Source organism: Choloepus didactylus, chromosome 2 (genome assembly GCF_015220235.1).
Source record: "Choloepus didactylus isolate mChoDid1 chromosome 2, mChoDid1.pri, whole genome shotgun sequence".
NCBI classification, from domain to species: Eukaryota; Metazoa; Chordata; class Mammalia; order Pilosa; family Megalonychidae; genus Choloepus; species Choloepus didactylus.
In genome coordinates this window covers 230,202,783-230,342,500 of record NC_051308.1, presented here as the reverse complement: position 1 = coordinate 230,342,500, position 139,718 = coordinate 230,202,783, and the positions used below count along the sequence as shown (strand labels likewise).

At 42.4% G+C, this 139,718-nt stretch overlaps 1 long non-coding RNA gene across 2 annotated transcripts; it reads right to left on the bottom strand.

Annotated features, from left to right (window-relative positions):
• Window positions 1–18,245: 18,245 nt before the first annotated feature.
• On the bottom strand, window positions 18,246–95,927 carry LOC119527846. Of its 2 annotated transcripts, none has more exons than XR_005215486.1 (3): window positions 95,847–95,927; window positions 77,698–77,805; window positions 18,246–18,764 (listed from the first exon to the last, which is right to left on the bottom strand). It is a non-coding gene; the product is annotated as an uncharacterized LOC119527846 (long non-coding RNA). The 2 variants fall into 2 exon arrangements; XR_005215487.1 differs by lacking the exon at window positions 95,847–95,927 and adding an exon at window positions 95,691–95,790.
• Window positions 95,928–139,718: the final 43,791 nt, after the last annotated feature.

Here is a 139,718-nt window from a genome sequence, read left to right as displayed (position 1 = left end):
TTTCTTGGCCATTTGTATTTCCTCTTCAGAGAACTGTCTTTTCATATCTTTTGCCCATTTTATAATTGGGCCGACTGTACTATTGTCATTGAGTTGTAGGATTTCTTTATATATGCAAGATATCAGTCTTTTGTCAGATACATGGTTTCCAAAAATTTTTTCCCATTGAGTTGGCTGCCTCTTTACCTTTTTGAGAAATTCCTTTGAGGTGCAGAAACTTCTAAGCTTGAGGAGTTCCCATTTATCTATTTTCTCTTTTGTTGCTTGTGCTTTGGGTGTAAAGTCTAGGAAGTGGCCGCCTAATACAAGGTCTTGAAGATGTTTTCCTATATTATCTTCTAGGAGTTTTATGGTACTTTCTTTTATATTGAGATCTTTGGTCCATTTTGAGTTAATTTTTGTGGAGGGGGTGAGGTAGGGGTCCTCTTTCATTCTTTTGGATATGGATATCCAACTCTCCCAGCCCCATTTGTTGAAAAGACCATTATGACTCAGTTCAGTGACTTTGGGGGCCTTATCAAAGATCAGTCGTCCATAGGTCTGAGGGTCTATCTCCGAATTCTCAATTCGATTCCATTGATCTATATGTCTATCTTTGTGCCAGTACCATGCTGTTTTGGCAACTGTGGCTTTATAATAAGCTTCAAAGTCAGGGAGTGTAAGTCCTCCCACTTTGTTTTTCTTTTTTAGAGTATCTTTAGCAATTCGAGGCATCTTCCCTTTCCAAATAAATTTGATAACTAGCTTTTCCAAGTCTGCAAAGTAGGTTGTTGGAATTTTGATTGGGATTGCATTGAATCTGTAGATGAGTTTGGGTAGAATTGACATCTTAATGACATTTAGTCTTCCTATCCATGAACATGGAATATTTTTCCATCTTTTAAGGTCCCCTTCTATTTCTTTTAGTAGAGTTATGTAGTTTTCTTTGTATAGGTCTTTTACATCTTTGGTTAAGTTTATTCCTAGGTACTTGATTTTTTTAGTTGCTATTGAAAATGGTATCTTTTCCTTGAGTGTCTCTTCAGTTTGTTCATTTCTAGCATATAGAAACATTACTGACTTATATGCATTAACCTTGTATCCCACTACTTTGCTAAATTTGTTTATTAGCTCTAGTAGCTGTATCGTCGATTTCTCAGGGTTTTCTAGATATAAGATCATATCATCTGCAAACAATGACAGTTTTACTTCTTCTTTTCCAATTTGGATGCCTTTTATTTCTTTGTCTTGCCGGATTGCCCTGGCTAGCACTTCCAGCACAATGTTGAATAACAGTGGTGATGGCGGGCATCCTTGTCTTGTTCCTGATCTTAGAGGGAAGGCTTTCAGTCTCTCTCCATTGAGTACTATGCTGGCTGTGGGTTTTTCTTATATGCTCTTTATAATGTTGAGGAAGTTTCCTTCAATTCCTACCTTTTGAGGTGTTTTTATCAAAAAGGGATGTTGGATTTTGTCAAATGCTTTTTCAGCATCTATTGAGATGATCAATTGATTTTTCCCTTTTGACTTGTTAATGTGTTGTAATACATTGATTGATTTTCTTATGTTGAACCATCCTTGCATGCCTGGAATAAACCCCACTTGGTCACGGTGTATGATTTTTTTAATGTGTCTTTGGATTCGATTTGCAAGTATTTTGTTGAGGATTTTTGCATCTATATTCATTAGGGAGATTGGCCGGTAGTTTTCCTTTTTTGTAACATCTTTGCCTGGTTTTGGTATTAGATTGATGTTGGCTTCATAAAATGAGTTAGGTAGTGTTCCATTTTCTTCAATGTTTTGAAAGAGTTTGAGTAAGATTGGTGTCAGTTCTTTCTGGAAAGTTTGGTAGAATTCCCCTGTGAAGCCATCTGGCCCTGGGCATTTATTTGCGGGAAGATTTTTGATGACTGATTGGATCTCTTTGCTTGTGATGGGTTGGTTGAGGTCTTCTATTTCTTCTCTGGTCAGTCTAGGTTGTTCATATGTTTCCAGGAAATTGTCCATTTCCTCTACATTATCCAGTTTGTTGCCATACAGTTGTTCATAGTATCCTCTTATAATTTTTTTAATTTCTTCAGGATCTGCAGTTATGTCCCCTTTTTCATTCATTATTTTGTTTATATGGGTCTTCTCTCTTTTTGATTTTGTCAGTCTAGCTAGGGGCTTGTCAATCTTGTTGATCTTCTCAAAGAACCAACTTTTGGTGATATTTATCCTCTCTATTGTTTTTTTGTTCTCTATGTCATTTATTTCTGCTTTAATCCTTGTTATTTCTTTTCTTGTACTTGGTTTAGGATTGGTTTGCTGTTCATTTTCTAGCTTCTTCAGTTGATCCATTAGTTCTTTGATTTTGGCTCTTTCTTCCTTTTTAATATATGCGTTTAGTGCTATAAATTTCCCCCTTAGCACTGCTTTTGCTGCATCCCATAGGTTTTGGTATGTTGTGTTCTCATTTTCGTTCGTCTCTATATATTTAGCAATTTCTCTTGCTATTTCTTCTTTAACCCACTGATTGTTTAGGAGTGTGTTGTTTAACCTCCAGGTATTTGTGAATTTTCTAAGTCTCTGATGGTTATTGACTTCTAATTGTATTCCATTGTGGTCAGAGAATGTGCTTTGAATAATTTCAATCTTTTTAAATTTATTGAGGCTTGTTTTATGTCCCAGCATATGATCTATTCTGGAGAAAGTTCCATGAGCACTAGAAAAGTATGTGTATCCTGGTGATTTGGGATGTAATGTCCTGTATATGTCTGTTAAATCTAATTCATTTATCAGATTGTTTAGGTTTTCAATTTCCTTATTGGTCTTCTGTCTGGTTGATCTATCTATAGGAGAGAGTGATGTGTTGAAGTCTCCCACAATTATTGTGGAAACATCAATTGCTTCCTTTAGTTTTGCCAGTGTTTCTCTCATGTATTTTGTGGCACCTTGATTGGGTGCATAGACATTTACGACTGTTATTTCTTCTTGCTGAATTGCCCCTTTTATTAGTACGTAGTGGCCTTCTTTGTCTCTCAAAACATCCCTGCATTTGAAGTCTATTTTATCTGAGATTAATATTGCTACACCTGCTTTCTTTTGGCTGTAGCTTGCATGAAATATTTTTTTCCATCCTTTCACTTTCAGTTTCTTTGTGTCCCTGTGTCTAAGATGAGTCTCTTGTATGCAACATATTGATGGTTCAGTTTTTTTGATCCATTCTGCGAATCTATATCTTTTAATTGGGGAGTTTAATCCATTTACATTCAATGATATAACCGTGAAGGCATTTCTTGAATCAGCCATCTTATCCTTTGGTTTATATTTGTCATATTTTTCCCCTCTGTCTATTAATATCCTTTATTGTACCCATACCAAGTCTCTTTAGTACTGAACCTTTCTCCAAGTCTCTCTGTCCTTTCTTTGTTTCTCTGTCTGTAGGGCTCCCTTGAGTATCTCCAGTAGGGCAGGTCTCTTGTTAGCAAATTCTCTCAGCATTTGTTTGTCTGTGAAAAATTTAAGCTCTCCCTCAAATTTGAAGGAGAGCTTTGCTGGATAAAGTATTCTTGGCTGGAAATTTTTCTCACTCAATTTTAAATATATCGTGCCACTGCCTTCTTGCCTCCATGGTGGCTGCTGAGTAGTCACTACTTAGTCTTATGCTGTTTCCTTTGTATGTGGTGAATTGCTTTTCTCTTGCTGCTTTCAGAACTTGCTCCTTCTCTTCTGTGTTTGATAGTGTGATCAGTATATGTCTCGGAGTGGGTTTATTTGGATTTATTCTATTTGGAGTTCGCTGAGCATTTATGATTTGTGTATTTATGTTGTTTAGAAGATTTGGGAAGTTTTCCCTAACAATTTCTTTGAATACTCTTCCTAGACCTCTACCCTTTTCTTCCCCTTCTGGGACACCAATGAGTCTTATATTTGGACGTTTCATATTATCTGTCATATCCCTGAGGTCCATTTTGATTTTTTCAATTTTTTTCCCCATTCTTTCTTTTATGCTTTCATTTTTCATTCTGTCATCTTTGAGGTCACTGATTCGTTGTTCAACTTCCTCGAGTCTTGTACTATGAGTGTCCAGAATCTTTTTAATTTGGTCAACAGTTTCTTTAATTTCGATAAGATCATCCATTTTTTTATTTAGTCTTCCAATGTCTTCTTTATGCTCTTCTAGGGTCTTCTTGATTTCCTTTATCTCCCGTACTATGGTCTCATTGTTCATCTTTAGTTCTTTGAGTAGCTACTCTAGGTGCTGTGTCTCTTCTGATCTTTTGATTTGGGTGCTTGGGCTTGGGTTATCCATATCGTCTGTTTTTTTCATATGCTTTATAATTTTCTGTTGTTTTTGGCCTCGTGGCATTTGCTGAACTTGATAGGGTTCTTTTAGGATTTGTAGACCAATTGAAGTCCTTATCTCTAATTTATCAGATCTACAGCTTCATGGAGTACACTTTCTCTAACTAACCAGCAGGTGGCGTCCACGAGCCACCTGTTCTCCACAAGCCAGTTCTCCCCTGCTTAGCCTTTTTGGTGAGTGGGGGAGTGAGTCTTGTGGGGTCCAATTGGTGTACCAAGCTTGCGTGTGTAGTTGGTGTTGCCTGCCCTGTATATGGGGCGTGTTTCTGGGCAGTCAGGGAGGGGGGGTGGCTCTAACAATCAAATCTCCCTGGTGATCCTAGAGTTTTAAAGCTGCTGCAATAGTCTAATCCTTCAGTTCAGTCCTGCCACAGTTTGTCTCTGCCACTGACCCACAAGTCCTTGGTATTGGCGTATGGCTCCTGAGACTTGCAAGTGGGCCCCTCTTCCAGGCCGTGCACCCCGGGTCCTCTGTTGAGGGATGACTGTGCTATGTCACAGGTGAGTGCCGTCCCCTCAGGGCAGTTCTGGGCTGCTGGGCTGTGTAGGGAAGCTCCCAGTCTGCTGAAATGATGGCTGAATGGGGCTTTGTTAATTCACACTGCTCTACCTTCCCAACTCTGGGACAATCAGCTGAGGTTGCAGGGAAGGCTAATGTCCACGCCCAGTTTTGTGGTGTGTGCCTGTTATTTGAAGCACTTCCATCACACTGGGTTGTCTGGGGCAGTTCTGGGCTATGGGGCTGGCGATGGGCAGGAGTGTTTCCTGTCCACCAGGATGATGGCTGTGAGCGGACACCCCCCTTTTCTTGGGAAGTTGTGGTGTTTAGTGAATTTTCTCAGCCACTGGATTATTGTGTTTTGTCTCAGAGCTCTCCTAGTTCTGCTCTTGACTTGACCTGCCCAAATAGCAAGTCTTTGAAGCTTTCTGTATTGGGCTTCTTAGAGTAATTGTTTTAGAAAAAGAAAAAAGGATTAAAAAAAAAAAAACAAAAAAACGGGCCCTCCTCAGAGATCTAATGGGATATTGAAATGCTAAGAGACAAAGCAACCAGGGCCATTAAGGAAAGGTCCACAGGGCAGAGAGATCAGCTTTTCTTCAGGATTTGCATATGCGCCTCAGGGCCCTTCCCCTTTCTATGTTCACCAGAACTCCAAAAATCCTCCGCTTTTATTTTGGAGTTTTTCGTGTTGTTTTTTTTCTATGCCTGTCTCCTCTCTGCTGAGCTGGCTGCTTTCAGATTCTCTGGTGTCTGGTCTCAGTCTATCTATGGTTGGAGTTTGAATCAGTAGAATGAGTTTCCGATAAGGGCTGCCACTGCAGTTCTCCCTTCTCCTTCCCGGAGCTGACAGCCCCTCCTCCCCCGGGACTGAGCCTGGCAGGGAGGGGCGCGGGTCCCCTGGCCGCAAAAACTTACAGATTTCGCTGATCTCAGCAGTTCCACGTTTTCATGAGTGTTGTATGAAGTATGCCCAAAGTCAGATTGCTCTGTGGTGTCCAGTCCACGCAGTTCCTGGCTTTCTACCTACTTTCCTGGAGGAGTAACTAAAACATACAGCTCACCAGTCTGCCATCTTGCCCCGCCAATCCATTTACATTTAAAGTCACTACTGATATGTAGGACTTTCTTTTGCCATTTTGTAACTCTTATAACTTTTTTGTCCCTCAATTCTTCTGTTAATGCCTACTTTCATATTTATTTGATTTTTTTGCATTGTAGCTGTGCCAGTTTGAATGTATTATGTCCCCCAGAAAAAGCCATATTCTTTGATGCAATCTTGTGGGGCAGACATGTTAGTGGGGATTAAGTTGGAACATTTTGATTAGGTTGTTTGCATGGAAATATGCCCCACCCAACTGTAGGTGACAACTCTGATGAGATATTTCCATGGTGGCGTGGCCCCACCCATTCACGGTGGGCCTTGATCAGTGGAGCCATATAAATGGGCTGAAAAACAGAAGGAACTCAGTGCACCTGAGAGTGAACTTTTGAAGAGGAGCTACAGCCAAGAGGGACACTTTGAAGAAAGCACAGGAGCTGCAGATGAGAGACAGTTTGAAGATGGCCATTGAAGGCAGACTCTTGTTCCAGAGAAGCTAAGAGAGGACAAAGGCCCCAAGAGCAACTAAGAGTGACATTCTTGAGGAACTGCAGCCTAGAGAGGAACGTCCTGGGAGAAAGCCATTTTGAAACCAGAACTTTGGAACAGACGCCAGCCATGTGCCTTCCCAGCTAACACAGGTTTTCCAGACACCGTTGGCCACCCTCCAGTGAAGGTACCCGATTGCTGATGTGTTACCTTGGACACTTCATGGCCTTAAGACTGTAACTGTGTAACCCAATAAACCCCCTTTTATAAAAGCCAATCCATCTCTGGTGTTTTGCATTCCAGCAGCATTAGCAAACTAGAACGGTACCATACTGTGTCCTTTCTCATTTCTAATTGGATATATTTTTCATATATTTTCCTTGTGGTTACCATGAGGTTAAATTTAACATCTTAAATATATAACAATCATATTTGATTTGATATCAACTTGTCTTCAAAGGCATATGTATAAACTGTTTGTATACCCCTCTATCTCCCTGCCTTTTTTTGTACTTGTTACAAATTATATCTTATACACTTTATGTCCAAAACCATAGATTTATTATTGCTTTTTATGCATTTGCATTTTAGCTCCTGTAGGAAGTTAGAAGTGGACTTACATACCAAAAAATACAATAGTACTGGCATTTATATTTACCCAAATGGTTACCTTTACTATAGATCTTTATTTCTTTATGCCTCTTTGAACTAGTCTGATGTCCTTTCCTTACAGTCTGTAGAACTATTTTTAGCATTGTTTGTAGGGCAGTTCTAGTGGTGATGAACTCCCTCAGCTTTTGTGTATCTGGGAATGTCTTAATCTATCCCTCATTTTTGAAAAAAGGTTGTGGTGGTTTGAAGCTGTATGTACCCCAGAAGAGATCATGATCTTATAAAGCTAATCCATTCCTATGGGTGTAGACTTATTGTGGGTGAGACATTTTGATTAGGATATTTTAGTGCCCCAGGTGGGTCTTAATTCTCTTTCTGAAGCCCTAAATAACAGATGATATTCAACAAAAGGTACAGAGAAGATGAGAGGGAAGGAAATACAGAAGCAGAGAGAAACCGCAGAAACAGAAGAAGCCACTGAAACCAGAAACTGAAAGCAACAAAATCTGGGAGAAAAGGGAGCAATGAGCAGATGTCGCCGTGTGCCTCAGGGATCACTGGTAGCTGGTCTTCAGGGAGAAAGCATCACCGACTGATGCCTAGATTTGGACTTTTCCATGGCCTCAGAACTGTAAACTTGTAAGTTAATAAATCCTCATTGTAAAAGCCAACCAATTTCTGGTATATTGCATTTCATCAGCTTTAGCAAACGAAAACAAAAGTCTTGCCAGAAATAAAATTATTTGTTGGAAGTTGTTTTCTTTCAGCATTTTAAATACTGGGTCTCACTGCCTTCTTGCTTCCATGGTCTCTGGCGAGAAATCAGACTTAATCTAATTGGGACTCTCTTATACATAAGATGCTGCTTTTCTCTTTCAGCTTTCAGAACTCTCTCCTTGTCTTTCTCATTGGACATTTTTATCAGTATGTGACAGGGTATATTTTTCTTCAGGTTTCTCCTGTTGGGTATTCTCTGGACTTCTTGGATATGCTTATTCATGTCTTTCACTAAGTTTGAGAAGTTTTCTGTCATTATTTCTTTGCACATTCCTTCTGCCCCTTTCTCTGTCTCTTTTCCTTCTGGGACTCCCATAATGTGTACATTGGAAGGCTTGATTGTGTTCCAGAGATCTCTTAAGCTATTTTCACTTTCTCTAATTCACTTTTCTTTCTGCTAGTCAGTCTGACTCATTTCAGTTGTCTTGTCTTCAAGTTCACTGATTCTTTATTCTGCTGGGAATTTTTCATTTCAGTCATTGTGGTCTTCAGCTCCACTAGTTTTATTTGGTTCCTTTTAAAAATTTCTATCTCATTATTGAGAGTCTCATATTGTTCATTCATTGTTTTCCTGACATCCCTTAGTTCTTTCCATGTGTTTTCCTTCATCTTCTTGGGAATATTGCGGATGATTTTTTTAGAGTCTTTGTTCAGTATGTCCACAGTCCGGTCTTCTTCACTGATGTTTTCTGGATTTTTATCCTCTTCCTTTGGATGGGCCATCTTTTCTTGATTCTTTGTTCATCTTATAATGTTTTGTTCAACACTGTACATGTTAATATTTGAAAATGATACCTCTGGGATTTATTCCCTGAGATGTCTGTTTATTGAGTTTCTAACCAGCTGGTGATATGACGGAGATTTTCTTGAGAGTAAGTCCTCATATCAGGAAGTTCCATCCAAGGCAAATGCAAAGTGCAGGATCCCCCCTGTGTTTTCTAAGCCTGTCTTTTGTCCTGGGCTTGTGCTTGCTAGCAGCATTAGGAGTTTGAATGCCCCCTCTACTGCCCAGGAGACAGACTTTCTCACTCTCCCAAGTGTTCCATTGCCAGACTTAAAGCTGGTAAGCCTTTGACCCAGGCCATCTGACTCAACTGTTTTTTACATTGCCTTAGTTCTCTCAAGTTGCTTTTGCTTGGAGGGTAAATTCTGGGAGGGGAGACACACAAGGAGAGGTGTTCCCTAGTCATTCTTTCCCAGCCAGAACAAGGCCTGGGACCCACAAAAGGAGTGCCAGCCAGCTCCACACTGCCCTGGAAAGAGGATACCAGGAGCTTCTTCCATAGCTCCCCAAACTTGTGCCTTCTTGACCTGCCCATCAAATTTTGGCCCTTAAACTGTTCTCTGCAGCTCAGAGGAAGTATACTGTCTTTGTCTCCTCTGTTGCCTCTGTTCAGGGCCCAGCCCATTCTCTCCACCTCACCCCCCACTCTCCTACCTCAATCTTGGGGTTAGTGGATTTCTATGTCCCTTTCTGGCACCCAGCAAGCTACACCAGGGACTGAACCCCACTGCTGCTTTCTGTAAGAGTGGGGGCTGGATGATAGTAACCACCATGCAGAGAGAGCAATTTACTGATATTTACTATAATTTACCAGCCTCTTCTTCCTGCTCTTTCCTGGATGCTGTACAGTGTTCTGCTGGACTCCAGAGTTTCAAAATCATTGAGTTAGATTGCTCCTGCCTGTTTAATAGTTGTTCAGGTAGAGGATCATATTTCTGGAGCTTCTTATTCCCCCATCTTCCCACAATCCTCATCACTCTTCCCCTTTTTAATGTTCAGCAGGCCCTCATTTATTCAAATCATCTGTAACAAATTCATTCAATAAAAAGATATTAAGCATTGTATGCAAATATTAGGCCTATTAGTGATCAAAGCAGCAAAGCAAGCCAAAACTACCTGCCCTTATGGAGGTTACATTCTAATTCTAATGGGGGAATGGGGGAAAGAAAATAAACAATAAATATAATCAGTAATAGAGTGCAGTGGAAGGGGATAAAGGCTATGGAAAAAAAGAAAAGTTCAGCAGGGCAAGGAGGATCTGGAGATTGGTGGGCAGAGTGGGATACAGGATGAAATTTTAAATGTGTGGTCCAGGCAGACCTCATTGACAAAGTAATATCTGACTAAGGATTTGAGGAGATGAGGGAGATAGCTGTGTGGATATGTAGTGGGCATTGTTCCTGGAAGAGGAAACAAGAGGTCCATGGGTAAGAGTGTGCTTGATATGTTAGAGGAAAGGGAAGGCAGCCAGTGTGGCTAGAGTAAGGAGGGGTAGAGCTGTCAGGAGATGAAGGGAGGGGAAGCAGATTATGTTAGGCCTTTTAGGCATTGTAACTAGGTACAATGGGAGCAAAGCAGGGTGCCAAGCAGAGGAGTGGCACCTGGTGTATATGTTCAAAGGAACACTCTGCATTGAGAATAAACTACAGTGCGTGAGGGTAGAAGATGAAAGACCAATTAGAATCTATTACCAGAATCTAAGCAAGAGATGAGGACCAGGGTGGCAGACACAGATATCATGAGAAGTGATCAGGTTCTGGGTATATAATCCATTTACTTAAATATATATATATGTGTGTGTGTGTGTGTGTGTGTGTCTGTGTGTGTGTGTGTATATATATATATATATATATATACAATGTAAAAAATATTATTGGAGGCAGGGAAAGATGGTGGCATAGGGAGTGTGAAATTTAATTAGTCCTCCAAAGCAACTAGTAGATAGTCTGGAACAACTGTTGGGGGACATCTGTGACTGGGCACACACCATACACCAGTCTGAAATGGGTGGAATGGCTGAGATTGCAGCATTGACCTGTAAGTAAAGATCCCCAAACTGCAGAGCAGGCAACCTTCCCCCACTGGCATGGCAGGCTGAGTTGGAACAGTCCCCTGTGAGAAAAAGAAGCAGTCTACTAGGGTCAGGGGAAAGTAACTCAACCAAACTCCTATTGTGGTTTTAATTAACAAATTTGGACTACTGAATACAAGCTACAAGCATGGATAAATCTGGAGCAAGCAGGAAAGGAACACTGAGGTCTCTCCCAGCAGAGAGGAAGTGGGACTGATGGAAAAATAAATAAATAAAAACAAAGGCTTTTGGAGACAGCTGAGTTCAGAATACCAGAAAATGACTGTGTTCCAAGAAAAGGGGCATATAGAACTGGGTACCAACTCCAGTCAACCGGCAAAACTGGGGGGCTGGGGCCTGGCTCTGAAAAGGGGATTTCTTTCTTTTTCTCTTTCATTCTAGTAGCTCAATAAAGAAAGCTTCAGGCTTTTCAATTGTCAGCACTGACCGAAGCACGGGTGGAGTTAAGAAAGTAAGAGAGACATAGGAAGGAGATAATTCCCTAAAGGGTGAATCTACCCTAAGAAAAGGGGGAAGTGGCAGCTCAAGTGGCTGCCCTCCCTCAGAGAATTCAGACCCCAGGGCCTCAGAGGTGGGGGAAACAGAAAAACTTAAGCTTGGCTTCTAACACCCTTGTTCCCTGGCCAGGACAGGGCCCACTGAGATTTAAAGGCACACATATTTACACAAGTAGGCTGTTGTGAGCTGACAAGTGCCACCTGCTGGGCAGGATAGGAAAAGCACAGAGTCTAAAGACCTCACAGAGAAGTCTCACAACCTACTGGGTCCCATTCTCAGGGAAACTTGATACTGATTGCACCCTCCTCCTGAGACCTGGGCCTCTCTGGTCTGGGAAAATCTGATTGGTGTAATCAAGGAAACCAAATGCCTAGACAACAAAAAATTATGAGTCACACTAGGAAAACAAAGATATGGCCCAGTCAAAGAAATAAACTTACACTTCAAATGAGATACAGGAGTTGAAACAACTAATTAAAGATGTTCAAACAAATCTAAATCAAATCAATGAGATGAAGGAAAATGTGGGAACAGAGATGAAAGATATAAAGAAGACATTGGTCAAACATAAAAAATTCATAAGCTTGAGAAAACAAATGGCAGAACTTATGGGAATGAAAGTCACAATAGAAGAGAAGAAAAACACAATGGAGACATACAACAGCAGATTTGAAGATGCAGAAGAAAGGATTCATGAATTAGAGGAAAGGACACCTGAAATCCTACACACAAAAGAATAGATAGGGAAAAGAATGGAAAAATATGAGCAGCATCTCAGGCAATTGAATGACAACATGAAGCACACAAATATATGTGTGATGGGTGTTCCAGAAAGAAAAGAGAAGGGAAAGGGGGCAGTAAGAATAATGGAGGAAATAATAACTGAAAATTTCCCATCTTTTATGAAAGACATAAAATTATAGATCCAAGAAGCGCGGCATACCCCAAACAGAATAGACCCAAATAGACCTACTCCAAGACACTTAATAATCAGATTATCAAATGTCAAAGACAAAGAGAGAATTCTGAAAGCAGCAAGAGAAAGTGATCTATCACTATTCTGGTTTGCTAATGCTGCATTTTTGCAAAATACCAGAAATGGATTGGCTTTTATAAAGGGGGTTTGTTTGGTTACAAATTTACAGTCTTAAGGCCATAAAGTGTCCAAGGTAAGGCATCAACCATAGGGTATCTTCACTGGAGAAAGGCCATTGACATCAGGAAAACTGCAGTTAGCTAGGAAAGGAATATGGCTGGTGTCTACTTGCTCCCAGGTTGTGTTTCAAAATGGCATTCTCCAAAATGTTGCTCTTGGGTGTTTTGTCCTCTCTTAGCTGCAGTTCCTCTTCAAAATGTCACTCTCAGTTGCTCTGCTCTCCTTCTGTCTGTGAACTCCTTTATACAACTCCAGTGACCCAATTAACACCTACTCTGAATGGGCAGGGTAACCCCTCCATGGAAAGTATCCAATCAAATGTTTCACTCACAGTTGATTGAGTCACACCTCCATGGAAACACTCAATCAAAGGATTCCAATCTAATCAACACTAAAATGTCTTCCCCCACAAGACTGCATCAAAAATAATGGCATTTTGGAGGAAATAATACATCCAAACTGGCACAATCACGTACAAAGGAAGCTTGATAAGACAATGTGTGGATTTCTCAGTAGAAGCCATGGAGGTGAGAAGGCAATGATATGACATATTTAAGATACTGAAAGAGAAAAACTGCCAACCAAGAATTCCGTATCTGGCAAAACTGTTCTTTGAAAATGAGGAGGAGTTTAAAATATTTTCAAACAGACACTGAGAGAGTTTGTGAACAAGATACCTGCCCTAGAAGAAATACTAAAGGAAGCACTACAGGCAGATAGGAAAAGACAAGTGAGAGAGGTTTGGAGAAGCGTGTAGAAATGAAGACTATCAGTAAGGGTAAAAAGAGAGAGAGAAAAAATTAAAATAAAATAAGATATGACATATAAAATCCAAAAGACAAAATGGTAGACAGTAGATATTACATTGAGTGAAATTAGCCAGAAACAAAAGGACAAATACTGGATGGTCTCACTAATATGAACTAACATTAATAAGTGAATCTTGAAATTTAAAGTTGAAAACACAGGTTATCAAGAGATAGAAAGAGAGTAGAGATCAGGCATCTGATGCTGAAGAAGTATAGAATGTTCAACAGGATTGACGTATAGATCCAGAAATTGATACACAATACTATGTGATGGTAGCACAATATTGTAAATACTCTGAACAAAGATAAGTGCGAGTACAAGTGAAAGAGGAAGGCTAAGGGCATGTATGATAACACAAAGAAAGACAGAATATTGTGGGAGCCCCTGGCCCCCAAGTGTCTTGAAAACTACACACAGCAGTTTGCTTGACCTAGGACAACTGAGGTTTGGCCTATTCTCTTTGTAATATCAGATGCTAACTGTAATCTATACCCAAAACTACCTCCTCCCCGAGACTCCCTGAGATACTGTTATCTCTATAATCCTCCCCTCCTGCTGTTGATTACAATCAACCCCTCCCTACGTTGCACTACCCGGCTCCCTGCCTTATGCTCTCATACCCATGGGAATGTCAAGCCCTTATAACTAGCTTGTTCAGCACCCCAAAGGCCGGACTATTTCTGTGTTGTGCTCTGAACTGGCCACCATTCAGAGCAGCTCCTGAACCCATCCAGAGAAACTCCTGATTTCAGGGCAATGTGGCTTGACTTCCCCACCCTGTAGGTAAGCCCTATAATAAATGCTCATGTCTCAGAACGTGTCTGGTGCTTTCTTCAGTCCTTTGGCTATAAAAGCCTTCTTGGGCCATGACAAATATAAATACTGGGACTGTATAACTTAGTGAAACATAGAGTGGTCAATGATGGTGATTAAGTGTACTAATAAGAATGTTTTAACATGAGGGAGAACAAATGAATGTCAACATTACAAGGTGTTGAAAACTGGAGGGTATAGGGGAAAAGTACAATCAATGCAAACTAGAGTCTATAGTTAACGGTTACATTGTAATATGCTCCCATTAATTGAAACAAAGGCAATATACCAAAGGTAAATGTCTATAAAAGGGGGATATAAGGGAGTCATATGGGATTCTTGTTGTTTTTGTTATATGACCTTTTCATTTTATTTTATTTTTTTCTTCCTCATTTTTTTCTCCCCTTCCTCTTTCATTGCAGAAGAAATGGAAATGTCCTCATATAAATTGTGATGGTAAAGGTATAACTATGTGATTATACCAGGAATCATTGACTATTTACCTAGGATGGACTGTATGGTGTGTGAATAAAACTGTTTGAAAAATACACAGAGGGATACAAGTGCTGGAGAAAATATGGAGAGAGGGATGTACCTATTCACTGTTGGTGGGGAAGGAGAATGGTGCAGCCCATCTGGAGAGCAGTGTGTTGTTTCCATAGGAAGCTACATATGGGGTTGCCTTGTGGTCCTGCAACCCTGTTATTGGTTGTGTACTTGGAGGAGCTGAGAGCGGGGACACGAGTCAACATTTGCTCACTGGTGTTTATGGCAGCCATATTCACGATTTGCAATGTATGGAGGAGGCCTAAGGGTACATTGACTGATAAACAGAATGATAAACTATGGTGTGTATATACGATGGGATATTGAGTGGTGGCAAGAAAGAATGAAGTTGTGAGCTATGCAACTAAGTGAATGGGACTTGAGGACAGGAGGCTGAGTGAAATAAGCCAGAAATGAAAAGACAAACATTAAACGCCTCACTAATATGTGCAAACTCTTGAGAATTGAATCTGGGAGCATGGGTTATCAGGGGAAGTCTTATTGTAAAGGTTCCTAGATTGTAAGCTCTTACAGAAGTCACATCTATTCATGAGTTGTAACAGTTATTTCTAAATTCTGAGATGATGAGCTGTTTGAGTGTGACCTGGAGCTCCAGGTGTCTTTGTGGCGCCTGGGAGAGTCTGGCAGCTGTGAGTGTTGGCATTGCCCCATGCAGCAACTGGTAAAGAGTCTGAAAAGGAGATCAGACTTCGATTGGAGATATGAGTGAAATGGACTTGGTTGAGACTGGGGTAGATCAGACTAAAGGGTAGAGGATGATATTAACTGTGTTTTAAAATTTCAGCTTCTGTGTGGGAACAAAGGAAGAGATATTTACTTGGTGCAAAATCTATATTTTCTGTAGCACATCTATAATCTAACTTGTGTGGTCAGTTTACTCAAACACCGTAATTACATAGAACCTTGAATAGGGAGTGATAGCTGGTTGGTTTGTACATGTTTGCACGAAGCCGCAATATATCCCAGAGTAATTTGGGCAGATAATAAAAAGTATTTGCAAAGTCCCCTTAAGAGACTGGGGAAAATGTAGAAATATTAAACCTTCCCAGCTCAGGAATTTCTGATATTCTTGCAAGCATTGGGCACTACAATTTAGTAGACCAAGCTCTCGATCTTGGGGCTTGCCCTTACGAAGCTTGTTACTGCAAAAGAGGGCTAAGCCTACTTAAAATTGTGTCTAAGAGTCACCCCCAGAGAACCTCTTTTTTTGCTCCGATGTGGCCTCTCTCTCTAAGCCAAATCTGCAGGTAAACTCATTGCCTTCCCCCCTACATAGGACATGACTCCCAGGGGTGTAAATCTCCCTGGCAATGTGGAATGTGACTCCTGGGGATGAGCTTGGACCAGGCTTTGGTAGGATTGAGAAAGACTTCTATACCAAAAGGGGGAAGAGAAATGAAATAAAATAAAGTTCAGTGGCTGAGGGATTTCAAATGGAGTTGAGAGGTCATTCTGGAGGTAGCTCTTATGCATTATATAGATATCTCTTTTTAGTTTTTAGTTTATGAGAATAGCTAGAAGGAAACATCTGAAACTGTTGAACTGCAATCCAGTAGCCTTGATTCTTGAAGAATATATAACTATATAGCTTATATGGTGTGATCAGGTGATTGTGAAAACCTTGTGGCTCACACTCCCTTTACCCAGTGTATGGACAAATGAGTAGAAAAATGGGGACAAAAAGTAAATGAATAACAGGGGGGGAGGAGGTATATGGGATGTTTTGGGTGTTGTTTTTTACTTTTATTTTTATTTTTATTTTTATTTTTTGGAGTACTGAAAATGTTCAAAAATTGATTGTGGTGATGAATGCACAACTATATGATGATACTGTGAACAACTGTACACTTCGGATGATTATATGGTATGTGACTATATTTCAATAAAATTGCATTAAAATTAAAAATATTATTAAAGGAAATGCTAACTCATAATAGAAGTCATTATAATAAATTATTTTTCCAACAGAGGAGACCCACTGTTACAGAGTCCATTACATTCCGTCCCTTTTTTGGTTTGTTGAAGCTGCCAAAATGCAATATACCAGAAATAGACTGGCTTTTAACAATGGGGATTTGTTAGCTTCCAAGTTAAAATTCTAAGGCCATGAAAATGCCCCAAAATAAAAATTAAAATAAGAATAAAAATAAAAGTAAAAAAGAACACCCAAAGCATCCCATATACCTCCTCTCCCCCTATTATTCATTTACTTTTTGTCCCCATTTTTCTACTCATTTGTCCATACACTGGGTAAAGGGAGTGTGAGCCACAAGGTTTTCACAATCACATGATCACACCTGTGATGGAGGCATCACAGGAGGATACCTTCTCTGAAGAAAGACTGCTGGCATCTGGGAGACCTCTGCCACATGGGAAGGAACATGGCCAGTGTCTGCTTGTCCTTCTCTCCTGGGTTTCATTGCTTTCAGCTTCTGGCTTCAGTGGCTCTTCCAGCTTCTGTGGGTGTGTCCTTGTCTCTTAACTTCTTTAGGCCTTTTCTCTCTGAGCTCTCTGGGCTTTTTCTGTCTTTTATCTTCATAAAGGACTCTAGTAAAAGGATTAAGACTCACCCTGAATGGGGAGGTTTCATCTCAATTGAAATAACTTAACCAAAAGATCCCACCCACAATAGGTCTACACCCACAGGAATGGATTAAAAGAACATGGCCTTTTCTGGGGTACATAACAGCTTCAAACTGGGGAAAACAGTCCCCCAAAACAAAACACAGGCTTTTTTTAAAAAATGGAAACCTCGGAAAATGTAGAGACAAATGAAGAGGAAAATAAAAATAATCCATAATCCTTTCAATGAGAGATAACCATTGTTAATGTTTTGGTATATCATTTCATTCTCAAAGATTAAATTCCTTTTGTACATTACTTTCTTGCCAATAGGCAAACATACATATTTTTAACATTTGTAATCCTGGTGAACACAGCTTTATAGTCTTTCCAAATTTCTACCATCTTTATAATATTTTAAGACTGAGCAATATTTCAAAATGTTGATGTACTGTCATTTATTAAACCATTTCCCTTTATGGGACATTTTCATGTTCCAGTTTTTCGCCATCAAAGTCAATGCTGAAATCTTCATTTATGTAGATCTGTACATCTTTTGAATTATTTCTTCAGGATAAATTTCCAGGAATAGGATTGGTAGATCAAATTATGTGAAAATCTGTTTTTGAAAATCTTTGCTTTTCAAGGGGTTATACAGCAAGTACATAACACTTTCCTCACAGCATCTTCAGTTTTTAGGTTATAGCTTTTGTAATTTTTCTTAATTTTGTTGGATGAAAATAGAAACTAAACTTTTTTTTACTTTGCATGCCTTCAATTACTATTAAATATTAACATTTTCTGTGTCTTTCAACATATTTTTAATACTAAAATTAAAAACTCAAGGTACAGGTACTTTGTTGTCATTATCTGGTATATTCTATTCTGATTGAAGTAGAGATTGGGGGGCAGAGAGATACATTTCTTGGTTCTTAATATTCATATTTACATGAAGCTTTACATTTTTCAAAATACATATGGTCTTGAGCTATAAGCATTTGGGATTTTTATGAATTGAATCCAACTTAAATACATATATTTCTACTCAACCAACAAACTTAAACATGTAGATGCCCCAGACATGGGACATAAAGATGAATCCAACTCATCTCTACTTTCGAGGAATTTCTAACCTAGTGAGAAGATGCAAGTAAATTAAAAAAAATTATAATGTGTGATAAGTACGATACTAGTCTTCTGCCTCATTTGACAAGAGTCTGAAACCAACTACACAATTGTGGCAGAAAATATTGCTATTAATCTACAACAAATAGGTTCTAGAAGGATTTATGAATGCTCAGCTTCACAGTAGCCTGGGTAAAGCTGTTCACATTCAGTCTGAGGACCAGGGCTGCCAAGCCAGTTTTCTAATGCCTTTTGATTTGGGTTAAAACAAAGGGGTGGGGGTGGAGGAGGTGTGATAGGCAGATTGAAGTAAAGGCCAGGGAATCAGTCTCCATAGAGAGCATTTGCCCCCACTGCCATTTATACTGCCAAGGGGCCACTGAGGAGACAGTCCTGGGACTTACTGACAGTACTCTTGGACTTGGTCTTGGCTGTCCAGGTTGTGCTTCACTGCTCAAGCCTCCAGCCTGGGCTAGCCGAGGCATCTCGTACCACCTGTCTGGATTCCACAGCCCCGTCTTCCAGGAAGTCTGAGGTACAAGACACAGATACCTGTTCAAGAGAGAACAAATCAACATACACACTCACAGTCAACACAGGAGGCTGTCCCTTCATTTTCAGACGGATGAGTCAGGGAAGACCAGTGTGCAAATGTTGGGGGAGAGGCCATGCTGCAAACATTGGGGAAAATACATACCATCACCAACAAATCCCTGACAACATGTTTTCTACAGGAGATAGGTAACCCTCGGCTTAGTATAGCCAGAAGTGCCTCCCAAATGTCTTTTAAACTCCACAGACTATGTCCAATGGGCAGCAATTGAATAATGGATTTTAAAAGGAGGGCTCAGTGTCTATCCCAGAACTTCCAAATTAAAGTCTGTAGGGTTGGATCCTGGGAACCACCCCTTTAGTAACTCCCCAGGGGCTACTAAGGATCAGCCAAGCTAAGAACTCCTAGGCTGGGCTAGGTCATTTCAAGGTCGCTTCTAATACCAGTGGCCCATGATTCTGTCAGTCTCTCCAGACCATCCCACTGACTGGCCTCCAAACCTGCCCTGGGCCATTCTGCTCCCAAATCTTTCCTTGGGCTCCCTCCTCACCAACCCCAGCTCTACATGCCAGGAGGCCACCTTTTGGTTTCAGCTTCAACTCCAGCCTTCCCGATGTCACTGCTGGAAGTGACCTCTCCCTTCTCTGGGTTTCCCCGGTTCATTATCTCCTCTGAGTTTTCATAGAAGAAACACTCCTATATGGAGTGGAAAGAACATAGGATTTGGAATCAGAAATTATGAGTGGATTGTAATTTCCCCAAGCTTCAATCTTCCTACTCACAAATGAAAATAACTGCTTCACAAGGGGTTGTTGTGAAGAATCAGATGAGGTAACATGCTTCAGGAATGTTTTGACAACTGTAAAACAAGCACAAATGCTAATTTTCATGTTAGTATCTACCCAATTTATAAGTCATTTCTCCCTTCATTTGTTCCACAGACATTTATCAAGCACCTGCTTTGTGCCAGGCCCTGGGGATATAAAAATAAGGATATGCTCACTGTCCTCAAGGAGCTCTCAGTCCAGTGGTGGTGGAGTGGGCACAGATAAGATTCAGAGAAATCTAGACTTCTGCAAGATTAGCACAACTGTCTTTTTCAGCAATGAATCTCCAGTGCCTAAAACAGAGCCTGACACATGGCAGGCATTCAATAAAGGCTTATGGAACAAGTAAATGAATGAATAAAAGTAAAGGGTATGACAGAATACAGATTGAGGATGGGGGAAGGCTTCTAGAAACTAACATGAAAGGAGAGGCTCACAGGGCTGGGTAGGAGAGGATCAGCTAGGGGAAGGAGCATTCTCTGGAGCCAGTGTGCAGCTGGCCTCCTTGATACTCCAGTCCGTGCTCCCCTGGTGCCTAGCCATGGGCCCTGCACTCAGCAGGTGCCAACAGAGAACAAGTGAAGGCCTCCCCCAAAAGGACACTGTTAAAGATCCTGCTTTAAAGAAACAAAACAAACTGAGGTCATTTGGGTTACCCAAGCCCTTCAGCCAGTTCACAGTGACATGTCTCACAATGATGCCATCGCCAAAGAGCTTGGCATGATTTTCAGAGCTCCTTGCAGCACTCTGCATAGAGCTGGCAAGCACAGATTAGTTCAGTCCATCTGCTTTGGTCCTCAGCCACATATTTCAGAGCAGGTCTCTCATTACCTTAATCAAGATAATGTATTCCTAGTAGCAAGGGCCTTTGCAGACCAGGTTGGGTGCTTGGTTCCTAAATATTTTACATTCTTACAAGGACAGAAGCCCAGTCTATGGGTGAGGCAACCATTGTCATAAGTAACCAAATACCCTTATGGCCCTTGCTCAGGTTCCTTTCTGGGACCGCTTGTCTGATTGAAAATACCATGACCTGGGCTTGGAGACTAAGTCTGTGGGAGAGCTATAGCCTTGAGGACATTTGTCAGGACATTTCGGGGTCCTTCTACAAGCTCTGTCCTTGGATATATCCAACAAGGGAAATGGAGCCCTGTGACCAGGATGGTTTACGTGTTCCCTGTCTGAAGAAGGAGACTGGACAATCTCTTAGGACCCTTTTAATTTGACTCCACAGCCCATCAGGGGCTGGGTCTTTCTTGCTTGTAACTGAGGACTTTGCTAAAAGCAAGCACTAGCTTGGAGTATGAGCAGACTCATTCCTGCAAAACATTCTAATTTTTTGTGCCACGGGGCTCTCTGACATGGCCAGCTACCCAGGCTGCATGAGACTGCAGTTTTGCACCAACCACACTTGGGACCAGGTGAGTAAGTGTGCTGCATAAGAACTCTGGCCCTTGGAGCACCTCCTCACTTATTAAATGCTTAGTGTGTTCCTCTGCTGGGGCTTGATAGGACAAGGTAGTTGTACAAGTGGGTGTGTGTGCAGATTACTGCACAAGCCAGATGACATTTTGTCTACCTGACGGAGATCCCAGAATTAGCAATATTTCGTTCAAAACTCATACAGGGTGATCTGCTTGCTGCACCAACCTGTTCAGCTCCCCCCTCCCCTACTCCAACTACTGTTCAATCTCTACTACATTTAAATTTGTCTTTATTTTTCTTGATTTTTTATTACTACTTGAAATTGTCTTATTTATGGATTTCTTTGTTCATCAGCTATTTCCCTCCCCCACTCCCAACCCCAATATAAGGTCCATGAGAGCAGGGACCTGTCTGTAGCTCTGACACCCAGTGTCTGGGTGGTAATATTTATTGAATAAATAAAGGAATTTCTCATGGACCCACAAGCATATCCCTAGTGAGTAGTTTCTGGCCTCTTGAAAATGGCAACTGTTCTGGTTTGCTAATACTGCCAGAATGCAAAACACCAGAAATGGATTGGCTTTTATAAAAGGGGGTTTATTTGGTTACAAAGCTACAGTCTGAAGGCCATAAAGTGTCCACAATAAGGCATCAACAATCGAGTACCTTCATTGGAGGATGGCCAGAGACATCCGGAAAACCTCTGTTAGCTGGGAAGCCACGTGGCTGGCATCTGCTCTGGAGTTCTAGTTTCAAAATGGCTCTTTCCCAGGATGTTCCTCTCTAGGCTGCAGCAGCAAGCTCCTTCTTATGTCAGGCTCTAATAAACTAATCAAGGCCCACGATGAATGGGCAGGGCTGCACCTCCATGGAAATTATCTAATCAGAGTTATCACCTACAGCTGGGTGAGTCACATCTCCATGCAAACAACCTAATCCAAAGGTTCCAACTTAATCAACAGTAATACATCTGCCCTCACAAGATTGCATCAAAGAACGTGGCATTTTGGGGGACATAATACATCCAAACTGGCACGGCAACCTAAAGGTATATTACCTAAGTGGAAGTAGAGTCCCCAGCTTCCTGGAAGCATCTTCTCATTGCTCATCCTGCTGACTTAACTTCAAAGACTAGAAGGTAACATGAGCCACATGAAGTTATTTAAGATGCCAGGACAAAATGAGCTCTTGGTGGAGTGTGGTGGGTGATGATGCCTCTCCTCCCCGCCTCCCCTTCCTCTCCTGTTCCTCCAGCTAGACTATCTGGCTCAATCCCAAGCATTCCACCTACCAGCCAGGACACCTTGGGCAAGTTATTTAACCTCTCGGTGCCTCAGTTTCCCAGTATTTGGTTAGTGTGCTTGCCTCCCAGGGTTAGGAGCATTAAAAGGGTTAATACCCATGAAGCACTTAGTAAGCATTCTCAAGGATCACTGCCCTTCTTAACAACTTGGAAAGGTAGGTGTTTACTCCCATTTTTAAAATGGTGAGGTTAAGGAAAATGGATGGAGGTAGACTCACAAGGTGCTTCATATGCAGTCTTGGAGTGACAGGCTTGCCCCTGAGCAATGTGCCTTGTCTGGCGAGCCACCAAGGGCTCTCTGCCCACTGCCAGCATAGGCTTCTGTCCACATATCCACGTCTGCTTTGCCAGTCCCCAAAGTGCTCCTCCTTGGGTCCTTCCCTTCAGGCTCTTTGATTAATCCACAGCACCACCTGGTGTACATTCTAGAAGAGCTGTGCAGCCATTCACCCAGCCAATCGACATGTGTAATTAAACAGAGTTAAAATGTGGGGCACTTACAGATCAGGTGGGATTTATCCCAGGTATGCAAGGGTGGTTCGATATGAGAAAATCATTGATGTAATACATCACATTAACAGAATGAAGGAGCAAAACCATGTGATCATCTCAATTGACACAGAAAAGGCATTTGACAAAACCCAGTACCATTTCTTGATAAAAGGACTTAGAAAAGTAGGAATAGAAGAAACCTTCCTCAACATGATAAAGGACATATATGAAAAACCTACAGATAGCATCATACTTAATGGTGAAAGACTGAAAGTTTCTCCCCTAAGATCAGGAACAAAACAAAGATGGCCACTGACATCACTATTATTGGACATTGTACTGAAAGTTCTAGCCAGAGCAATTAGGCAAGAAAAAGAAATAAAAGGCATGCAATTGGAAAGGAAGAAGTAAAACTTTTCCTATTTGCAGATAAGCTGATCCTATACACAAGATAATCCTGAAAAATCCACAACAGAGCTCCAAGAGTTAATAAATGAATTCAGCAAAGTAGTGGGGCACAGGATCAAGACCCACAAATCAGCAGTGTTCCTATACACTAGTGATAAACAATCAGAGGAAGAACTCAAGGAAAAAAATACATTTACAATAGCAAATAAAAGAATCAAATATCTAGGAATAACTCTAACCAAGGAAGAAAGGACATGTACATAGAAAACTACAAAGCATTGCTAGAAGAAACTAAAGAAGACCTAAATAAATGGAAGAACATTCTTTTATTCATGGATTGGAAAAATAAATATTGCCAAGATATCAATTCCACCCAAAGAAATTTGCAGAGTCGATGTAATCCCAATCAAAATTCTAACAACAATCTTTGCAGAAATGGAAAAGCCAATTGTCAAATCTATACGGAAGGGTAAGGGGCCCCAAATAGCCAAAGCCATTTTGAAAAAGAAAAATGGAGTTGGAGGACTCACACTTCTCGATCCTAAAACTTTTTACAAAGTCACAGTAATCATGTGGTACTGGCCCAAGGACAGACATAGACTAATGGAATAGAATTGAAATCTCAGGAATCATCCCTCACATTTATGGCCAACTGATTTTTTAAAATTCATTTTTATTGAGGTATATTCACATACCTTGCAGTCATACAAAACAAAGCATACATTCAATTGTTTACAGTACCATTATATAGTTGTGCATTCATCACCAAAATTAATTTTTGACATTTTCATTACCACACACACAAATACGATAAGAATAAAAACCAAAGTGAAAAAGAATAACCAAAGTAAAAAAGAACACTAGGCACCTTCCTTTCCACCCCCCACCCCGTTTTTCTACTCCTCCATCCGTAAACTGGACAAAGGGGAGTGTGGTCCATATGGCTTTCCCAATCACACTGTCACCCCTCATAAACTACATTTTTATACAATCATCTACAAGATTCATGGGTTCTGGGTTGTAGTTTGATAGTTTCAGGTATTTAGTGCTAGCTATTCCAATTCATTAGAACCTAAAAAGGGTTGTCTATATTGTGCATGAGAGTGCCCACCAGAGTGACCTCTTGGCTCCTTTTGGAATCTCTCTGCCACTGAAGCTTATTTCATTTCCTTTCACATCCCCCTTTTTGGTCAAGAAGATGTTCTCCATCCCATGATGCCGGGTCTAGATTCCTCCCCAGGAGTCATATTCCACGTTGCCAGGGAGATTCACTCCCCTGGGTGTCAGATCCCACATAGGGAGGAGGGCAGTGATTTCACCTGCCAAGTTGACTTAGCTAGAGAGAGAGGGCCACATCTGAGCAACAATGAGGCATTCAGGAGGAGGCTCTTAGGCACAATTATAGGGAGGCCTAGCCTCTCCTTTGCAGCAAAAGTCTTGCCAAGGGCAAGTCCCGTGGTAGAGGGCTCAGCCCATCAAACCAGCAGTCCCCTATGTCTGTGAGCACATCAGCAACCATCGAGGTGGGGAAGCCCAACACCCCTGCATTCTCCACCAGCTCCTCAAGGGGTATCTGCATATTTTTTTCATTTTTTTAATTAACTCTTTTTTAAAAAAATTAACTATATAAAAAATTTTAAAAAAGATATAAAATAAAAAAACATTTCAAACAAACCATAACAAGGGAGTAAGAAAAAGACAACTAACCTAAAATAACTACTTTACTTCCAACATGTTCCTACTCTACCCCAAGGAAATAACCTAATATAGCAACATTTCTGTGAACTTGTTCCTACCATACCCATCAGAAATTAGCAAACCATAGTCATTCCTGGGCACTCTCAGAACATTAAATTTACCCACAATAGCTTATCTGTTCTTATTCAGTTATCTTTCCCCCTTCATTAATTGCTCTCTATCGCTAGTTCCCCTACATTCTACATTATAAACCATTTATTTTAGGAGTGTGTTGCTTAACACATTAACATTCTACATTATAAACCATTTATTTTAGGAGTGTGTTGTTTAACCTCCAGGTTAAACATGGAGGTGTTTTTGTGAATTTTCTAAGTCTCTGATGGTTATTGACTTCTATTTGTATTCCACTGTCGTCAGAGAATGTGCTTTGAATAATTTCAATTTTTTTTTTTAATTTATTGAGCCTTGTTTTTGTCCCAGCATATAGTCTGTTCTAGAGAAAGTTCTGTGATCACTAGAGAAGAATATGTATCCTGGTGATTTGGGATGTAATGTTCTATATATGTCTGTTAAATCAAATTCATTTATCAGATTGTTTAGGTTTTCAATTTCCTTGTTGGTCTTCTGTCTGGTTGATCTATCTATAGGAGAGAGTGATGTGTTGAAGTCTCCCACAATTATTGTGGAAACATCCATTGCTTCCTTTAGTTTTGCCAGTGTTTCTCTCATGTATTTTGTGGCACCATGATTGGGTGCATAAACATTTGTGATTGTTATTTCTTCTTGTTGAATTGCCCCTTTTATTAGTATGTAGTGGCCTTCTTTGTCTCTCATAACATCCTTGCATTTAAAGTCTGTTTTATCTGAGATTAACATCGCTACTCCTGCTTTCTTTTGGTTGTAGCTTGCATGAAATATTTTTTCCATCCTTTCACTTTCAATTTATTTGTGTCCCTGTGTCTAAGAGGAGTCTCTTGTATGCAACATATTGATGGTTCATATTTTCTGATCCATTCTGCCAACCTATATCTTTTAACTGGGGAGTTTAATCCATTTACATTCAAAGTTAGTACTATGAAGGCATTTCTTGAATCACCCATCTTATCCTTTGGTTTATGTTTGTCAGATACATTTCTTCCCTCTCTCTCTTATTGTCCTTTAATGAATCAATATTGAATCTCTTTAGTACTGAACCTTTTTCTATTTCTCTCTCTCCTTTCTTTGTTTCTCTGTCAGTAAGGCTCCCTTTAGTATCTGAAGTAGGGCAGATCTTTTATTAGCAAAATCTCTCAGCATTTGATTGTGAAAAATTTAAGCTCTCCCTCAAATTTGAAGGAGAGCTTTGCAAGATAAAGTATTCTTGGCTGGAAATTTTTCTCTCTCAGAATTTTAAATAGGTCATGCCACTGCCTTCTTGCCTCCATGGTGGCCGATGAGTAGTCACTATTTAGTCTTATGTTGTTTCCTTTGCACATGGTGAATTGCTTTTCTCTTGCTGGTTTCAAAACTTGCTTCTTCTCTTCAGTATTTGACAGTCTGATCAGAATATGTCTTGGGAGTGGGTTTATCTGGATTTATTCTATTTGGAGTTCGCTGGGCATTTATGTTTTGTGTATTTATATTGTGTAGAAGGTTTGGGATTTTTTCCCCAACAACTTCTTTGAATACTCTTTCTAGACCTTTACCCTTCTCTTCCCCTTCTGGGACACCAATGAGCCTTATATTTGGACGTTTTGTTTTATCTTTCATATCCCTGAGGTCCATTTTTATTTTTTCAATTTTTTCCCCCATTCTTTCTTTTGTTCTTTCATTTTCCATTCTGTGTTCCTCGAGGTCACTGATTCATTGTTCAGCTTCCTCTAGTCTTGTACTACAAGTATCCAGAATCTTTTTTATTTGGTCAACGGTTTCCTTTATTTCCATAAGATCATCTATTTTTTTTATTTACTCTTGAAATTTCTTCTTTATGCTCTTCTAGGGTCTTCTTCATGTCCTTTATATCCTGTGCCATGCTCTCATTGCTTGTCTTTAGTTCTTTGATTAATTGCTCCAAGTACTGTGTCTTCTCTGATCTTTTGATTTGGGTGTTTGGGTTTGGGTTATCCATATCATCTGTTTTTTTCATATGTTTTTAAATTTTCTGTTGTTTTTGGTCTTTGGCATTTGCTTTACTTGATAGGGTTCTTTTAGGATATGTAGGATTATTCAAAGACTAATCTCTGATTTGTCAGATCTACAGCTTGGTGGCGTACACTTTCTCTAACCCGCAGATGGTGTCCTGAGTCACCTATTCCCCTCAAGTCAGTTCTCCCCAACTTTGTCTTTGTGGTGTGTGGGGGTCTGATTCTTGTGGGGTCCAATTGGTGCACCAAGTTTGGGTGTGTTGTTTGTGCTGTCCACCATGAATGTGGGGCATGTGTCTGAGCAGTTAGGGAGGGAGGGCAGCTTTAATAATGAAACTTCCCTGGTGTTCCTGGAGATTTAAGGCTGTTGCAAGAGTCTAAATGTTCATTTCATTCTCACCGCAGATTGTCTCTGCTGCTGACCCACAAGTCCTTGGCACTGGTGTATGGTCCCAGGGATTTCTGAGTGGGTCCCTCTTCCAAGCCGTGCCCTTCTAGGGTCTCTGCTGAGGGAAGGTTGTGCTACGTCACAAGTGCACATCATCCCTCATGGGAAGTTCTGGGCCACTGGGCCATGTAGGTGTATGCCCAGCCTGCTGTAAGGATGGCTGTATGTGGCGTGTTAATTTCCCTCTTTTTGCACAGCTCCGTCTGCTCCTGGACAATTAGCTGTGGTGCACAAAAGACTATTGTCCACACCCGATATTGTGGTGTGTGTGCATATTGCTGGAAACAGTTCCCATCAAACTGGGTTTTTTGGTGCGGCTCTGGGCTGTGGCGCCGACACCAGGAAGGGGCATTCCCAGCCCGCCGGGAAGATGGCTGAAAGGGGCGTGGTTATTTTCCCCTTTTGGCTCACCTCTATCTTTCTTGCTTTGAGACAATTAGCAGAGGGTGCATGAAAGGCTATCGTCCACACCAGATATTGAGGCACAGTCCATTCCTGCCACGCTTCACTGTGCAGTTCTTGCTGCTGTATCTGCAGCCATGTTTGGATTTTTTAAAAAAGAACTAGTCTGCCTCCAAATGCCAACCCATGGTTTCCCCACACCACAGTGTGGCTGCTGGATATTCAGGAGGCTTACTCACTCATTTCAGAAAGCGGACTCCTGGTTTCACCAAGTGCATGGTTGCTGTGGATTTAGCAGACCTTGTCCAGCTGGTGCATTGCTGGAACTGGTGTTCTGGGTCACTTGCTGGCTTTTATCTAGTATTTTTCATGGAGGTGTTTTTTTGCCCTGTCTCTCCTAGCTGCCATCTTAGGTTGTCCCCCAACCTATTTTTGACAAGGAGGCAAAGACCACTCATTTGGGAAAGAATAGTCTCCTCAACAAATGGTGCTGGGAAAACTGGATTTCCATTTGCAAAAGATTGAAGGTGGACCCCTACCTCACACCATATACAAAAATCTACTCAAGTTGGGTCAAAGACCTAAATAGAAAAGGTGGAAATACAGAACTCCTGGAAGAAAACGTAGGGAAGCATCTTCAAAACCTTGTGTTAGGCAATGGTTTCTTACACTATATGCCCAAATCACACACAACAACAAAAAAATAGATAAATGGGACCTCATCAAAATTAAAAACTTTTGTGCCTCAAAGGATTTTTTCATGAAAGTAAAATAACAGCCTACACAATAGGAGAAAATGTTTGGAAACTACATATCTGATAAGCATTTAATATCCAGAATATTTAAAGAAATCCTTCAACTCAACAACAAAAAGACAGCAACCAAATCTAAAAATGAGCAAAAGACTTGAATGGACATTTCTCCAAAGAAGATAAATGAATGGCCAAAAAGCACATGAAAAGAGGTTCAATGTCATTAGCCTTTAGGGAAATGCAAATCAAAACCATGATGAGATACCATTTCACAGCCACTTGAATGGCTACTATTAAAAAATGGGAAATTACAAGTGTTGGAGAGCATGTGGAAAAATAGGAACACAGTCATTGCTGGTTGGAATATAAAATGGTGCAACCACTGTGGAAGACAGTTTGGTAGATCCTCAGAAAGTTAAACATAGAATTACTACATAACCCAGCCTTCCCACTTCTAGGTATATACCCCAAAGTATTGAAAACAGAGATTAGAACTGATATTTGTGCACCGATGATCATAGCAGCAACATTCACAATTGTCAAAATATGAAAGCCACCCACATGTCCATCAGCCAATGAATAGATAAACAAAATGTAGTATATACACACCATGGAATATTATTTAGCTGTAAAAAGGAATGAAGTTCTGATACATGCAACAACATGGATGAACTCTGAAGACAACATGTTGAGTGAAAGAAGCCAGACACAAAAAGACAAATATTGTATGATCTCATGTGATATGAAATAATTAGAAAAAGCAAACACATACAGTTTAGAATATAAGTTACTAGGGGACACGGTGGGGACAGGAAATTGGAAGTTAAGGCTTAAAATATACAGGGTTTGTATTTGGGATGATGGAAAAGTTTTGGTAATGGATTGTGGAAATGGTAGCACAACACTGTGAATGTAATTAAAGGCACTGAATTATATACTTGAATGTGGTTAAAAGGGGAAATTTTAGGCTTCATATATTTTATACATTGTTATTTATATATATATAATATATTCTTTACTAGAATAAAAACTTTAAAAATAAAATCCAAGGAACTACACAACACAATCAGTGAACCCTAAGTGAAACCATGAACTATAGTTAATAGTAAAATTATAAAAATATGCTTCCATCAATTGCAAGAAATGTACCACACCAATTCAAGGTGATAATAATAGGGTGATATATGGGAACTCTGTATTTTATGTGTGATTTTTTCTGTAAACTGACAACTTCTCTTTTAAAAAAAAATCTATTGAACTCCTTGCTGTGAAGTGCCTGTAGGTCAAGCCTATTCCCATGCAACAGAAATAAGTGAAAAGGAAGGGGCTCTGTTTTGCACTTGGCCTCCCTATACTATTCTCTGGCCTGGCCTGTCTCTCTGTTCCAAAGCTGCACTGTGTTGTAATGAGAGTGAAGGTGCCCAGAGAACTTCCATAAATGTGGTTACCTGTGTCAACAGTTTTTTTCTGTGGGAACTGGGATGCATTTCTAGCTGAAATGGGAAGGGACAAGGAGAGTGCATCTAACTTGTTCTTGGTGTCCATAGGAACTTCATAGATGGAATCTCATTGGATCTTTTTTTTAATGCATTTTTATTGTGAACTTCAACATATATACATAACAGTGATAACTTTCAAAGTATGATTTAACAAATAGTCAGAGAGCAAATTTCAAAGAATGTCATGGGTCACAGTTCCACAACTTAAGCTATTTCCATTATTGTAAAATACACATACAGAAAGTGTTAACTTTTTGATGTAAAGCCCAACAAGCAGTTATATAGGTGATTTCAAAAACTGCTATGGGTTACATTTCCACAGTTTTAGTTCTTTTCTTACTATGATATATCGGGTATATACAGAAAAGTGAAGACTTTCAAAGCACAATTCAATGAGTAGCTATAGAGCAAATTTCAAAGACTATTATAGCTTACAGTTCCACCATGTCATTCACCTCCTTCCGGCTATTCCAATGCCCTGGCATGTAAAAATATATATATATATATTTGTATAAAGTTTCAGTATTCATAGACCTTTGTTAAATCTTATTTGTTGCTACCCCTTCCTCTCACTTAATCTCTTTCTCCATCTTCAGGGGTGTCTAGGCAGCGATCTCCCTAACTTGTTCATATTGAAAGGGGGTGTTAACAGTATGGGGAAAGGGGCTGCATCTTATTGTTGATCTTAAAGAGGCTGTTGCCTCTGGGTTTTAGGACTTGTCTGGCATAGGAACTCTCTGGTGGATCTAAGTTTCTGAGAGGTAACAGTGAGTAATATTGCTGGTAGGATTGTATAATGGTACAGCCACTCTGGAAGACAGTTTGGCAGTTTCTCAGAAAATTAGATATTGAATTACTCTATGATCTAGCAATTCCACTTCTGGCTATATACCCAGAAGATTTGAAAGCAGTGACATGAATAGACATTTATATACTGATGTTCACAGCAGTGTTGTACACAATTGCTGAGAGATGGAAACAATACAAGCATCCTTCAACAGACAAGTAGATAAACAAAATGTGGTATATTCATATGATGGAAGCAACAAGGTCTTGAAACATGGCAACATGGATGAACCTTGAAGATACAATTCTGAGTGAAATAACTCAGACACAAAAGGAGAGATATTGAATGTTACCACTTCTATGAACTATCTGAACAATGTAAAATCAGTGTCTTATACCATAAAAATATTGGGGACCTAGTGATAGACAGTAGCTAGTGAGGGGGAATGATAATCTAATATGTTCAGATATGTTAATGACGGTGAATTCAAAGATATGGTAATGGATAAGGGTGACGATTGTTAAACTTAAACCTTTCAAAGTGCTCCTATGCCAGCTAAGTCCCAAAACCCAGAGGCAATAGCCTCTTCAAGAACATCAACCAGATATGTCCTCTCTGCTCATAAAGTTGACACCCCTTTTCAACATGAATAGGTTAGGGTGATCACTGCCTAGACATCCCTGAAGATCGGGAATGTGATTAAACTAGGGGAAGGGGTAGCAACAGACAAGATGGAATTTGACAAAGAATTATGAATACTGAATCTTTATATAATTTGCTTTTTCTTAGTTGCTAGGGTATTAGAATAGATAGAAGGATAGAATTGAAATGGTGGAACTGTAACCTAGAACATCCTTTGAAGTTTGTTCTATAGCTACTTGTTAAACTGTAATTTGAAAGCCGTACCTTTTTGTATATTTGTTATATTTGACAATAAGGAAATAACTGAAACTATGGTACTATAACACAATAACTTTGGAAATTTCCTATATATCTACTTGTTAAATCATACTTTGAAAGATATTACCTTTTTGTGTATCTGTTATATTTCATAATAAGGGAATAACTGAAACTGTGTAACTGTAACCTATAATATTCTTTGAAATTTGCTAACTACTTGTTAAATTGCACTTGGAAAGTTATCACTTTTATGTATGTATGTTATATTCTACAATTTAAAAAAATATGAGGAAAAAATAAAAAAAACTTAGTGAGTGAATCTTTTATAGAATCTCACATAGGGACCTAGGTATTTGGGGACTACTTTTGGTAAGGGCATGGCATACTGTGGCCATTTGGGATGTCTAGCTGGAGCTTGCATAAGAGGAACCTCCAGGATAGCCTCTTGACTCTATTTGGGATCTCTCAGCCACTGTAACCTCAGCTTGTTACCTTTTTATTTCCCCCTCTTGGTCAAGTATGCATTTTCAATCCCCTGCTGCCAAGGCTAGGTTCATTCCTGGGAGTCATGTCCCACATTGCCAGAGAGATTCATTCCCCTTGGAGTCATGTCCCTCATGGGGGGGGGGAGTTGTTAATGAATCTATTTGCCAAGTTGGGCTTAGACAGAGAAAGGCAACATCTGAGCAACAAAAGAGGTCCCATGGAGATGCGTCTTAAGCATAATTATAGGAAGGCTCATCCTCCAATTTACAGATCTAAGTTTCACAAGAGCAAGACTCCAGTTGAGGGCCTGATTTATTAAGTAGTGGGTTCCTAATTTCACTTTATATTTTATCCCAAAATAAACAGTCAGTTTCTTACATTATCTTCACTTAGTTGTACAATCATCATCACTCTCAACTTTAAACAATTATCATAACTTAAAACAACCCAGAACTCTTATCAACTGCAGATTTGTGGTTCTACTCTGTGTGTTACATGCCTTTAAACAACCATTTAAAACATGTACACTGTGCCAGTTTGAATATATTGTGTCCCCCAAACACCATTATCTTTGATGTAATCTTGTGTAGGCAGATGTTATCAGTGTTAATTAGATTGTAATTCTTTGAGTGCTTCTGTGGAGATGTGCCCCACCCAACTGTGGGTGATGACTCTAATTGGATAATTTCCATGGAGTGTTGGCCCACCCATTGGGTGGGCCTTGATCAGTGGAGCCATATAAATGGGCTGGCAAGCAGAAGGAACTTAGTGCAGCTGCAGCTGTGAGTGATGCTTTGAAGAGGAGCTACAGCCAAGAGGGACACTTTGAAGAATGCACTGGAACTGAGAGAGGAGCTTCAGCTGACAGAGATGTTTTGGAGACGGCCTTTTAAAGCAGACTTTTGCTCCAGAGAAGCTAAGAGAGGACAAATGCCCCAAGAGCAACTAAGAATAACATTTTGAAGAGGAGCTGAAGCCTAGAGAGGAAAGTCCTGGGAGAAAGCCATTTTGGAACCAGAAATCTGGAGCAGACACCAGCTACATGCCTTCCCAGCTACCAGAGGTTTTCTGGATGCCATTGGCCATCCTCCCGTGGAGGTACCTGATTGTTGATGTGTTACATTGAACACTTTATGGCCTTAAGACTGTAACTGTGTAACCAAATAAACCCCCTTTATAAAAGCAAATCCATCTCTGGTGTTTTGCATTCCAGCAGCATTAGCAAACTAGAACAGATTTTTGTACCAGGAGTGTGCTTTTGCTGCTGAGTTTGCAAATACCAAACATGTTGGAGCAGCTTTTTAAATGGATAAGGGGAACATTCTGGAAGAATTGTGAGGAGCTTGATAGAAAAGGCCTAAACTACTTTGAAGAGACTGTTTGTGGAAATATGGACTCTAAAGATACTTCTGACAAGGCCTTGAACAGAAATGATGAATGTGTTGTTGCAAACTGGAAGAAAGGTGATCCTTGTTTTAAAGTGGCACAGAATTTGGCAAAATTGAGTCCTGGTGTCAGATGGAAAGAAGAATTTGAAAGTGATAACCTGGAATACTTAGCTGAAGAGATCTCCAGACTACTTGTGGAAGATGTACCCTGGCTTCTCCTTGCAGCTTATAGTACAATGCGAGCAGAGAGAGATAAACTTAGAACTGAACTCTTGGATTCAAAGAAATCAGAAGCTGATGGCTTGGAAAATTATGGGCTTCCAGGGGGTGGAATCCCAGAAGCTACAGCCCAACATGAGGATGTAACCAAACATGGAACCCAGCTGCCATTTCAGTACAAGCCAAGATTGGAAAAGGAGTTAAGCAGAAAGGATTTGTGGAAAGTCCTATTGTCTGATGGCTTTGACCCCTGTGTGCTTCATGCGAAGCCAACAGAATTTTTGCGAGATCTTTATAGACAGAGATGCTGCTGTTCTGGACTGGAGGAGACAGACAAGGAACAAACTGAAGGAAAAATTTCTTCAAAGACAGAGCCATGGAGGTTGAGGTCTGGAGTCAAGAGGTCTTGGGCTGGGAGAGCGGAGCAGCCCACATGCATGAAAAGGGTGAGTTTGCCCCGGAGGTCGAGGGTGGGCCTTCCGCCTCAATGCTCAGGAAATGTTCTGCTACCCCAAGCCCCAAAGAGGGTGGAGCACATTCCCAGGGAATTGGGGAGAGCCTGGCTGCCACCACACTGTTATGAAGGGGTTGAGTGTGTGCCCCAGAGATGGAAGGGAATCTGGGAGCTGCCCCAATGTTTGAGGAGGGTGGGGCCAAGAAGGTGGTCTCCCCAATGTGTGGATATGTTGGAGCACTCACCCAAGTGTTTGGAGAGGAAAGGGCTGCCACAAAGGCCCTTAGGAAGGGTTAGACTCTGACTCTCTCAAACCCCAAGGATGCAATGTCATCCTGTTAATGACTCTCAGACTTTGAAATCTAATGGAGTTTGTCCTGCAGGTTTTAGGAACTGTTTTTGTCCTGTTAATCCTGTTTTCCTTACTCTTTCTCCTTATGGCAATGGGAATGTTTATTCTATGACTGTCCCTCCTTTATATATTGGAAGCACATAACTTGTTCTAAGTTCACAGATCTATGGCTAAAGAAGAATTATGCCTTAGGACTGACCATGCCTATAATTGATTTTGATGGGATCTTATTGTTACTGAAATGATTTAAGTTTCTGTGATTTTGTTGTGGGATGAATGTATTTTTTACATGGATAGATAATGTCTTTTGGGGTCCAGGGGGTGGAATGTGCCAGTTTGAATATATTGTGTCCCCCAAACGCCATTATCTTTGATGTAAACTTGTGTGGGCAGACATTATCAGTGTTGATTAGATTGTAATTCTTTGAGTGTTTCTGTGGAGATGTGCCCCACCCAACTGTGGGTGATGACTCTAATTGGATAATTTCCATGGAGTGTTGGCCCACCCATTGGGTGGGCCTTGATCAGTGGAGCCATATAAATGGGCTGGCAAACAGAAGGAACTTAGTGCAGCTGCAGCTGTGAGTGATGTTTTGAAGAGGAGCTATAGCCAAAAGGGACACTTTGAAGAATGCACTGGAACTGAGAGGGGAGCTTCAGCTGACAGAGATGTTTTGGAGACGGTCTTTGAAAGCAGACTTTTGCTCCGGAGAAGCTAAGAGAGGACAAATGCCCCAAGAGCAACTAAGAGTGACATTTTGAAGAGGAGCTGAAGCCTAGAGAGGAAAGTCCTGGGAGAAAGCCATTTTGGAACCAGAAATCTGGAGCAGACACCAGCTACATGCCTTCCCAGCTAACAAAGGTTTTCCGGATGCCATTGGCCATCCTCCCGTGAAGGTACCTGATTGTTGATGCATTACCTTGGACACTTTATGGCCTTAAGACTGTAACTGTGTAACCAAATAAACCCCCTTTATAAAAGCCAATCCATCTCTGGTGTTTTGCATTCTGGCAGCATTAGCAAACTAGAACACACACCTTCAATGAATCACTGATAGATATAACCCCATTAATGAAACATAGTCACACCTGACCATTCCCATACCATTAAGTTCACCCTCATTATCATATCTGTACATATTAGATTATCATTCCCCCTTCACTAGCTTCTGTCTGTCACTAGGTCCCCTATATTATACATAATAATACACTTATTTTACATTTTTCATGGAGTTCACATTAGTGGTAACATACAATATTTCTCCTTTTGTGTCTGGCTTACTTCACTCAGCATTAGATCTTCAAGGTTCATCCATGTTGTCATATGTTTCATTACCTCATTCCTTCTTACTGCTGTATAGTATTCCATTGTATGTATATGCCACATTTTGTTTACCCACTTATCTATTGAAGGACATTTGGATTGTTTCCATCTCTTGGCAACTGTGAACAATGATGCTGTGAACATCAGTGTACAAATGTCTGTTCGTGTCACTGCTTTCAAATCTTCTGGGTATATACTGAGAAGTGAAATTGCTGGATCATAGGGTAACTCAACATCTAGTTTTCTGAGGAACAACCACACTGTCTTCCACAGCAGCTGTTCCATTATACAGTCCCACCAGCAATGAATAAGAGTTCCAATTTCTCTACATCCTCTCCAGCATTTGTAATTTCCTGTTTGTTTAATGACAGCCATTCTAACTGGTGTGGTCTTGATTTACATTTCCCTAATAGCTAGTGAAGATGAACATTTTTTCATGTGTTTTTTAGCCATTTGTAGTTCCTCTTCAAAGAAATGTCTCTTCATGTCTTTTGCCCATTTTATAATCAGGCTGTTTGTACTATTGTCATTGAGTTGTAGGATTTCCTTATATATGCAATGTGTCAGTCTCTTATCAGAAACACAGTTTCCAAATATTTTCTCCCATTGCATTGGCTGCCTCTTCACCTTTTTGACAAATTCTTTTGGGATACAGAAGCTTTTGATTTTGAGGAGTTCCCATATATCTATTTTTTCTTTCATTGCTTGTGCTTTGGGTATAAGGTCTAAGAAGTGAACTCCTAATACAAGGTCTTGAAGGTGTTTCCCTACATTATCTTCTAGGAGTTTTATGGTAGTGTCTCTTATATTGAAGTCTTTGATCCACTTTGAGTTAATTTTTGTATAGGGTGTGAGGTAGGGGTCCTTTTGCATTCTTTTGGATATGGATATCCAGTTCTCCCAGCCCCATTTGTTGAAGAGACTGTTATGTCCCAGTTCAGTGGATTTGAGGGCCGTATCAAAAATCAGTCAACTGTAGATCTGGGAGTCTATTTCTAAATTCTCAATTCCATTCCATTGATCATTATGTCTATCTTTGTGCTAATACCATGCTGTTTTGACTACTGTGGCTTTACAGTAGGCTTCAAAGTCAGGAAGTATAAGTCTTCTCACTTTGTTTTTCTTTTTTAGAATGTTTTTAGCAATTTGAGCCTCCTTTCCCTTTCAAATAAATTTGATAACTAGCTTTTCCAAGTCTGCAGAGTAGGTTCTTGGAATTTTGATTGGAATTGCATTGAATGTGTAGATCAGATTGGGTTGGATTGACATCTTAACAATGTTTAGCCTTCCTATCCATGAACATGGATATTTTTCCATCTCTTTAGGTCCCTTTTAATTTCTTTTAGTAAAGTTATGTAATTTTCTGAGTAGAGGTCTTTTACATTGTTGGTTAAGTTTATTCCTAAGTACATGACTTTTTTAGTTGCTATTGTGAATGGAATCTTTATCTTGAGTGTCTCTTCAGTTAGTTAATTTCTAGTGTATAGGAACATTACTGACTTATATGCATTATTCTTGTATCCCTCCACTTGGCTGAATTTGTTTATTAGCTCAAGTAGCTGTGTCATTGATTTCTCAGGATTTTCCAAATATATGATCATATCATCCACAAATAATGACAATTTTACTTCTTCCTTTCCAATTTGGATGCTGTTCTGGTTTGCTAATGCTGCCATTATGCAAAATACCAGAAATGGATTGGCTTTTATAAAGCAGGTTTATTTGATTACAAAGTTACAGTCTGAAGGCCCTGAAAATGTCCAAATTAAGGCACCAACATGAGTATACCTTCAGTAAAGGAAGGCCAATGGCATCTGGAAAACCTCTGTTAGCTGGGAAGGGACGTGGCTGGCATCTGCTGATACTGAGTTGTGTTCCAGCTCCTCTCTCAGCCCCTGTGAGTTCTTCAAATGTTGCTCTTGGGGCCTTTTGTCCTCTCTTAGCTTCTCTGGAGCAAAGTCTGCTTTCAATGGCTGTCTCCAAAATGTCTCTCTAAGCTGCAGCATTGAGATCCTTTTGTTTATGAGTGCTTTTTTTTATAGGACTCCAGTGATTAAATCAAGACCCATACTAAATGGACAGGGCCACACCTTCATGGAAATAATCTAATCAAAGGTATTACCCACAGTTGGGTGGATCACATCTCCATAGAAACAACCTAATCCAAAGATTCCAACCTAATCAACACTAATACCTCTGCCCCCACAAAATTGCATTCAAGAACACAGTGTTTTGGGGGACATGAAACATCCAAACTGGCACAGGTGCCTTTTATTTCTTTGTCTTGCTGGATTGCTCTGGCTAGAACTTCTAGCACAATGTTAGTAACAGTGGTGACAGCAGGCATTCTTGTCTCATCCCTGATCTTAAGTCTCTCACCACTAAGTACTATGCTGGCTGTGGGTTTTTTATATACACCCTTTATCATATTGAGGAAGTTTCCCTCAACTTCTACTTTTTGAAGTGTTTTTTGTCAAAAATGGATGCTGAGTTTTGTCAAATGCTTTTTCAGCATCTATTGAGATGATCATTTGATGTTTCCCTTTTGATTTGTTAATGCATTTATTATATTGATTGATTTTCTTATGTTGAACCAGCCTTGCATGCATGGAGTGAACCCCATTTGGTCATGGTGTATGATTTTTTTATATGTGTCTTTGGATTTGATTTGCAAGTATTCTGTTGAGAATTTTTGCATCTATATTCTTTAGGAAGATTGGCCTGTGGTTTTCTTTTTTTGTAGCATCTTTATCTGGTTTTGTTATTAGGGTGATGTTGGCTTCATAAAACAAATTAGGTAGTGTTTCATTTTCTTCAATTTTTTGAAAGAGTATGAGCAGGAATGGTGTCAGTTCTTTTTGGAAAGTTTGGTAGAATTCCCCTGTGAAGCCATCTGGCCCTGGGTTTTTATTTGTAGGAAGCTTTTTGATGACTGATTGTATCTCTTTACTTGTGATTGGTTTGTTGAGGTCTTCTGTTTCTTCTCTGGTCAGTCTAGGTTGTTCATGTGCCCCCAGGAAATTATCCATTTCCTCTAAATTGTCTAGTTTGTTGGCATACAGTTGTTCATAGTATCCTCTTAAGATTTTTTAAAATTTTTTTGGGATCCATAATAATGCCCCCCCCCATTTTTAATTTTATTTATTTGGGTCTTCTCTCTTTTTGACTTTGCCAGTCTAGCTAAGGATTTGTCAGTCTTGTTGTTCTTCTGAAAGAACCAACTTTTGGTTTTATTTATTCTCTCTAATGTTTTTTTTTCCTTCTCTGTATCATTTATTTCTGCTTTAATCCTTGTTATTTCTTTTCTTCTACTAGCTTTAGGATTAGTTTGCTGATTGGTGTCAGTTCTTTCTGGAAAGTTTGGTAGAATTCCCCTGTGAAGCCATCTGGCCCTGGGCATTTATTTGTGGGAAGATTTTTGATGACTGATTGGATCTCTTTGCTTGTGATGGGTTGGTTGAGGTCTTCTATTTCTTCTCTGGTCAGTCTAGGTTGTTCATATGTTTCCAGGAAATTGTCCATTTCCTCTACATTATCCAGTTTGTTGCCATACAGTTGTTCGTAGTATCCTCTTATAATTTTTTTAATTTCTTCAGGATCTGCAGTTATGTCACCTTTTTCATTCATTATTTTGTTTATATGGGTCTTCTCTCTTTTTGATTTTGTCAGTCTAGCTAGGGGCTTGTCAATCTTGTTGATCTTCTCAAAGAACCTACTTTTGGTGATATTTATCCTCTCTATTGTTTTTTTGTTCTCTATGTCATTTATTTCTGCTTTAATCCTTGTTATTTCTTTTCTTCTACTTGGTTTAGGATTGGTTTGCTGTTCATTTTCTAGCTTCTTCAGTTGATCCATTAGTTCTTTGATTTTGGCTCTTTCTTCCTTTTTAATATATGCGTTTAGTGCTATAAATTTCCCCCTCAGCACTGCTTTTGCTGCATCCCATAGGTTTTGGTATGTTGTGTTCTCATTTTCGTTCGTCTCTATATATTTAGCAATTTCTCTTGCTATTTCTTCTTTAACCCACTGATTGTTTAGGAGTGTGTTGTTTAACCTCCAGGTATTTGTGAATTTTCTAAGTCTCTGATGGTTATTGACTTCTAATTGTCTTCCATTGTGGTCAGAGAATGTGCTTTGAATAATTTCAATCTTTTTAAATTTATTGAGGCTTGTTTTATGTCCCAGCATATGATCTATTCTGGAGAAAGTTCCATGAGCACTAGAAAAGTATGTGTATCCTGGTGATTTGGGATGTAATGTCCTGTATATGTCTGTTAAATCTAATTCATTTATCAGATTGTTTAGGTTTTCAATTTCCTTATTGGTCTTCTGTCTGGTTGATCTATCTATAGGAGAGAGTGATGTGTTGAAGTCTCCCACAATTATTGTGGAAACATCAATTGCTTCCTTTAGTTTTGCCAGTGTTTCTCTCATGTATTTTGTGGCACCTTGATTGGGTGCATAGACATTTACGATTGTTATTTCTTCTTGCTGAATTGCCCCTTTTATTAGTATGTAGTGGCCTTCTTTGTCTCTCAAAACATCCCTGCATTTGAAGTCTATTTTATCTGAGATTAATATTGCTACACCTGCTTTCTTTTGGCTGTAGCTTGCATGAAATATTTTTTTCCATCCTTTCACTTTCAGTTTCTTTGTGTCCCTGTGTCTAAGATGAGTCTCTTGTATGCAACATATTGATGGTTCATTTTTTTTGATCCATTCTGCGAATCTATATCTTTTAATTGGGGAGTTTAATCCATTTACATTCAACGTTATAACCGTGAAGGCATTTCTTGAATCAGCCATCTCATCTTTTGGTTTATGTTTGTCATATTTTTCCCCTCTGTCTATTAATATCCTTTATTGTACCCATAACGAATCTCTTTAGTACTGAACCTTTCTCCAAGTCTCTCTGTCCTTTCTTTGTTTCTCTGTCTGTAGGGCTCCCTTTAGTATCTCCAGTAGGGCAGGTCTCTTGTTAGCAAATTCTCTCAGCATTTGTTTGTCTGTGAAAAATTTATGCTCTCCCTCAAATTTGAAGGAGAGCTTTGCTGGATAAAGTATTCTTGGCTGGAAATTTTTCTCACTCAGAATTTTAAATATATCGTGCCACTGCCTTCTCGCCTCCATGGTGGCTGCTGAGTAGTCACTACTTAGTCTTATGCTGTTTCCTTTGTATGTGGTGACTTGCTTTTCTCCTGCTGCTTTCAGAACTTGCTCCTTCTCTTCTGTGTTTGACAGTGTGATCAGTATATGTCTCGGAGTGGGTTTATTTGGATTTATTCTATTTGGGGTTCGCTGAGCATTTATGATTTGTGTATTTATGTTGTTTAGAAGATTTGGGAAGTTTTCCCCAACAATTTCTTTGAATACTCTTCCTAGACCTTTACCCTTTTCTTCCCCTTCTGGGACACCAATGAGTCTTATATTTGGACGTTTCATATTATCTATCATATCCCTGAGGTCCATTTCGATTTTTTCAATTTTTTTTCCCCATTCTTTCTTTTATGCTTTCATTTTCCATTCTGTCATCTTCGAGGTCACTGATTCGTTGTTCAACTTCCTCGAGTCTTGTACTATGAGTGTCCAGAATCTTTTTAATTTGGTCAACAGTTTCTTTAATTTCCATAAGATCATCCATTTTTTTATTTAGTCTTGCAATGTCTTCTTTATGCTCTTCTAGGGTCTTCTTGATTTCCTTAGTCTCCCGTACTATGGTCTCATTGTTCATCTTTAGTTCTTTGAGTAGCTGCTCTAGGTGCTGTGTCTCTTCTGGTCTTTTGATTTGGGTGCTTGGGCTTGGGTTATCCATATCGTCTGGTTTTTTCATATGCTTTATAATTTTCTGTTGTTTTTGGCCTCGTGGCATTTGCTGAACTTAATAGGGTTCTTTTAGGATTTGTAGACCAATTGAAGTCCTTATCTCTAATTTATCAGGTCTACACCTTCGTGGAGTACACTTTCTCTAACTAACCAGCAGGTGGCGTCCACGAGCCACCTGTTCTCCACAAGCCAGTTCTCCCCTGCTTAGCCTTTTTGGTGAGTGGGGGAGTGAGTCTTGTGGGATCCAATTGGTGTACCAAGCTTGCGTGTGTAGTTGGTGTTGCCTGTCCTGTATATGGGGCATGTTTCTGGGCAGTCAGGGAGGGGGGGGGTGGCTCTAACAATCAAATCTCCCTGGTGATCCTAGAGTTTTAAGGCTGCTGCAATAGTCTAATCCTTCAGTTCAGTCCTGCCACAGTTTGTCTCTGCCACTGACCCACAAGTCCTTGGTATTGGCGTATGGCTCCTGAGACTTGCAAGTGGGCCCCTCTTCCAGGCCGTGCACCCCCTGGTCCTCTGTTGAGGAATGACTGTGCTATGTCACAGGTGAGTGCCGTCCCCCCAGGGCAGTTCTGGGCTGCTGGGCTGTGTAGGGATGCTCCCAGTCTGCTGAAATGATGGCTGAATGGGGCTTTGTTAATTCACACTGCTCCACCTTCCCAATTCTGGGACAATCAGCTGAGGTTGCAGGGAAGGCTAATGTCCACGCCCAGTTTTGTGGTATGTGCCTGTTATTTGAAGCACTTCCGTCATACTGGGTTGTCTGGGGCAGCTCTGGGCTATGGGGCTGGCGATGGGCAGGAGTGTTTCCTGTCCACCAGGATGATGGCTGTGAGCAGACACCCCCCTTTTCTTGGGAAGTTGTGGTGTTCAGTGAATTTTCTCAGCCACTGGATTATTGCCTTTTGTCTCAGAGCTCTCTTAGTTCTGCTCTTGACTTGACGTGCCCAAATAGCAAGTCTTTGAAGCTTTCTGTATTGGGCTTCTTAGAGTAATTGTTTTAGAAAAAGAAAAAAGGATTAAAAAAAAAAAAAAAAAAAGGGCCCTCCTCAGAGATCTAATGGGTTATTGAAATGCTAAGAGACAAAGCAACCAGGGCCATTAAGGAAAGGTCCACAGGGCAGAGAGATCAGCTTTTCTTCGGGATTTGCATATGCGCTTCAGGGCCTGAGCTCTGCCCTTCCCCTTTCTATGGTCACCAGAACTCCAAAAATCCTCAGCTTTTATTTTGGAGTTTTTCATGTTGTTTTTTTTCTATGCCTGTCTCCTCTCTGCTGGGCTGGCTGCTTTCAGATTCTCTGGTGTCTGGTCTCAGTCTATCTATGGTTGGAGTTTGGATCAGTAGAATGAGTTTCCGATAAGGGCTGCCACTGCAGTTCTCCCTTCTCCTTCCCGGAGTTGACAGCCCCTCCTCCCACGGGACTGAGCCTGGCAGGGAGGGGCGCGGGTCCCCTGGCTGCAAAAACTTACAGATTTCGCTGATCTCAGCAGTTCCACGTTTTCATGAGTGTTGTATGAAGTATGCCCAAAGTCAGATTGCTCTGTGGTGTCCAGTCCACGCAGTTCCTGGCTTTCTACCTACTTTCCTGGAGGAGTAACTAAAACATACAGCTCACCAGTCCGCCATCTTGCACTGCCTCCCCCAATCTATTTTTGAACATTTTCCTTACACCAGAAAGAAACAGAAGAATAAAAAATAAAAGTAAAAGAGAACATCCAAATCATCCCCCCATCCCATCCTATTTTTCATTTAGTTTTTTGCCCCATTTTTCTACTCATCCATCCATACACTGGATAAAGGGAGTGTGGTCCACAAGGTTTTCATTATCACACTGTCACCCCTTGTAATCTACATTGTTACACAATCATCTTCAAGAGTCAAGGCTATTGGGTTGGAGTTTGATAGTTTCAGGTATTTACTTCTAGCTATTCCAGTACATTAAAACCTAAAAAATGTTATCTATATAATGTGTAAGAATGTCCACCAGAGTGACCTCTTGACTCCATTTGAAATCTCTCAGTCACTGAAGCTTTATTTCATTTCATTTCACATCCCCCTTTTGGTCAAGAAGATGTTCTCAATCCCACAATGCCGGGTCCAGATTCATCCCCGGGAGTCATATCCTGCATTTTCAGGGAGACTTACACCCCTGGGAGTCAGGTCCCCCATAGTGGGGAAGACAGTAAAGTCACCTGCCAAGGTGGCTTAGTTAAAGAGAGAGGGCCACATCTGAGCAACAAAGAGGTACTCAGAGGGAGACTCTTAGGCAAAATTATAAGCAGATTTATCCTCTCCTTTGCAGTAACAAGCTTTATAGGGGCAAGGCCTAAGACAAAGGGCTCAGCATATCAAGCCGTCAGTCCCCAAAGTTTGTGTGAGAACATCAGCAACAATCCTTGTGAGCTAGTCCAACACCTCTGCATCCTCCCCCAGCTCTTCTGGGGCCCCCCGAATATATATATTCTCCACCCAAATTACTTTGGGATGTGTTGCTATTTCACTCTAAACTATACAGACCTACCACAGCTCATTTCCTATTCAAAGTTCCATGTAATTGTGGTGTTTGAACAAACTGACTATAGAAGTTATATTGTTTAGAAAATATAGATCCTATACTAAACAAACACCTCTTCCCTTGTTCTCACATGGAAGCTGAAGTTTTAACAAACAGTTTCAACCTTTACCCTTTGGCCCAATTTGCACTAGTCTTAACCAGATCTGCTTCATTCATGTCTCTAATTGAAGTCTGGGCTCTTTTTCAGACTTCATATCTGCTGAGCTCTAGCTCTAAGTTTCAGGTGTCACACAGATACCCAATGTTCCAGAGACCAATCAGGTTATACACAAAAGGGATCAACATCTCAGAGTCTGGAGATAGCCATTACAATTCAGGAATAGATTTGACTGCTGTAATAGCTTACAATCTAGGGACCATTACAATAATTGTTTCTCTGTTAGGCTGTGCTCTAAGATTCAGTTCTGAGTTTACACATTGTAGTTAGTCCATATTGGTGAGGCACTATAGTGTTTGCCTTTGTTTCTGGCGTACTTCACTCAAAATGCTGTCTACAGGATCCATTCACCTCGTTGCATGTCTCACAGCCTCACTCCTTCTTGTAGTTGCTCAATATTCCATTGTATGCATACATCACAGTTCACCATTCTGTTCCTCAGTCAGTGTACCCTTAGGTCACCTCCAGCCACTGCAAATCGTGAATACTGCCTCCATAAACACCAATGTGCAAATGTCCATTCATGTCTCTGCTCTCAGATCTTCCAAGTACATATCCCATAAGGAGGTTGCAGGACCTTATGGCCCCCACATACTTAGCTTCTTGTGGAGCCACCACAGTGACCTCCTGAAAGGCTACACCATTGTGCCTCCTCATCAACAGTAAATAGGTACATCCCTCTCTCCATGTTTTCTCCAGCACTTTTACCCCTATTTATATTTTTTCCTACAATTTTATAGAGATATATTCACATAACATACAATTATCCACACCGTACAATCAGTTGTTCACAGTATCACCATATAGTTGTACATTTATCACCACAGTCAGCACTTGAACATATTGATTATGAAAAATTTCTTTTCTGGTAAATAATAAAAAAGATAATAAAAAGAAAAATAAAATGTCATACAATACAATAGTAAGGACAGAACACCACCATTACCAAGAATCCCATATCCCTCTCTTATATCCCCCTCTCATACACATTTAACTTTGGTATATTGCCTTTGTTACATTTAATGGAAGCATATTACAATGTTACTGTTGACCATAGACCCCAGTTTGCTTTGATTATGTTTTTTACCAAATACCGTCCCTTTTTCAACTCTCTGCATGGTTGACATTCATTTGTTCTTCCACATGTGAGAACATTTTTATATTTGTACATTTAGTAATAGTCATTGGCCACTCCAGTTTTTGCCAAGTTATACAGTCCCAGTCTTCATCATCTATCTTTACCTCTGGTGTCATACATTCCCCCCATCCCACCTCTTTCAGCTTTACTCACAGACAATATTGTGCTACCATCACAGAGTATTATGCTATCTATTTCTGGATCTATGTAATCAATCCTGCTGAACATTCTGTAGTCCTTCAGCATCAAATGCCTGATCTCTACCCTCTTTCTATCTCCTGGTAGCCAGTGTTATCAGCTTTTAACTCTCAAAGTTTGCTCATTAATGTTAGTTCATATTAGTGAGACCATACAGTATTTGTCCTTTTGTTTCTGGCAAACTTCACTCATCATAATGTCCTCAAGGTTCATCCATGTTATTATATGTTCCATATCTTTGTTCTATCGTACAGCTGCATAATATTCCATCATGTGTATATACCACAGTTTGTTTATCCACTCTTCCATTGACGGACATTTGGGCTGCTTCCGTCTCTTGGCAATTGTGAATAATGCTGCAATAAACATCAGTTTACAAATGTCCATTTGTGTCTTAACTTTCAGTTCCTTTGAGTATATACCTAGCAATGGAATAGCCGGGTCATATGGCAAATTTATAGTTAGCTTCCTGAGGAACCTCCACACTGTCTTCCAGAGTGGTTGCACCATTCTACATTCCCACCAACAATGAATAAGTGTGCCTCTTTCTCCACATCCTCTACAGCACTTGTAATTTTCGGTTTTTTGGATAATGGCCATTCTGGTAGGTGTGAGATGACATCTCATTGTGGTTTTGATTTGCATTTCCCTAATAGCCAGTGAAGTTGTGCATTTTTTCATATGTTTTTGAGCCATTTGTATTTCCTCTTCAGTAAAGTGTCTGTCCATGTCTTTTGCCCATTTTTTAATTGGGTTGTTTGTTTTTCTGTTGTGGAGTTGTAGGATTGCTTTATATACTTGGGATATTAAATCCTTACCTGATATGTGGTTTCCAAATATTGTCTCCCATTGTGTAGGCTGCCTTTTAGCTCCCATTTGTTTATTTGTTCTTTGGATGCTTATGCTTTGGGTGTTAGGTCTAGGAAACCACCTCCTATCACAAGATCTTTAAGATATTGCCCTACATTTTCTTCTAAGAGTCTTGTGGTCTTAGCACTTATGTTTAGATCTTTGATGCAATTGGAGTTAATTTTTTTATAAAGTGTGAGATAGGAGTCCTCTTTCATTCTTTTGGAAATGGATATCCAGTTCTCCAAATACCATTTATTGAAGAGGCTGCTCTGTCCCAGTTGCTTTGGCTTGACAACCTTATCAAAAATCAATTGTCTGTAGATGTGACAGTCTATTTCTGAACACTCAATTCAATTCCACTGGTCATTATCTCTGTCCTTATGTCAGTACCACACTGTTTTGAGCACTGTAGCTTTGTAATATGCGTCAAAGTCAGGTCGTGTGAGATGTCCCACTTCATTCCTCTTTCTCAAGATATTTTTGGCTATTCGGGGCACCTTGCCCTTCCAAATAAAATTGATTATTGGTTTTTCTATTTCTGCAAGTAAGTTGTTGGGATTTTAATTGGTATTGCATGAATCTATAAATCAGTTTAGGTACAGTTGACATCTTAATTATATTTAGTCTTTGAATCCATGAATACAGTATGTTCTTCCATTTTTTTTAGGTCCTGTTCAATTTCTTTTAGCAGTTTCTTGTAGCTTTCTTTGTATAGGCTTTTTGTGGCCTTCATTAAGTTTATTCCTAAATACTTGATTCTTTTTGGTTGCTATTGTAAACGGAATTTTTTTTATTTCTTCTTGTTGTTGCACATTACTTGTGTATAAGAACACTACAGATTTTTGCATGTTGATCTTGTAGCCTGCCACTTTGCTATATTCATTGATTAGCTCTAATAGCTTTGCTGTAGATTTTTCTGAATTTTCTACATATAGAATCATGGCATCTGCAAACAATGAAAGTTTTACTTCTTCCTCTCCAATCTGGATGCTTTTCATTTCTTTTTCTTGCCCAATTGCTCTAGCTGGAACTTCCTGCACAATGTTGAATAACAGTGGTGACAGTGGGCATCCCTATAGTGTCCTGATCTTAGAGAGAAAGCTTTCAGTCTTTCCCTGTTGAGTATGATGTTAGCTTTGGGTTTTTCATATATTGCCTTTATCATATTGAGAAAGTTCCCTTCTATTCTTATCCTTTGAAGTGTTTTGATCAAGAAAGGATTGAATTTTTCAAATGCCTTTTCTGAATCGATCAAGATGATCATGTGGTTCTTTTGCTTTGATTTATTGATTTGGTGATTTACATTAATTGATTTCCTTGTGTTGAATCAGCCTTGCATACCTGAAATAAACCTCACTTGGTCATGGTGTATAATTCTTTTAATGTGCCGCTGGATTCGATTTGCAAGTATTTTATTGAGAATTTTTGCATCTATATTCATTAGAGATTGGTCTATAATTTTCTTCTTTTGTAGTATCTTTGTCTGATTTTGGTATTAGGGTGATGTTGGCTTCATACAATGAGTTGGGTAGCTTTCCCTTCTCTTCAATTTTTTTGAAGAGTTTGAGCAGGATTGGTATTAATTCTTTCTTGAACGCTTGGTAGAATTTACATGTGAAGCCATCTGGTCCTGGGCTTTTCTTTTTTGGGAGCTTTTTGACTACTGACTCAATCTCTTTGCTTGTGATTGGTTTGTTGAGGTTGTCTATTTCTTCTTGGGTCAATATTGGTTGTTTATGCTTTTCTAGGAAGTTGTCCATTTTGTATAAGTTGTCCAGTTTATTAGTATATGGTTGCTCATAGTATCTTCTCATTATATCTTTTATTTCTGCAGGGTCAGTAGCTATGTTTCCTTTCCCATTTCTGATTGCATTTGTTTTGCATATGCTTTTTTTTTTCTTTTGTTGTTAGCCTAGCTAGGGGTCTATCAATTTTGTTGATTTTCTCAAAAAAACAGCTTCGGGTTTTGTTGATTCTCTCTACTCTTTTCCTGTTCTCAGTTTCATTTATTTCTGCTCTGAACTTTGTTATTTCTTTCCTTCTGTTTGCTTTGGGGTTTATTTTCTGTTCTTTCTCTAGTTCCCCTGGGTGAAAAGTTAATTCCTCAATTTTTGCTCTCTCTTCTCTTTTAATGTACGCATTTAGGGCAATACATTTCCCTTTCAGCACTGCCTTTGCTGCATCCCTTGTTTTGATATGTTGTGTTTTCATTATATTTTGCCTTAAGGTATTTACTAATTTCTCTCATAATTTCTTCCTTTACCCAATGGTTTTCTAAGAGTGTGTTGTTTAGTCTCCATATACTTGTGAATTTTACAATCTCCTGCCTGTTATTTATTTCCAACCTCATTCCATTATGATCTGAGATAATGTTTTTTATAATATCAATATTTTTAAATTTGTTGAGGCTTGCTTTGTGACCCAGCATGTGGTCTATCCTAGAAAATGTTCCATGAGCACTTGAGAAAAATGCATATCCTGCTGTTGTGGGGTGTAGTGTTCTATAAATGTCTGTCAAGTCTAGTTCATTTATCATACAGTTCAGCATCTCTGTTTCCTTGTTGATCCTCTGTCTACGGGTTCTATCCATTGATGCAAGCAGTGTATTGAAGTCTCTAACTATTATTGTGGAATTATCTACTTCTCCTTTCAGTGTTCTCAGTGTTTGCCTCATGAATTTTGGGGCACTCTGGCTTGGTGCATAAATATTTATGATTGTTATGTTTTCTTGATGAATTGACCCTTTTATTAATATATAGTGTCCTTCTTTGTCTCTTTTAGTTGTTTTACTTTTGAAGTCTACTTTGGTATTACTATAGCTACTGCCACTTTTTCCAACCTTTCACTTTCAGCCTATTTTTGTCTTTGTGTCTAAGGTGAGTTTCTTGTAGACAGCATATAGATAAGTCCTGTTTTTTAATCCATTCTGCCAGTCTGTGTCTTTTTATTTGGGAGTTTAATTCTTTAACATTTAATGTTATTACTTTAAGGGCAGTGCTTTCTTCTATCATTTTGTCTTTTGGGTTTTATATGTCATGTCTTATTTTTTCCTCTCTCTCTTTTACCCTTCCTGATAATCTTCATTTCTACACTGTTCTCCAAATCTCTTTCTCCTGTCTTTTCCTATCAGCCTGTAGCACTCCCTTTAGTATTTCCTGTAGCACTGGTCTCAAATTCACAAACTCTCTCAGTGTCTGTTTGTCTGAAAATATTTTAATCTCGCCCTCATTTTTGAAGGACAGTTTTTCTGGATATAGAATTCTTGGTTGGCAGTTCTTCTCTTTCAGTACCTTAAACATATCATACCGCTGTCATCTTGCTCCATGGTTTCTGCAGAGAAATCTGTACATAGTCTTATTGAGCTTCCCTTTTATGTGATGAATTGCTTTTCTCTTGCTGCTTTCAGAATTCTCTCTTTGTCTTTGACATTGGACAATCTGATCAGTAAGTGTCTTGGAATAGGTCTATTGGGGTCTATTCTGTTTGGGATGTGCTGTACTTCTTAAATCTCTAATTTTCCGTCTTTCATAAGAGTTGGGAAATTTTCAGTGATTATTTCTTCTATTATTCTTTCTGCCCCTTTTCCCCTCTGTTCTCCCTCTGGGACAACCATAACGCGTATATTTGTGCATTTCATGTTGTCACTCAGCTCCCTAAGACCCTGTTCATATTTTTCACCATCTGTGCTTTCATGTGTGTGAATTCAGATGTCTGGTCTTCCAATTCACTGATCCTTTCTTCTGCCTGTTCAAATCTAGTGTTGTATCCCTCCATTGTCTTTTTCATCTCCTCCATTATATCCTTCATTCCCATAAGTTCTGCCATTTGCTTTTTCAAGTTTATGAATTCTTCCTTATGGTCATCCAGTGTCTTCCTTATATCCTTCATCTCTTTTGCTATGTCTTCCCTCAGTTCATTGACTTGATTTTTTAATTGGTTTAGATTTGTTTGAACATCTCCAATTAGTTCTTCCTTCAGTTCATTGAATTGATTCAGCAATAATTGCTTCAACTCCTGTATCTTGGTTGAAGTATTAGTTTGTTCCTTTGGCTGGTCCATATTTTCATGTTTCCTAGTATGGTTCATTATCTTAAGCTGTCTAGGCATCTGAATTTCTTGATTACTTTATTCTGGAGCTTGTTTTAACTCTTTTACCTAGGGTTTTCTTGTTGGTTGGCTTTCTTCTCTAACCCTTGATGTTCAGTTCAGCTTATTCTAGACCTTTAACTTAGATTCTGTTTAGCTGATCAGTTTTTCACCTCTTGTTTTTTTGTTTCTTGCCCTGCCTGTATGTAGCCTTCTTGTGGGACGGTCTCTTCAGATATGGTCAACCCCAGTCAGGTTTTCTGAGTCCAGAGAGGCCCAGGTCTCAGAAGGAGAGTATAGAGTTTCCTCGAAAATGAATTCTTCCTGTGAGGCTTTTAGACTCTGTACTTCTCCTATGCTGTCCAGCAGGTGGCACTTTCCAGCCTGCAGTTCCCCCACCAGTGTAAGGAGGTGTGTGCCCTTAGTTCTCCTGGGACCCTGACTCTTTTGAGGCCATGGCTGACTGAAGCTGCTTTCTGAATTCCAGTTCCTGCGATCTGCATTCCCACAAGGAGGGCTACAACTGGAGCTGGGCCAAACTCTCCTTTTCTTGGGAAGTTATGCTGTTTAGTGAATTTTCTCCACCACTAGACTTATTGCTTTGTCTCTCAGAGCTATCTTAGCTCGGCTCTTGTCTGAGCCCAAATTGCAAGTCTTTGAGGCTTTCTGTAATGGCCTTCTTAGAATAATTGTTTTAGAAAAAGAGAAAAAGATTTAAAAAAAAAAAAAAAAGAAGAAGAAGAAGAAAGAAAGAAAAGAAGGGCCCAATATGGACTATTTACAGTCCTTGCAGATCTAATGGGCTATTGAGATGCTAAAAGACATGAAGTTGAGGGTGATTAAGGAACAATCAAGAAAGCAGAGATGCCAGCTTTTCAGACAAGGGCCCTCACCCCCTGAATTTGCATATGTGCCTGATTCTGTTTGAGCCTGGCTGTCCCTCATATTATGTTTACCCAAACTCCAAAAAGTCTCTGTTTTTATTATTTATTTATTTATTTATGTATTTATTTATTTATTGCTGTTTTTGCTAGCTGTCCTAGTTTGCTAATGCTGGAGAACGCAAAACACCAGAGATGGATAGGCTTTTATAAAACGGGGGTTTATTTCACTAAACAATTACAGTCTTAAGGCCACAAAGCATCCAAGGTAACACCTCAGCAATTGGGTACCTTCACCGGAGGATGGCCAGCGGTGTCCGGAAAACCTCTGTTAGCTAGGAAGGCAGCTGGCATCTGCTCCAAAGCTCCGGCCTCAAAACGGCTTTCTCCCAGGACGTTCCTTTCTAGCAAGCTTGCTTCTCTTCAAAACATCACTCCCAGCTGCACTCTCTTTCTTTCCCCCAAGTCAGCTCATTTATATAGCTCCACCGATCAAGGCCCACCCGGAATGGGTGGGGCCACGCCTCCATGGGAACATCTCATCAAAATTATTTCCCACAGCTGGGTGGGGCACACTCCAAGCAAATCTAACCAACACCAAAACTTTTGCCCCACACAAGACCACAAAGATAATGGCATTTGGGGGACACAATACACTCAAACCGGCACATTCCACCCCCTGGAACCCAAAATGGCATTATCTTTCCAAATACAAAATACATTCATTTATCACAAAAACTTAAATCATTTCAGTAACAAAAGTTAAGTACAAAATCCCATCAAAATAAGTTTAGGCTTGGTCAGTTCTAAGGCATAATTCCCCTCTAGCTGTGGATCTGTGAACCTAGAACAAGTTATGTGCTTCCAATATACAAAGGAGAGACATTCATAGGATAAACATTTCCATTGCCATAAGGAGAAACAGTAAGGAAAACAGGGTTAACAGGAGCAAAACAGTTCCTAAAACCCACAGGACAAAGTCCATTAGATTTCAAAGTCCGAGAGTCACTAACAAAACAACGTTGCATCCTTGGGGCTTGAGAGAGCGGGAGCCTAACCCTTCCCAAGGGCCTTTTCTGCAGCCCGTTCCTCTCCAAACACTTAGGTGAGTGCTCCAACATTTCCACACATTGGGGAGACCACCTTCTCGGCCCCACCCTCCTCAAACATCGGGGCAGCTCCCGGATTCCCTTCCATCTCCGGGTCATACGCTCAACCCCTTCAGAACAGTGTGGTGGCAGCCAGGCTCTCCCCAATTCCCTGGAAATGTGCTCCACCCTCTTTGGGACCTGAGGTGGCAAAACTCTTCCAGAGCATCGAGGCGGAAAGCCCGCCCTCGACCTCCAGGGCAAACTCACCCTTTCCATGCATGTGGGCTGCTCCGCTCTCCCAGCCCGAGACCTCCTGACTCCAGACCTCAACCTCCATGGCTCTGTCTTTGAAGAGATTTTTCCTTTAATTTTTTCCTTGTCTGTCTCCTCCAGTCCAGACCGGCAATGGCTCCGTCTATAAAGATCTTGCAAAAATTCTGTTGGCTTTGCATGAAGCATGCAGGGGTCAAAGCCATCAGACAATAGGAGTTTCCACAAATCCTTTCTGCTTAACTCCTTATCCAATCTTGGCTTGTCCTCAGGTTGGGCTGTAGCTTCTGGGATTCTACCCATTGGAAGCCCGTAATTTTCCAAGCCATCAACTTCTGGTTTCTTTGAACCCAAGAGTTCAGTTCTAAGTTTATCTCTCTCTGCTCGCATTTTACTATAAGCTGCAAGGAGAAGCCAGGATACGTCCTCCACACGTAGTCTGGAGATCTCCTCAGCTAAGTATTCCAAGTTGTTGCTTCCAGATTCGTCCTTCCATCTGACACCAGGACTCAATTTTGCCAAATTCTCTGCCACTTTAAAACAAGGATCGCCTTTCTTCCAGTTTACAACACATTCATCATTTCTGTTCAAGTCCTCATCAGAAGTATCTTTAGAGTCCATATTTCCACAAACAGTCTCTTTAAAGCAGTTTTGGCCTTTTCTATCAAGCTCCTCACAACTCTTCCAGAAATTCCCCCTTATCCATTTAAAAAGCCGTTCCAACATGTTTGGTATTTGCAAACTCAGCAGCAAAAGCACCCCACTCCTGGTACCAAAATCTGTCCTAGTTTGCTAATGCTGGAGAACGCAAAACACCAGAGATGGATAGGCTTTTATAAAACGGGGGTTTATTTCACTAAACAATTACAGTCTTAAGGCCACAAAGCATCCAAGGTAACACCTCAGCAATTGGGTACCTTCACCGGAGGACGGCCAGCGGTGTCCGGAAAACCTCTGTTAGCTAGGAAGGCAGCTGGCATCTGCTCCAAAGCTCCGGCCTCAAAACGGCTTTCTCCCAGGACGTTCCTTTCTAGCAAGCTTGCTTCTCTTCAAAACATCACTCCCAGCTGCACTCTCTTTCTTTCCCCCAAGTCAGCTCATTTATATAGCTCCACCGATCAAGGCCCACCCGGAATGGGTGGGGCCACGCCTCCATGGGAACATCTCATCAAAATTATTTCCCACAGCTGGGTGGGGCACACTCCAAGCAAATCTAACCAACACCAAAACTTTTGCCCCACACAAGACCACAAAGATAATGGCATTTGGGGGACACAATACACTCAAACCGGCACATTCCACCCCCTGGAACCCAAAATGGCATTATCTTTCCAAATACAAAATACATTCATTTATCACAAAAACTTAAATCATTTCAGTAACAAAAGTTAAGTACAAAATCCCATCAAAATAAGTTTAGGCTTGGTCAGTTCTAAGGCATAATTCCCCTCTAGCTGTGGATCTGTGAACCTAGAACAAGTTATGTGCTTCCAATATACAAAGGAGAGACATTCATAGGATAAACATTTCCATTGCCATAAGGAGAAACAGTAAGGAAAACAGGGTTAACAGGAGCAAAACAGTTCCTAAAACCCACAGGACAAAGTCCATTAGATTTCAAAGTCCGAGAGTCACTAACAAAACAACGTTGCATCCTTGGGGCTTGAGAGAGCGGGAGCCTAACCCTTCCCAAGGGCCTTTTCTGCAGCCCGTTCCTCTCCAAACACTTAGGTGAGTGCTCCAACATTTCCACACATTGGGGAGACCACCTTCTCGGCCCCACCCTCCTCAAACATCGGGGCAGCTCCCGGATTCCCTTCCATCTCCGGGTCACACGCTCAACCCCTTCAGAACAGTGTGGTGGCAGCCAGGCTCTCCCCAATTCCCTGGAAATGTGCTCCACCCTCTTTGGGACCTGAGGTGGCAAAACTCTTCCAGAGCATCGAGGCGGAAAGCCCGCCCTCGACCTCCAGGGCAAACTCACCCTTTCCATGCATGTGGGCTGCTCCGCTCTCCCAGCCCGAGACCTCCTGACTCCAGACCTCAACCTCCATGGCTCTGTCTTTGAAGAGATTTTTCCTTTAATTTTTTCCTTGTCTGTCTCCTCCAGTCCAGACCGGCAATGGCTCCGTCTATAAAGATCTTGCAAAAATTCTGTTGGCTTTGCATGAAGCATGCAGGGGTCAAAGCCATCAGACAATAGGAGTTTCCACAAATCCTTTCTGCTTAACTCCTTATCCAATCTTGGCTTGTCCTCAGGTTGGGCTGTAGCTTCTGGGATTCTACCCATTGGAAGCCCGTAATTTTCCAAGCCATCAACTTCTGGTTTCTTTGAACCCAAGAGTTCAGTTCTAAGTTTATCTCTCTCTGCTCGCATTTTACTATAAGCTGCAAGGAGAAGCCAGGATACGTCCTCCACACGTAGTCTGGAGATCTCCTCAGCTAAGTATTCCAAGTTGTTGCTTCCAGATTCGTCCTTCCATCTGACACCAGGACTCAATTTTGCCAAATTCTCTGCCACTTTAAAACAAGGATCGCCTTTCTTCCAGTTTACAACACATTCATCATTTCTGTTCAAGTCCTCATCAGAAGTATCTTTAGAGTCCATATTTCCACAAACAGTCTCTTTAAAGCAGTTTTGGCCTTTTCTATCAAGCTCCTCACAACTCTTCCAGAAATTCCCCCTTATCCATTTAAAAAGCCGTTCCAACATGTTTGGTATTTGCAAACTCAGCAGCAAAAGCACCCCACTCCTGGTACCAAAATCTGTCCTAGTTTGCTAATGCTGGAGAACGCAAAACACCAGAGATGGATAGGCTTTTATAAAACGGGGGTTTATTTCACTAAACAATTACAGTCTTAAGGCCACAAAGCATCCAAGGTAACACCTCAGCAATTGGGTACCTTCACCGGAGGACGGCCAGCGGTGTCCGGAAAACCTCTGTTAGCTAGGAAGGCAGCTGGCATCTGCTCCAAAGCTCCGGCCTCAAAACGGCTTTCTCCCAGGACGTTCCTTTCTAGCAAGCTTGCTTCTCTTCAAAACATCACTCCCAGCTGCACTCTCTTTCTTTCCCCCAAGTCAGCTCATTTATATAGCTCCACCGATCAAGGCCCACCCGGAATGGGTGGGGCCACGCCTCCATGGGAACATCTCATCAAAATTATTTCCCACAGCTGGGTGGGGCACACTCCAAGCAAATCTAACCAACACCAAAACTTTTGCCCCACACAAGACCACAAAGATAATGGCATTTGGGGGACACAATACACTCAAACCGGCACATTCCACCCCCTGGAACCCAAAATGGCATTATCTTTCCAAATACAAAATACATTCATTTATCACAAAAACTTAAATCATTTCAGTAACAAAAGTTAAGTACAAAATCCCATCAAAATAAGTTTAGGCTTGGTCAGTTCTAAGGCATAATTCCCCTCTAGCTGTGGATCTGTGAACCTAGAACAAGTTATGTGCTTCCAATATACAAAGGAGAGACATTCATAGGATAAACATTTCCATTGCCATAAGGAGAAACAGTAAGGAAAACAGGGTTAACAGGAGCAAAACAGTTCCTAAAACCCACAGGACAAAGTCCATTAGATTTCAAAGTCCGAGAGTCACTAACAAAACAACGTTGCATCCTTGGGGCTTGAGAGAGCGGGAGCCTAACCCTTCCCAAGGGCCTTTTCTGCAGCCCGTTCCTCTCCAAACACTTAGGTGAGTGCTCCAACATTTCCACACATTGGGGAGACCACCTTCTCGGCCCCACCCTCCTCAAACATCGGGGCAGCTCCCGGATTCCCTTCCATCTCCGGGTCACACGCTCAACCCCTTCAGAACAGTGTGGTGGCAGCCAGGCTCTCCCCAATTCCCTGGAAATGTGCTCCACCCTCTTTGGGACCTGAGGTGGCAAAACTCTTCCAGAGCATCGAGGCGGAAAGCCCGCCCTCGACCTCCAGGGCAAACTCACCCTTTCCATGCATGTGGGCTGCTCCGCTCTCCCAGCCCGAGACCTCCTGACTCCAGACCTCAACCTCCATGGCTCTGTCTTTGAAGAGATTTTTCCTTTAATTTTTTCCTTGTCTGTCTCCTCCAGTCCAGACCGGCAATGGCTCCGTCTATAAAGATCTTGCAAAAATTCTGTTGGCTTTGCATGAAGCATGCAGGGGTCAAAGCCATCAGACAATAGGAGTTTCCACAAATCCTTTCTGCTTAACTCCTTATCCAATCTTGGCTTGTCCTCAGGTTGGGCTGTAGCTTCTGGGATTCTACCCATTGGAAGCCCGTAATTTTCCAAGCCATCAACTTCTGGTTTCTTTGAACCCAAGAGTTCAGTTCTAAGTTTATCTCTCTCTGCTCGCATTTTACTATAAGCTGCAAGGAGAAGCCAGGATACGTCCTCCACACGTAGTCTGGAGATCTCCTCAGCTAAGTATTCCAAGTTGTTGCTTCCAGATTCGTCCTTCCATCTGACACCAGGACTCAATTTTGCCAAATTCTCTGCCACTTTAAAACAAGGATCGCCTTTCTTCCAGTTTACAACACATTCATCATTTCTGTTCAAGTCCTCATCAGAAGTATCTTTAGAGTCCATATTTCCACAAACAGTCTCTTTAAAGCAGTTTTGGCCTTTTCTATCAAGCTCCTCACAACTCTTCCAGAAATTCCCCCTTATCCATTTAAAAAGCCGTTCCAACATGTTTGGTATTTGCAAACTCAGCAGCAAAAGCACCCCACTCCTGGTACCAAAATCTGTCCTAGTTTGCTAATGCTGGAGAACGCAAAACACCAGAGATGGATAGGCTTTTATAAAACGGGGGTTTATTTCACTAAACAATTACAGTCTTAAGGCCACAAAGCATCCAAGGTAACACCTCAGCAATTGGGTACCTTCACCGGAGGACGGCCAGCGGTGTCCGGAAAACCTCTGTTAGCTAGGAAGGCAGCTGGCATCTGCTCCAAAGCTCCGGCCTCAAAACGGCTTTCTCCCAGGACGTTCCTTTCTAGCAAGCTTGCTTCTCTTCAAAACATCACTCCCAGCTGCACTCTCTTTCTTTCCCCCAAGTCAGCTCATTTATATAGCTCCACCGATCAAGGCCCACCCGGAATGGGTGGGGCCACGCCTCCATGGGAACATCTCATCAAAATTATTTCCCACAGCTGGGTGGGGCACACTCCAAGCAAATCTAACCAACACCAAAACTTTTGCCCCACACAAGACCACAAAGATAATGGCATTTGGGGGACACAATACACTCAAACCAGCACACTAGCCTTATCTCCTCTCCACTGGGCTGACTGCTCACCGGTGTCTAGTCTCAGTCTATCTATGGTTGGAGTTTTTGATCAGCAGTCTAAGTTTTTAATTGGTGCTGCAACAGCTGTTCTCCCTCCTGGTTTGCAACACCAATGGCCCCTCCTCCCATGGGACTGTGCCTGGCAGGGCAGGGTGTGGGCCCCCTGGCCACTGATCTCAGCTGTTCTACACATTCGTGAGTGTTGTATGAAGTGTGTCCAGCCTCAAATTGCTCTGCGGTGTCCACTCCATGCAGTTCCTGGCTTTCTACCAACTGCCCTGAGGAGTAACTAAAACCCACACCTCACCACTCCACCATCTTGCCCCACCTCGCTTCCTTCAGTTTTGCCAATGTTTGTCTCATGTACTGTGGCACACTCTGACTGGGTGCATAAACATTTATGATTGTTATTTCTTCTTAGTGAATTGCCCCCTTTTTTTAAAATATAGTGTCCTTTTTTGTGTCTTATGACTTCCTTGCATTTAAAGTCGATTTTATCTGAAATTAGTATTGCTACCCTTGATTTCTTTTGGCTGTAGCTTGAATAGGATAATTTTTCCATCTTGCACTTTCAATCTCTTTGTGTCACTGGGTCTAAGATGAGTCTCTAGTAAACAGCATATTGACGGTTCATATTTTTTAATCCATTCTGCCAATCTATATCTTTGAGTTGGGGAGTTTAATCCATTCACATTCAATGTTATTACTCTGAAGGCAGTTCTTGAATCAGTCATCTTATCCTTTGGTTTTTAGTTGTCAGATCTATTCCCTCCCCCCCCCTCCTTTATTTCCTTTAAGTTACAGAACTCTTCAGTTCTGTGCCCTTCTCCAGGCCTCTCTCTCCTATCTATTTTTCTCAGCCAGTAGAGCTCCCTTTAGTATTTTTTGTAGGGCAGATCTCTTATTAACAAATTCCCTCAGCATTTGTTTGTCTGTGAAAATTTTAAGCTCTCCCTCAATTTTGAAGGAGAGCTTTACTGGATAAAGTATTCTTGGCAAGCAAATTTTTTCTTTCAGAATTTTATGTCATATCACTGCCTTCTCACTTCCATGGTGCCTGCTGAGTAGTCAGTACTTAGTCTTATTTTGTTTCCCTTGTCTGTGGTGAATCACTTCTCTCTTGCTGCTTTCAGAAGAAAGCTCTTCTTTTCACATTTGACAATCTGATCAGAATAAGTCTTGGAGTGGGTTTATTTGGATTTATTCTATTTGGGGTTCATTGAGCATCTCTGATTTGCATATTTAGGTCCTTTAGAAGGGTTGGGAAGTTTTCTCCAACAATGTCTTCAAATACTCTTTCTAGCCCTTTACTCTTTTTTCACCTTCTGGAATACCCAGTGATTCTTATATTTGTGTGCTTCATGTTGTCCATCCCTGAGCTCCATTTCAAATTTTTTTATTTTTTTCACCATTCATTCTTTTGTGCTTTTGCATTCCATTGCCCTGTCCTCAAGTTCACTAACTCTTTCCTCTGACTTTTCAAATCTGCTGTTATGTGTCTCAAGAATATTTTAAATTTGATCAACATTATCTTTTATTTCCATAAGATCTGCTATTTTTTAAATTCACTTTGCAAATTCTTCTTTATTCTCTTCTAGGGTCTTCTTGATGTGCTTTATATCCTTAGCCATGACATTGATATTTGTGTATATTTCTTTGATTAATTGCTCCAAGTTCTGTGTCTCCTCTGGATTTTTAATTGGATGTTTTGGTTGTCCATATCTTCTGGTTTCTTCATATGTTTTATAATTTTCTGTTGTTCTTGGCCTCTTGGCATTTGCTTATCTTGATAGGGTTTTTTTAGGATATGCAGGATTATTTGAACATTTATCTATAATTTTGCAGAGCTACAGCTTGGTGGAGTGCACTTTCCCTGTCCTAAATGCAGATGGTGATCCTCAGCCACCTCTTATCCTCAATCCAGTTCTCCCCCACTTCATCTGTGCACTGAATGGGGGTCTAAGCCATGTGGAAATCCAATAGTGCAACAATTTTCTGTGTGCACTGAGAACTGCAGCCCTGTGGGTGTGTGTGTGGGGGGCGGGGTTTGCTCTGCACAGTTTGGCCAGGAGTCCGCTCCAGGACACACTGGTTCTGGCCATTCCCAGGGCCATGGGTAGAGTACTGGGGGGCTGCAGAGATGCATATCTCATCTTCCTGCTCAAATGCCCCACAGTCCCTGTCTGCTGGGCACCCGCAAGTCCCTGGGATTGGGGGAGCAGTTCTGGCACTTCTGTGTGTGCCCTTGTCTCTAAGCTGTGCACATCATGGGCTTCAGTGGACGAAGAATGGATGCTGTCACAAGTCCGCTGAATCCTGAACTCCCTCAAGGGAGCTCTCAGCTGCAGGGCTGTGAAGGGTTATCTCCCCAGCCAACTGCCAAGATGGTTGCATGGAGTGTGGAAAGCTGTCCCTCTCCTCACTTGTCCATCTGCTCCAACTGCCAGTCCCCAGCATGGGGGCTCTTGGCTGCAGGTCTGAGAAGGGCTACCACTCCAGCCAAGTGCTGAGGAGGGTGCACAGGACGTGCAAGTCTTCTCCCCTCTGCACTCGTCAGCTAGCTCCAACCACCCATTCCCTGGCGGTGTTCAAGGCTGAATACCACTTGTCTTAAATGCAGTCTCTCGGCTTCTCCAGCCACACACTCAATATGTGGTGTAGAAGTCCCTGCTCAGCCGGCAGAATCCTAGAACTGCTGTTCTGAGTGCTTTCTGTCCTTTGTCTACTGTTTTTCATGGAGAATTTTGCTGTGTCTCTCCTAATCTGCCAACCTCCCAGAAGTCCTCATTTGATCTTTAGGATACTCCTCTAAGACAATCATTATTACTTCCATTCCATAGACAAGGTAACAGAGGTTCAGAGAGGAAGAGCGACTTTGCCAAGGACACACAGCCACTAAGTAGTGGGCTGGGATGCACCCCCAGTGTCTCCAATCCCACAACCATGAGTGGTTGCAGCAGGGAAGATGTGGCAGAAGGGTGAGTTGGGACATTTTAGAATCTGGGAAGGAAGGGGCGGGCAGTGAGCTCCAGTATCCAATGTGTGTAGGTTAACCAAAACCTATGGGTGATTCTGAAATACCTGCACCACCACCCCCCTCACCCCCAGTTGAAAGCTACTGCTAAAGCATTCAGAGAATATTTCCATTCTAAGTCTACATGCTTTTCCATTTAGTTATTACAAAAAATAACGGGACAATTTTAGGATACTTACCATCTTCTCATCAATTGCACAATTTTCATGTCTAAGACAACTTCTGGAAGAAATTAAGGAGGCTGAAACAGAGCATAGGCCAATCTCAAAGGATATTTTCCAGGACCAAACTATACAGTTCAGCAATACCCAAGACCCCTGCAGGAGTGATGGCTGTGGAGGGTAAAGGCCACACTTTACACCAGGCAGGGGATCCCTGCTCCCAAATGAGTGTGTGAAGATGGAGATGGCAAAGGACAAAGTCAGGCACACCCTGTGGTTCCTCTTGGAGGGGAGTACAAATGGGTGTGAAGTGGCAACATATGATGGGGAAGAGAATTTCCATAGCCCCTACTGCCCTGGTTTTCTTTCTCAGGCCACAGACAGAAAGGAAATTCCTTCACCCAGCTCAAGCCCTGTGTCTTACCCATCAATTCAGGCCTTTAGGAAACTCCTGAAATGGCATTACATGCCCAGCTTCATTCAATCAACATTCAAAGCCCATTATATTTCAGGCTGTGGGTTGGGCCTTGGGAATTCAGGGCTCCCTGGAGGAGCTCACAACTTGCTAAGGGATATGTACGGGCACCATAACAGGTATAGGCAAGGAGCCCTCTGCTTGAAGAAGTCAGGAAGGGTCACACCCTTCTGCTGAGTCTTGAATGAGGACATAGGACTTTGCCAAGTAGAGAAGGGAGGGCAGGGCCTTCCAGGCAGTGGGAAGAGCCTGTGCAGAGGCCTGGAGTCAGGAAAGAGCCTGTTGTGTGGGTGAATGATGCATTTGGAGGGGCTGTAAAAAGCATGTCCCTCTTAGGGGAGTGACGGGTTAGATGACTGTATGGGGCCCGGAAGGCCATGCTGAAGTACATGGACTTGAACTTGCAGGCAAAAGGGGAGCTGACAGAGATTTTAAAATAGGGAAGTATCATGTCCAAAATCAGATACTTGTTTTAGAAAGATCTCTCTGGCAGCTGCATGAAGGGTGAATGAGGGTGAGATGGAGGACAGAGGCAGGAAGACCAGTTTGTAGGCCTGAGGGAAGGTCACTGCAGCATAAAGTCGAGCCTCACCCCAATATATATGTAGGCAATATATAAGGTTATTTATAAAGAATGGCCTGGAGCTTGTGTGTTTACCCCACAGAGGCTGGGTCAGCACTGCTGTCTTAGCACTGCCCAGTCTGCCGGTACACATGGGGGTTTAAATAGGGGCCCCCCAATGTGCAGCCCAGGCTTCTTCCAACTTTTTCCCTCTAGCCAGATGGCCTGTGAAGGGAAAGCCCCAAAGTAGATGGAACCTTCTGCAATGGCCATGGGCAACAATTCTGCCTGACCTCTGCCTCCATTTCCCCCTTCACAGAAAGAGCACATCTTGACCTCCAAGAATATGAACAATACAGGACAGCTAATTCCCCAATCTTTGCCATGTGCCCAACACTGGATTACAAGCTTTTCGTGGATTCTCTCTCTGAACCTCTCAACTACCCTAGTGGTAGGTTCTTGAAGGATAAGCAAAAATGATAATAACAGTGAGATCCTTGTAGAGAAGGAAGAAACGTTAAGAAATCATCTGAACCCTGAAATCACAAACTACCTCCTCTTTGGTAACAGGGTATGTATGCAGAGAAATCTCTGTTTCCCCATCTCTCTCATCCCTCACAGCCCACCAGAAATCAGGATTTTATGTAGGCCTCTGATAAGGTGTTTTTTGTCTGTCAGAAATGTCTATTGAATTTTTTACCACACTTAAAATTAAAAAAAAAAGTACATCGTTAATTGATTGGGTGGCCTTTCTTTAGGGGCTTTCATGTCTACCCAGCCTGGGAAATGGCTCAAACATTTAATGAGGTGGTCTGTGGCTTTTACAGTGTGCTCATTAGTTACACTTCTCAATTCCCAGTTTTAAAAAGACATTAAACTCCTACAGGCACACAATGAATTCCTTGACCCCTAACATTTACCCTTCCATAACAAGGCCCTGGAGAACGCCTTAGAAGCTAACTGCACTGTGCTAAGCCTTTACTGCAGGGAACAATATTGCGGGTGGATGGGGGGGCAACATGAGCTACAGTCTATTCAACTGGTTGGAGATAAGTCGAAGCAAGATTCTACCGTCATTCACTTAGAAAGGCAGCTCAGTGGGCAAAATTAACGAAGACCAGAAGGATTCCAGACAAATGCTTTTGACTCTTAAGAAATGGTACATGACTAGCTGTTCACACGTGTTTCTCATGGGTGGAGTTTGGGTTGCTAAGTTGAGGGTGACAGGCTTTGTCTTCTATGAAAAGGCCATTAGAAAGCCCCAACCATCATTAGGGCTGTATGTCAAAGAGCTGCCCCCACACAGTGTCCAAGAAGAAGATCATGGGGTTCAGTGAATTCTGAATCCAGAGGCTGAAGTGTGTCAGCAAGGAGAAGCAGCCTCAGGGCAAAGATGCACCAGAATGGGGACCAGAGAGCACATTCTCTGAAGCCCTTGGCAACTGGCACTCCCTTGGCTATCCTTTGGCTCTCTCTTTAACTTTAAGAGATGCAGCTTCCTCTTTGGTCTTGCTGGTACAGAGCCAGAATTCTAGAAAAATGCATGTCAGGATTCTGTGGCTCTGGCCTCTGTGTTGTCCAGTGGGCCAAATGTCTCTACCAAGCAATGTGTCAGGACCAACCTCCCATGAGTTACTATTAAATCCAAAGTATTCCCTAGAATAAGGTTAACTACTAGATACCAGAACTATGTTTTCATGAGGAGGGCTGCCCTGTCTTATCTAGGGCTTTCACTCTCAGAAGATAACCCAAATCTACTGTAGTATGGTGGCAAAACTCCTGGCCTCGATATGGGGAGACCTTGTTCCAGTCATGTCTGAGCTTGGCAAACACAAACCCTTAGCTTTTCTGAGCCTCAATTTCCTTATCTACAAAGTAGAGATTTTAACACCTTCCCTGCCCTCCTTTCAAAATGGTTCTGAGAAACCAAAGAGAATAAATGTGGAAGCACTTTTAAATGGTAAAGTTCTGAGGAACCAAATAGAGAATAAATGTGAAAGTACTTTGTAAACTGTAAATCCCTTGCCCATGTCAACTGTTAGGAGGCTTGTCACCTTGGCTTTTAGTGACCTGAAACACTAGCCACAAGCATCAAAGGGCTTGGATGATTCTATTTCATAACCAACCGGGATGTCAACCCCCAAGTCTCTTGTTTCTACTTGACCAATTTCCTGTCAGAAATAGTCCTTAAAACCTGGATATTGATCTTAATTTCAGGTTTCCCCAGACATTCATCTAAAACCGGTATAATCTTTTTAAGTATCATAGGTACTGAAAGGTACACTCTCAAAAACCAACCGTCACCCAAAAACAACCTACCACGCTTGTGCCGAAGAATGTCATGTCCCCAAAATGTGGAAGTGCAAATGGGCATACTATCCAGCGCCTAATCCTACGCCATAAAACAGGAACTAGCCCCTTTCTCGTGATCATCAACCTGAAGGTCAAAGTTAGAAGGCCCCCGAGGCACTTTCTTCGGATAGGAAGTGGAAGGCAAGACCAGCTGTCTCAGATACCAAGGGCAGGCACAGGGCAACCAGGTGGTCATCAGCCCAAATATAGAAAGAAAACCTTTACCCAGATTCTGTTTCCAGAAGAGAGTCACATTTTACACTTGTAAAACTATTTCCTGGCTGAGAGCTGACCTACATCGCTGTCCCTGCCCACACTGGTAATTGTCTACCACAGGGGCTCTGTTCTTTGGCCACAGTCCTTTCTCTGGTTGTCGGCCTGTTAATTGGTTTCCAGTGGTTCTGTGGCACCAACTGTACTGAGTCCCTCCCTGTGGTCTGTCTATTGGCTTTCTTGAGCATGCTCAGCATAACAGATGCCCCCCAAAGCACCACAGTGACCCCAAAGAGTCATTCCACCTACAAAAACCATCTCTGAAGAAAGGGTCATTTAATTATTCTTGGTTATTGAAAAATGTTTGTGATCACATGGCGTGGAAAGGGAGGACACAGGGTGAATAAGAAGGGAAGGCAGGCAGGCTAACATGATGAAGAAGTGTTCTTTTTTTTTTCTTAAGACCAAAGGATGTTCAAAGCAGAAAAGAATTTCAAGGGCAGAGAAGGGAGCTGGCGTGAATGTCTCACTTAAAGAGATGCAGGAACACTCCATTTTCTTGCCTGAGAAACCAAAGATTCTGTAGTATAAGGAGGGCCACAAATCAAAGCACCCTTAAATAGTCGTAGGTGAGTCTTCATTCTCCAGATTGGGGACTGGATCAGAGAGGTGGAAGTGATTTAGCTGGTTAATGGAAGCATCTAGACTAGATCCTCAGGCTTCACGACTCCCAAGCCAATGGTCTTCCCACTCATTGGCCAAATGCAACTTACACCTCTCCCTCTAGAGTGTAAGTTCCATGTGGGCAGAGACTTTTGTCTGTTTCATTAACAGCTACAACCCAAGTGCCTTGAAAAGTACCTGACACACAGAAAGAACTCAATAAATACCTTTTGAGTAAATGAAGGTCTACTTGGCCATCCTCTGCCCTTAAGGCATAGTGGATTTAGGTACAATCAGGTTGTTTTAGGGCTCAATATAGGGCTTAATTTACATGCTAATCACAGTGCACGGTTGAGAACCTGGGGAAGAGTGCTGTAATAGCATCTGGGGTGCTACTGGTCACAGTGTGGATTATGTCAACATTGGGTGGGGTGGGTGGTGGAGAAGAGTGTGTATGAAATTGTCAATTGTTCAAAGTTCTTTTTAGTGAAAGGTAGTCAGTAAGGAAAGGAGAAGAGCCACTCAGGTGGAAGAACTAGGGGGCTAAGAGCCTCAAGATCAAGGCCAGGAGAGGACAGAAAGGGACCCCAGCATGTGTGGCTAGGGAGGGGCAACTCAGCCCAGGGACACTGAGTAATGAGCTGAGGGTTCTGCCAAAACCAAGAGAAAAACAGCTTGTCAGAGATTTTCTTCTGATAAATGATTACAGAGGTTTCTGGACATATCGACTTTTATGACACACTCTTGGATACCACTGGGATTCATTTGGTGTCAGTCTCTGGTTAGAAATGTACCCCAATTAGAACTGTTCCTGTGGGAAAAAGTGACCTGCATCATGAAGATACTCTTTACAAATCTTTTGCAAGCATGTGTCGGGCTGAAAAGCAGGACCGTCCGTGCTTCGGCATCTCAACAGTTTCAAAACCCAGTTGAACCCAGTTAACCAAGCACTTTGGAGGAGAATGGGTTTTGGAGAGCAGGACAGTGACCAGGGAGGCAACAGAAGCAGGTGAAAGCAGGACTTGGCTGGGGGCCAGGCTTTCAGTTTTGGGGGCTGCCAGCCAGAAGGCCTTCAGTGCTCGGCTTTGGTAGGTCATTTTGTCATCCAGGGAACTTTGAGACTGTTTTGCCTGTGCTAAATCAGGCCATGCGATGCTGCACCATAACTCAGCCAGTGCCCTGGGCACTGAAGGCTCTGTCAAATCTTGGCCAGTTCCAGTCCACAGAAGTCCCTGAGTCTAATTCCCTGGGTTAAAAAATCAAATGGCATTAAAAGTTCCCCTTCATCTAGTCAGCTTTTAAAAACTAAACAAGGAGTAAGTTTAAGGGCTGAGTGCATACCCTTCATACTTGTATTTACAGCTTCAGATTCCAAGTAATCTTCTGTTCGAGGCAAGATGGGCTCATCCTTTCTTTCCAAAATGCCAGTTCAGGAGTCAAGGGAAGGCCCGGACTCTAAAGGCAGAGAACACAGCTGAGAAATCCTTTTGCTGTTTGGGGATATCCATGAGAAACTAGACTAAGATTCGTCCCAAAGCATAGCCATATGTTTCAAGTCAACGTTTAGGATTTTATGTAGAGGGAATGCGGCTAGGCATTGGCTTTAACCTTTCCCTCCATCCCTCAAAGTGACACTGAATAATGCAGCATGCATTTCCCCCTCCACAAATGTGGGTTACACTCTACTCAATGTGTATGCCTTTTAGCTGCGGATTGGCTAAGCCCAAGTACTGTGTAATTCCTCATAGGAGTCCAGTTTAATCAAGGTCAAGGCAGTCTCCAGGGTTCAGAAACAGAAGGTGGCTGCTCCCCTCCCCTGTATGCAATCTGAGTAGCCTGAGTGCCTGGGACAGAAAACTAAATTCCAAGAGTTTGCAAGAGGCAGAAGAAGGAGGTAGGACTGAGATCAGAGACTCAAATTTTACTTGGCTCTAAAAAAAGCAGCAGCGAGAGGGGATGGGAAAGGCTGGGGCTGGCCACCCACAAGCTCTCTTTCCCTTTTCTTCCTAAGCCCAGTTCCTTGGGGCAAAATAACCCTTCTGGGGCCCCTTCTGCTCCTTAATTCAGTAATCTTTTCTTGTGCTGATGTTCATGGCAGACTGGGGAGTGAGGAATGGGGTAGACAAGTGAAATTTGCTCCAGCCCTGCACCCATCACCAAGAGAGTCCAGCCCTGGCATTCTGTAGAACCACAAATGACTGATGCCTTCCCTTCTTGTGTCAGCCCCAGCGTAAGTCTGAAATGCCATTCAACCGAAATCAGGAGCTCTTCCACTTTCTGCGCTCTTTAACATAGCATAGTGCAAAGAAAGCTGAATGAAGGCTCAAATGATAAGATTCTCTAGTTACATAGATAAAGTAATATGTTACCTAGTTATATAGATAATATAACATATATATTTAACTATAGTTATATAGTCTCTGGTTATATGACATTCAGGCAAATCATTTCCCTTTGCTGAGTCTCAAACTCCTTTGTTATAAAATGAGGAAGTCTGACCTTAAATTCCATTTCAGTTCTAACTCAGTGGTTCTCCACTAATTTTCAAAAAACAAAATGAAATAAAATAGGGGGCTTTTGCCCACTAGATGGCACTGTGCCTCCAACTACAACCCAGGGCGCTCTCCTCACCCATGGGTATTTGTTCATGGGTTCCATTTGGCTGGGCGCAGTGAAGACACCGGCAGCTGCTGCACTCCCAGGACCAGGCCAAGATGGTGCAGCCAGGCTCTTCAGGTTGAATCAGGGCAGAACAGTACATGGTCAGGAACTCAAACTTCAAAAATCAAATGGTTAAGGTGAGACAGGCCAGGCAGTTTCAGCGAGGCAGGTCCTGGCCTCTGAACTCACAGCATCACCCCTGAGGCTACTGTGTACTCTGTTCTCACCAGAAAAGGACACCCGAGGATTCTAGTACAGGCTCTGGGCTGGGCCTTCACCTGCCGTTCAAAAGCTGAAGTAGCTTTCTAGGATGTCGGCCTCCTGGAATCAAAGGCTCTGATGCATCAAAAAGGACCTTAGGCCAAGTGGCAGCTGCACAATCCCTGGGACTATCCCTTCCCCATCTCTGTTGAAGTCAAAGATAAGACTGACGTCTCTTTCCTTTCAGCTATAGTATCAATTTTTTTAAAAAGAGAAGTTCAAATAGTTCAAATCAAAAAATGTTCCAGAATAACCGTATTTTAAAATGTAGCCAGTAACCCTTTGTAGAACATGTGAAACAATACAACATTGAGTAAAATTGCTGATGTGGGGAAAAAATGCTATATAAAATGCATCTAAAGCTGTTAACTTTTTTCTGTGTATAAAGGGCAAATATTAAAGTATGAGGAATAGGTGGAAAAAGAGAGTTTGTGGTATTTGCATGATTACGGTGAATTTTTCTTTCTTAAATTTAGAGTGGTCTTAATTTTGCTGTGATGTTTGAAAAATGTCAAGAGCAAATCCCTCATGACCAGGTCTACTGACTTCTAAAAAGCTTCCTGATTTCCCTAAAAACATGCTTCTGTCTTAAAAACCTCTTTCTAGTTCTCTTCCCAAAGGTCAGAATTTCCATCAAATGTGACTCCTTATCTGAAACTTAACTATTGTTGTTTTCCCACTGATTTTTTAAAATAATGGAATGTTTTGGTTATAGCATAATAATCATTTGTTCTTCCCTCTTTAAACTGAACACAGTATAACAGTGACAAAATGTTTCATAAAAAAATTAATTCAGGATCCCACCACTATAAAACAACGACCTTCACCATGCATATCTGTGTTGGGATCCTGGCCACATATGTAGGTATTTTTATATTATTGTAATCATTGAACACATGCTATTTTGCAGAATACTTCTTTTTAAGGTCTGCCAGCATTTATCCAATATCTGCCTGACATAGTTTCCAGTGCAAAAAGTGTGAATACTTAATCCAAAGATCCTTCAGCATGATGTTCAGCTAAAAGCTAAAACCATGCTGGGGAATGACATTACCTAAGACGACCTACTTCTTTCTTAGGAACAGCATATACCTGTGGGTTCTGATTAGTATAAAAGGACTAGGAAGCATCGACATGTATGATTCAGCGATCATCAGCCAGATCCTTGGAGTTAATTGCCCCTTCCTCTATTTGGCACTTTTTTAAGTTTTCTCTCTCATAGTTCTTTGTTTACATGTCTGTGTGCGATGGAGCTGGGGTGGTGTCTTCTTAACTCTTCTATCCTGGCCCACTGCCGAGCATGTACCTTACACACAAGGGTTAATGAGCAAAAGATTCCTAGGAGTGCATCTTCCTTTGCTAGGCATGATGGGCTGCAGCCTATGGCAGAAATGGGCTTCTTGAAAAAAACGTAAGAATTAAAAAGGAGCTATTCTCCCACCTCTTGATGTTAGGGAAGAATGAGAAATATTTCTCAAGTCCAAGAGTCTGCCTTCCTTCTCCTACTTGGCAAGGAAGAATGACACCAACCACCACAGTCACACAGGTTTTTGCACCCCATGCATGGCCCCAGCCCTTCCACAAACCAGTGGTGTCCTTCACTGGTTTGTGCCAATCTAAAGAATCCAGAACAGCTCCCTTTCTCAGGGTAGTGCTGCCTGCCCACTCACCAACAAAGCAGGCTGCCTCCAGCTTCTGAGCCTTCCTGAGAAGGAGCAGGAGCAATTTCAATTAACTCATGGCAGGAAAGAGAAAGGGGAGTCATTTTGAAACCAAATATATTTCTGGTTACACAAAGAGATTCAGAAGTCCCTTTTGGCACAGTAGTATTTCTGCTTTAACTACCTACAGAACAAGTCAAGATCAGTGCTAATGTTTAATTAAAACAAATACAAAATAAACTATTGTGGTGTCCTCAAATTTTGCTCAGAGCAGCCTTGCAGATACAAGTAATGAGACATGGCAGGCCAGTAATTAAAATGTAGACTTTGCTTTCATGCCATTACAGGGTAAGAATGGGCATGGCTTGCTAAAACACTTCCATATGATGGTAATTACTTGATACTTTTCTGCAAGGTTATATTAAAGCATTCCATGTAATCCAGATGCCAGGACAAAAGCGATACCTTTTAATAGAGCTCTATCACATACTCATCTATTTAGACTCTGCCTTGACTCAGAAAGGGTTTGGAGCAGCCAACAACAATAACAATAATAGAAATAGCTGCCATTTTCAAGGAACAGTTACATGGCCAACATTTGTGAGCAAATAAGAAACTACATGTCAGACATGGCATACCAGGTGTTTTATTTATATTGCCTGTAATTTTACCAAAATCCATCCAGGAGAGATATTATTAGGGAGGCAGTAGGCACAAAGGTTAAGAGCTCAGGCCCTGGAATCAGACTATTTGGCTTCAAATCCCAGATCTATCACTTATTAACTGTGAAACTTTGACAAATTACCTAATCTCTCTGTGGCTCAGTTTAACATCTATTTATTGGAGATATTAGTAACTACTTCATAAGGCTGAAGATTAAATGGGATCCACCATGTAAAGCATTCAGAACAGTGCCTGGCATATAGAAAGGGCTCAATTAATGTTAGTAAGGTGGCAGAGACATTTAGCGCTCACCTGGTAGCCCATGTGCTCTCCTAAACTTCTAATCCCCTTGCAATTCGGCAAAACCATGTGACCTGGTTGCGTCAATGAAATATAAGTGGAAGTGACATGTGTCACTTCTGAACACAGCATTTAAGAGCCAGTGCATGACCATCCCAGAGTCACCAGCTGGAGGAGGGCCCAGGTAACCCACATCAGAAATTTGCGATAGCAAAAAATTCATTTTTGCTCTTCTAAGAGAGATTTCCAGATTGATTTGCTACTGCAGCACAGCACACCCTATCCTAACTGATATAGCTACTATTATATTATTATTCTTACCCTCTTTTTCCCCTTGAAGAAACTGAGAGCCAAAGAAGAACCTTCATTCAAACCCAGGTATTTAACTCTCAAAGCAGCAGCATTACATGAACATTTGCCTTTTCATGAATCCCTGCAAACTCTTGGGTGCTATGGGAAAAAAAGAGTTAATCCTCAGTCAGTTAAGCACTGACAAAAATATCAGAGAAGGCAACTGTTGGGGAATACGTGCATTTGCCTCCTCTGAATTTTAAATGTGACCACCTTTAAAAACCGCATCAGAACACTGAGAGTGATAGAAGATGAGCATTCTTTTATCACTTTAAGGGAGTATACCCTCCCTCCTGAATCTGAACATCCTCACAGAGGGGCTGGTATGCTAGAGACATCAAGTGGCATGGAAATCCAGGAAACCGGGGGCCACAGAGGAGGAGCCGGGACAGCCTGACTGGTACCAGTGGGGCGAGAAGTAGAATAGAAACACTGATGAGGCCGGGAACTCGGTGCCCATGAGGACGAGGCCCACCATCTCTGGCAGCCAAGAGCCTTCCCACCTACCCATCTCCAGTCTAATCTGTAGTAATTCAGGGTCCCTTCTTTTTTTTAAGGTCCTGCATCAGGAAACATGTTATCTATCAAGTAAAAAAGCGCCTCTGGAATCTCCTCCCTTCTAAGCAGCAGGGCTTAGGGATTCATTTTTCAAACACTAGGCGGACTCACAGTTTGACCTTGGGTGGCACTTAGTGCCCCAAGACCAGTTTCCTCTTTGTGAGGTCCTGGACTGCACAGTTTCCAAGGACCCTGCCAATCCTAAACTTCTCTGCTCCTATGGATGGTGAATGGTGGCACAGTGTCCAGCGTGAGGACCCTAATTTCACAGCTTAAAAACACCAGCAGAAGAAAATGCAGGGTTCTTTCTGTTCCTGTCTTTTTTTTTTTTTTTTTCTTTTTCATCCACAAAATCATTGCAGTTCCTGCTGCCACCACAGAGAGATGTTATGAAAATGAGCTCAGGTGCTATAAGACACCTTAAAATCCTCCCATGAAATGTTATATAACTGCTGAACATTAATATCCAACAGCTACCACTTGCTACCAACTTCTAATTTAAAAGTTTTACCACTATCAGCAACCTGAACCTACAAGATTTTCCCTTTATTTTTGTTAAGTAACACTTTTATCCAAATGGAAGTCATTCATGCATACTGTAAAATTTGGAAAATAGGGGAAAATATAAAGAATAACATAAAAATCATTTACTGTCCCGCTCCCAAGTGAAAACTTTGGTGCAATTATCAGCTGGTACATTTCCTTTCAATTTTTTCATCTGTATATCTTTTTTACGTAAGTCAAGACCAGGCTCAACATACAATTTTATGTCCTATTTTACCATTACGTCATAAACATTTTCCCATGTCTTCCATTAAGAACTTCTCATAAATGCAATTTTTAATGGCTACATGAAACTCCATCTTATGGTGTACTCTAATTTCCTTGGCCATGTACTTATTGCTGGACATTTCAGGTGTTTCCAAAGTTTTCTTACTATGAATGATCTGGGATGAATTTAAGCTTTTTCAGTGTTCCTAATTATTTCCTTAGGATACGGTGCTCTCCTGTGCAATTAGTTTTTACTAAAACAGTGCCCAGTAAATGCTCAACACTACAAAAACAGGTCAACAGAATCCAACCATCGTATTTGACGTTACAAATGGCCTGACCCAAGTGGCAGAGCTCCTTCCTTTGGGAGAGTTTCCTTCAATAGAAAAGCAACAGCTTCTGGCAAAAAGATACAAAGAAAGAGTCACCCTAAAGGTTGCTCTTAGACTCAGGTGAAGATACTGTATATGCCACCTTTTTACCAGAGAGCTATTTAAACAAGATCAGACATTAGTTTAAAAAGTATAATATTTCTATTCAAGGGAAAGAATCTGGCCACCTACACCCTCCTTGTAATTCAACGGGCTCTCTAAAAAATCACATTTTGCCTACAGACACTGGCTCACAGTCAGGGAGCTTTGGAAGTATAACCTTTCTGTGTCCTCCATCGGAAAGCAGAGCTCTGGAAAGCTCAGCTCTCCCCTAAACAGTTGCTAAGGATACCATGAGTAGCTTCAGAATCAAGACTCAGTTAGTCCAAGTATCCCCAATGGTTGAACACTCTTTTTATTTTGACAGATTAATTCATATTTTCCAAACACAAAACAGACAAAATGCATGCAGTGATCCAGGTTTCATTATTCGTATTCACTCAGCTGCAACAAACTAGGTATCACTCAAGAATCTATCTTTAAAAGAGACCATCCTATCAATAAACATCACAATAATGATATTAACAACAACAATAATTAGTGTAACAAATCATTCATTGCACCAGACACACATTTCTGTAAAAAGAAGGGGGAGACAGATCAATCTTAACCGTTTTGGATATGCAACCAGGATTAAAGCAAGCAGAACTGTAATGATCTCACCTAAAAGTAATTGACTTATTAACAACAAGCATTTATGAGCTGGCTACTATGGGCTGAGCGTTCTGCTGGGACCTTATGGGCATTTTTACCAATCCTCATAACTTCCCTGCAAGGGAGGCACTGTTAGCCCCATTTTACAGGAAAGGAAACTGAGGCTCACGGGGGTGAAGGGAAAGTCACCCACTGGTAGGTGGAAGAGCTGGGATTTGAAAACAGGATCAAGTCCTGAGCCCATGCCCTTGCCACGACCTTCTCCATTTCCGTAACCAAATCGATAGGCCGACGAGAATCCTTGGCCAAAATCTGGGAGGGGTAGTTTAAGGAGGGGGGATGCATAAAGGGAAACAAATAACTGACCCTGGTAAATAATGAATGGGAGGGATAAGTGAACAGCCAGATTCTCAGACTCTTCAGCTGGTTCCTTTCTAAACGGAGGGTCACAGGACTGCCACCGTGAAAGAGAAGTATTTGTGCCTTTTATACTCAAGAATGGCACTTTAGAATCCCTCTTCAACCCCTCTTCAAATAAAAAGCCATTATTCTTTCTCCAAGGAAGAGAGGCTAATTGTGCTTTTTCCCTCAAGGAATTTCCTAACCCTTTACCACACAGAGAAAACCCCAGAGCCTTGATATATCTGATATCTGAACCATTCTCGGGCCAAATCCGGTAAGAGGAGAGTGAAAATAAGCAAACAAAGCTTTTCCACTAGAAAATGTGAGAAGGAGCTAGAACCATGACAAGTGGTGAGAACCACTAGGAAAATGGAAAATGACTTGGAAAAAAGTCACTTTCCGCCTGCCTTGTACCCGGTGGGTAATGTTGAGATAGCACCATTTAAAACAGCTAGAGCCACCTACAGCTTGCAAACCAGGGAGCTTGTTCTCCAACATTTACATGCTTAGTCAGTGTCATTAACTCTTCTTTGGGGCCCTTGAGTGCTGAAGAAAGGTTGCTAAGAAAACTGGATTGGAAACCAGGAGTCCGGATTCTGGAACCTGTTCTGCCAGGACTATAGACCATCTGAGGTCCCTTCCCAATTTAATCCAATGTAATTTAATTCAATTCAGCAAACATTTATTGAACACCCACACCATGCCAGGCCTTACCCTGGCTTTAAAATGAAAAGACTTGGTCCCTGTGCTCTTGAAATTCAATGTCTAGTAGGGGGAATGGGTAGGTAAATAAATAATTGAGGGAGTTAGTGAGAAATAACACAGGGAGGTATGATCAATTCTGAACCTTGAAAGATTCATGAAATCAATGATGTCTAAGCTGAATCTGGAAGGATTATAAGGTACTTTGGAGGAAGGGTGTCTGGTAAAATCCTCCCTGCTATTTTCTAACCTGGAACAACCCAGAGATTCAATTTCTGTAAATTCCCTAGATGCAAAGGAGCTGGGCCTTTGATAGGTTCACAGGCCAGTGTGGTACCCAGCCTTAGAACGTAATCCAATGTCATTCTACTTGGAACAGCCCTCAACTCAGCAGACCAAGTGGGCATCCACCAGGGCAGGGCTGTGTCACAGCCTCGTGCGTCAGGGGATAGAGTGTGGGAGCAGGAGTTGAGGCCTAAGAGGAAGGCTGAGAGAGGAGGGACTCACTCCAGCCTCCCCTTTCCAGGTGTCATCTACAATAAGAATTTACTTTTGAAGGAGTTCTATTGTTTTAAACATTTTTGAAAATCAATGCTCTTAGCCTTGACATAGTTATCAGTTCACAGTGGGCTCCTCTCTGGTTTTCTCCTCTCCTCTCTGGCAGTTCCTTCTTAGTTTCCTTGGCCAATTCCTGATTCCTCCTCTTCTGAGAGACCATTAAATCTTGGAATTCCTCAGAGCTCTGCTCTTCTCAGACTACATTCTCTCCCAAGGGATTTTCACAGAGCTCTGCAGATTTAGTCCAGTTATTTGCATATGACTCACAGCTCCTCCAGGCTCTTCCAGGCTCCAGGCCCACTGATCCCACTGCCCTCCTTGACCCTGCCACGTGATGCAACAAAGGACCCCTAAATATGGCCAAAACTTAAACTCTTAATTGCACCATCCCCATTCCTAATTCTACTCCTATCCCTACCATTCCTAACTCAATAAATGGTCCCACCATAAACCCAGTTGCTCAAACCAAAAATTTAGGAATAATTCTTGACCCCTCCTCTTCCTCACTTCCCAAATCCAATTAACCACTAATTCTGGTTCATTCTACCTTCTAAACACCTCTCCAATCTACCCACCTCTCCCCACCTCCACCATCGGCATCCTAGTTCAGACCATTGTTGACTTTCACTCAGACAACTCCAAAAACCCCCTTGATGACCTCCCACTCCCCATCTGGAACCCTGTTCTCCACACGGCTGCTAGAACGGTTCAAGAACCCAAATCTGATCATAAGAATCCCCTGCTTAAAACCTTTTCATATCTTCCCATTCTCTTAATGTCCAACATCCTTTGAATGGCCTAAAAGGCTGTGAATGAACGGGGTTCCTCTCCAGGCTCAACTCACGAGATCCTTCCCTCTTTCTCTCTGCTCCAGAGTGTGGGACTTTTCTAGTTCCTAGGATGACTTGCTCTCTCCCTCCACCCTGTCCCAACTTCCCCTCGTGCTGTCCCTGCTGACAGGGACTCTGTTCTGCCCCCTCTGCCCAGCCATTTCTTGTTTGGCCTTCACATCTCAGCTTAAACTTCATTCCTCGAGGAAGTTGGAGGTGCCCACATGGTCACACCTATAGTGCTTGGGATTGATCTGCAGCATTTTGTGAACTTTTAGCTATTTATTATCACTTGTTTATTGTCTGTCTTCCAGAGAGCTGTATTTCATTCACTGCTATATATCCCCTGCCCAGCACAGTGCCTGCTGCACAATAGGTGCTAGGTGTGTATTTTAAAAAAATATTTTGTTAAACCACTTGTGTATCTTCCTGGCATCTCTAGGCATCTGCTGCCTCGAGCTCGCAGCCTGATTCTCTCCCCGTTCTGCTCTCTTCTTATCTCCTGACTGGTTCTGGTCAGCAGCCCTTCTGTTCTTCAGACAGGCCTGGTTTCACAACAGTCCTCACACAGGATTGCCACCTGAGCAGGGTAAGGGGCTGGGGCACAGCAGCAAGCTGGACAGCACCACTTTTGAGAAATCCAAATGGATTTCTTAAACAGAGGCCGTTTTCAACATGACGAGTTCCTCCTATGTTGGAATACACCCACTCTTGTTATTTCTACAAAAATAGAAATTTTGTGTCTAGAGTCCAGTGTATAGGTTAGCGCACACACACACACACACACACACACACACACACACACACACAGGGAAGAAATACTATTTAAAATATTGCCCTGTTACCTTTTCAGGTAGAGAAGTATATATACTAAGGGGGATGTGTTAGTCAAATGGTAACTCAACTCAGCTGGGATTTATAGCTTTTATAGTCAGGAGGGGAGGTAGGTGGGCAGAGCAATCCTCTTGGAAGTATATGATTTATAAGCATCAAGTATAGAGAAAAGAAAAACCTTGCTTTCCAAAGTCCAAAGGCTTCCCTCCTGCTGCAGTGCGGCCTCTTGCTGGCACAGGCAACGTGACCAAGCGTGAATGAGAGAGTCTGATTTGTTCAGCAAAGCCTGTTTCAAAGCAATTAAAAAGAGAATGTCATCTCCTGTAGAAGCTGAAAACAAAAGGCCAAGGATGCTTTTTCCTTTTTTTTAATTGATCTGGGCTGTCAACTCCTTCATTAGCAACCTGATTAGGTTCTAATTAGCACCCTAATCAAGTGCTTTCAAATCAGAACCTGAGCGGGGTAAAGGGCTGGGACATGGCAGCAAGCTGGACAGCACCATTTTCAAGAAATCCAAACGGATTTCTTAACCGGAGGTCGCGGTGCAAACTTTATTATTGCAAGTGGATTTCCACATAGAGACAGTCCTGTGAACACAGTATTTCTGAAGCAAATGGTTCCACCCCTGAGTTAGGAAATCTAGGCAGTAAAGCACGGGACTATTTGCTTAAGAATAACATGGATAAATAATTGAGAAATATTTCATGGGCAGCAATAAAGGGAGAAAGCAAAACTGATGCTTTTGGCTCACAGTCTGTCCCCACATTCTCTAGAATGACTTTCTTTGACCTTCCGAAACCCTCGGTTTCTAGGCAATCAAGAAGAATCTTGGAAAGACCTCTCAAACATGAGATCCCTGGAAATCCAGCATCATTCTCGTGACACCACAATGAGGCAAGTGCAAATCCTAATCTACACTCCACTTTAAAAGTATTTCACATTTGAGAGGTTTGTTTTGAGATGGTGGCAGCTGTTCATCAGTTGTGTATTTCCCATCATGCTCAGGTGATCAGACTGGGGCAGCAGCCAGGCCAGAGCCCCACAAAAGGGAACAATTCTTCAAAACCACAAGTACCAAATATCAACTGCTATCAAACACAGAGGAAAGGAAGCATCTTCATTTGTTTCCTAAACACTCTTCTTCAAAATAATTTTTCCTTCTCTTCCTCTCTTTGCAACATCATGAAAGGGCATCACATTAAGAAATCATTTGACATGGCTCCTTGTTTAAGCAAGAATTTTTCATTCATGTTTGATGAATGTATTTCACTGGCTGGACAATATAATACAAGATTTTACTTTCGCACCCAGTAAAACTACCCCTACCCCGACTCCAGAATTTTGTAAGCTCAGAAAATCATTTAAAAGTAGGTTCAGTCCATTTGCCTACAATAGATTGAAACATAGGTAGTATGAGAACTAACAGTTAGAAGTGAAACTCTTCCAAAAGACTTTTCTGAATGAAGGGGAGTGTGTGGCTGGTGTGTGTGTTGGAGGGGTGTTTGGATAGAGGGATAGGGGAGAAGATTGGGAATATGAATTCATCATAAAACTTTCAATGGTTTGAGTTATAAACAAATGAAGGTTATTACTTAGGAACACCTTGTTTAGTTGTTTAGTCCTGACCTTGCAGCACTCTCTTTACATGGCACAAAGGTGATGACAGAAATTGAAGTCAACTAAATATCTCAAAGTTATGACATCAGGGTGCCCTACTCCTTAGCTACCAGTTAGCTCTTCCAGCAGGATGGAGTGTAAACACAGGTTTTGGGGTCAGACAATCCAGAGTGTGGCCTTAGGAAGGGTTTTTATCTGTTCCCAGTTCTCAGCCCCTTATCTTTAAAATGTGGATAGCAGACTCCATCCGTAGAGAGGTTTTGTGAATATAAACGAGAAAGCATTTGTCAAGTGCTAAGCACACAGTAATGACCAGTAAAGGTTAGTGCCCTCCTCCTCCTTTCCTCACCTTTTTCCTGCAAGTATCTTTTCCTCTCCCAGCCCCTCTACTCCTCCTCTTCTACTAACTAAAACCACATTTTAAAATGTTAACTATTGAAAATATTCATATACTGATTTAATTGTAGATCAGTGTACTCCAAAACACAGACCATCAGTTTAATTTCACATATGTAATTTTTGAGGATTTTATGCTTTCCTAGAAGTCTTGTACTTCATAGCTTAACAGTTGAGATTGAAAGTACTTATCAAAACCATCTAAAAATGAAGCCTTGAGAATGGCTCTTTTCTGTCATTATTCCAGGACTTTGGCAGAATCCCTTTACCCAGTCTCTGGCCACAGAACTTCAAAGAGCAGGTCCCCTTCTCTCTGCCTCCTCTCATGTCTGGCTCGCCTCTGCATTGTCAGTCTTGCCAACAGCACCTATTACCAGCAAGCGGTTGCCCTTACTCAAGGGCATAAACCGCAAACAAAATCACTGACACAATTCAGAAGCTTTGACAGACTGACTTTTGGAGCAGCCAAAATGGAAAATGTTGTGATTATTCATGCAAATGGCAGGTCAGCCCATTCTCCTTAAAAACTGGAGCATTTAAAAGATACCAGCAGCCCACTTCAAGGGCTACTCCCCGGCTTGCCAGCGACCACCAGCAGTGTGGAGGGACCTGGAGAGAGGGCACGTGGACAAGGAAGGGGGAGGCAGCGGGTCAGAACCTGAAGAATACCTAAATTCAGAGGACAGGAGGAAGAAGAGGAGCTAGCAAAGCAAACAGGACAAATGTTGAGAAAAGTAGGCGAACCAGGAGAGTGGCATTTCAAGGAAACCCAGGGTGCAGGGAAATGAAGAAGGGCTCTTCAGCAGTGCCTGCTACCACTGATCCCCAGCATTTACTTTCCCTGCCTGTTTACTAGGTGCCAGGCTCTATTCAAAGTGCAGGACTTAACGTTATCTCAATTGCCACAAGCCAATGAGATAGATACTACTATTATGCTCATATTACAAACAAGGAAGCGGAGGTACTAAAAATCCTAAGTTTTCACCTCTGTAAGTGGTGGTGCCAGGACGTGCATCCAGGCCATGTGGCTCTAGAGCCCACATGCTTAACCACACTTCTCTACTGTCTCCTACTGGCAGGATGCAGGCTTATGCAACAAATGCTGGGGCACTAGAATATGGAGATTTCCACTGAATGTACATATTGAAAGCTGGATGCCCTAAGAAACAGATCGTGAGACAGAGGTGTGTACATTGTAGAAAGTTTGTTGGAGAGTGCTCTTCAGAGCATGCCTGGGGGGGAGTGAAGGCAGCAGGAGAAATAGAACCCAGATGCAGTCACAACAAAAGCCTCGGCGGATCCAACTGGCAGCCTGGAGCTGGGATGGCCCTGCAGAGTTTCCCTGCTCTGAGGCAAGGAGGCTGGGCCGTGATCTCCTACCCCCATTCACCCCCTCCCCTACTACTGCCTCATCCCTACCCTCAACTTGCCCCCCAAGTCCCCAGCATGACTTTAGGCAAGGCAGCTCTCTTTAGCTGAGGGCAAATCCTGGAGGGGGCTCAGCTGAGAGCTGCCAGGCACTAGCGTTGCCAGCCCAGAGGCTGCAGGAATGAGTGCGCAGTCCCAAAAGGGGAGAGGTCTGGGCAGCTCAATCAGAGTCCACTGGAAAATTCTACACCTCAAAGGAAGGAGTGGTTTACTAGCACAGTATCTGACAGGGCCAGGGGCAAGTGTCTGCATCTGCATCCCAGCTCAGTCACTAGTTGTAGAAGCTTCATAATTTCTTTAACTTCTCTGCATCTCCATGCTTTCATCTGTAAAATAAAAATACAGTATATTTTATAGGGTTGTTGAGGAACTATACATAGTAATGAATATAAAAACCGTGCTACTGAATCAGCATTTCCTCACCAGCTTTGTAGAGCTGGAATACATGCCCTAAAGAAGGAATATGGCAAAGAAAAGCTAAGCTAAAAGGGGGTTGCTATAAATTCGTAAAGGACAGACTCATAAGAAGCCATTAAGGGCCATACAACTTTATCCATTCGAGGTACGTGTCATGAAGGACAACTGCTTCCTCCTGTCGAGGGCCCTTCCTGTACTGGGGGCCAAAACATAGCATCAGGGGACAGACCCTGAGTCTTCCATAGTCACCCTATCCTGACATTCCAAAGTAGAGGAAAGCTGTTTCCACAAACAGAGACAGAAAATGCCATCCTGGAAAGAATGGAGGCCTCATCAATGTCAGAGGCTGTGATGCTCTCTCTTGATGGAGTAGCAACAGGCAGAAAGCCCAAATATTTCTTAAAGAAAAAATTCCGCCAGACTACAAACCACAGTTCGTTGGAGAATATAATCAGCTACAAATGGTTGAGACACTCTTAATATGTGGAAGATATTCCCCCCACCTAGCCCAAACACATGGTGTCTCAACCCATGTCCTTAAGGAGATTACATCAGTTTGGGCAGGGTGGGGCTGGGAGAGAGGGAGAATGTAAGGTAGCGTACACTGCCAAACTGAGGAGACGAAGGGGAAAGAGAAAACCTTCACCTAATAAGCAGCCAGCATACTGCTAGGCACTTGGGCATTAACTCATTTCATCTTCAAAATAACCCTGTGAGTGGGTATTAGCATCATCCCCATTTCTCAGATTAGAAAACTGAGGCACAAAACGGTAAGTATCTTCCCAAGTTTACTGTGCTAAGTAATTTAATAATTGGGGTTTGAACTCAGGCTGGGGATCTTTCCACCACTCCAGTGGCTGTAGATGTTCTCTAAGAGGACGGTGTGTGCCAGTCAAGGACCTCTGCTTTCCTGGGACAGCCTCTGGTCCTGCTACCTTCCTATCACCTCCACTCCCCACGCCAGGCCAAGCCAGTAGCAGTTCGAGCAGGGAGGCAGCCATGAGGGCTGCCACAGCTCAGCATCATCTGCCCATCAGCTAGGCTCAGGACTGGGACCTGCAAGGACCCCCTCCTGCCCAATTCTAGGCAACTGGAATCCCATCCCCCACCCCAAGGGTGTCAAGGGTCTCTCAGGCTGGTGAGGATCTCAGCAACTCCACGAGTTCCATGACCATGAACTTGTAACAACTGACGCAGGCAATCACAAACTGCTCCTTGGCTGGCCCCATCCTCCAGAAACACATTTCTCTTGTGTTTCCTTGAGAAAGTCTTCATTTCTAACCCTATCTTTTCCCACTTACTATCCAACCTTGGGTGAATCACATGACCACTCCAAGCCTCAGCCTCCTCTGTAAAATTGGGTAACAACTCCCAGCAGGCTTATCACACAGTAGCATCTCCCTCAGCGGGAAACAGACCCATGAAATGATTTAGGTGGTGTGTGGACGGGAATTAAAGAACAAGGAGTCATAAGTGGGAAAGTTATTCTTTCTCCAGCTCCCTTGTCCAGTAAAGGTAGAAGAAAGCATCTGTTTGGTGCCAGTGTGTGCCTTTCACGTCTCTCCAGCATTCATCTCCCCTTTTAATAGGGAACAGGTCTCATGAGGGTCCACTGCTTTCTCCTGCTGCAAATTGAGAGCAGCGCTGGGTTCTAATTGTATTTATTTTCCTGGTCATCTTCTATTTATGGCAAATGATGCTGGGCTTCATTTACAATAGTGGAAAAGAAACTTTCCTTTTGAAACACATTTACTTAAGTAATAATGTGAGTCAGTAGTATATGGAAATAGCAAAAATTGTGTAGACAGAATACATAGGTGAACACTGTTAAAAAGCTTAGAGGGAGTACGTGCTGATTGCCTAGCACAAATCTAGCATATAGCAGGTACTCGATAGATAACTGGCTACCATATTCTAAGTTTTTACTATTAGTCTTGGGGTTTAATTGCACAGCTCATTGCCAGAGTACCCAAGAGCTCCAAGTTCTTTTTCACGAAGCTCTGGCATTAACACAGCATCCTTTCTAATAAAGGGGGACAGGAAGAAAAGGAAGTCGATTAAAAGATTTGAATTCACAGCCCAGTTCCACTACTTACCAGCTGTATAAACTTTGGCAAGTCAAGTAACCTGGTCAAGTTCAAACTCTCCATGACAATAGCTCCCTTTTGTTAAGCACTTATTACATGCCAAGGCCCTGTGTGAAGGGCTTTACATCACCATCTTGTTTAAATCTCACAACACCCCTGTGGAGGGGGTATTATTATCTTCATTATACTGAAGTTAAGCTCAGAAAGGCCCTTTGAGGTACATCAGGTCACATAGCTGGTGAATGGCATTCAGCGTTTGATCCAGGTCTTTCTGACTTCCCATCTACCTTGCAGAGTTGATGTGAGGATTAAAAGATACAGTGGAGAGAATGTGTCTTCTGCACAATAGGCACTTGATAAATGGCCGCACCACAATAGGTCCAGAACATTCATGGCCCAGGCACAAAATGAATGTTATTTTCTCAAACTGAATTCCAGGGATGCATAGGAGAGAAGGAGGAGGACCCAGCAGCAGATTAGGAGGAATCAAGTCAGTGAACATCCAGCTTTTAGCATTTGCAGCAGGACTAGAACTTGCACTACCCTGGCGATTTGCCTTGAAGAAAGATAGCTAATGAGGATGAGCCAGGGTGGGTGTACAATAGCACATCTGCTCCTGCCAAACAGGTTTTCAGTTCAAATGCTCAAGGCTGACAAAGAGCTTTTGGGGGAAGAATTACCCACATCCAACCCACAACAGGGGCCAACACTGCAAAGTGCAGGCAGCAGAGTGCTGAGAAGCTAGAGAGGCTGAGAACCCTGTACCCCAAAAGAGCAGCCACAAATGCAAACACAGTGCAGTTGAAAAGGAAATGGGAGACTGGAATGATTCACGCTGTTGTTTTACTTGAAAAAGCCATTCCCAAAGGTATAGAACTGCCCTGCTGGACAAAGATCTAAATGAAAAATAAGTTGCAGACTGCTGGCCCCACACTTCAAGGCTTGCACTGTACAATCAATCACATTCATTACTATGAGGTTAAATGCTTAAGAAAGTAAAATGCTTACATAAAGGAAAACACACACACACACACACACACACACACACACACACACACACACACCGTAAAAAGAATGCCTTAAAACTTCTACACACTGGTGATCGTTTTCCAATTTTCCTGCAAACTAGGCTCAGAGAGGGAGAAAACACACAGTTCATTTGAGTGAGCATCCAGCTGAAGTAGAGGGGACCTTGAAACAGGTCTGGGAAAGCAAAGAGTTGCTGACAGGAAGCCTAGTGTTTCTCTCTACTTTGTTAGGGAAGGAACGTCTGAGCGTCTTCATGGGAAGGGGAGAGGAGAGAGAATTGGATGACTGGAGGTTCTGTGTTGGAGATAAAGGAAAAAGATGGTTTCACAAACACATTCATGAAATGGCCCCATTCATTTTGAAAAGCATGAGCTGACGGACGTTGATTGCACTGGTTTGTGTGTGTATTACGCAAATGAGTCCAAAGGGGACAGATAATTCTTGGGAGTCACCACCTGTCATATTCTAGTACTTTGCACTTCGAGAAGGGTTAAGAATGGCTGCCTTAGTCCTTAAAATACCTGAGTGGGAGGCAACAGTCTTGAACACCATTATTCCAGATTTGACTCATTGCGGGTAACATTAATTTCCCATTTACAAAAACGGCTCTCTGACACATGATAGATCCCGTTTATTCAATTTACCACCTACATTTCTGTCAGATGTTACTGATGTTCAGAAGCTCCGCAAATACTAGTCTTCCCCACACACTCAGGAAAGCTATGCTCTCTCAATCACAGCTTTTAAATCATTGCATTCAGAGGCGGGGCAAGATGGCAGACTGGTGAGCTGTAAGTTCTAGTTACTCCTCCAGGAAAGTAGGTAAAAAGCCAGGAACTGCGTGGACTGGACACCACAGAGCAATCTGTCTTTGGGCATACTTCATACAACACTCATGAAAATGTCGAACTGCTGAGATCAGCGAAATCTGTAAGTTTTTTGCGGCCAGGGGACCCGCGCCCCTCCCTGCCAGGCTCAGTCCCGTGGGAGGAGGGGCTGCCAGCTCCGGGAAGGAGAAGGGAGAACTGCAGTGGTAGCCCTTCTCGGAAACTCATTCTACTGATTTATACTCCAACCATAGATAGACTGAGACCAGACACCAGAGAATCTGAGAGCTGCCAGCCCAGCAGAGAGGAGACAGGCATAGAAAAAAAAAAAAATAACACGAAAAACTCCAAAATAAAAGCAGAGGATTTTTGGAGTTCTGGTGAACACAGAAAGGGGAAGGGCGGAGCTCAGGCCTTGAGGCGCATATGCAAATCCCGAAGAAAAGCTGATCTCTCTGCCCTGTGGACCTTTCCTTAATGGCCCTGGTTGCTTTGTCTATTAGCATTTCAATAACCCATTAGATCTCTGAGGAGGGCCCTTTTTTTTTTTTTAATCCTTTTTTCTTTTTCTAAAACAATTACTCTAAGAAGCCCAATACAGAAAGGTTCAAAGAATTACAATTTGGGCACGTCAAGTCAAGAGCAGAACTAAGAGAGCTCTGAGACAAAAGGCAATAATCCAGTGGCTGAGAAAATTCACTAAACACCACAACTTCCCAAGAAAAGGGGGGTGTCCGCTCACAGCCACCATCCTGGTGGACAGGAAACACTCCTGCCCATCGCCAGCCCCATAGCCCAGAGCTACCCCAGACAACCCAGTGTGACGGAAATGCTTCAAATAACAGGCACACACCACAAAACTGGGCGTGGACATTAGCCTTCCCTGCAACCTCAGCTGATTGTCCCAGAGCTGGGAAGGTGGAGCAGTGTGAATTAACAAAGCCCCATTCAGCCATCATTTGAGCAGACTGGGAGCCTCCCTACACAGCCCAGCAGCCCAGAACTGCCCTGGGGTGACGGCACTCACCTGTGACATAGCACAGTCATCCCTCAACAGAGGACCCGGGGTGCACAGCCTGGAAGAGGGGCCCACTTGCAAGTCTCAGGAGCCATACGCCAATACCAAAGACTTGTGGGTCAGTGGCAGAGACAAACTGTGGCAGGACTGAACTGAAGGATTAGACTATTGCAGCAGCTTTAAAACTCTAGGATCATCAGGGAGATTTGATTGTTAGGGCCAACCCCCCTCCCCGACTGCCCAGAAACACGCCGCACATACAGGGCAGGCAACACCAACTACACACGCAAGCTTGGTACACCAATTGGGCCCCACAAGACTCACTCCCCCACTCACCAAAAAGGCTAAGCAGGGGAGAACTGGCTTGTGGAGAACAGGTGGCTCGTGGACGCCACCTGCTGGTTAGTTAGAGAAAGTGTACTCCACGAAGCTGTAGATCTGATAAATTAGAGATAAGGACTTCAACTGGTCTACAAACCCTAAAAGAACCCTATCAAGTTCAGCAAATGCCACGAGGCCAAAAACAACAGAAAATTATAAAGCATATGAAAAAAACAGACGATATGGATAACCCAAGCCCAAGCACCCAAATCAAAAGACCAGAAGAGACACAGCACCTAGAGCAGCTACTCAAAGAACTAAAGATGAACAATGAGACCATAGTACGGGATATGAAGGAAATCAAGAAGACTCTAGAAGAGCATAAAGAAGACATTGCAAGACTAAATAAAAAAATGGATGATCTTATGGAAATTAAAGAAACTGTTGACCAAATTAAAAAGATTCTGGACACTCATAGTACAAGACTAGAGGAAGTTGAACAACGAATCAGTGACCTCGAAGATGACAGAATGGAAAATGAAATCATAAAAGAAAGAATGGGGAAAAAAATTGAAAAAATCGAAATGGACCTCAGGGATATGATAGATAATATGAAACGTCCAAATATAAGACTCATTGGTGTCCCAGAAGGGGAAGAAAAGGGTAAAGGTCTAGGAAGAGTATTCAAAGAAATTGTTGGGGAAAACTTTCCAAATCTTCTAAACAACATAAATACACAAATCATAAATGCTCAGCGAAATCCAAATAGAATAAATCCAAATAAACCCACTCCGAGACATATACTGATCACACTGTCAAACACAGAAGAGAAGGAGCAAGTTCTGAAAGCAGCAAGAGAAAAGCAATTCACCACATACAAAGGAAACAGCATAAGACTAAGTAGTGACTACTCAGCAGCCACCATGGAGGCAAGAAGGCAGTGGCACGATATATTTAAAATTCTGAGTGAGAAAAATTTCCAGCCAAGAATACTTTATCCAGCAAAGCTCTCTTTCAAATTTGAGGGAGAGCTTAAATTTTTCACAGACAAACAAATGCTGAGAGAATTTGCTAACAAGAGACCTGCCCTACTGGAGATACTAAAGGGAGCCCTACAGACAGAGAAACAAAGAAAGGACAGACAGACTTGGAGAAAGGTTCAGTACTAAAGAGATTCGGTATGGGTACAATAAAGGATATTAATAGAGAGAGGGAAAAATATGGCAAACATAAACCAAAGGATAAGATGGCCGATTTAAGAAATGCCTTCACGGTTTTAACGTTGAATGTAAATGGATTAAACTCCCCAATTAAAAGATATAGATTCGCAGAATGGATCCAAAAAAATGAACCATCAATATGTTGCATACAAGAGACTCATCTTAGACACAGGGACACAAAGAAACTGAAAGTGAAAGGATGGAAAAAAATATTTCATGCAAGCTACAGCCAAAAGAAAGCAGGTGTAGCAATATTAATCTCAGATAAAATAGACTTCAAATGCAGGGATGTTTTGAGAGACAAAGAAGGCCACTACATACTAATAAAAGGGGCAATTCAGCAAGAAGAAATAACAATCGTAAATGTCTTAAATCATTGCATTCAGTGTTTGTCTCAATCACGTTAAATAAATAGACAGTCCATGAACGGTTAAAATAAGAGCCTTAAAAGTCCTGGCGGGAGAAAAAAAATATAACAAAGTATGTCAGTGCCTCAGATGACAATCCTACCACAGGGCACTCCCTATACCAGCTAATACCCCTCTCAGCCAAGGCCACAAGAAAATGATTTATCAGCCTCCTTACCATTAGATATTTAATGCCCTCTTGGTTCTAACGAGGTTTTTGGAAATTTGAAAGTTTAATGCCAAGCTAGCCCTCACTAGAAGACAGAAAATGACTTAGAAGCCACATTCCCTTCTCTGCAGTAGAAGAAATGACCACAGGCAAAAGGTGAATAAACATTATACAGATTACTTTATACCCACTTTCCTCAAGCTTCTCCATCTTAAATTATAAGAGTAAGGACTATAGTATTTTTTGGTCTAGTTAAAAAATTCAATAAAGCTATGTTGTGTTTTATACTAATGTACCTCTTGGTACTGTTGTAGAATGAGGTTGGTTGTTTTTGTTTTGTTTTGTTTTGTTTTGTTTTGTTTTGTTTTTTTGACAAGCCCACATTTAAAGGATGCAAGATAAATTGAAGACAATATTTATACATCTGCCAAGGGTTGTCTGTCTCTTTATTAAGAGATTTACAGTATCCTACTCTTTTTCTCTCCTTTTTCTTCCTTTACTGTTGTTGTGATATTATTTGTGCAATAAATGAAAATCAGGAGAAAACCAAAAAAAATTATGTTTTTTTAACCCATTTTTTTTAAATAACAAATTCAAAAAGAACGAAATCCTCATCAGCCTAGACAGATGAACAATGCTGCCAAGCTAGCAACCTTTCTCTCCCTACACAGCAATGAGAAAGGTCTTCTTAAATGACAAAATGTGACCAACTTACAATGAAATAGGTGTAGTCTCTTAACACATCTTTTACCAATCATAATTCCTTCTTCCCCTTCTGAATTATCTCCATAGAGAAACTTAAGTAGATCCATGGGGACCTTTGGCAAGCAGACCACTGAAAAAGGTGCTTTGATGGCTCCAAAAAACTGAGTGGCAGAGTCTGATCCTCCCAGTACTGCAAGAAACAGAAGAATAGCAAGACTGCTTCCAGCAGTGGTCTCTCTCGGTTCTAATCTACTCCAAACACTGCCAGGCTGGCCTTCTTTCCTGTCATGAACATTTGTTGGTTTGGGGCTCAGCTTCCAAGTACATTGCTTCTAGCAACGATCCATTTTCATTTGGAAAGTCACTCTTCTCCTGCTCTCATTCAACATGGTTTGGTTGGGGTTGACCTCACCCTGAGCTAAGGAAGGGGAACTGTGAACTTGAACTAGGTTGAAGCCACTCAGCACACTGCATTCCTCTGGTAACAAATGCTGGTCTTGAGATGGACATACGACCCAAACCAAGCTGTCCCAGCCATCTAGGCTCCATTCCAGAATTGCTCTTAGGCCACTGGGAAAGCCAATGTTCTCTTTCCACCTAGACCACAAGACTAGAAGTCTGGAAAGACACAATCCTGGAGCAGCTACAACTATCCTGTCGCCACGAGGGGAAAGCATGTCTGAGATTGAAGCCATCCAAAGGATGTAGAGGAGAGAAATACACCATTTGAGTTGCTCAATCAAGCCATGCCTAAAGTTGGTATTCCCCTGGACTTTCTAGTTTTATAAGTCAATAAATTTCCTTTTGCTCTAGCCTATTTGGGGTGGATTTTTCTTTCAGTGGCAACTGAGAACCCCAACAGATTTCTTTCTCATGCCACTGATTGGCAAACATTACCCCCCAAGCTCAAAAACTACCAATAGCTCCCTATTGTCTTCAGAATAAAGTTTAAATTCCTTAGCCCGGCTCTCAACACCATCCACAGATGGCCTCACCTTACTTCCCCACCTTTATTTTTAATGGCTCCTTATATGAAACTCTTCCTCTGTCGAACTGGCATCATAAGAAGGTATAATAAGGGAACATAATCTAAATAGCAGGGGGCAGGGGAGGCCGCCCTGAAAAAGTGGCATTTAAGCAGCATCCTGAAGGTTGAGTAAAGGCAAAGGAGTAGAGAAGGGAGGAGGAAGTTCTGGGAAATGAAATAGGATGTGCAAAGTCCCTGAAGTGGTAAAGAATCCAGCACCACCATTGCACAGAGGAGGCCACATTGGACGGAAGGTGGCAATCACATGGTGAGCAGCAGGAGCTGGGGTTAAAGAAATCAGCAGGGACAAATCATACAGAAGTCATAGGGCTTGGAGATAACTCTGAACCTTAATCTATGAGCAAGTCATCAGAGGATATTCAGCAGGGAAGTGGCCTAACCAGACGTGCCAGTTTGGATGTATTAAGTCCCCCAAAACGCCATGCTCTTTGATGCAATCTTGCAGACGTATTAGTGTCGATTAGGTTGGAATCCTTTTGTTTCCATTGAGATGTGACTCACTCAGCTGTGAGTGAAACATTTGATTGGATAATTTCCATGGAGATATGGACCCCACCCTTTCAGGGTGGCTCTTAATTAAATCACTGGAGTCTATATAAGCAGCTCAGACAGAAGGAGCTTGCTGCTGCAGCCTAGAGAGGAATGACCTGGGAAAAAGCCCTTTTGAAACCAGAACTCCAGAGCAGACACCAGCCATGTGCCTTCCCAGCTAACAGAAGTTTTCTGGATGCCATTGGCCATCCTCCAATGAAGTTACCCAATTGTTGATGCCTTAACTTGGACACTTTATGGCCTTCAGACTAACTGTGTAACCAAATAAAATCCCTTTATAAAAGCCAATCCATTTCTGGTATTTTGCATAACGGCAGTATTAGCAAATCAGAACAGATTTTAGTACCAGGAATGGGGTGCTGCTGAGTTCACAAATACCAAACATGTTGGAATGGCTTTTTAAATGGATAAGGGGAAGATTATGGAAGAGAGCTTGATAGAAAAGGCCTTAGATGGAAATGATAAATGTGTTTTTGCAAACTGGAAGGAAGATGATCCTTGTTTTAAAGCGGCAGAGAATTTGGCAAAATTCTATCCTGGTGTTGGATGGAAGGCACAATTTGAAAGCAAAAAGCTGGGATACTTAGCTGAGGAGATCTCCAGACTATGTGTGGAGAATATAGCCTGGCTTCTCCTTGCGGCTTATAGTAAAATGTGACAGGACAGAGATAAGCTGAGAAATGAACTCTTGGATACAAAGGAAACTGATAGTTTGCAAAATTCTGGGCTTCCAAAAAGTGAGACCCCAGAGGCTACAGACCCATGTGAGGATTTAACCAAACATGGAACCCGACCACCATTTCAGTACAAGCCAGAATTGGAGATGGAGTTATCCAGAAAGGATTTGTGGAAAGTCCTATTGTCTGATGGTTTTGACCCCTGTAAACTGCATGCCAAGCCTACAGAATTTTTGCAAAATCTGTATAAGCAGAACCACTGCTGGTCTGGACTGAGGGGACACAAAGGAACAAACTGAAAGAAACGTTTCTTCAAAGACAGAGTCGTGGAGACTGAGGTCTGGAGTCAAGTGGTTTCAGGCAGGGAAAGCAGTGTGGCCCATGCACATGGAAAGCATGAGTTTGCCCCAGAGGCAGAGGGTGGGCCTACTGCTTCGAAGCTCTGGAAAAGTGCTGCCATCCCAAGCCTCAGAGAGGGTAGAGCACATTCCCTGGGGATTGGGAAGAGCCTGGCCACCAGCCCATTGTTCAGAGAGGGGAGAGCTGTTGCCCCAGAGAGGCAGAGTCTGGGTGGCACCCTGATGCTTGAGGAGGGTGGGGCTGAGAAGAAGGTGTTCTCTTCAATATGTAGATATGTTGGAGCACTCACCCCAGCATTTGAAGAGAAAACGGCTACCGCATAAGCCTTTGGAAAGGGTTGGATTCCTGCTCTCTGAAGCCCCAAGGATGCAACGTCATTTTAGAAATGACACTCAGACTTTGAAATCTAATGAAGTTTCTCCTGCAGGTTTTAGGAATTGTTTTGGTTCTGTGAACTCTGTTTTCCTTTCAATTTCTCCCCATGGCAATGGTAATGTTTATCCCATGACTGTCTCTCCTTTGTACATGGGAAGCAGATAACTTGTTCTGAGTTTCACAGGCCCATAGCTAGAGAGGAATTTTGCTTTAGGACAAGTCCACACACGTAACTGATTTTGATAGGATCTTGTATTTACTTATTGTTATTGAAATGATTTAAGTTTTTGTGATATTGTGATGGGATGAATGTATTTTATATATGGAAAAATCATGTCATTTTGGGGTCCAGGGGGTGGAATGTGCCGGTTTGGATGTATTATGTCCCCCAAAACGCCATGCTCTTTGATGCAATCTTATGCAGGCAGACGTATTAGTGTTGATTAGGTTGGAATCTTTTGAGTGTTTCCACGGAGATGTGACTCAGTCAACTGTGAGTGAAATGTTTGATTGGATAATTTCCATGGAGATATGGACCCTGCCCATTCAGGGTGGCTCTTAATTAAATCACTGGAGTCCTATATAAGAAGCTCAGACAGAAGGAGCTTGCTGCTGCAGCCTAGAGAGGAATGTCCTGGGAGAAAGCCCTTTTGAAACCAGAACTCCAGAGCAGACACCAGCCATGTGCCTTCCCAGCTAATAAACGTTTTCTGGATGCCACTGGCCAACCTCCAGTGAAGGTACCTGATTGCTGATGCCTTATATTGGACACTTCATGGCCTTAAGACAGTAACTGTGTAACCAAATAAATCCCCTTTATAAAAGCCAATCCATTTCTGGTATTTTGCATAATGGCAGAATTAACAAACCGGAACACCAGACTTATACTTAAAAAGATCACTCTGGTTGCCATGTGGGAAATGGATTAGAGTTGAGAGAGACTGCAGTTACAGTGGCACAGGGGACAGACGATGTTAGCTTGAACTTTGGTGATATCAGTGGAGATGGAGAACTAGATGGATTTCAGCTCTATTCTGAAGGTAGAAGCCATTAAGACTTAGTGACTCACTGCCTGTTGGTGGGAGGATATGAGACAGGAATACCATGAGGATGATTCCTGGCTTCAGTCACTGGATGAAGATGGGGAATAGTGGACATAGAGCAGGGTTGGAGGAAAAGGAGGACTGTTTGAGATAAATTTAATTTGAAGTAGCTGTGGACTAACTGCATTTGTTAAGCAGACACTTGGATAAATGGATTTGAAGTTTACTAGAGATGTCTAGACTGAAGATATAAACTTGGGAGTCACTGGCATGCAGAGGGACTTTAAGCCACAGGGCTGGATGAGTTCACCCAAGCAGAGTGTAAAAGAAAAAGATGATCTAGACTCTATCATAGAGAACTCCAGTTTTTAGAGGTTTAGTTATTGAAGTAGAGGCAACACAGACAAGAGAGAGTTGTCCCTAGCATTCCACCTAGACTGAAATTTCTTGTAAATAGGAATTCTTTCTCCTATTTCTATGAGAAGACAATACTTTGAACTTCATAGGTGTTATAAAAATACTCACTGTGGATTACACCAAATAGTGGATGGAGTATTGGGCTGAGAATCAGAACACATGTATTCTAAAATTTTGATTCTGAGAGAACGGGAAAACCTTCAGTACACATAATTTAACTGGATGTGGCAGGCCCTCATTTACTCAGTAGTATTAAACAGGACCTACACATGCACAAACACTGTATAGGGCAAGGAATAGAAAATATAAAGGGGTGGAGGGAAGGAGAGAAAGATGCTTCCCAGCTTGTTTAAGCATCTTATTTAATGCCTTACCACATGCATTTGGGTAATAATCCTGCAAAAAGTGGGTTTTACAAGTTATAGCTGAAGAAACTGAGGTTTACAAAGTTTCACTCACATAGCCAATAAACCGTGGGACCAGAATTCGAACTCAAGCCTGTTTATCTTCCAAACCTGTGCTTTTTCATCAAACCCCAACCCTTACTCATAATCTTATAACGAAAGTCAACTAACAATGAAAAGTGGTCTATGACTAAATGTCAAGATTAGCACTGTGGGCTATGAACACTACATTTAAGGAAAGAAAAGATCAGTATGATACAGATGGTAAGGAAGGTCGGAGGAGTGGCAGAAACTTGAAGTAAGGATAAGAAAGCTTAAGGGTTAAGCTTAAGGAATGCAGGCCGATGGGACAGGACAACAAATCCTAAAGCCACAATTCCACATGAGAAGCAAAGACAATACTCAAAAATTCTCCTTTGATATGCTTCACACAAGTCCTTCAAGAATATGTTCCCAGAATCAGATGCCATGTCTGTGATGATGGGTATTGCACCAGGGCAGGTAAAGCACTTAAATTCTTTTTCGTGACAACTGTAGGTCTGGGAAAGCACATAACTTTGGCTCTAAAGTTACAGCTCAGTAAAAGACATGATGCCAATCATGAGTAAACTAAAACGATCAATGGCTTTAATAAAAGAAGGGAGGTTGTCTGTGAAACCGCAATTTAGTCCAAGTTTAACTCTACTGGTATCAGATTCCCCTCTACATTCTTTCCCCTCAATACTGTAAGCTACTTGAGAGTAATGACCATATCTTTTATTTTCTCATGTCTTGAGGTTTGGCACAGTGCCTTGTCCATGTTAATTATTGCATAAATGTGTGTTAAAGGACTTGAAAATAAATATTACATGTCCACAAATGGAACACAACTTTGTGAATGAAAAGAGGAAGCAATGAGGATGCCAAGGTTTTTTTGCTACTACTGGGTTTTTATCAACCAATACCGGAAGGAAGGGAAGCAGAAGCCAAATGTTCCATTTTCAATATAAACAATTTTCAATCTCCCAAATTAATTAGTAAATTTAAATAAACTCCAAACCTGCCAGAGAACTACACTTAAAGCAGCTACAAATTACCAACTTGTTTTGATCTCTCTGAAAGAATATCAAAGGATACTGCATGGCACAAGCAATATCATAATCATCTATTCACGTTGAGCCAATCCTATTCTCAACTCTTCCAGTGACCAATTGGAGCTATTTGTAAGAAATCTGGCCAAGGAGGGTGGGGTGACCTGAGGCCAGGAAACAGCAAAGGCTGACCTCTTTTTGATTAAAAAAAAAAAAAAATCTACAATTATATGATGCTCAGGCTGTCCATAAGCGCTTACATTTAAAACATGCTGAAAAGCATGCCAAGTGCTTTCATTTTCATCATCTCATTTATTTCCCCAGAATAATCATGTGAATAAGCAGCACTTAGCAGAGGGCCTCTTAAGAGCGCAATCAGAATTTGCTGAATGATCAAAAGCAGGGCCTTTCACAGATGAGGAACCCAAGCTCAAAGGAGTAAAAGCTATCTAAGCTCTCTCCAGGGCTCCCAGAGGGGAGAGGGCTCAGTGTGCCCATCTGTAAAATGTGCGCGTGGGCTCAGATGATGATCCCGAAGGACCTGTCCATTCGAGTACAGGTAATGACAAGTTCTACGCCGTCACCTGCGGGATCCAGGGCCGTCAGCTCTTCCCGCGCTGAGCACCGTTGCGGGTTATCGTCACCCAAACCTGCTCTTGGTACCCTCGCTCCCGCCCTCCCGGCCCTCCGTGTCGCGTCCGGCCCCGCGGACCACTCGCCCGCCGCCTCCCCTCGCCCACCTGGACGGCCAACGTCCGGCAGGTGGGAGGAGGGCGGCGCGACCCTCGGACTACCGGGCTCACATGTTATCGACGGGTGCGCGCCCAGGATCTAGCGCTAAGCCACCGCGCCTGCGCAGGAGTCGCCTCCATTCCTGCCCGAGTGGGAACCCGAGCATTCGACTTCTGTTCCGGAGCCAAACTGTCCGGGCCACCCTTGAAGTTGCTGAGCGTTTGTTTCTGGATCTCTGGATTGGAGGCTACCCAGAGCCCGGGCTCTGTCCCCTAACCCTGAAGAAGAAGAGCAGTCTCCATAACAGAGAGACCTTTAGATTACCATTACAAACTGCTCGTTAGAGAAAGGGAGTGAAAATCTCAGCAAAATGATAGCACCTGGAAAGACGGTGTGGTGGAGAGTCAGACTGCCTGAATTCAAATCCCCGCTCCATCAGTACTTAGGTGACCTTGAGCTCACTTTCTTCATCTGTAAATGTAGGGTTTAATGTGCTAGTAAATGTAAATCACCAACACCAGAACAATGCCTAAGCATTATATAAGTGCAAAGTGTTGGAGGTTTTTTCCCAAATATTCTACTGGACAATCATGTTATCAACATACTCTTGAAGTAGCCTTTTTTATATTGCCATCATATGATTACAAGATTTGTCCTCCACTCTCCTCCTAATTACCAAGAAGTTCCAACACCCCTTCTCATCTGCTGACCACAAAGCATTTTTCCAAGGGGGTCTTAAGTTGTATATAAGAGAAAGCCTACAATTCTGATGTGTTAGGAAACTAAGGTGTAGTTGTCTCCCAGTATGTGGCTGTTGAGGGCTCTCTCAATATTTCTTTCCTTCCTGCATATTTTCAATTAGCAAAAAAAGCTCTACTTTCACTTCTGAGCCTGTGTTCTTACTTCCAAAATACTTGTAGTAGATTGCAAAAGAATCCTTCATCCCTGTGTGCATTCCCTTTTGCAATGTCTCTTTCCTGCTTTTCCCCTCAGGAGACAGAGTCCATTTCTCCACCCTCTTGCATCTGGGCTGGCCTTGTGACATGCTTTGACCAATGGAATTGAACAGAAATGTCATTGTGGAAGTTCTGAGCCTAGACCTCAGAGGTCTTGTAACTTCTGCTCTCTTCCTCTTTTGCTGCTAGGGTGACCAACTATCCCAATTTGCACAGAATTGAGAGCTTTACTGGGATGTGGAACTCTTTTTGCTAAAACCAGGGCAGTTCCAGGCAAAGCAGGATGACTAGTCACCATACTTGCTATCCTGAGACTAACATCCTTGAGGATGAAAAACCCCACGAAGATAGTGGCCCAGTCAACAGCCAACACCACTGCTAGACATGAGAGTGAAGCCACTTGGCTCAGCCAGCCCCATTCTGGTCACCAGATGATAAAAGATACATGAGTTAATTCAGGTGAGACCAGTAGAACCACCCAGCTGAACTCATATCAGATTGCTGTCCTGCAGAATTGTAAGCAAATAAAACTAGGTATTTTTAGCCACCAAGTTTTTGAGTGGTTTGTAACACAGCAGTTGATAACTGATACAATATTGTAACCCTCTAACTGCAGGGAATTTATGCTCAAAACGTAAGGAATAGACTCCAACCTTAAGAGAACAGGTAGCGTCCTCCCCCACCTCTTGGCCATTCCTTTCTTCATTCAATGAATATTTACTGAATGCTTATTATTCTCCAGGCACTGTAACATGTGTAACATCCAGTAGTGAACAAGACAGATAGGTACCCTGCCCTCCATAATCTTGTCTATTCTGATTTTCAGGTATTAAATGAACAATTACAAATGATGAAGGATTCTTTTGCAATCTACTTTGAAAGTGAAAGTGACCTAAAGGGGACCTATGGAATGTCAGAGAAGGCTTTTATAAAGAAGTGGCATTTAAACTCAGTTCTGAAGCAGGAGTTGTCCCAGGAAAATTGGATTGAAGTGTTTTCCAACTGAGGGAGGAGCACGTGAGAAGGTCCTGTATCAGGAGAATCTTGATAAGGAAGGAAAAAGTAGCTGGAGTTCAGGTGCCAGAGAAAGAGAGGCAGATGTGAGCCTAGAAATGTGGGCAGAAGAGAAGCCACATTCTGCAGAATCCTGTAGACCACAGTAAGTTGCAACTTACCTATGTGGCATCCAACTCTAAAATGTATCTAGCTCCACCTGCCTTTTCTTAAAGATAAATGCCTTATAATCTTATGATGCAACCATGCTGTATGGAAAAACTGATAGAGTAGAAGGCATACCTGGGAGATATTGTAGGTTTGGTTTCAGAAAATGATATCACAATAAAGCAAGTCACACAAATTTTTTGGTATCCTAGTGCATAGGAGAGTTATGTTTACACCATACTGTAGTCCATACAACAGCATTATGTCTAAAAAACAATGTGCATACTTTAATTAAAAAGTGACACAGAGATATAAAGTGAGCACATTGCTGTTGGAAAAATGGCACCAATAGACTTACTTGATGCAGGGTTTCCACAAACCTTCAATTTGTAAAAAATGCAACATCTGCAAAGCAAAATAAAGCAAAGCACAATAAAATGATGTATGCCAACTATGTACAATTTAGGTACGAGATGAGCATTAATTAGGTTAGTATGGGAAAGGGATTTATAAAATGAAAAGCATTTTATAATTGTAAGGGCTATGATGTTAAAGTGCACTTTGCCCAAGCCATGTCTTAGGTTACATATGATGCTTGGCCCCATCTATCCCAGTAAGAATCATACATGACCTAACCACTCCTTTTGCTCTATCCATAGATTCTACCCATCCCATACAAGAAAGCTTTGTCCTGCTTGCTTACTAAACTGACAAGTAATGAAATGCACCATCTAACTTAAGGGTTATAGTTTTTTGAAGTTTATTTAGCATTAATCATTTCAATATCTGATCATGCACTCATTAAACAAATAATTTTTGTGCATCAGCATCTATGCCAGACACAGTCCTAGGCACTAAGGGTACAGTCAGGAGCAAGACAAGGTCCTTGTTCTCTAGTGGAGGAGACCGATACCAAACAAAGAATTCTGTAAATTAACATCAGGTAGCGATAAAGCCATAAGGAAACAAAAGCCAATATGAAATTAGAATGATGGCATAAAGGAAAGGGCAGGGTCCTGTTTTAAATAACAATGTTATGAATGAACTAATTACCAAGGAAGAAAAATTGCAGTCATTGTTCAAGGTTTAGGAGGATCTGGGGAGCTGTTCTTTCAGCACTTCTCTTATTCGCTGAAAACTCCTTCATTCACCTGAAATATTGGGCTTTTGTGTGGTGGGGGGTGGGGGAGATGGGGAAGAATGTTGCTCCGGCAGTGTGAGAGGAGACAAAGACAAATAAGCCAACAGCCCTTCCCTCAAGGGGATTAACTGTGTTGGGAACAACACAAAAATGCACAACACTGTCCTACATTAATTTTGCTTAATGCCATGATAGAGCAAGGATACATATGGGTATCTGTTCCCTCACCAGCTCTCTTCCATTACACCTGGTCATCTTCAGCTCTTTAGATGATTATCTTGGCCCTCTGTACCCCAGATACTCCAGATTTCTTTCAGTTTGTCATATTTTTCATGTCCTTCCTGCCTCAGGGCCTTTGCTCATTCTGCTTCCTCAGTCTAGAAAACTCCCCACTTTCTCCTCCACTGTCTTAACTTGGCTTTCGCTGAGATGCCATTTCTTTAGGGAGACTTGGCACAGCCTGCTCAGACTAAGTCAATGTATCAGTTAACTATAGTGCTGCATAACAAATACCCACAAAAAAATCAACAGCTTGCAACAGTAAGCATTTATTGAACTCACAAGTGTGAGTGTTAGCTAGGGGTCAGTTGTTCTGGGTTGGGATTCGTTAAGCAGCTTGGATGATCTCAACTGGGCTCTCTCACTCATCTTTAAAGCTAAGGGGTTGGCTATCATAGGCTTGGCTTAATGGTGTAGCTCTGCTCTGCTCCACAGGTCTCTCATCTTCCTTCTGGGGCCAGCAAGCTAGCTGAGGCATGTTCTCAAGTCTATGGCAGAAGCACAAGAAAGAAAATGAGAACACACCAAGACCTGTTAAAGCCTGTGCTTAGAATTGGCTCACTGTTGCCTCCACTTCATCTTACTGGCCAAAGCAAGTTGCACATAGCTGAGTCCAAAGTCAAGGGGTGTAGAAATACACTCTGCTGTTATAGAATAAACTTCAAAATGACATGACTTTATGATCATGCGATCTATCATAATTGGGTTTCCCAATGCACCATCTTCAAGCACCCTATACATCTTCATGGGGCTTGCTACTGTATAGTTTTGATATTTTATCCCCCCATTAGATAATAAACTTCAAAAGACAAAGAACAAGTCAGGATTGTTCATTTCTCTGAGTGCCTGACACACAGTAAGTGTTCAATAAATATTTGCTGATTGAATAAATATGAGTGGCAGAAACATTATTGGAAGTGTTCAAAGGAGGGAAAACATCATTTCTTAATGAATTGAGCAAGGCAGTCTTCTAGGAGGAAGGGGCTATGAGTTACAAATTAAATATATTTACCTCTGGCTCGCTTCTACTCCAAGTCTGACTGGTTTTGAGGCAAAGAGACTGTAGTTCAATTTTACTCATTCCAAACATCATAGGGCTCGCTACTCTCCCACCCCACTCCCTTTGTGGATGGGACCTGTGTAGATATTACCTTACAAGGCAAGAAAGATTTTGCAGATTTGACTAAATTAAGGATTTGGAGGTGAGATTAACCTGGATTATTGGGGGTGAGGACAGTGTAATCACAAGTGTCGCTGTAAGTGAAAGAGAGGGGCAGGAGAGTGAAGAGTCAGAGTGATACAGCCTGGAAAAGACTTGACCAGCTGCTGCTGGCTCTGAAGATGGAGGGACCATGAGCCAAGGAATGTAGGTGGCCACTAGAAGATGGAAAAGGCAAGGAAATGAATTCTCCCATAGAGTCTCCAGAAGGAGCATGACCCTGCTAATACCTTGATTTTAGCCCAGTGAGACCCATTTCGGACTTCTGACCTCCAGAACTGTAAGACAATAAAGTTGTGACGTTTTAAGTCATTGAGCAATAGGGAACTAATATAGGTGGCCTGCTCCATACATGTTTTTGGAAAAAAAGGAAGGAGGAGGAGGGAGGTATAAGTTTAAATTGAGAGAATTCCAACCAATTGAAGGAGATGGCTTCTAGGGTCTGTTACAACCTAACAGCCTCTGAGGCTCCTTGTTGGGGAATGGAGCCTTCATATAAGCCAATATTTACCAAGGGGGCATTTTAGCTCCTATGCAGTTACTTCATCTGCTTTTATGAGAGTCACCTTTAGCCTTCATTTTAAAACTCTCAAAATTAAACACACTGCAGGCCCTAGAGCTCTTGCAAACTTATGGGATAGAGATCCCTGTGGACAAAATGGAAACACTTTAAATGCAAATTAATGCTTTAATATAAGCCTGGACCTGGTGCACTAATCCTCTGTGCCATGTAGCAAACCACTGGGAAAACTGTGATTGACTCGGGGGTGTTGGCACCTCATTTCTGAACAGTCAGCCTGGCTATATATTGCCCTGCCTGGTTAAAAGTCAAAACAGGGTGGAGCCAGCTCTTGGGGCCCACATGTCAGGCTGAACTCTGCTCCTCAACCTCTGCCCCAGATGCTTCTGGATACTTGGTGGGCAGGTGGGAAGGAGGGGTGAAAGGTAAAGCTCAAGTACAAAAACAGGTATTATATGATAGAATGTCATAGGAAATGGCCCACCCTAATGACACTTGCTTAATCTGGTTTGTAAAATTTCTCTCTAATGAAAGAAAATGTGTCCCCATGTGCCAGTTTGGATGTATTATGTCCCCCAAAACACCATGTTCTTTGATGCAGTCTTGTGGGGGCAGATGTATTAGTGTTGATTAGGTTGGAACCTATTGATTGAGTGTTTCCATGGAGATGTGACTCAATCAACTGTGGACAAGACCTTTGATTGGATAATTTCCATGGAGGTGGTACCCCACCCACTCAGGGTGGGTCTGAATTAAATCACTGGAGCCATATAAAAGAGCTGAAAAACAGAAGGAACTCAGAGCAGCTGTGAGTGACATTTAGGACAGCAACTGAGAGAGACATTTTGGAGACGGCCATTGAAAGCAGACTTACGTTAGCCCAGAGTTTGCTCCAGAGAAGCTAAGAGAGGACAAAATGCCCCAAGAGCAACATTTTGAAGAATGCACAGGAGCTGAAAGAGAAGCTGAACACACCTGGGATCAGCAGGCACCAGCTTCCTGCCTTTCCAGGTTTTCTGGATGCCATTGGCCTTCCTTCAGAGATGGTATATTTGTGTTGATGCCTTAATTTGGACATTTTCATGGCCTTCAGACTAGCTTTGTAACCAAATAATCCCCCTTTATAAAAGCCAATCCATTTCTGGTATTTTGCATAACAGCAGCATTAGCAAACCAGAACACCCCAGAACACCCTCTCTCATCTCTGCCTCATCAAACAATCACATTGCCATTTCTTAGCCTCCACGACAAGAAGAATCAGAAACCTGCAAGAACACATAGGTGGAGGGTCCATGACAAGATCCTCTATCAGTTAAGATGCTAGCAGGAAACAGATAGTACATTCAAATGGGGTAATTTGGGGAAGTGTAGTAAAAGTACTATTGGTAAAGATGTGGACAGGGTGTGGGTCTCTGTAAGGGGAAGTGCAGTCCCCTGGGGCTAGCAGCATTGGGAAACCATTAACACCCCTAGGATAGGGGAAGGCAAGGAGCAGTTAACAGGAGAGAAGCTGAAGACCAGGCAGCCTGCATTGAAGTGGTGGGGTCACAGGGAGCTTCAAGGGAGATGAAGACCTCCACCTTACCCTCCTCCCTGCCCTCTCCAGTCAAGGCTGCAAAAGGCCAGACCCAGAGGATCTAAGATGGTGGCATAGAGAGGAGTGGAAGCTAGTTAGTCCCCTTAGAACAACTAATAAACAACCAGGAACAACTAGTAAATAATCTGGAATAACTGCAGGGGCACAAAAGTGACCATGCACTCATCATACACCAACCTGAATTGGGAGGAATGCCCAAGATTGCAGCCCGAGCTGCAAAGCCTCATGGTGCTAGAGAGAAGTCTCTCCCAGCAAGCAAATATAACTCAGCTAAGCTCCAACTGGGGTTTTAATTAACAAGTGTGGACTGCTCCCTATGAACTACAAATCCCCAACAAGCAGACAGAGGCTTTGGGTGACAACTAACCTTGGAGAGCCAGAGGGTGGCCGTGGACTGGCCCTGAAGAGGGCTTTCTGTCCCTATTTCAGCTCGGTGAAGAAAGCCTCAGCCATTTTCAGTTCCCAGTGCTCTGACCCAGATAAGTGTGCACAGGCAGAGTCTATTCAAATGCTAATGACCTCTCCCTAGGGGGGCTATCTTCCCTAAGAGGAAAGTGGTGGGTCCCAGCTTTACTACCTGCCTTCCATTCAGAACCAGACCCCAGAGCCTGGGGGAAAACATCCACAGGCCACACCTCCTTACACCAGTCTGGAGTTACAGGCTGGCAGGTGCCACCTGCTGGGCAGAACAGCACAGTGACCTGAGGCATCACAGGGTATATCAATTTTCTAAGACATACCCTCAGGGATGCTGGATACCGAATATTTCTTCCTTCTGGGACCTGAGCCCATTCTGGTCTGGGAAAACCTGATTGGGGTAACCAAGGAAACCATGCCTAGACAACAGAAAACTACAACCTACACTAAGAAAAATGAAGTTATGGCCCAGTCAAAGGAACAAACTTACACTTCAACTTGGATACAGGAATTAAAACAACTAATATTAAGTCAATTCAAAAATTTTAGGGAAGATATGGTGAAAGAGATGAACCATATAATGAAAACACAGGGCATACATAAGGTAGAAATTGAAAGTTCAAAAAACCAACTGGCAGAATCTATGGAAATGAAAAGCACAACACAAGAGATGAAAGACACAATGGAAACATAAAACAGCACATCTCAAGAGGCACAAGAAAACACTCAGGAAATGGAGAACAAGGCACCTGAAAGCCTACAAACAAAAGAACAGATGGAGAAAAGAATGGAAAAATATGAGCAACATCTCCAAGAACTTAAGGACAAAACAAAAATAAAGAATGTATGTTTCATTAGTGTCCCAGAAGGAGAAGAGAAGGGAAAAGGGACAGAAGCAATAATAGAGGAAATAATCAATGAAAATTTCCCATTTCTTATGAAAGACATAAAATTACAGATCCAAGAAGTGCAGTATACCCCAAACAGAATAGATCTGAATAGGCCTATGCCAAGACACTTAATCACATTATCAAATGTCAAAGATAAAGAGAGACTCCTGAAAGCAGCAAGAGAAAAGCGATCTGTCATATACAAAGGAAGCTTGATAAGACTATGTGCCGATTTCTCAATAGAAACCATGGAGGCAAGAAGGAAGTGGGGTGATATATTTAAGATACTGAAAGAGAAAAACCACCAACCAAGAATCCTGTATCTGGCAAAACTATCCTTCAAATATGAGGGAGAGCTTAAAATATTCTCTGACAGACAATGACAAAATTTGTGAACAAGATATCTGCTCTACAGGAAACACTAAAGGAAGCACTGCAGACAGAAAGGAAAAGACAGGTGTGAGAGGTTTGGAAAACAATTTTGGGAGACAGTAGCACAGCAATGTAAGTACACTGAACAAAGATGACTATGAATATGGTTGAAAGAGGGAGGCTGGGACCATGTGGGACACCAGAACAAAAGACAAAGGATAAAGACTGGGACTGTGTAACTTAGGGAAACCTAGGGTGCTCAACAATTGTAATAATAGGTACAAATATGTTTTTACATGAGGTAGAACAAATGAATGTCAACATTGCAAAGTGTTAAAAATGGGGTGGGATTGGGGGAAAAATACAATCAATGCAAACTAGAGCTTACAATTTATGGAAACATTGTATTATGCTTCCTTTAATATAACAAAGGCAATATGCCAAAGCTAAATGCGTATGGTGGGGGGGGGCGGGTAGGAAGGATATGGGACCCCTGGCATTGGTGATGTTGTCTGACTCTTTATTCTACTTTAGGTTAATGCTATCTTTCCTTTTGTTGCTTTCTAGCTGTCATGTCTTGTGTGTTTTTTTGTTGCCTTTTTTTCTCTCTCTCTTTCTCTTTTCTTTTTCTTTTGTCTCACTGCCTTCTTCGACTCTTCCTCCTTATTTGTGGAAGAAATGGAGATGTCCTTATATAGATAGTGGCGATGGTGCTGAATACATAAATACATGACTATACAGGGAACCAATGATTGTTTACTTAGGACAGAGAATATGGTGTCAACAAAACCATCTTAAAAGAAATAGGTTGATGAAAAAGCTTGAAGGCACTATGTTGAGTGAAATAAGATGGACACATGAGGGCAGGTGTTGCAGGGTCTCACTGATAAGAACTAATTGTGATGTGTGAACTCAGAGACATGAAATGTAAGTTACCAGGATGTGGAATGAGGCTAGGGAATGGGGACTGGTTGATTATTGTGATCAGGGTGTTCAACTAGGGTGAACTTGGGCGTTTGGAGATGGACAGGGGTGATGGTAGCATGTTGTGAGAATAACTGACAGTACTGAAAGGTGTGTGAGGGTGGTGGAAGGGGTAGGCTCAGAGTCACGTAGGTCACCAGAAGGAAAGTTGGGGGTTAAAAGATGGGAATGTATAAAACAGTGAATCTTGTGGTGGACAATGTCTGTGAATAACTATACAAATATTAGAAATCTCTCTCATGAATTAGAACAAATTTATGACACCATAACTAGAAGTTAATAATAGAGGGGCATACAGGAAAAAAATATATACCTATTGCAAACTGTATACTACAGTTAGTAGTATTTTAACATTCTTTCATCAACAGTAACAAATGTACTATACCAAAACTATGAATCAATAATAGAGGGGGCATGGTTAGGGATATGGGAGGATTTGAGTTTCCTTTTTTTTGTCTTTATTTCTTTTCTGGAATAATGAAAATGTTCTAAAAATTAAAAAAAATTAACTGTGTTAATGGATGCACAGCTGTATGGTGGTACCATGGGCAATTGATTGTACACTTTGGACTTTGGATAGCTGTATGGTATGTGAACAATCTCAATTTTATATATATATATATATGAAGTCCAGACCCACTGATGTGGTCCACTTGGTCCAGCCTTTGGGGACATAGAGCAGGGTGGAGAGGGTTGGAGAGTGGATCCAGAGGGGCAAGTGGAAGTTTCCAACACAACACCCTCTTTCCCCTATTTTTATCAGAGCATTTCTCTTCTCCTTGCTGACTCTTACAGAGAAAGAAAGCAAATTTGCCTTGACCTGCAGCTCCTGCAGGCTGGAAATGCCACTTCTAAACAAGGCTCTCAATATTGAATTCCACTGCAAATCTCCAAATGAGCCCATTTATTCTTACCTAGGCTTTATTGAAAATAAGTTCTGAGAAGGCTATGATGTTTTCAACCCCTTCATCACACAGATTTGAGCCCGTAAACATTTGCTATACAGACAGTTTGGTCCCCCCATTGTGGGGTCCTCCCCAATTATTCTGAGGTTAGAGTGGTCTTCTGCATGTTTGGTAGAAACAAGATGGTTCCAAAATGTTCATTTATCAATGCCTGGGAAGACTCAGAAATAGAAAGAGTGGGTGGCTAACATTTACCAAACACCTACTGTATCAGACCATCAACTAACATAATCCTCACAAGAATTAGGAAGGAGCATTATTATCCCAGTTTTACAGATAAGGAAATGGAGACTTGGAGAAGTAACTTGCCCAAGGTCACAAAGCCAGCAAGTTAACAGAGCTGGGATTGGAACTCCCGGGGTCTCACTCCAAGGTTTCTGCCCTCTGCACCACACCCGATGCCTTGCTGAGAAGTGAAATGGCTCATAAAGGGAACTAACAGGTGATATGAGAGGCTCTGAGTAATAATAATGCCAAACACGTATTGAATATTACTATCTGCAGGCACTCTCATTTACATGATTATCCCATTAATTCCTCAAAACCACACTAATGAGGTATGGGCTGTTGTTATCCTCATCTTAAGGATGAGCATTTAATCTTAGAGGAATTTAATGGCATATCCCAGTTAAGTCAAGGGTTCACAATTAGAACCCCATCTGGCTTGACTCTGGAGCCTGAGCACTTCATGAGAATCAGAACTAGAAAGAATGAAATTAAGATGGACAAGAATTGAGGAGATGGGTGGAGAAGAGAGAACCTGCTCTGCATGGAAAATACAGTCAGCACGGGGTACACTGGTTGCTTTGCACTGAGTTAAGAGGTGGCAAAAAGGGTGCAGGGAACCTTCCAGCAAGAACCTGTTTTTTCGGTATTCAAAAAGACTAAAGGAGACTAACTCTAACTCAGGGTCCCCAGCCTTGGCACTATTGCCATTTGGGCAGGACAGTTCTTTGTGTGCAGGCTGTCCTCTGCATTGTAGGATGTTGAGCAGCATCCCTGGCCTCTCCCTGCTAGATGCCAGTAGCAAACCTCCAGGTGTGACAACCAAAAATGTCTCCAGACATTACCAAATATCCTCTGGAGGGCGAAACCTCCACCACTACCCCTGCTCCTTTGAGAACCCCTGCTCTAGTTCAGCACAGAATGAAGGTGAATTGTTGGGGGGAAACTTGCGTTAGAAACTCTTCATCTTGAATAGCCAGAAGCAAAGCCTTCAAATGGAAGGGTTGACTTCTGGAAACAAGACAGAACCCAGGACAAGGAAATACAGCAAGAAGACCTCATGGTCTGATGCAGGGTATAAACTTTGGCATTTGACGGGCAGGATTCAAATCTGGTATGTCATTCCATTGTTAGGCACTGTCGGGCACATTACTTCACTTCTGAGTTCCAGTTTCCCAGGCTAAAAAGGAGGCATAAACACTTGGTTTGCTGTGGGGATCAGATGATACATCTGATTGGGGTTCACAAAGTGTTAGCTTCCCCATTCCCCTCATTTCTAAGAGCAAAACTGGGTCGTGTGGCTGCAATCCATCTCCCTGCGTACATCTCACTCTGATGATGTCCTTTCTCGCCCTCTACACAGCTGGCCAAGGATGAGTCACCACCACAGGAGAGCCATATCCTGGAGAATGAAGGGGGAGGGGCATTCCAGGCAGAGAAAACAGCCTGTGGATGAGCATGGAGAAGTAAAAGAGTATGGAATATGTGGGGAATGGCGAGTTGTCTGAGGGCTGTAAGGCATTCAGGATGCAGTAATCTCAAGAGCTGAGGCTGAAAGGTAAATTGGAACCAGCCAGCTTTTGAAAGGCCAGGATCCCACTGTTTATCTGGAAAACTCCTACTCATCCTCCAAGACCCATCCCCAAAGAGGAACAAATGGAGCTAGTTATGGGTGGGCTCTAAAGCATGTAGAGGGGAACAGTCCCAAGAGCTGGCTGGGCTAACGGGTAGTTTGGGACAAGCTTTTGAAAGGCCAGGCCTTCACTCTGTTTCATGGCAAACTCTTACTTCTCCTTTTAAGAAGCATCCCAAATGCTATTTTCTTTGTGATACCTTCCCCAGCTTCCCCAGGTAATCTACTTACTCTGTCCTCTGTGCTCCCCCTACTCTTCTAATAAGGTATGGGTTATACTGTAAATTGTTGTTCTCGTGTCTGGCTCCTCTTCTAGATAGTTTGCCCCATGAGGGGAGAAGCCATATATTGTTCAACTTTGTATTCCCCATGCCTAGCAACAGAGCTGGTAGAACAGATATTGCCAGTGGAGTACCTAGTAAGCATCCCTCCTGCTTTCCTTTCAAATAGAATCCCAATTGGGCAGCATGCCTAATTAAAAAAATTCACCCCAGATTCCCTTGAAGATCAAGTGCCATATGTGACCCAGGTTTGGTCAATGAGATGCAAGTTGAATTCTATAAAGTGGGCTTCTAGCAAAGCCATCATTTTCCAGATAAAAGCTCAATCCCAACTGGCTCTTTACCTTTAGCCCTTCATCCCAGCCCCAAACCTTGGCCTCTCCACCTGGAGGCAGAGCAGCCATCTTGACCTGAGGAGAGCTGAGCAGGTGGCTGGAAGGACCCTGAGTCCTCAAGGACTTTCTTAAGTAGCTGCAATAGCCTTGGACTTCCTTCTTCTGGGCTGGTTGTCAGATGTGAAAACCAAACCCCAATTTGGTTGATCCACCGGAGTTGGGGTTCTGGCACCTGTAGCTGAATGCAATCCTAAATGCTACAACCCGGCACGTAACAAATGCTTAGTGGATTTCAATGACCCACTTAAATGGCCAGCCCTCTCCCTGCTCAGCCCAGGCCACTTGGTCTCCACTGGCCCAATGAGAAGTTTAAGGGATGCACAACTACAATGGAGCCCTTAAGTTTTTCTTCATGGTTTAAAAATTCTCAGTCCTATGGTGAATGTAAGAATACCATTGAATTGTACACTGGAAAGTGGCTAAAATGGGAAATTTTGAGGGTATATATGTTATTACCATGAAAGCTAAAAAAATTCTCAGTTTTTCCCACTACCCTTCGAATGGCAAGGACCCCGGGGCTTTCTCCTTCTTGGGCACCTTCCAAGAGAGGCTCATTTTGGAGAATATAACTGATGAGTTGATGCAAATCTGGGGAGAATATGTCAGATATGAACACTGAGTTTGAAATCAGTCAGATCATTCATCTGTCCTTTCTTTCAACAAATACTATTGAGTGGCTGCAGTGCTATGTGAGAGGCACCAGGCTGAGAACTAATGATATGGGGGTGAGCAAAAACAGGGGTTTACATTCTAGTAAGAGAAATAGCCCTTAATTATAAGCAGAGATAACTAACATTTTAGAGAATGCTGGTGATCAGGGAAGGCTACCTGGAGGAGGTGACACTTAAGCTGACATTGGCGGGTGACCTGGATTCAAAGCTCAGTTCTGTCGCTTACTAGCAGACTCACCCAGGGCAAATTATTTAACCCATTTAGACCTACAAAATTTCCATCTTATATTTGTGAGGCTTAAATGAAATAATGTTCATGATGCTCAGCCCATAGGAAATGATTTTTAGGCGGTAGCTCTTAGGGGTTTTGTTTCAGACCAAGTCCCTGGGCTGCTCCAGGCCTGAGGTTGATGTCCTCAGTACCTGAGACATGGTGGGTCAGACGCTGTTGATCGCAGCCAGTTCAAACCTGTGAGGACTCAGCTCAGGAAATCACACACTGGGTGAGGATGAGAACAAAGTCTTCAGACAAAGGTAAAGGATAACTAAATTCCCAGGGTTGACACTGGCAGCCAGGTCTCCATCTCCTCTGCCTCTGCCCCTTCCTTGGGGTACCCCAAATTAGCATTATCTGGGGAGATTTTTAAAACCCAGACACCAAGTTGCACCCCAGAGCAACTAAATTAGAGCCTCCAGGGATAGGGCCCAGGCATCAGCATTTTAAAAACTTCCCAGGTGACTCTGATGCACAGTCAGGACTCAGAATCAGTGGGCAGAGGGCTCTAAGGGCTCTTCCAGCTCTGAGGATATAGGCTGCTACTTCCTGGCTGTGTGACCTCCAAGAGCGACTTAAACATCTCTGTGCCTCCATGTCCTCACCTGTAAAGAAAGGGTCATGTTGTTCCTTCTCTCATGGAATTATTGTGAGGACTAAATGGCTTAGTGTCCGTAAAGCTCTGATAACAGTGATTAAGCTCCATAGAAAGGCTCCAACAGTGAGTAGTAGAGGCTGCTGTTATCACTCTTGTACTTGCTCTCATTATGATCACAAAGAAGGAGGAGGGGGAGAAGGGGAGAGAGGAGGAAGAAAAGAGAGGAGAGTGAGAAGGGACTCTGAGCCAGGCCTTTGCCTCTGTCCCTTCTTTCCACCATGCCTGCGGCTCTCCTCTCAGTCATAGCAACAGAAGGGGCATCAGATTCAATCTCACTTCCTCGGGAACCCGGGAGGCAGGGGTGCATTGGCATTGGAGAGTACCCCATTGGTTGGAGAGAGGGCAAATGGACCCAGATAGCAAATCAGCTGGGGCCTTGGTGCTGTGCTGCAGCATCTCTGGAGAACAAGGACTGCTAGAAGAGCTCTTGGATATTCCTTAGTCCTAACTTCTCATTGGATCAATGAACACTCTAAGGCACAGAGAAGTTAAGTACTTCATCCAAGATCACACAGCTTTGGAGCAAGCCAGGCCTCAAACCCAGAATTGTTTTAATATATATTTTTAAACTTTCAGTCTGGAATTCATTAAAAAAATAAATAACACTCTGCAACCTCCTCTCAGAGGACAAAACCCATCAGCATTAATCAGTCTTTCTTACTTTGGCAGGGATGTCTCATCTCTTCCTTCTAAGCAGACACAGCGCCTGAAGCTGAAAGAGCAACCGTGATAATTAATAATAATATTTCGCACTTGGAACTTTCCCCTGGCAGCAGCTGCTCTGAAAGCATCTACTCATTCAGCCACATGGTATCAGCCAATCAATCAGCCCACAGGAGCCCATGGGGCGTCTCCCGCCAGCTCCTCGGCCCCGTGCTGGCCACTGGGAGGGACCCTGAGGCATGAGACATGGTCCTAGAACTCAAGGAGGCAAAAATAAACCCCAACAAGAGGCTCTCCCTGAGAGAGTCACCAGGATCTGCGACATCACTTTCCTACGGCACGGTAGTAAAAGTCAGATACCATTCCAGTAGCTTCCAAATGACTTACTATTCTGTTTTCTTCGTCTGGAACCATGCCTGAAATTCACTGGCAGAATGGTAACTAGCATTCATTCCTTCAAGAAGAATGCCAGATAGCACCTTCTGCACAGGGAAGGTTAAATGTGTTAAAAAAAAAAAAAAAAAAAATGCAAAGCACTTTCAACAATGCCCAGTGAACGCCAGCTTGTCATGCTGTTGGTATGAAATATTTGCCTTGGTGTCTGTACCAGCAAGGGTCCCATCCAGGAAACAATGGATTGATCAAAAAGTTGACCAGGAAGAAAGTGTACTAAGGGGACGGTCCACGAAGGGCAGGCATGGTTCAGCAAAGTGGCCACTGTGGGACCCATGTGGCCAGGTGAGGAGGGATTGGGGAAAACAAAGGCCCTAAATTCGCTCCCTTCCTGACTTCCAATCTGCTATTGATGCCTCCCAAATGGAAGCCAGAAGGCAAGGGCTACCGACGCGGTTTGCTGTGGTCAGCCCCTGAGGGTGGGGTTGGGGGACACAGAGCAGGGCAGAGAAGGGCAGGTCATGGATCCAGCAAGGGGTGGTAGGGGTGGGGAGGGGGCAAACAGAGAAGAACCAAAGTTAAACACAACCATTAATTCAATATGGCAGCAAGGCTCTGGCAAGATACTTGCATGCCATTAGCCCTGAAAGTTGCAGTTGCATTCCCAGGTGTTCTCCAAAACTCAGTTCTTTCTTCAGTGTTTAACTTTTCTGGAGAGTGTAACTTGTTCTAGAATCTGGCAATGGCCTTGAGCCAAAAGCATTAAAGGTTTGAAAACATAGGCCCTGTGAAATGGGAAGGGAGTTTTGGAGAAATTTACACCCACACTTAAGCAGCCAAGGAGGGTCTCCTGATAAATCCCCTCTCACCTTTACCAGAGGCTTGTCTTGTAACTCTGAGCTCTCTTCTCTGGGAGAGGGGCCTCCACCCTGGGCTCACAGTCCCTTCTCTCAGAAACCCAGAACTTTCTCTCCCTTGGGCTCTGGAATTGGACAGACTCTGCCTGTCTCTCCATTACCCATACTCAGTGGCCATGATTATACAGCCTCATCTGCAAATGGGGATGTTCTAGTTTGTTAATGCTGCCGGGCAAAACATCAGAAATGGATCAGCTTTTATAAAGGGGGTTTATTTGCTTACAAAGTTACACTGGAGTATGGCCAATTAGCTGGGAAGGCATGTGGCTGGCATCTGCTCCAGAGTTCTGGTTTCAAAATGGCTTTCTCCCAGGATGTTCCTCTCTGGGCCACAGCTCCTGCTCAAAATGTCACTCTCAGTTGCTCCTGGGGCATTTTTCCTCTCTTAGCTTCTCCAGAGCAAAATCTGCTTTCAACAGCCATCTTCAAACTGTCTCTCATCTGCAGCTACTCTCTCAGCTCCTGCGCATTCTTCAAAGTGTCCCTCTTGGCTGTAACAAGCTCACTCCCTCATCTGCACTTATATAGTGCTCTAGTACACTAATCAAGGTCCATGATGAATGAGTGGGCCACACCTCCACAGAAATTATCCAATTAGAGTTATCACCTACAGTTGGGTGGGGTACATTTCCATGGAAACAACCTAATCCAAATGTTCCAACTTAATCCCCACTAATATGTCTGCCCCCACAAGATTGCATCAAAGAACATGGCTTTTTCTGGGGGATATAATATATACAAACCGGTACAGGGGGTAACAATGGTTTCTGCCTTATGGGGTGCTGTGAAAGCAGCTACATGAGATAATATATGTAAAGTACCCAGATAATGTCCAGCACATAGCAGGTGTTCAATAAATTTTAGCTCTTATTACAGCTTCTGACTGTAACCAACTTGAATCCAGGGGCCATCACATTTCAACTCGGGTCCTCAGCATCAAGAACACTGCCTGCTTCATGCCTACTAATAATCATCATATAGGATAGGCCAACCATTCCTACTTTCCGGGCAAGGAACTTGAAGCTCACAGAAGTTAAGCGGTTGTCCAAGACCATGGAGTTATCAAGAACCAGAGCTAGGATTGAAACCCAGGTCGGTCTACCTCCAAAGTTACATCTCCTACATCAGTAGTTCTCAAATTTTTAGCAAGTATTCAGGGACACCTGGAGGGCTTGTTGAAACAGCCCCCAAGTTTCCAATTCAGCAGATCTGGGGTGGGGCTGAGAATTTGCTTTATAACAAGTTGCCAGGTGATACTGATGCTGCTGGACTGGAGACCACTCTTTAGGAACCACTAGTTTACAGTGTTGCCTTCCGAATCAGTGCCCATCTCTTCCATGAACCCTTCCCTGACTTCTTCAAGCTCCCATGAACAGTCTGCATGATCCAATTCCACCTCAAACCCATAACCCTAGCTCATTTTCCAGAGGGGATCCTAAAAGGTCGTCTGAGCTTCCCAGCAAGTCTGGCAGCATCTAGTGTGGAAGACTCTTAGATTGTTTGCCGCTCCTCACCCCGCCCTTAAACACCACTTATTAAGTTTCCCTCTCCCCTCTACCTTCACTCCTTGGGGAAACATTGGTGTGTATCTTTCCTTGCCTGTCTGTGCTTACATATGCATATCCACACATGTAGGATTTTTCCATATTTTAAGCAAAAATGAGATCCTACAACACAATTGCTTCTGGCTTTCTTTTTCTTTCAAACATTTACCCATCTGGAAGAACATTTCTTCCCCATTCCTGAGAGTCCTATTGTGACTCTGCTGGCCTCTGTAGCCTCTGTCCACCCCTTCAACCCCTCATCCTGCCCCCTGAGTAACTGATCTCATTGCTGAGTCTGGGATGAGGAACTGGGCAGCAGAAACCAGCCCTTTCCTCCCCGCTATCTCTTGGGCATGAGCCGTCCAAGGGAGCCAAGTTCTGCTTGGCTCTTCCTGTCCCTGCAGTGGCCCAAAGCTGCCTACACCCAGGTGGGTGAGTCTGCCTATTCTGGGTGCAACATAAGGCAACCCACTTCCCTGCAGATAGAGCCACTTTCTCCAAGAGCAGCTCTATCTTTAATAAAGGTGATGTTTTGGGGCTCCATCTGCCTTTCTCTTGTTCTTATTTCTCAATTAGTTCAGAATGTGGGTTGGAAACAATGGTATTGTTTATCAGCTGCTCTTGAAACACAGTGCTTGCAATATACCTAAAGACCCAGCTAATTTTAAAGGGCTGATTCTGTTAGGGTGCTTTTGGTTGCAGATAACATCCAGCCAACTAAAAGTAGCTTGAACAATAAGGGGTTGTTATCTCACATGGTATGAATTTTATAGGCAGATCTCTTCCAAAACCGCCTGATCTCAGACCCATTCTCTTCCCCAAATTGTGGCCTGGTTCTGGGTGACCTTTACCATCTTACACATGTTGTAATGGTGGGAGGGATGGGAGAAGTCAAACAGCTGTGGGTTTCAATGTCTATTATGCTATTTCCTATCCGTGGGTCTTTAAGCAAAGGACCTGAATTTTCTGACCCTCAGTTTCATCCTCTGTGCAATGGGGATAACAAGATCTTCCTTCTAATGTGTAATGGGGATTAAATTAAATTTATTAAATTTAAGTAAAGTAATTTAATTAAAATTAAATTAAAGATTGTAAAATGTCTGGCCCAGTCCTTGGCACACAGCAAGACTGAATACATTGTAGTTCTTATTCCATTTCTTCTCCTACATCTTTCTCACTTGAATAGACAGATAAAATTACAGTACTTAGAAATACTTATATTTATGGCTTAGCTTTGTGTGAGTGTTGCTCTCTGGGAGTGAGAGAACACCCTCATTTACATGTACTCTCCACTGTGTCCCAGGCAGGGCTGACTGTGTTGCTCTTGAATCAGCCTGTCAGTCTCGGACCCACTTCCCTTTGTGACAAGGTGTTTCGGTTTGCTAAAGCTGCCAGAATGCAATATACCAGAAATTGGTTGGCTGTTACAATGGGAATTTATTAGTTGATAAATTTACAGTTCTAAGGCCATGAAAATGTCTCAGTTAAGGCATCAGTGGATGATACCTTCTCTGAAGAAAGGCTTCTGGCATCCAGGATTCCTCTGTCAGAGCCTCTGGGGGTCCTCTCTTAGCGTCTCTGAGCTCTCTGGGCTTTTTCTATCTTTTATCCTCATAAAGGACTCCAGTAAGGATTAAGACCCACTTGAATGGGATGGGTCACATTTCAAATGAAATAACCTAACCAAAAGGTTCTACCCACAACAGGTCTACACTCACAGGAATGGATTAAAAGAACATGGCGAGGGGCGAGGCAAGATGGTAGAGTGGTGAGGTGTATGTTTTAGTTACTCCTCCAGGGAAGCAGGTAGAAAGCCAGGAACTGCGTGGACTGGACACTGCACAGCAATTTGACTTTGGGCATACTTCATACAACACTCACAAACATATGGAACTGCTGAGATCAGTGAAATCTGTAAGTTTTTGCGGCCAGGGGACCCGCGCCCCTCCCTGCCAGGCTCGGTCCCGTGGGAGGAGGGGCTGTCAGCTCTGGGAAGGAGAAGGGAGAACTGCAGTGGCAGCTCTTATCGGAAACTCATTCTACTGATCCAAATTCCAATCATAGATAGACTGAGACCAGACACCAGAGAATCCGGGAGCAGCCAGCCTGGTCGAGAGGAGATAGGGATAGCAAAAACAGCAAGAAAAACCCAAAAATAAAAGCGGAGGCTTTTTGGAGTTCTGGTGAACATAGAAAGGGAAAGAGCAGAGCTCAGGCCCTGAGGCTCATATGCAAATCCAGAACAAAAACCGTCTCTCTACCCCCTGGATCTTTCCTTAATGGCCCTAATTGCTTTGTCTCTTAGCATTTCAATAACCCATTAGATCTGTGAGGAGGGCCCTTTTTTTTTTTTCTTTTTTTCTTTTTCTAAAACAATTACTCTAAGAAGCCCAATACAGAAAGCCTCAAAGACTTGCAATTCAGGCAGGTCAAGACAAGAGCAGAACTAAGAGAGCTCTGAGACAAAAGGCAATAATCCAGTGGCTGAGAAAATTCACTAAACACCACAACTTCCCAAGAAAAGGGGGGTGTCCTCTCACAGCCATCATCCTGGTGGACAGGGAACACTCCTGCCCGTAGCCAGCCCCATAGCCCAGAGCTGCCCCACACAACGCAGTGTGACGGAAGTGCTTCAAATAACACACACACACCACAAAATCAGGCATGGACATTAGCCTTCCCTGCACCCTCAGCTGGCTGTCCCAGAGTTGGGAAGGCAGAGCATTGTGAATTAACACGCCCCATTCAGCCATCATTTCAGCAGATTGGGAGCCTCCCTACACAGCCCTGCAGCCCAGAACTGCCCTGGGGGGATGGCACTCACCTGTGGCATAGCACAGTCATCCCTCAACAGAGGAGCTTGGGGTGCACAGCCTGGAAGAGGGACCCACTTGCAAGTCTCAGGGGCCATACACAAATACCAAGGACTTGTGGGTCAGCGGCAGAGACAAACTGTGGCAGGACTGAACTGAAGGATTAGAGTGTTGCAGCAGCTTTAAATCTCCAGGAACACCAGGGAGATTTGATTGTTAGAGCTGCCACCCCTCCCTGACCACCCAGACACATGCCCCATATACAGGGTGGGCAATACCAACTACACACGCAAGCTTGGTACACCAATTGGACCCCACAAGACTCACTCCTCAACTCACCACAAAGACAAAGTGGGGGAGAACTGGCTTGAGGGGAATAGGTGACTCATGGATGCCACCTGCTGGTTAGTTAGAGAAAGTGTACTCCACAAATCTGTAGATCTGACAAATTAGACATAAGGATTTCAATCAGTCTACAAATCCTAAAAGAACCCTATCAAGTTAAGCAAATGCCAAGAGGCCAAAACAACAGAAAATTTTAAAGCATATGAAAAAAACAGACGATATGGATGACCCAAGCCCAAGCACCCAAATCAAAAGAGCAGAGGAGACACAGTACCTGGAGCAATTAATCAAAGAACTAAAGATGAACGATGAGACCATGTCACAGGATATAAAGGACATGAAGAAGAGCATGGCACAGGTTATAAAGGACATCAATAAGACCCTAGAAGAGCATAAAGAAGAAATTGCAAGAGTAAATAAAAAAATAGATGATCTCATGGAAATTAAAGAAACTGTAGACCAAATTAAAAAGATTCTGGATACTCATTTAAGACTAGACGAAGTTGAACAATGAATCAGTGACCTGGAAGATGACAGAATGGAAAATGAAAGAACAAAAGAAAGAATGGGGAAAAAAATTGAAAAAATCAAAATGGACTTCAGGGATATGACAGGTAATATAAAATGTCCAAATATAAGACTCATTGGTGTTCCAGAGGGGGAAGAGAAGGGTAAAGGTCTAGGAAGAGTATTCAAAGAAATTGTTGGGGAAAACTTCCCAAATCTTCTAAACACCATAAATACACAAATCATAAATGCCCAGTGAACTCCAAATAGAATAAATCCAAATAAACCCACTCTGAGACATATTCTGATCACACTGTCAAATACAGAAGAGAAGGAGCAAGCTCTGAAAGCAGCAAGAGAAAAGCAATTCACCACATACAAAGGACACAGCATAAGACTAAGTAGTGACTACTCAGCAGCCACCATGGAGGCGAGAAGGCAGTGGCATGGCATATTTAAAATTCTGAGTGAGAAAAATTTCCAACCAAGAATGCTTTATCCAGAAAAGCTCTCCTTCAAATTTGAGGGAGAGCTTAAATTTTTCACAGACAAACAAATGCTGAGAGAATTTGCTAACAAGAGACCTGCCCTACTGGAGATACTAAAGGGAGCCCTACAGACAGAGAAACAAAGAAAGGACAGAGAGACATGGAGAAAGGTTCAGTACTAAAGAGATTCAGTATGGGTGCATTAAAGGATATTAATAGAGAGAGGGAAAAAATATATATGGCAAACATAAACCAAAGGATAAAATGGCTGATTCAAGAAATGTCTTCACGGTTATAGTGTTGAATGTAAATGGATTAAACTCCCCAATTAAAAGATATAGATTCACAAAATGGATAAAAAAAATGAACCATCAATATATTGCATACAAGAGACTCATTTTAGACACAGGGACACAAAGAAATTGAAAGTGAAAGGATGGAAAAAATATTTCATGCAAGCTACAGCTAAAAGAAAGCAGGTATAGCAATATTAATCTCAGATAAAATAGACTTTAAATGCAAGGATGTTATGAGAGACAAAGAAGGCCACTACATATTAATAAAAGAGACAATTCAACAAGAAGAAATAACAATCATAAATGATTATGCACCCAGTCAAGGTGCCACAAAATACATGAGAGAAACACTGGCAAAACTAAAGGAAGCAATGGATGTTTCCACAATAATTGTGGGAGACTTCAACACATCACTCTCTCCTATAGATAGATCAACCAGACAGAAGACGAATAAGGAAATTGAAAACCTAAACAATCTGATAAATGAATTGGACTTAACAGACATATATAGAACATTACATCCCAAATCACCAGGATACACATTTTTCTCTAGTGCTCACAGAACTTTCTCCAGAATAGGTCATATGCTGGGGCATAAAACAAGGCTCAATAAATTTAAAAAAGATTGAAATTATTCAAAGCACATTCTTTGACCACAATGGAATACATCTTAACCAAGATGTAAAAGACCTATACAAAGACAACTATAACTCTACTAAAAGAAATAGAAGGGGACCTTAAAAGATGGAAAAACATTCCATGTTCATGGATAGGAAGGCAAAATGTCATTAAGATGTCAATTCTACCCAAACTCATCTACAGATTCAATGCAATCCCAATCAAAATTCCAACAACCTACTTTGCAGACTTGGAAAAGCTAGTAATCAAATTTATTTGGAAAGGGAAGATGCCTTGAATTGCTAAACACACTCTAAAAAAGAAAAACCAAGAGGGAGGACTTACACTCCCTGACTTTGAAGCTTATTATAAACCACAGTTGTCAAAACAGCATGGTACTGGCACAAAGATAGACATACTGATCATTGGAATCAAATTGAGAATTCGGAGATAGACCCCAAGATCTATGGCCGACTGATCTTTGATAAGGTCCCCAAAATCACTGAACTGGGTCATAATGGTCTTTTCAACAAATGGGGCTGGAAGAGTTGGATATCCACATCCAAAAGAATGAAAGAGGACCCCTACCTCACACCCTACACAAAAATTAACTCAAAATGGATCAAAGATCTCAATATAAAAGAAAGTACCATAAAACTCCTAGAAGATAATGTAGGGAAACATCGTAAAGGCCTTGTATTAGGCGGCCACTTCCTAGACTTTACACCCAAAGCACAAGCAACAAAAGAAAAAAATAGATAAATGGGAACTCCTCAAGCTTAGAAGTTTCTGCACCTCAAAGGAATTTGTCAAAAAGGTAAAGAGGTAGCCAACTGAATGGGAAAAAATTTTTGGAAACCATGTATCTGACAAAAGACTGATATCTTGCATGTATAAAGAAATCCTACAACTCAATGACGATAGTACAGACAGCCCAATTATAAAATGGGCAAAAGATATGAACAGACAGTTCTCTGAAGAGGAAATACAAATGGCCAAGAAACACATGAAAAAATGTTCAGCTTCACTAGCTATTAGAGAGATGCAAATTAAGACCACAGTGAGATACTGTCTCACACCAATTAGAATGGCTGCCATTAAGCAAACAGAAAACTACAAATGCTGGAGAGGATGTGGAGAAACTGGGACTCTTATTCATTGTTGGTGGGACTGTGTAATGGTTCAGCCACTCTGCAAGTCAGTCTGGCAGTTCCTTAGAAAACTAGATACAGAATTACTGTTCGATCCAGCGATTGCACTTCTCGGTATATACCCGGAAGATCGGAAAGCAGTGACACAAACAGATATCTGCACGCTAATGTTCATAGCAGCATTATTCACAATTGCCAAGAGATGGAAACAAGCCAAATGTCCTTCAACAGATGAGTGGATAAATAAAATGTGGTATGTACACACCATGGAATACTACGCGGCAGTAAGAAGGAACGATGTCATGAAACATATGACAACATGGATGAACCTTGAAGACATAATGCTGAGCGAAATAAGCCAGGCACAAAAAAGAGAAATATTATATGCTACCACTAATGTGAACGTTGAAAAATGTAAAATAAATGGTTTATAATGTAGAATGTAGGGGAACTAGAGATAGAGAGCAATTAAGGAAGAGGGAAGGATAATCCAATAAGAACAGATAAGCTATCATGGGTAAATTTAATATTTTGGGAATGCCCAGGAATGACTATGGTCTGTTGATTTCTGATGGGTATAATGGGAACAAGTTCACAGAAATGTTGCTATATTAGGTAACTTTCTTGGAGTAGAGTAGGAACATGTTGGAAGTAAAGTAGTTATCTTAGGTTAGTTATCTTTTTCTTACTCCCTTGTTATGGTCTCTTTGAAATGTTCTTTTACTGTATGTTTTTTTTTTTTAATTTTTTTAAATTTTTTTTATTTTTTATACAGTTGATTTAAAAAAAAAAGTTAAAAAAAAAAAAAAAAACAAGGAAAAAAATATGCAGAGCCCCCTTGAGGAGCTGGTGGAGCATGCAGAAGTATTGGCCTGCCCCACCTCGATGGTTGCTGACGTGCTCAAGACGTAGGGGACTGGTGGTTTGATGGGTTGAGCCCTCTACCACAGGACTTGCCCTTGGAAAGACTGTTGCTGCAAAGGAGAGGCTAGGCCTCCCTATAATTGTGCCTAAGAGCCTCCTCCCAAATGCCTCTTTGTTGCTCAGATGTGGCCCTCTCTCTCTAGCTAAGCCAACTTGAAAGGTGAAATCACTGCCCTCCCCTCTATGTGGGATCAGACACCGAGGGGAGTGAATCTCCCTGGCAACATGGAATATGACTCCCAGGGAGGAATGTAGACCCGGCATCGTGAGATGGAGAACATCTTCTTGACCAAAAGGGGGAAATGAAAGGAAATGAAATAAGCTTCAGTGGCAGAGAGATTCCAAAAGGAGCCGAGAGGTCACTCTGGTGGGCACTCTTACACACAATATAGACAACCTTTTTAGGTTCTAATGAATTGGGGTAGCTGGTGGTAGATACCTGAAACTATCAAACTACAATCCAGAATCCATGAATCTTGAAGATGATTGTATAAAAATGTAGCTTGTGAGGGGTGACAATGGGATTGGGAAAGCCATAAGGACCACACTCCCCTTTGTCTAGTTTATGGATGGATGAGTAGAAAAATGGAGGAAGGAAACAAACAAACAGACAAAGGCACCCAGTGTTCTTTTTTGCTTTAATTGCTCTTTTTCACTTTAATTATTATTCTTGTTATTTTTGTGTGTGAGGTAATGAAGGTGTCGGGGATTGATTTTGGTGATGAATGTGCAGCTGTGTGGTGGTACTGTGAACAATCAAATGTACGATTTGTTTTGTATGACTGGGTGGTGTGTGAATATATCCCAATAAAATGAATAGAAAAAAAAAAAGAATGTGGCCTTTTCTGGGGTACATAACAGCTTCAAACCAGCACACAAGGTATCTTCTTGGGGCTGAAAATACAGTTTCTAGGTACAAAATAGCATTTTTCTCCCTTTAGGCCGTCTGCCAACACAGACATAATAGACAGTGTATACTCTCAACATAAGTAGTGTTATCCTCAAACACTTTCCACTCTTCCTCAATGCTCTTGTTCATGGGTTCCCTTGACCTAAAATACCCTTTCCCTTCCATCTCTGTCAAACTCCTACCCATCCCTTAAGGCCCTACTCAAACCACCTCCTCCAGGCAATTTTCTTCCAACCCTCTGGTAGAAATAGTCCCCCACTGCTCCATTCCCTCATATATTCTCTTTAAAGTTGGCCCATAGTTAATTTAGTTGTGCATCTGCATGTTTTCAGATGCTGGCTCCATCAACCCTCCAGCTCCTGACCTAGAGCCTCAAGTGTAGTCCATGTCCTAGAAGCATCCATGCCACTGGGGAGCTTGTTAGAAATGAGACTCCCAGACCCCACTCCAGGCCTGCTGAGTCAGAATCATCTAGAGTTTAACACAATCATCAGGTGTTTCACATGTACACTAAAGCTTGAGAAGCCCTGATCTAGAGCAAGTGACTCAACATATATGAGCCTCAGTTTTCTCACCTGTAAAGTGGTAATAATAGTAGTCCCTACCTCTTAGGGTTTTAGGGGATAAATGGGCAAATTTGTGTACAGTGTTCATCCCAGTACCTGGAGCAGAGGAAGTACTAAATAATGTCAACTATCATCATTATCCATGTTAATATAATCTCTTAAAGAGCAAAGATCAAGATGAAATAATGTACATAAAGCCCATAGAATAACCAGGCTAAGCCCTCAATAAGTGTTGTGTTGTTATCCTTGTGACCCACCCCTACTTTTCCTTCCCACCCTACCTTGGGCCTGTGCCTGCCTCAAAGTGCTCATCCATGTTTATCATTTGTCGAGAGGAGTGAAACAACCAAGTTAACGGATCCGTATAGAAAGGGAGCCCTGGGCCTCATCAGCAGTAATTGCATTCACTTGCCAGTGCCAAGGCCTCCTCCCAGGCTGCTGTCATGCAGCCAGCTGCCCCTTGCCCCGGTTCCACTCCCAGCCAAGAGCTCTGGACACCTACACAGTGGTTTCATGTTTTCATTCATCTCCTGCGGAATCCAGAGCAGAGACAGAGCTGAAATCATCATCAGGGACAAAGCGAACTTAATTTTAGAAAGTGGGGCAATGAGATCATGCCAGGAAGGGAAGGGAGAAGACTGTCAGGGCCACCTACTATGTGTCAGGCAGGTACCCTCTTGGGTCCTCCACATTCCTCATCTCATTGACTCCCTACAACAACCCAAAGAAGTCATCATTATCATCCCCAGGTTGTAGGTGAGGAGACTGAAGCACCAAGAGATCAAAGAGCTCATATGAGGTCACCAGGCTGCTAGTGATGGAGCTGATAATCTGGTAGAGGTCTTCCTGATTCTAAACCCACTATCCCAAGACAGGTGGGAGGAAAGGGGAAGCAGAGAGACACATAAAACCTATTCTACTTCCCACTTTTGTTCAGAACAGAACAAAGACTAGTTCAGAGAAGGGAGAAGCCACATGGGTAAGGACCCCAGAGCAACCTAGAAGGGGTGTGTGTGTTGGGGCTGGGAGGGGTCGTGGAGAGGCTCACATCCAGCCTTGCCATGGGCTGCTCCTCCCACAGATAGACAAACTGGGGCCTGCGGGCTCTCGCAGGGTCTTGTAGCAATGTAGGGAAACAGAGATGTCTAGAGCATCAAGCTGGGTGCTCTTAGCTCATCCTCTCAGCAGCCAGAGGAGCTCATTCGGCCATTGTGACCCCTATCAGCTGCCGTTCCAAATATTTTGGAGAATAAGGTAGGGAACACATTTCCCCAAAACTCCTATCATCCCCAGAGCAGGGCGGGGACTTACCCGGAGGCTTACCCGGTGGCTCAGAGCCAAATGCATGGCACAGCCAGGATTTAAAGCCAGCCCTTCCTGACCTCAAAGCCCCTGGCCCACCACTGCGTACTTGAAAGAGAGACTCGAGCAAGGAAACAGCTCAGATGCCACCCTCCCTCCCACCCCTGCCTGCAGCCACAGCACAGCTCGTCCCCGGGGATGGAGACAAGAGGCCCTGTTCCCAAGGTACAGAAGGCACAGCCCTTATGGTGTCAGGAGGTGGGCAGACATCCAGTCCAGAAGGCCCTGACTTGTGTGAGCTTCAGAAACCCACGCACCATCTCCCCAGCAGAAGGTTCCCCATGAACCTCTAGTCTCTGCCCACCCCGGGCCTGAATTCAGCTGTCACCCCTCCCCACCCTCATTGCCCTGTCCATTTTCCTGATACCCACCTGTGGAAGCACCGTATCCGCAGCTGCAATCGTTTGACAACCATTTTGTGATTTTTACCACCCCCTTTTGTCACCTGTTCTATCATGTACTTAATATTTTTCTTTAAAGTGACTTTTAAATTTGGCCTCATCCTCAACAATAATATCCACAAAATTACAGCCCTAGCATGCTCATTATTCATGTTGATATCCATGGAAATAAACACACAACTATTAAAATAAAATTTGTTTATTTGTACCAATTAAAGTGATCTAACTTCCCACCAGGGGTATGCATATTACAAAAAACTCTGACCTACATTTTCTTAATCCTGTCAACAGCTCCTATGCAGTCAGGTCATCCATATTCTCGATTTGACAAATGAGGAAACTGAGTACTAGAGTGACTCACCCAAGGTCACACAACCAGACAGGTGGAATCCTGGGTTTCCTGGTTCCTGAGGCCCTGCTTTCCCCATTGCCCTGAAAAACACAGTCACTTCAGTTTCTTCTTCATCAAACTTTCCAGAATCTCCAGCAGCAACTTCTGGACCCACTGTTCGCCAGGCCCACCATGAGGAGGAGCAGCCAGTGGCCTCTGCTTTGCTCACAGCTCTATTGCCTTGCGGCATTTGATGCTGACGTAGTCCAGGGAAACTCCCCCTACAGCAGAGGCCTCTGAGGCAATCTAGAACGGACAAAGAGATTCAGAGGAAGTTCTCGAAATGGCCTTACCCTCATGCAGTCAAGACACTGCAAGAGAGAAAGCCATGCAATGCCCCCAAGTTGCCTTAAAGAAGACATTATAACTCCCTGCCAAGGAACAGCTTCAAAGAGAGGTTTTCCCTGAGTCTTTATACAACCATGGCAAACAGCACCATGTCAGATTTCTGCAGCCAAGACCAGTGTTAGGGTTCTTTGCATGGAACAGAAATTCACAGGGACTCACTGGAGCAAAGAAGACACTCATTGGGAAGATGTAGAAAAGCTTACAGAAACAAAGGAAAAGCTGAAAAAAAGAGTCAGTTCTCAGAAAGAACAGAAATCAAGGCTACTATGAGGATCTAAGTAGCAGGAACAAAAGGACAATCCCAGGGCCCTCTGGGTAAACTGGCTTCACCCAGTCTCTATCTTCTGTGTGATTCCTCTTTAGATTTAAATTCTAAGGAGCAATCTCAGGTCCTGTGTCCACCTGTAGGCTGGGAGGTGGTTAAGGCACTTTGATGGACAGTCTCACCAAACCTGCCTACAGTGGAGGAAGATGAGCTCAAAAAAGGAGCATCAGGGGTGTGTTATCATAAAAAAGAGGAATGGGTGCCAGTAGGCAATACATAGACATCCAATTCAACCGGTCACATTGCCTTTAGAAGATGCTGAGGGCTCCATCTTTTTCAAACTTAAGGCAATTCTAGGTCTTCATGAAAGTTGTAAAATGATATACATTCCAGCATGCAAGTTCAGAAGTAACTAGCTAGAGTAATAGAAAGATGAGAGGGAACTCCCCTGAGGATGTCTTGGCCTATGAGTGGTTCTCCTCCAGATAACTGCCATATCTCCTGGTGGTATCCAGAGGACTAGGGAGAGATCTGAAGGGTTCCTACTCACATATCCTTGAAGCCCCTGTGAAGCTTGCTTCCAAAGATGGGCTCACAATCCCTTCCATCCCATATGTTCTTTTTGCAAAGATGGTTTTACTCTCCTCCCATCAAGAAGTGAATCTATTTCTCCCTGCCTGCTTGAATCTGGGCTGGCCCTATGTTTTGTTCTGATGAATAGAATGCAGTGGAAATGATACTCTGTGACTTCCTTCTCTAAGACTCAAATGCCAACAATTACAAAAACCTATCTTGAATCTGCCTACTTCCCTCCAGCCCCACTGTCATCACCTTAATTCCAGCCAACCTCATCTCTTGCTTAGCGTATTAATCAGCTATTGCTATAATAATGCTGCATAACAAACAACAACAAAAAAATCTCAGTAATTTGCCACCACAAACATTCAACTTTCTCACTGATAGATCCGTGGATCATCTGGGACAGACCTTCTTCAGGCCACACGACAGATTCCAGTTTTCTCTACAACTCTCCTCATTCTCCTTGGACCAGCAACTACCCAGGACATGTTCTTCTCATGGCAGGTGGCAGAAGCATAATGAGAGTGTAAGCCAAATGATGCAAATACACTTAAAGCCTCTGCTTGTGCCATATCTACTCACATTCCATTAGCTAAAGCAAGTCATATGGCTAAGCCCAAAGACAATGGCACAGAAAAGTATATTCTTCTCATGGAAGAGAAGCCATGGCAAGGGTTAGGAGGGGAGGAAGAATTGGAGGCAAACAGTATAATCTACCGTACCTGGATTACTTTGAGAGCCTCTAGCATGGGCATCTCTTCCAAAACCACTGGAAGATCCTCAAGGTCCTACATGATCTGGCACCTGCCTACCTCCTACACCATTCACCCCTCACTCACTCTACTCCAGCCCCACTGGTTCCCTTTCAATGTCTTGGGCTAACCAAGAGACATCCCAGCTTTTAGCCTTTTCACATGCTGTTTCCTCTGCCTGCAGTTTCATCTACATCTTTCCCCTCCCTCCTTTAGAGGGAAAGTCCCTAGAGTTCTTCATGTCTCTAGTGAAAACTCATTGCCTTTCCCCAATTCCACCTTGCTGCCTTGGACCCTCTTACACATTCTCCTAACTTCCAGCACTTTCTCTCATAGCATGAACTGCAATGGAGATTACATGGTTATTGCATAATTGCTTGTTGGTGTCTGTGGCTCCCACTAGACTGTGAGCTCTGTGCAGTCACCAGGAACCACATCTGCTTTATCCACAGCTGTATCCCCAGCACCCAGCACAGTGCTTGGCACATAGTAGATGCTCAAAAGATTGAAGAATGAATGAACACGTGAGGCTCTTCTCAGGTGGCAAAGTGAGGGGGGCAGGGAGGTGCAGACACACCCCGTGATTCCCTCTGCTGCATCGGCTCTTTCCTCATTCCTAACGACCCTTCCAAGGTATAGCTGTTCAGCTGCAGGACTCGCAATTTGATTTACTCCCGGGTGACATCATAGCTGTCACCATGGCAATGCCCAGCGATGCCTGTCTGCCAGACAGTCTCTTCTCCATCAGGAAAGGGCAAATGGACACCCTGGATGGGAAGGAGGCGGCAGAAACCTCAGCCGTCACAGCCCCGCATTGGCAGCCAGGGCCTGGTGGAGCTGCTGCTGGCGTGACAGGGTATGTGCCCCCAAGGGTGCAGGCAGTACTGCTCCCTGCCGGGGTAGGACCCCAACTCTGAGACAGGCCAGGGAGCCCAAAGCAAAATTACGGAGGTGGAGGTGAAATAGCACACAGGCACAACAGGCTGACTTTCCTGAAGAATCTGCCCTTTGGCCTCAAAACACCTGAGCAGTGAACAAAGCTAGTGCAGCCTGTCTGTGTGCCCATCACTCCCCTCCTTCCTGACTTCTCACTTGCTTCCTGCCTGCCTTCCTACCCTGCCTTTCTCTCGCTGCTCCTCTCTCCCTCTCTCTGTCTCTTAGTCATCTGCTGAGAATGTGCTATGTGTCAAGCACACTGTCTTAGAAGATGCGGAGTATAAACTGGCATCTGGGAGAGGTCCCTTCCTTATTGATAGAGGGGTTAAGCCCCTTCCTTGCCCTCTGGAGGGGAGCTCTGTCTGAGGCTGAACTTTGGGAATGGGGGACGTTGAAGAGGAGAGATAAGTCGCTGGTATCAGGAGTGAAACCTCCAGAGGTGTTTGTTTCGGTTTTTTGTTTTGTTTTGTTTTGTTTTGCAGCCACACGTGGATGTAGGTGAAACACCACTAATGACTCTCCAAGTATTTAGGGAACAAATGAGATTTTATGAGCTAGTCTGGAAATCCAACCACCATCTAGGCAAATGAATTCCAGTTTCCAAGCTTTGGGACCCTGTGTTCCTACAAGCTGCGGGCTGTGTCAAGTGGCCTTCCACTTTCCCTGTCTGTGCCTCTCGGAGGCACGAAGCCCCTCCTTAATCCCCAAAAGCAAAGGGACAAGAAGCCTTCACAGTTTTATATAGGGTCAGCCTTGCAGGCAGAGCTGCCTGGCCGTGAAACGATCTGGTACTTAGTGGACTTAGTACAGGCTTGGGCCAGACAGGCACAGGTCCCCATTCTGGCATGGCCACTGCCCAGCAACATGCACTCCCGATATGAGACTCAGTTTTTCCATCTGTAAAATGGGGATCATGGCACTGACATTCCAGAATCATTTTGTGGGGATGGTGACATTACATATAAAGAGTCTGGTTCACAGAAGGCACAAAATAAATACAGCTGTTAATTGTAGCTTCTTTAAGAAGGCAGAGCTTGTAGCCAGTCCACTGGAAGAAGTGTCAAGATGAAGGGCAGGATGTTGAGAGCCTGACACTGACAGAGCTCTTGAGCTGACACTGACAGAGATGCTGTGACAATCTGCCTCTAGAAAAATCTCAGCAAGCTGCCTGGGCCAGGGAAGATCCATCTATGATGACTTTGCCCAGACTCCGCAAGATGTTTCCTAATTGTTGATGCTCATGGTGGGGGAGCAAGCAACAGCTGAGCTAACTCCTTTTCCCATCAGTCCTCAACATCTGCCCCAGCCCTTCCTGGGAGAGGAAAACATAAGGACATTCTGGGCACACCTTCAGGTCACCAGCCTTCCATGAGTTACTGGACCCCTCCAGAAATCAGAAATCATTGTCTACACTGGCACTGACAGCTTTGGTGAGCAGGAAATAGCCCTGGCCTATGAGCTCCTAGAGGGCCTGGCCTTTTGGATGTGGGAAGCCCCAGGACATAGTAGAGCACGGCACACGAGTTGTCAGGTGGAGGGATGGAAGGAGGGAGGGATGGAGGGAGGGAGGGATGGGTGAATGTAGGAAAAGCAGTGAACTGGGGTGAAGATTGCCTCCTTCCCGCCAGGGAATTCCAGGAGCATGTGAAGACCCCTCTGGAGAAGCAGAGGGGTTCGGGATCTGGGAAAAGTTGTGAAGACACAAAAGTGGTTGGGCCTCTAAGGACCTTTAAGACCCAGGGCAAGTCATCCCTCACCCATGTGCAAGGGATATTTCATAGAGGCGGGGGCTGGGGGCTTGGGGGCCAGCCAGGTCTAGCCTTCTTGAAGACGAGGACTTGAGCCTCAGTTTCCCCTCTGCATCAGGGGCATAATCATGGCCCCACCCTTGTAGCATTCTTGCAAAGTGAGATAGTGAATGCAATCCTGTAAGGTAAGCAATTAGCACAGAGCCTGACACATATTCATGCTCGATAAGCATTACCCAGGAACCCAGTGGTAGCATCATCATCTGTGGCAGGGGAGGCTGTGGCCAGAAGCAGAGAAACTTCCCTGCACACAGACTGGAGCAAGAAGTTTACTTTTCTTTAGTACCATGGTTTCCTGATTCTTTGCCTCTGCAGGTGCAAGGAACCCCAGGAAGCCAACTGACACCCCCTGTTCCAGCCCAGCTCAGGGAGAGGCAGCTGCTGGGGTGTAACGAGCATGGGTTTCCAGGATCGGTGGGTCCCGACTCTGCCACTTACTCGCTGCTGTTTGAGCTTGCATGAGTTCTTTCCCTTCTCTGAGCCAGGTCTCCCCATTTTTAAAATGTTAATAGCAATACTTTATTATTGTTACTGTCACCAGCAGTAAATGAGTTGATGTTCTTTGAAGAACCTGGTCTGTGGTAGATGCCCAAAAATCATCAATTCCCTTCTTCACCTAAAGAGGCAGCATGGAAATAAATTGGCATAGGGACCGAATACAGGAATTCAAGGGTAAGAGAATCAGGGAAGGGCTCTCCTCTGAGTTGGCTTTTAAAGGATGAGTCAGAGTTTGCCATGCCTGGGAGGAGACAGCATCCCAGACAGACAGTGGAAATACCACTCTGGGTCCCGGGAACTGGAGGGAAATATGGGGAGATGAGACGAGAGGAGGGAATGTCACTGTGATCAGAAAGAAGACACAGAGAACCACCAGGGAGGTTATGATCAGATCTGGGGTTTGGGAATTTTGAATCAGAATTCTGCTAGACAGGTAGGAGCCGGATGACAAATAGGAAATCCCAGTCAGGGGCTGTGATAGCCACGTGAAAGAGAAGACGGGGAAGGGGGACAGGGGATGGATTTGAAAAATGTTTTAAGTATTTTTTAAGCGCCTTCTTCACTGTCCTTGATCTATCCGTATCTACTCTTTGACCCCACCAAATGGTCACTTGGCAGCACATGATGGTTTCCAAATGGATCTAATCCCCAGCCCCAAACCTCCCCCACCCCCTACCCCTCTGATGACTTCCTGTTGCCCTGGAAATAAAAGTCCAGCAGGGTCTGACCTCCTCCAGTTCCACGCTGCTTCTTGCTCATTAACAGTCCCTCACATGCCCCACGTGTCCTCCTACCACACAGCCTTTGCAGATGCTGTTCCCTCTGCCAGGATGCTCTTCCTTCTTCTCTTCCTCTAGTCTACACCTACTCATTCAACTCTCAATGCAAGTAGACTTTCCCCAGCCTTCCTGATTAGATCAAATTCCCTGAAGGGAGGGGTACAGCTTTTTTGGTGGCATTTGTCACAGTTGCAGTTTTACATTAATTAATGGCTTCCTGTTCCATGAAAACGTAAGCTCCATGAGGGTGGTCGCTGTGTGTGTTTTTCTACTCTCATTGTATCTGCCAGGGTTGGCACGCAGGGTGCTCAGTAGGCACTGGTGAATGAATGAGTGAATGAATGCGCGTGCACCATGTGCCAGACACTGTGCAAGGCACTGTGGGAAACATCAGGCAGGACCTCTCCAGGAGTGGAGGACCTGACCCCAGGAGGGAGATGTCCTAAAACCCTCCCCAGCCTCCCCCTGACTCCTCCCTGGTATTCACGGCTCCAGAGCATCTCAGGGGCAAAGGAAGAGTCGGCATTCCCTTGGCAACGGTGCCACCAGCCAGGCACGATCGGATGCTTATCTGGACCGTGCCGGCTGGGCCAGCCTCAGAGGAGTGAGGCTGGTGCCATGGCAACAGCCTAGCCCCTCGGAGGCCCCAGGCTGCTTCTCGGGATGCCAGCCCAAGCTTCTCCATTCTCTGGGGACTCAGCCCAAGGCCTGAGCCCAAGAAGGGGCAAAAGCCTCTGAGGGAGGAAAACCACCTTCCAACTCGCTGGAAATATGCCACTGCAATCAATTGTCTCTGAGAGCTCAGGGAAGCCACAGATCAATCAGCCTGATTGACCGATAGGCCTGTCCCCATGTCTTCAGTGTCTGTTGACACAGGGTCCCGGACAGCTTTTTGTCCTGAAAGCCACAAGTCCCAACCCTTGGTGGGGAGCTCATGGAAAGCTCTCACGCAGGCAGAGGGAAGACAACAAGGTGCCATGGAAATAGGACTCCTGGGTTCAAATCTTGGCTTTGCCTTCTATTTCCTGTGTCATTTTGGGCAGGTCTCTTCACCTCTCTGAGTCCCAGTGTCCCATTTATTAAATGGGGATACTAATAAATGTATCTTTCTGAGCAGTTGTGCAGATTAAATCTGTTAATAGGTGAAAATTCCCTGGTGCATAATGTGCAATAAATCACAACTATTTTCATTATCTCTATTGGTCATGTAAACAGGGCACTGTAAAGATGTGTCATCTGTTCTTCTATGTGGATACTTAGTAAACTTGATTAGCAGACTTCTGAGAGTGACCTGACAGCGTCCTGCTTCTGTTGGAAGTTCTGAGACCAAAGGCTACTTTTCTAGATGTTGGAAAGGGTGGTTTTCCTGGTCTGAGGGAGGGGAGGCAGGTATCTTTTATGGGCTAAATCTTTTCCATTGTTTTGGCCCAGCAGAGGTGAAGGAGGATTTCTGTGTCAACTCTGTTTAGGTTGGGGCAGGGGCAGCTCCATCTCATTCTATCTGCACCACAATCCTATAAGCAGTTGTCATTATCCCCACTTTAGAGAGGAGGATTTCTAGTCCCAGAGAGTTCAAGCAACTTACCAAAGGTCCACTGGGTAATGGGTTCATAAATTCTCACAAATAAAACTGGGAAGGTACAGGAGCAGCCACTAGCCCATGTGCCACTAAAGACCACCTTGTATCTCTTGGTCCTGAAAGCCACAGGCCCCAACCCTTCCCATCCCCCGCCTGAAAAGAAATGCTGAAGATTTCACTATCGCATTTGTCTGGATGATCGTCCTGGCCAGGCCCTGGGAGCCTCTGACAGTGCATATGTTTCCTCCAACCTCTTGGCAGGAATTTAGGAACCAGGACCCCTTGAGTGAGCAGCATCCAGGAGTCAACTAGGTGAGCTGAACCTATTGGCTCAGCCCTTGGCTCCTAAGCACCATCACCTCCTTTTATGCTTTGCTTAATGCGGGCCAGAAAGTTCCCTCCAGGTATCAGTGTCGGGTCATGTATTTGGCCATGCTATACATGCCAGTTAATGTCTGGAAAAGGGACAAGAAACAAGCTGTGAGAGATGATTCAGTTCATGCATCATCCCCCCCAGAACTAAGTCATATTATTTCATGAAAGCCTTGTGCCTCTGTCAGAGCCAACTTTAGAAGTGCTTGCTGAGCCTGAATCCCTGTTAGTGGATGTAAGACTGACAAATGGAGACACACTTATTAAATCCAAACACACATTTATTTACCACTGAGAGCAAAGAGCCGTAATGAAGATGAACAACCATTGGCAAATGTCATCGACATGAACACCCAAAACCCACAGGCTTGGGGCTCCCACCAACTAAGTAGAACCTCAGAACCCCTCAAATTCCCTTCCTTTAAGTATTTCTGGAAGTTCTGGTATATAGGGGAGAGGAAGTTGTTTTACACACACCTCCAAACAAGTCCATGCTAGCTGGGCAGTAACACGTGCCTTGGGGTTGTCTTCTGAGGGCTGGGTGCAGTTTTGTGGGTGTTCAGACCCACAAAATAGGAGAGATATATTTTGGTGGGAGGATCAACCATGCCCACTGATGGATTAATTATTATTATGATTAATTATAAAAATAATGCATGCTCATTGTTTAAATGCCTCTCTAAACAGAGACCAGACATGGCCCATGTGTCCATCTTCAGGACCAGGCCCTTTACGAATTTCCTTCCCTCTCTGGCCCCAGACATTGACAACCAGAGCTTTCCTTCACAGTCTTCCTTTCCCACACAGAATGTATAACTGCCTCAACGATCTGCATTAGTTTCAAGTCATCCAGGAGCACACATATAAATTCATACATGCTAACAGCAAGGAATCAGACATTATAAACCTTTTCTAGGTTTTAGAAGAAAACCATGGTCCAGAGAGGTCAAGAGACTTTCTCCAGATCTCACAGCTAGCATGTGGGGAGTTATAAAACCCAAGAGTAGTTTTGTTCCCACTGGAGCATATATAGTAATTCCAAGAAGCATTACTTATGAGATTTCCTTAAAGAATTTGCTTCAATAAATAGCTAAGAATTCACTTCTTGAATAAACTCTGTTGTGCATCTTTGACTTATTATGGGCTTCAGTTATATCTTATCTGTTACATGCCCAGCACCCAGTCAAGTTCTGGAGTTATGAAGATAAATAAGGTACCTTCTACCTAGGAAAGTTCACAGTTTGGTGAATGAGTGGATTTGGGGGTGATAAGGACGTCTTCAAAGCAAAAGATTACCATGCAATGAGAGAGTGTCATAGCAAAGACATACAAAATGCTACAGGGAAGCAAGAGCAAATTGTGTATAAACCATAGAATGTGTGTTTAATATATAGCATATAATAGATATTTCTAAAGGGCTTGAAAATAATTGCCTTCAAGCTCTTTAAACATTTTCCTCTCGGTTTACTTAGCCTATTAATTTGGACCATCCACCGAGGCAGTCTCTGTGAGGCTAAAGTAAATGTCAACCCTGGCTCCATCGGAATCGTCCCAGATTCTTAACTAGTTATGCGGCTGTTCATTCTATGTATTTAAGGCTGTGTTTGTTTCTATGTGGCCTCTCAAGATATAAGCTCCTTGAAGAAAAAGATCGTGACTTTGGCTTTCTTTGAATCTGTTCCCTTTAGTCTTCACTAATGACTTAACAAATGCCTATGATGTGCTAGAATGTAGGTGTGCAGATACAGCAAAGAACAAGGTGAACAAGACAGACACGGTCCCTGCTCTCATGGAACTTGTTGTCAGTGTTCAACCAACTCTCAGCCCACCAAGGGTTCTGGATAAATGTAACGAGCTGACAAGTCAGCAAGCACAACCGCCATCCATGAAGTCATAGTATTAACATCTGGAAGACCTGATCCAACCGTAGGGAACTGGGTTTCAGTCCTAGTCTGCTGTTGACTAGCACCATAGTATTTTCTTTCATCATTGATCTGCCGTGTCACTCCTATCACATCTGTTCATTCTTTTAAAAAAAAAAAAGAAATTACAAAATTCATAAACACTCTATACCTACCAGGTAACAATTTCCCCTTCCCACTTTCCCTACTCCTTGGTAACATCCAAACTATTTTCTGTGCCTATGAATTGACCTATTCAAAATATTTCATATCAGTGGAATAATGCAATATTTGTCCTTCTGTGTCTGCCTTATTTCACTCAGCAACTTGCTTTCAAGTTTCAACCATGTTGCAACATTCTCAGAACTTTATTTCTTCTTCCATTGTGCCATGAACAGATGAATGGATAAATCAAATGTGGTACATATATTTTGGATACTAACCCCTTATCAGATATATGATTTGCAACTATTTTCTCCTATTCTGTAGGTTGCCTTTTCATTTTCTTTCCTTCGGTGTATGGAAGTTGTTAATTGTGATGAAGTCAAGTTTATCATTTCTTTTGCTGCTCTTGATTTTGGTGCCATAGCTAAGAATCCATTGTCAAATTCAAGGTCATGAAAATGTGCTCCTATGTAATCTAAGAGTTTTATAGGTTTGGCTCTTATATGTAGATAGTTGTTAATTTTGAGTTAATTTTTGCATGTGGTGTGAAATAGGGGTCCAATTTTTATGTGCGTCTGTGGGTATCCAGTTTTCCCAACACCATTTCTTGAAGAGACTCCTCTTTCCCCATTGCATGAGCTTGACACTCTTGAAAGTCAACTGACCATAGATGCATGGGGTCTATTTATGAACTTTCAATTCTGTTCCATTGGTCTACACACCTATCCTTATTCCTTATGCTGTTTTGGTTATGGTAACTTTGTAGTAAGTTTTGAACTCAAGAAGTGTGGGTCCTCCAACTTTGTTCTTCATTTCAGAATTTTTTGGCTATTTGAGACCCCTGGCCAATTCCATGTGAATTTGAGGAACTCTGTTCCATTTCTGGAAAAAAGGCTGCTAGAGTTTTGATATGGATTGTATTGAATCTGTAGATTGCTTTAGGTAGTACTGACATCTTAACATTAAGTCTTTTAAGGCATGAACATGGGAAGTCTTGACGTTTATTAGGTTTTCAATTTCTTTCAGTCCTGTTTTATAGTGTTCAGTCATTCAAATCCTTGGTTACATTTATTCCTAGATATTTTATTCTTTTAGATACTATTGTAAATAAGATTGTTTCCTTAATTTCCTCCTCAGATTGTTTATTGGTAATGTATAGAAACACAATTGATTTTTGTGTGTTGATCATATCTACTACCTTGCAATTTTGCTGAATTTGTTCATTAGCTCTAGCAGCTTTCCTGTGGATTCCAAATATAGGGTCATGGCTTCTGTGAATAGAGATAGTTTTTCTTCATTCTTTCCAATTTAAATATATTTTATTTCTTTTTCTTGCTTTATTTATTTGACTAGAACTTCTACTACAATACTGAATAGCATCAATGAAAGTGGACATCCTTTTCTTGTTCCTGATTTTAGAAGGAAAGCTTATAGGATTTCATCATTGAGTACATGATGTTAGCTGTGGGTTTTTCACAAGTAGTCTTTATCATGTTGAGGATAAAGATAGATAAGCATCTATTCCTAGTTGCCTAATCATGAAAGGGTGTTTAATTTTGTCAAATGCCTTTTCTGCATCTATTAAGATAATCATGTAGGGTGTATTACCTTAATTGATTTTCTTATCTTTGAAACACTCTGCATTCCTAGGATAAGTCCCACTTTGTCATTAATAGGATGTGGGATTTGATTTGCTAGGATTTTGTTAAGGGTTTTTACATCTATGTTTACAAAGAAAATTGCTCTGTAATTTTCTTGTGTTGTCTTTGTCCGGTTTTGGCAATGGAGTAATTCTGGACTCTTGAAATGAATTAGGAAGTTTTCCCTCCTCTTGATTTCTTTGGAAAAGTTTTAGAAGGATTGTTGTTAATTCTTCTTTAGATGATTGTGATAATAAATTTTAAAAATTGGCAGAAGAATTCCAATTCCAGCAATTTGGAGGGATAAATATGGCAATTGAAAACATTGCCACAACACCTAGAAGTTCTAGAGGCAATGTTAAATGCCTAGCTAAACTAGACAAAGATAACAAGGTATCAAATTTGTAGATTGCCATATGACCCAGCAAGTCCCATTCCAGGCATATATTAAAAAGAAAAATATTTGGTGGAATTCACCAGTGAAGTCATCAGATCCTGGACTTTTCTTTGGTGGAAGGTTTTTGATTATTGATTCACTCTCTGTACTTGTTATAGGTCTGTTGAGGTTTTCTGTTTCTTCTTGAGTCAGTTTAGATAATTTGTGTGTTCCTAGGAATTTTTAATTTCATCTAGATTTTCTAATTTGTTGATGTATAATAGTTTATAATGTTCTCTTATAATCCTTTTATTTCTGTAAGTTCAGTAGTAATGTCACCATTCATTCTTTTTTTTTTTATGCAATAGCTTTTTTTTTTTTTAATTTTTATTGAGAGTGTTCAGATACCATACAATTATCCAAAGATCCAAAGTGTACAATCACTTGCCCCTGGGTACCCTCATACAGCTGTGCATCCATCACACTTAATTTTTGTTCAATTTTTAGAAACTTTTCGTTACTCCAGACAAGAAATAAAGTGAAAGATGAAAAAAGAAAAAAAGAAAAAGAAACTCTAAACCTCCCCTATCCTTAACCAACCCCCCTCAATTGTTGACTTCTAGTATTGATATAGTACGTTTGTTACTGTTTATGAAAAAATGTTGAAATACTACTAACTGTAGTATATAGTTTGTAATAGGTATATAGTTCTTCCCTATATGCCCCTCTATTATTAACTGCTAATTGTATGGTCATACATTTGTTCTGGTTCATGAAGTGTATTTCTAGTATTTGTACAGTTGATCGTGGACATTGCCCACCATAGGATTCAGTTTTATCCATTTCCATCTTTTGACCTCCAACTTTCCTTCTGGTGACATATATGACTCTGAGCTTCCCCTTTCCACCTCATTCACACACCATTCGGCGCTGTTAGTTATTCTCACATCTTGCTACCAACACCCCTGTTCATTTCCAAACATTTAAGTTCATCCTAATTGAACATTCTGCTCATACTAAGCAAGAGCATCTACATTTCTTCCACAAGGCAGGAGGGAGAGTCAAAGAAGGTAGAGAGGCAAAAGAAACAGGAAACAAAAAAATGACAGCTGGGAAGCAGCAAAAGGAAAAATAACCTTAAATCAAAGTAGAATAAAGAATCAGACAATACCACCAATGTCAAGTGTCTAACATGCCTCCCCTATCCCCCCCTCTTATCTGCATTCACCTTGGTATATCACCTTTGTTACATTAAAGGAAGCATAATACAATGATTCTATTAGTTACAGTCTCTAGTTTGTGCTGATTGCATCCCTCCCCCAATGCCTCCCCATTTTTAACACCTTGCAAGGTTGACATTTGCTTGCTCTCCCTCGTAAAAGAACATATTTGTACATTTTATCACAATTGTTGAATACTCTAGATTTCACCAAGTTACACAGTCCCAGTCATTATCTTTCCTCCTTTCTTGTGGTGTCTCACATGCTCCCCATCTTCCTCTCTTAACCGTATTCATAGTTACCTTTGTTCAGTGTACTTACATTGTTGTGCTACCATCTCCCAAAATTGTGTTCCAAACCACATACTCCTGACTTCTATCATCCTGTAGTGCTCCCTTTAGTATTTCCTGTAGGGCAGGTGTCTTGTTCACAAAGTCTCTCATTGTCTGTTTGTCAGAAAATATTTTGAGCTCTCCCTCATATTTGAAGGACAGCTTTGCTGGATACAGGATTCTTGGTTGGTGGTTTTTCTCTTTCAGTATCTTAAATATATCACACCACTTCCTTCTTGCCTCCATGGTTTCTGCTGAGAGATCCGTACATAGTCTTATTAAGCTTCCTTTGTATGTAATGGATTGCTTTTCTCTTGCTGCTTTCAGGATTCTCTCTTTGTCTTTGATATTTGATAATCTGATTATTAAGTGTCTTGGCATAGGCCTATTCATATCTCTTCTGTTTGGAGTACGCTGCGCTTCTTGGATCTGTAATTTTATGTCTTTCATAAGAGATGGGAAATTTTCATTAATTATTTCCTCTATTATTGCTTCTGCCCCCTTTCCCTTCTCTTCTCCTTCTGGGACACCAATGATACGTACATTATTGTACTTTGTTTCATCCTTGAGTTCCCGGAGATGTTGCTCATATTTTTTCATTCTTTTCTCCATCTACTCCTTTGCGTGTAGGCTTTCAGGTGTTTTGTTCTCCAGTACCTGAGTGTTTTCTTCTGCCTCTTGAGATCTGCTGTTGTATGTTTCCATTGTGTCTTTCATCTCTTGTGTTGTGCCTTTCATTTCCATAGATTCTACTAGTAGGTTTTTTGAACTTTTGATTTCTGCCGTATACATGTCCAGTGCTTCCTTTACAGCCTCTATCTCTTTTGCAATATCTACTCTAAACTTTTTGAATTGATTTAGCATTAGTTGTTTAAATTCCTGTATCTCAGTTGAAGTGTACGTTTGTTCCTTTGACTGGGCCATAACTTTGTTTTTCTTAGTGTAGGTTGTAATTTTCTGTTGTCTAGGCATGGTTTCTTTGGTTATCCAAATCAGGTTTTCCCAGACCAGAACAGGCTCAGGTCCCAGAGGGAAGAAATATTCAGTATCTGGTTTCCCTGTGGGTGTGTCTTAGAAAATTGCTCCACCCTTTGATGCCTCCCGTCACTGTGCTTTTCTGCCCAGCAGGTGATGCCTGTTAGCCTATAATTCTTGACTGGCGTGAGGAGGTATGGCCCTGTTCCCCCAGGCTCTGGTGTCTGGTTCTGAATGGAAAGGGCCCCACCCCTTTCCTCCTAGAGAAGACAGAGCCCCCAGGTGGAGGTCATTAGCATTTCAATGGTCTCACTCTGCTTGTGGTGTCTCCACCCTTCCCAGAGTCACAGCCCTGGAAACTGAAAATGACTGGGGCTTTCTCCACTGAGCCAATAAAGAAACAGATAGTCCCCTTCAGACCCAGTCCA